The sequence below is a fragment of the Salvelinus namaycush genome, chromosome 26, assembly GCF_016432855.1.
Source record: "Salvelinus namaycush isolate Seneca chromosome 26, SaNama_1.0, whole genome shotgun sequence".
In the NCBI taxonomy this organism is placed as follows: domain Eukaryota; kingdom Metazoa; phylum Chordata; class Actinopteri; order Salmoniformes; family Salmonidae; genus Salvelinus; species Salvelinus namaycush.
In genome coordinates this window covers 6,517,873-6,662,051 of record NC_052332.1, presented here as the reverse complement: position 1 = coordinate 6,662,051, position 144,179 = coordinate 6,517,873, and the positions used below count along the sequence as shown (strand labels likewise).

Genomic DNA, 144,179 nt, shown 5'->3' with positions numbered 1-144,179 from the left:
GTCCTCTGGTCTGATGAAACAAAAATAGAACTGTTTGGCCATAATGACCATCGTTATGTTTGGAGGAAAAAGGGGGAGAATTGCAAGTCGGAGAACACCATCCCAACCGTGAAGCAAGGGGGTGGCAGCATCATGTTGTGGGGGTGCTTTGCTGCAAGAGGGACTGATGCACTTCACAAAATAGATGGCATCAGGAGGCAGGAAAATTATGTAGATATATTGAAGCAACATCTCAAGACATCAGTTAGGAAGTTAAAGCTTGGTTGCAAATGGGTCTTCCAAATGGACAATGACCCCAAGCATACTTCCAAAGTTGTGGAAAAATGGCTTAAGGAAAACAAAGTCAAGGTATTGGAGTGGCCATCACAAAGCCCTGACCTCAGTCCCATAGAACATTTGTGGGCAGAACTGAAAAAGAGTGTGCGAGCAAGGAGGCCTTCAAATCTGACTCAGTTACACCAGCTCTGTCAGGAAGAATGGGCCAAAATTCACCCACTTCTTGTGGGAAGCTTGTGGAAGGCTACCCAAAACGTTTGACCCAAGTTAAACAATGTAAAGGCAATGCTACCAAATACTAATTGAGTGTATGTAAACTTCTGACCCACTGGGACTGTGATGAAAGAAATAAAAGCTGAAATAAATCATTCTCTCTACTATTATTCTGACATTTCACATTCTTAAAATAAAGTGGTGATCCTAACTGACCTAAAGACAGGACATTTTTACTAGGATTAAATGTAAGGAATTGTGAAACTGTGTTTAAATGTATTTGGCTAAGGTGTATGTAAACTTCCGACTTCAACTGTATATAAAGAATGTTGTATGATAAGCATACAAAAGCTGTATTTTGACCCCCTCTCGTTTCTCTCTTTGTTTCAGATGTAAAAATGTGAGTATTGTCAGAGGCAGATGTGCTCCCATGCTCCCACCCACCCCAGCACCACACTAGAATGTACTTGATGAACGTGCCTCCAGTTGCGGCTATTCACACAGAATGGAAGTCATCGTGCGGCGGTCCGCCCGGAGGCTTTAGCGGTCTGCCCATCTGCTTCAATGACTCTGACAGCGACTTGTCCACCACTGGAACACCCATCCCAGAGAAGGTCCAGATGATCATAGAGAGCCTAAGGAGCACCCATTCCTCACTCGACATGGGCAATGAGACGGAGGGGAACCAAGTGCTGCCAGGACAACCAGGACAGGATGTCGGAGCCCGCGGCTCCCAGGGCCAGGGCTTCAAGGCCCGGAGGGGGCCTCCTGTGGTGATGGGGCCCAAGCCCAAATTCAGAGGACCTCTTCCTGCCACTCACATTAATAACTTGCTGGCAGTGCCAGAAGTTTCCTCAAATGTTGATTCGGAGAGCCAGAGTTCTGACAGCGATGACTCGGTGGATAGAGGGATCGAGGAGGCCATACAGGAGTACCTGAAGGAAAAGGACGACCACAAACGCAAGGCCGAGCCAGAGCCATCCACGAATATTCTACAGCCACCCAAGATGCCGCGGAGGGAGTCTCCTCCAACCGTTCCAGAACCTCCCAAACCACAATCCGACAGCAATAAGGTTTTAACTGCCAGCAACCAGGTCCCGAGAAGTGTCAAAACAGAAACGCAGACCACCACACCACCACCCATGAAAAAACGTGTAAAAAGTAAGACACCCACCTGCAAAGAGAATCCCTTTAAGAAATTGGGCACAACAAGCAAAGCAGCGGTGGTCAAAAAACTGTCCTCTTTCGAACGGAAGAGAGGCCCCTGTATTTCGAACCCTCTTTCTGACAAACTGAAGTGTCCCTTGGTGAAAGCAGTGGAGGAACACTTGTCTGACAGTGACAGCAGTAGTGATGACGGTATAGAGGAGGCTATTCAACGCTACCAGCAGGAGAAGAAGAAAGAGAGACATGAAGGAGGAGGCAGACAGTCTTCCAAGCCCCTTCTTCTCCTCAAAGAGGAGTCAGACTCCAGCAGCAGCGATGACGGAATTGAGGAGGCTATTCGCCACTACCAGCTGGAGAAGCAGAAAGAGAAAAAGAGTGTACCCAAACTCTCTCTATCTCTACCCCCCAAACATAAGCAAGTAAGTAAAGCAGCCGCTTCCCTGTACTGTCCAGAGAGCATCAGCACTCCAGCAGCGGCCATGAAAAAACACAAACTGTCTAAAAATAAAAAAAATAAACCCGAGACTAGGGATGTAAAATCCTATCTACCCTCACAAACTCCAGGTTCCTCACTCTCTCTTATCAAGAAGAGATTAGCAGCTAGCAGTCCCAAAGGGAACGGCCTCCTCCTGTTGACTCATGTGGAGCCCCTGCGAGAGAGGGAGCAGGAGCAGCACACCACCCCAGGCCCAGCCACCCTGAAGGTGAACACCATCACTACCACCACAGCTGAGCTGATGTGTGCTGAGGCCATTCTGGACATCTCTAAAGCTGTCATTAAAATTCCAGAGGCCTTTAACCCTAACGCTGCAGGCCTTATGAACATCAACAGCAGCTCCACAGAGTCCACCACTTCCCTCCTCATCTCCACAAACTGTCCTGATGATAATAATAAAAGTGATGATGAGAGCTCCGTTGACAGTGAGGAGGGGATCGAACAGGAAATCCGGAAGTTTCTCGAGCAGAAGGCTCAAATACACAAACTGTTGCCTGGTTCAGCTGTTGGTACTGCAAGTCAGGGTGACACTAACACTACGACTGAACCAGAGAAGAACACCAAACTGAGTCTGGCCCAGAAGAAAACACTGAGGCTGTCTTTGACGCAGAGAAGAAAGCGCAAAGAGGAAGACGGCAGCAGGAGCGATTCCAAGGAGGAACGAGAGACTGATCTCAGAATGAAAGAGGCAGTCACAAAACCCTTGACTGAGCATGACAGAGGGTCCGTGTCGTCCCTGAAGAAAGCCCCACTGAAATCAGTGAAGGGCTCCGAGAGGAGGAGGGAACAGAGTGGAGAGAAGAGTAGCTCACTGGACAGTGACGAAGACCTGGACACTGCAATAAAAGACCTGCTCAAGACCAAGAAGAAGTTGAAAAAGAAGACTAGAGATATGAAGTTGAAGTCAAGGAAGGGCCTCAAGGAGGATGAGTATTTGTCTCGAAAAACTGCATCACCGCTAAAGAAGCTCAGAACGGAGCCTGAGCCCAAGACCACCAGTCTTTTGAAAACGACCCTTAAAGTCACTACTACTACTACGACTACAGCCCAGAGTGGGAACGACAACAGAGAGAAGTGCAAAGTGAGTAAGAATGTGTCAAAGCATCCACAGAGCAATAAGAACAAAGAGCCCCTTATCCAGGCATATGAGACAGATGGATCTGAAGGGACAAAAGGTGTAGAATGCCTGTCGGGAGTTAACCCAGGGGTGTTTCAGATCAAGGAAGAGAGTAGTTCAGTGGACAGCGACGACAGCATTGAACAGGAGATCAGAAAGTTCCTGGCGGAAAAGGCTAAAGTTTCTACTACCGCAGGGAAAACAGGAGATGGAAAGGAGATCGGGAACGGCAAGGGCAAAACTACAGTCCCTCTCACAGAGAAAAGCATCAAAACGGAAAATCAGCTGGCTGAAATTCCAAGAATGGATGTTACCCAATTCCCTGACCCGCCTCGTCAGAGCAGTCCTGAGCAGAGAGGAGTTCCGGACAGAGGAGTCTTTCCCAACACACTCCCAGGAAACCCCAACCCCACCTCCACCCTAGGAACAGCCAGGGGATCGTGCCTCCTTTCAGCCCTCACCCCCAGCTCCTACCCTACAGCCCTGGAGCCTGCTGATGGCGCTGGGGTTACCAGAGCTGATAAGAGGAGGAGATTCAGTTCGGGTTCAGGAAGCGGTGATGCCCACCAGTATACCAGCTCAGAGATGGCAAGGGGTCACAGCCACAGGTCATTTCCAAGCCCCAGCACCCCCTTGCCCAGGACTGACTCAGAGCAGTGGCTTAAGAGCCAAGTGTTCCTCCCCACTGAGACAAAAGAGAAGATCCATAACCGGAACCCATTCCAGTACAGCTCACCTAGTTTTGGTGAGAAGACAGCCACCACGCCAGCGTATCAGTGTGGAGTACCAGCCAGTATCTATCAACATAGGAGGAGAGCTGAGCCTGCACCTGCATTGGACACACCTGTCTCCACCTGTCCTGATGTTGTACGGATTGGGAGCATCATCAAATCCCCACTAGTTCCTTTCCACTGCCCCTCATCCTCAGAGACGGCTGTCGTCTTTAGCTCTCCATTCCCAAGCCTAACCAGGAGACCTGTGGAGACGGGGCCGTCCGGGAGGTACTTCCTCCAGGGTCATGGGTCAGGGCCGGGCAGCCGCTGGGGTCAACCTCCAACCCTGACCCCAGGGCTGTCGGTGAGCAGCGTGGTACACGTGGCCAAGAACCAGACCACATTTGTCGAACTGTCCGAGAACAAGACAAACCATGTACAGGTCAGGAGCAGGGAGGTGACAGTGATTGAGGGAAAGAAGGAAAGGAGAAGTGACTTGCCAGCAGGAGAGAAGGAAAGAGAAAGGGAGAGCAGAAAGCCAGAGGAGAGAGGAGAAGAGCAGATAGAAAGACGAGGAGAGGAGGAGTGTGTAGATGAGACAGATGTCAGCGAGTCAGACGAGAGGACGAGCCCAGAGAAGAAGCAGAGCTTTCCTACTTTGTAAGTTCAGGCTTTTTCCTTGTACCTTCACATAGTAGCATCACATAGCCTTTTTTCCCGTTAACTTATTGAGTGTGCCCTCCTTCCTAGTGGATATCATGTACATTCGTTCATTTGACGGTTCCAAGGGATAGTTGGTTTGTTGTTGATACACAAAATGAGCATAGTGCAAAGCTTATTTTTTATATGTTTGTACATTTTATACATCTATTTAAAATACTATAACACAAGAATTTAAGACAAACCTACCTTTTTTTTTTTCATTTGTGCTCTGAGATTCCATTTTCTGTTACTACATTCTTATCATTCAAGCTCTTAAAAGCAATATCAATCACCACCCTGAAACAACAAGCCTAGTGCATGAAGGTTCATACCACCAATGCACAGCTGGGTGTGTCTGGTCATTTAATACAGGAACTGGTTATTTTTGTCTCACTGACATAAAAAAAAAAAAACTTTCAAACCCTATCAAAGATATAAACCTAACCACCCCAAAATACTACACTAGTACTATAAAATGTTAGGTCAAATACAGAATTATAAAGACATCATTTTAACAGGGAGCAGTGAGGTAGAAGTGTTTTGTAGCTCCATGGATGAGTGGCTTAAGGGACTCCTTTTTATAATGCAAATACTTCAAACTCTGCATTCAACTATCCTAATATTCCCGTCTGTGTTCCCTTAGCCTCTTTGTAATGTTTTAATAGTCTAAAATCTTCCCTGTGCCTTCTAACAGTCTTCCCCATTTAATGACACAAACGCATGGAAACAAAAAAAGTAGCATTCTCATAACAAGCCCTTATTATAAGCTATGTTTCTGTTCTGAAGGATTCTGTGAGCAGCGGTTAAATTAGCAAAAGCGACTAACACCTGTTCAGATGCTGTTTTTACACGTGCTTTTTGTGTGTTAGCTCTGTTTTGTGTCTGATGAAAATATACAAATCCTTTCTGAATGTGTGGCCTATCATGAAGAGATTGTCCTCTTTACAATCATAGGCACATTGCCCATATCAGTGGTTCATTTCCCGCTCACAAACTGTCAACTGCACACACACAAACTCATCGGGCTCTTCGTATTTCTCCACTTGCCATTTGGTGGGAGGTTTTATGTTTTCTTTCTTTGTTTGCTTCTTTTATGTTCCAATAGTTTTCTTGAATTTTCATATGTGAAAAGAATGTTATTTATTTTTGTTTATGGGGAAGAAAGGAGGAAAAAAGACTTACTGAACATGCTGTGCATCGCCAGTTTTCATAAATATTTTGCAAAAATTGAACTTTCACCGGTTTTCCCTGTCAGAGGAAGGATACTTTGACTGTCTCTTTAAAGTGCAACTGTATAATAAAGAGTGAATTTCAACAACAGTGGTGCCTCTCTTATCTGATTTAACAATTCAAGATTGATATGGTCAATATGAGTGTGCGCGCATGTATTTGTGAACCAATGAGAAAATGGCAAAAGACAATCGTATGGTATTTTTAATATAGTTTAAAATTAAAATGTAGCCTCAACAATATAAGAATCATACCTTGATATTGCTCAACCGAGATGGACCATGCATACATCACAGAAAAGCTCTTCAAGATGTACCTACCAGCTGTTACTCCTCAGGACACTTGCCACTCAAGGAATGTGGATTGCTGTTTAACAACAATATCTACAGTGCCTTCAGAAAGTTGTCATACCCTGTGACTTATTCCACATGTTGTGTTACAGCCTGAATTCAAACACAAAATACCCCATAATGGGTTTTTTAAATTTAAAATTTATTGACAGATCTAATTTACTTAAGTATTCACACCCCTGAGTCAATACTTTGTAGAAGCACCTTTGGCAGTGATTACAGCTGTGAGTCTTTCTGCGTAAAGGCATCCGCATGCTTCCCAGCCGAAACAGTTCGGAAGAGTTCATGCATATATTATGATGACATTTTGTGACTTTTTTGTTTGTTTTGTTTTGGTGAGGGTTTTTTCGGGCTGTTCAAGCCCAACATTTTTTGGGTGGAGGCAAGACGAAGTTTGGAGCTGAAGTCTCTGCACCAAACATTTTAGATGTACAATTGCGCGACTAAAATCTCCTTGGCAAAAACGTTGAAAGTAATGACAGATTTCTTGAGTTATCTTAGATTAATACATACTATTTTGAGGAAGTGTGTACTGTTTACCGCTTCTCAAAATGGACAAACAGTACTATTGCCACTTTTTTCTCATTATACAAGCAAAGGTCTTTAAAGGGAGTATGCGAGCACACTCGTTCCGTTTGGCTAGGCACCAGCCTAACTGAAGCATGCGGATGTCTTAAGTACAAGAGCTTTCCACACCAGGATTGTGCAACATTTGCCCATTTTATTATTTTCAAAATTCTTCAACCTCAGTCAAATTGGTTGTTGATCATTACTAGACAACCATTTGCAGGTCTCGCCATAGATTTTCAAGTAGATTTAAGTCAAAACTGTAACACGGCCACTCAGTAACACTCACTGTCTTCTTGGTAAGCAACTTGAGTGTAGACTTGGCCTTGTATTTTAGGTTATTGTCCTGCTGAAAGGGGAATTCATCTCCCAGTGTCTGGTGGAAAGCAGACTGAAGCAGGTTTTCCTCTAGGATTTTGCCTGTTCTTAGCTCCATTCTGTTTTTGTTTTTTTTGTATCCTGAAAAACATCACAGTCCTTAACAATTACAAGCATACCCATAACATAATACAGCCATCAGTATGTTTGAAAATATGCAGTGGTACTCAGTAATATGTTGTATTGGATTTGCCCCAAGCAACATTTTATATGTAGGACAAAAAGTTAATTGCTTTGCCACATTTGTTTCTGTATTAATTTAGTGCCTTGTTGCAAACAGGATGCATGTTTTGGAATATTTTTATTCTGTACAGGCTTCCTTCTTTTCAGTATATCAATTAGGTTAGTATTATGGAGTAACTACAATGTTGTTAAGGTCTCTGCTTGATCTCTTTGACATCTCCCTCTGGTAACCGCATGTAACTCTGTTCTGCGGCCTGACTATTTAGATTTCTCTAATGTTGAGATTGAGAATGATATGATCCTACTTTTCATAACGTGTAGTGCATAAGCAGTCACTGTTTTAAGGAGTATGGAAATTAGGCTGTGTTTGATTATTCTTGAGCAGATTGTCTAATCTCCAAATGATAATGAGTAGTCATTGAAGATGTCGGGTGATGTGTAGGTCAGTCCGTCTGCTGTTGCTGGCTACAATGTAGCCAGTCTTAAACATGCACTGATGCTACTTCCTCTACCTTGCCCCAGGTCTCTATCCAGCGCCATTGACCCTGGTGTCGACCTCAGCCCTTACATAGCACTGAACACAGAGGAGAGGAGCAAGAGGAGAGGATTGATATATAAAGCAGTCGCTGTAAAGCAGCCAAAGGTACAGTGACATACAGGAACAGTTAAGCCTGTTGCACACTGCCCATACAATGCCAAACAAACACAAACAGAAACTGAGTTGGCTAGGTGTGTCTATGTGTTGGGTATTGTATGGGCATTGTGCAAGGGACTTTAGAGTGTGTTCTGATTTGTCTGGAATAGGTTTGTGATGAATTGATGTTTGTTGGCTTGGTTTGTTGACAATGGAATCTTTCGGTTGCTTTTTTTCATTAGACCAAGATTAAAAAACCTGTCAAGAGAGTGCTCCAATTTCTACCACTATCCAGGTACATTTTGTCAGTCTCATCTTGTCATATTTACCATACTTGATAACACAATAGTACAATAAGGAGATAAATAAAGGAGTAGGAAATTACATGATTAGAATCTAAGGGGTTCCTTGAGTCCAATCAAATTTGATTTGTCACCTGCTTCGTTAACAACAGGTGGACTAACAGTGAAATGATTACTTATGGGCCTTTCCCAACAATGCAGAGAGAAAAAATGTGTAATGATAAATGATTCTGCTTTGCAGGAAAATTGAATCAACTTGGAAGTGAAGCACATCTTCAAGAATTCTTATCAAACATTGAAATGTTGAACTGTTATTGTTGGTTGAATTGTTTGATTGGGAAGTATGTTAGTTGTGTTGAAATTGCATTTCAGCTCTTTGTTGGTTTGTTCAACAATATTTGTATTATTTATATTTGTTTCGTATTTGCATAGTAGGCTATTTTGATTAGGCTATTGATCTTCAATATTAACATTTTGAGAGTTGTTGAATGTTTTAAATGTCAATACATTAATGTTGAAATATAATTTCTTGACACTTTTGTTAAAAACAAGGTTATGAAATCAACAGGTTTGGAAAATCTGGCTAGAATTTGACAAGAAAGAGGAATGTACAGGTAACTGCCAAAGTAAAGGAAACACCAAGTATATTGTATTACCACAGTTTTGTAAACCACGTTGGAGGCGGCTTATGGTAGAGAAATGAACATTCAATTCTCTGGCAACAGCGCTGGTAGACATTCGTGCAGTCAGCATGCCAATAGAAAAACTTGAGACATCTGTGCTATTGTGTTGTGTGGCAAAACTGCACATTTTCAAGTGGCCTTTTATTGTCCCCAGCACAAGGTGCACCTGTGTAATGATCATGCTGTTTATTCAGCTTCTTGATATGCCACACCTCTCAGCTGCTTGGATTATCTGTCAGGTGGATACGTTATCTTGGCAAAGGAGAAATGCTCACTAACAGGGATGTAAACAAATTTGTGCACAAAATTTGAGAGAAATAAGCTTTTTGTGTGTATGGTACATTTCTGGGATCTTTTATTTCAGCTCATGAAACCAAGACTTTACATGTTGCGTTTATATTTTTGTTCAGTATGGTTGTTTAGGAAACTGTCAAAAACATTAACTTGTTTGACCACGCTGTAGGTCTAACTGTTTTTTACATGCAATATTTGTTTTGTGGACTTCACCTGACAGATTGCTCTCCGGTTATGTGATTAAACAAAGGTATGTGTTTTTCAATTTATTCCGCCACTGTGTGACAGTTGTCTTTTTGTTGTCTCTTCCTTATTTTAGGCTATATCACTTATGAAGGAATGGGTTATAGAGCAAACAACACAATTATCACAAACTAACTTGTAATATGGCTTTTTTACAAGCTTGACTTCCCCAGTGATTTTATACAGACACCGCTACTGCACATCTCACAAATGGAGTTCAAACACTTTGTAGAATATACGCCAATGCGCATTGATGCTGTTCTGGCTGGTCGTGGTGGCCCAATTTAAGACGCTTTATGTTTGTGTTTCCTTTATTTTGGCAGTTACCTGTACATTGATTTTGTATTACATTTCAATAAAGTTTTTGAATAAACATTCAAATTAATGAGTGTTTGTGGGAGTTGTGGTCCAATAGAAATTATTGACGCTTGATCTAGCGCGCACGAACCATCCAATGGACTACAACTCCGGACATTATGGCCCTGTTTGGCCATAATGACCATCGTTATGTTTGGAGGAAAAAGGGGGAGAATTGCAAGTCGGAGAACACCATCCCAACCGTGAAGCAAGGGGGTGGCAGCATCATGTTGTGGGGGTGCTTTGCTGCAAGAGGGACTGATGCACTTCACAAAATAGATGGCATCAGGAGGCAGGAAAATTATGTAGATATATTGAAGCAACATCTCAAGACATCAGTTAGGAAGTTAAAGCTTGGTTGCAAATGGGTCTTCCAAATGGACAATGACCCCAAGCATACTTCCAAAGTTGTGGCAAAATGGCTTAAGGAAAACAAAGTCAAGGTATTGGAGTGGCCATCACAAAGCCCTGACCTCAGTCCCATAGAACATTTGTGGGCAGAACTGAAAAAGAGTGTGCGAGCAAGGAGGCCTTCAAACCTGACTCAGTTACACCAGCTCTGTCAGGAAGAATGGGCCAAAATTCACCCACTTATTGTGGGAAGCTTGTGGAAGGCTACCCAAAACGTTTGACCCAAGTTAAACAATGTAAAGGCAATGCTACCAAATACTAATTGAGTGTATGTAAACTTCTGACCCACTGGGACTGTGATGAAAGAAATAAAAGCTGAAATAAATCATTCTCTCTACTATTATTCTGACATTTCACATTCTTAAAATAAAGTGGTGATCCTAACTGACCTAAAGACAGGACATTTTTACTAGGATTAAATGTAAGGAATTGTGAAACTGTGTTTAAATGTATTTGGCTAAGGTGTATGTAAACTTCCGACTTCAACTGTATATAAAGAATGTTGTATGATAAGCATACAAAAGCTGTATTTTGACCCCCTCTCGTTTCTCTCTTTGTTTCAGATGTAAAAATGTGAGTATTGTCAGAGGCAGATGTGCTCCCATGCTCCCACCCACCCCAGCACCACACTAGAATGTACTTGATGAACGTGCCTCCAGTTGCGGCTATTCACACAGAATGGAAGTCATCGTGTGGCGGTCCGCCCGGAGGCTTTAGCGGTCTGCCCATCTGCTTCAATGACTCTGACAGCGACTTGTCCACCACTGGAACACCCATCCCAGAGAAGGTCCAGATGATCATAGAGAGCCTAAGGAGCACCCATTCCTCACTCGACATGGGCAATGAGACGGAGGGGAACCAAGTGCTGCCAGGACAACCAGGACAGGATGTCGGAGCCCGCGGCTCCCAGGGCCAGGGCTTCAAGGCCCGGAGGGGGCCTCCTGTGGTGATGGGGCCCAAGCCCAAATTCAGAGGACCTCTTCCTGCCACTCACATTAATAACTTGCTGGCAGTGCCAGAAGTTTCCTCAAATGTTGATTCGGAGAGCCAGAGTTCTGACAGCGATGACTCGGTGGATAGAGGGATCGAGGAGGCCATACAGGAGTACCTGAAGGAAAAGGACGACCACAAACGCAAGGCCGAGCCAGAGCCATCCACGAATATTCTACAGCCACCCAAGATGCCGCGGAGGGAGTCTCCTCCAACCGTTCCAGAACCTCCCAAACCACAATCCGACAGCAATAAGGTTTTAACTGCCAGCAACCAGGTCCCGAGAAGTGTCAAAACAGAAACGCAGACCACCACCCATGAAAAAACGTGTAAAAAGTAAGACACCCACCTGCAAAGAGAATCCCTTTAAGAAATTGGGCACAACAAGCAAAGCAGCGGTGGTCAAAAAACTGTCCTCTTTCGAACGGAAGAGAGGCCCCTGTATTTCGAACCCTCTTTCTGACAAACTGAAGTGTCCCTTGGTGAAAGCAGTGGAGGAACACTTGTCTGACAGTGACAGCAGTAGTGATGACGGTATAGAGGAGGCTATTCAACGCTACCAGCAGGAGAAGAAGAAAGAGAGACATGAAGGAGGAGGCAGACAGTCTTCCAAGCCCCTTCTTCTCCTCAAAGAGGAGTCAGACTCCAGCAGCAGCGATGACGGAATTGAGGAGGCTATTCGCCACTACCAGCTGGAGAAGCAGAAAGAGAAAAAGAGTGTACCCAAACTCTCTCTATCTCTACCCCCCAAACATAAGCAAGTAAGTAAAGCAGCCGCTTCCCTGTACTGTCCAGAGAGCATCAGCACTCCAGCAGCGGCCATGAAAAAACACAAACTGTCTAAAAATAAAAAAAATAAACCCGAGACTAGGGATGTAAAATCCTATCTACCCTCACAAACTCCAGGTTCCTCACTCTCTCTTATCAAGAAGAGATTAGCAGCTAGCAGTCCCAAAGGGAACGGCCTCCTCCTGTTGACTCATGTGGAGCCCCTGCGAGAGAGGGAGCAGGAGCAGCACACCACCCCAGGCCCAGCCACCCTGAAGGTGAACACCATCACTACCACCACAGCTGAGCTGATGTGTGCTGAGGCCATTCTGGACATCTCTAAAGCTGTCATTAAAATTCCAGAGGCCTTTAACCCTAACGCTGCAGGCCTTATGAACATCAACAGCAGCTCCACAGAGTCCACCACTTCCCTCCTCATCTCCACAAACTGTCCTGATGATAATAATAAAAGTGATGATGAGAGCTCCGTTGACAGTGAGGAGGGGATCGAACAGGAAATCCGGAAGTTTCTCGAGCAGAAGGCTCAAATACACAAACTGTTGCCTGGTTCAGCTGTTGGTACTGCAAGTCAGGGTGACACTAACACTACGACTGAACCAGAGAAGAACACCAAACTGAGTCTGGCCCAGAAGAAAACACTGAGGCTGTCTTTGACGCAGAGAAGAAAGCGCAAAGAGGAAGACGGCAGCAGGAGCGATTCCAAGGAGGAACGAGAGACTGATCTCAGAATGAAAGAGGCAGTCACAAAACCCTTGACTGAGCATGACAGAGGGTCCGTGTCGTCCCTGAAGAAAGCCCCACTGAAATCAGTGAAGGGCTCCGAGAGGAGGAGGGAACAGAGTGGAGAGAAGAGTAGCTCACTGGACAGTGACGAAGACCTGGACACTGCAATAAAAGACCTGCTCAAGACCAAGAAGAAGTTGAAAAAGAAGACTAGAGATATGAAGTTGAAGTCAAGGAAGGGCCTCAAGGAGGATGAGTATTTGTCTGGAAAAACTGCATCACCGCTAAAGAAGCTCAGAACGGAGCCTGAGCCCAAGACCACCAGTCTTTTGAAAACGACCCTTAAAGTCACTACTACTACTACGACTACAGCCCAGAGTGGGAACGACAACAGAGAGAAGTGCAAAGTGAGTAAGAATGTGTCAAAGCATCCACAGAGCAATAAGAACAAAGAGCCCCTTATCCAGGCAAATGAGACAGATGGATCTGAAGGGACAAAAGGTGTAGAATGCCTGTCGGGAGTTAACCCAGGGGTGTTTCAGATCAAGGAAGAGAGTAGTTCAGTGGACAGCGACGACAGCATTGAACAGGAGATCAGAAAGTTCCTGGCGGAAAAGGCTAAAGTTTCTACTACCGCAGGGAAAACAGGAGATGGAAAGGAGATCGGGAACGGCAAGGGCAAAACTACAGTCCCTCTCACAGAGAAAAGCATCAAAACGGAAAATCAGCTGGCTGAAATTCCAAGAATGGATGTTACCCAATTCCCTGACCCGCCTCGTCAGAGCAGTCCTGAGCAGAGAGGAGTTCCGGACAGAGGAGTCTTTCCCAACACACTCCCAGGAAACCCCAACCCCACCTCCACCCTAGGAACAGCCAGGGGATCGTGCCTCCTTTCAGCCCTCACCCCCAGCTCCTACCCTACAGCCCTGGAGCCTGCTGATGGCGCTGGGGTTACCAGAGCTGATAAGAGGAGGAGATTCAGTTCGGGTTCAGGAAGCGGTGATGCCCACCAGTATACCAGCTCAGAGATGGCAAGGGGTCATAGCCATAGGTCATTTCCAAGCCCCAGCACCCCCTTGCCCAGGACTGACTCAGAGCAGTGGCTTAAGAGCCAAGTGTTCCTCCCCACTGAGACAAAAGAGAAGATCCATAACCGGAACCCATTCCAGTACAGCTCACCTAGTTTTGGTGAGAAGACAGCCACCACGCCAGCGTATCAGTGTGGAGTACCAGCCAGTATCTATCAACATAGGAGGAGAGCTGAGCCTGCACCTGCATTGGACACACCTGTCTCCACCTGTCCTGATGTTGTACGGATTGGGAGCATCATCAAATCCCCACTAGTTCCTTTCCACTGCCCCTCATCCTCAGAGACGGCTGTCGTCTTTAGCTCTCCATTCCCAAGCCTAACCAGGAGACCTGTGGAGACGGGGCCGTCCGGGAGGTACTTCCTCCAGGGTCATGGGTCAGGGCCGGGCAGCCGCTGGGGTCAACCTCCAACCCTGACCCCAGGGCTGTCGGTGAGCAGCGTGGTACACGTGGCCAAGAACCAGACCACATTTGTCGAACTGTCCGAGAACAAGACAAACCATGTACAGGTCAGGAGCAGGGAGGTGACAGTGATTGAGGGAAAGAAGGAAAGGAGAAGTGACTTGCCAGCAGGAGAGAAGGAAAGAGAAAGGGAGAGCAGAAAGCCAGAGGAGAGAGGAGAAGAGCAGATAGAAAGACGAGGAGAGGAGGAGTGTGTAGATGAGACAGATGTCAGCGAGTCAGACGAGAGGACGAGCCCAGAGAAGAAGCAGAGCTTTCCTACTTTGTAAGTTCAGGCTTTTTCCTTGTACCTTCACATAGTAGCATCACATAGCCTTTTTTCCCGTTAACTTATTGAGTGTGCCCTCCTTCCTAGTGGATATCATGTACATTCGTTCATTTGACGGTTCCAAGGGATAGTTGGTTTGTTGTTGATACACAAAATGAGCATAGTGCAAAGCTTATTTTTTATATGTTTGTACATTTTATACATCTATTTAAAATACTATAACACAAGAATTTAAGACAAACCTACCTTTTTTTTTTTCATTTGTGCTCTGAGATTCCATTTTCTGTTACTACATTCTTATCATTCAAGCTCTTAAAAGCAATATCAATCACCACCCTGAAACAACAAGCCTAGTGCATGAAGGTTCATACCACCAATGCACAGCTGGGTGTGTCTGGTCATTTAATACAGGAACTGGTTATTTTTGTCTCACTGACATAAAAAAAAAAAAACTTTCAAACCCTATCAAAGATATAAACCTAACCACCCCAAAATACTACACTAGTACTATAAAATGTTAGGTCAAATACAGAATTATAAAGACATCATTTTAACAGGGAGCAGTGAGGTAGAAGTGTTTTGTAGCTCCATGGATGAGTGGCTTAAGGGACTCCTTTTTATAATGCAAATACTTCAAACTCTGCATTCAACTATCCTAATATTCCCGTCTGTGTTCCCTTAGCCTCTTTGTAATGTTTTAATAGTCTAAAATCTTCCCTGTGCCTTCTAACAGTCTTCCCCATTTAATGACACAAACGCATGGAAACAAAAAAAGTAGCATTCTCATAACAAGCCCTTATTATAAGCTATGTTTCTGTTCTGAAGGATTCTGTGAGCAGTGGTTAAATTAGCAAAAGCGACTAACACCCGTTCAGATGCTGTTTTTACACGTGCTTTTTGTGTGTTAGCTCTGTTTTGTGTCTGATGAAAATATACAAATCCTTTCTGAATGTGTGGCCTATCATGAAGAGATTGTCCTCTTTACAATCATAGGCACATTGCCCATATCAGTGGTTCATTTCCCGCTCACAAACTGTCAACTGCACACACACAAACTCATCGGGCTCTTCGTATTTCTCCACTTACCATTTGGTGGGAGGTTTTTTGTTTTCTTTCTTTGTTTGCTTCTTTTATGTTCCAATAGTTTTCTTGAATTTTCATATGTGAAAAGAATGTTATTTATTTTTGTTTATGGGGAAGAAAGGAGGAAAAAATACTTACTGAACATGCTGTGCATCGCCAGTTTTCATAAATATTTTGCAAAAATTGAACTTTCACCGGTTTTCCCTGTCAGAGGAAGGATACTTTGACTGTCTCTTTAAAGTGCAACTGTATAATAAAGAGTGAATTTCAACAACAGTGGTGCCTCTCTTATCTGATTTAACAATTCAAGATTGATATGGTCAATATGAGTGTGTGCGCATGTATTTGTGAACCAATGAGAAAATGGCAAAAGACAATCGTATGGTATTTTTAATATAGTTTAAAATTAAAATGTAGCCTCAACAATATAAGAATCATACCTTGATATTGCTCAACCGAGATGGACCATGCGTACATCACAGAAAAGCTCTTCAAGATGTACCTACCAGCTGTTACTCCTCAGGACACTTGCCACTCAAGGAATGTGGATTGCTGTTTAACAACAATATCTACAGTGCCTTCAGAAAGTTGTCATACCCTGTGACTTATTCCACATGTTGTGTTACAGCCTGAATTCAAACACAAAATACCCCATAATGGGTTTTTTAAATTTAAAATGTATTGACAGATCTAATTTACTTAAGTATTCACACCCCTGAGTCAATACTTTGTAGAAGCACCTTTGGCAGTGATTACAGCTGTGAGTCTTTCTGCGTAAAGGCATCCGCATGCTTCCCAGCCGAAACAGTTCGGAAGAGTTCATGCATATATTATGATGACATTTTGTGACTTTTTTGTTTGTTTTGTTTTGGTGAGGGTTTTTTCGGGCTGTTCAAGCCCAACATTTTTTGGGTGGAGGCAAGACGAAGTTTGGAGCTGAAGTCTCTGCACCAAACATTTTAGATGTACAATTGCGCGACTAAAATCTCCTTGGCAAAAACGTTGAAAGTAATGACAGATTTCTTGAGTTATCTTAGATTAATACATACTATTTTGAGGAAGTGTGTACTGTTTACCGCTTCTCAAAATGGACAAACAGTACTATTGCCACTTTTTTCTCATTATACAAGCAAAGGTCTTTAAAGGGAGTATGCGAGCACACTCGTTCCGTTTGGCTAGGCACCAGCCGAACTGAAGCATGCTGATGTCTTAAGTACAAGAGCTTTCCACACCAGGATTGTGCAACATTTGCCCATTTTATTCTTTTCAAAATTCTTCAACCTCAGTCAAATTGGTTGTTGATCATTACTAGACAACCATTTGCAGGTCTCGCCATAGATTTTCAAGTAGATTTAAGTCAAAACTGTAACACGGCCACTCAGTAACACTCACTGTCTTCTTGGTAAGCAACTTGAGTGTAGACTTGGCCTTGTATTTTAGGTTATTGTCCTGCTGAAAGGGGAATTCATCTCCCAGTGTCTGGTGGAAAGCAGACTGAAGCAGGTTTTCCTCTAGGATTTTGCCTGTTCTTAGCTCCATTCTGTTTTGTTTTTTTGTATCCTGAAAAACATCACAGTCCTTAACAATTACAAGCATACCCATAACATGATACAGCCATCAGTATGTTTGAAAATATACAGTGGTACTCAGTAATGTGTTGTATTGGATTTGCCCCAAACATAACATTTTATATGCAGGACAAAAAGTTAATTGCTTTGCCACATTTGTTTCTGTATTAATTTAGTGCCTTGTTGCAAACAGGATGCATGTTTTGGAATATTTTTATTCTGTACAGGCTTCCTTCTTTTCAGTCTATCAATTAGGTTAGTATTGTGGAGTAACTACAATGTTGTTGATCCGTCCTTTTTTCCTATCACAGCCATTAAAATCCATAACTTTTTTAAAGTATCCATTGGCCTCATGGTGAAATCCTTGAGTAGTTTCCTTCCTCTCCGGCAACTGAGTTAGGAAGGACGCCTGTATCTTTGTAATGACTGGGTGTATTGATACACCATTCAAAGTGTAATTAATAACTTCACCATGCTCAAAGGGATATATTCAATGTCTGCTTTTTTTACCCATCTACCAATAGGTGCCCTCCTTTGCGAGGCATAGGAAAAGCTTGCTGGTGTTTGTGGTTGAATCTGTGTTTGAAATTCACTGCTTGACTGAGGGACCTTACAGATCATTTTATGTGTGGGGTACAGAGATGAGGTAGTCACTCAAAAATCATGTTAAACATTATTATTGCACACAGAGTGAGTCCATGCAACTTATTATGTGACTTGTTAAGCACATTTTTACTCCTGAACTTATTTAGGCTTGCCATAACAAAGGGATTGAATACCTACTGACCCAAGACATTTCAGCTTTTTAATTTTAGTTCATGTGTAGACATTAAAACATAATTCCACTTTGACATTATGGAGCATTGTGTGTATGCCAGTGACAGACAATATCAATGTAAACCATTTTAAATAAGGGCTGTAACACAACCAAAATTGGAAAAAGTCAAGGGGTGCGAATACTTTCTGAAGGTACTGTATGTAACCCTTGCTATATTGTCCATGTACATGACTCATTTAGCTAAAGTTGAAGGCCTCAGTCTCCTCCTACTTCTCCTTTCATTATTGTATCAAATCAAAGTTACTCAGCAGTGATTAGTACAGCAGTACCTTGGGCCCAGATACATTTTATCAGACAGACGGATTGGAAGACATGAATGAGAAACTCCAAGGTCTCTGCTTGATCTCTTAACATCTCCCTCTGGTAACCGCATGTAACTCTGTTCTGCGGCCTGACTATTTAGATTTCTCTAATGTTGAGATTGAGAATGATATGATCATACTTTTCATAACGTGTAGTGCATAATAAGCAGTCACTGTTTTAAGGAGTATGGAAATTAGGCTGTGTTCGATTATTCTTGAGCAGATTGTCTAATCTCCAAATGATAATGAGTAGTCATTGAAGATGTCGGGTGATGTGTAGGTCAGTCCGTCTGCTGTTGCCGGCTACAATGTAGCCAGTCTTAAACATGCACTGATGCTACTTCCTCTACCTTGCCCCAGGTCTCTATCCAGCGCCATTGACCCTGGTGTCGACCTCAGCCCTTACATAGCACTGAACACAGAGGAGAGGAGCAAGAGGAGAGGATTGGTGTATAAAGCAGTCGCTGTAAAGCAGCCAAAGGTACAGTGACATACAGGAACAGTTAAGCCTGTTGCACACTGCCCATACAATGCCAAACAAACACCAACAGACACTGAGTTGGCTAGGTGTGTCTATGTGTTGGGTATTGTATGGGCATTGTTGCAAGGGACTTTAGAGTGTGTTCTGATTTGTCTGGAATAGGTTTGTGATGAATTGGTGTTTGTTGGCTTGGTTTGTTGACAATGGAATCTTTCGGTTGCTTTTTTTCATTAGACCAAGATTAAAAAACCTGTCAAGAGAGTGCTCCAATTTCTACCACTATCCAGGTACATTTTGTCAGTCTCATCTTGTCATATTTACCATACTTGATAACACAATAGTACAATAAGGAGATAAATAAAGGAGTAGGAAATTACATGATTAGAATCTAAGGGGTTCCTTGAGTCCAATCAAATTTGATTTGTCACCTGCTTCGTTAACAACAGGTGGACTAACAGTGAAATGATTACTTATGGGCCTTTCCCAACAATGCAGAGAGAAAAAATGTGTAATGATAAATGATTCTGCTTTGCAGGAAAATTGAATCAACTTGGAAGTGAAGCACATCTTCAAGAATTCTTATCAAACATTGAAATGTTGAACTGTTATTGTTGGTTGAATTGTTTGATTGGGAAGTATGTTAGTTGTGTTGAAATTGCATTTCAGCTCTTTGTTGGTTTGTTCAACAATATTTGTATTATTTATATTTGTTTCGTATTTGCATAGTAGGCTATTTTGATTAGGCTATTGATCTTCAATATTAACATTTTGAGAGTTGTTGAATGTTTTAAATGTCAATACATTTTCTTCTACATCATGTTCATATTAATGTTGAAATATAATTTCTTGACACTTTTGTTAAAAACAAGGTTATGAAATCAACAGGTTTGGAAAATCTGGCTAGAATTTGACAAGAAAGAGGAATGTACAGCTAACTGCCAAAGTAAAGGAAACACCAAGTATATTGTATTACCACAGTTTTGTAAACCACGTTGGAGGCGGCTTATGGTAGAGAAATGAACATTCAATTCTCTGGCAACAGCGCTGGTAGACATTCGTGCAGTCAGCATGCCAATAGAAAAACTTGAGACATCTGTGCTATTGTGTTGTGTGGCAAAACTGCACATTTTCAAGTGGCCTTTTATTGTCCCCAGCACAAGGTGCACCTGTGTAATGATCATGCTGTTTATTCAGCTTCTTGATATGCCACACCTCTCAGCTGCTTGGATTATCTGTCAGGTGGATACGTTATCTTGGCAAAGGAGAAATGCTCACTAACAGGGATGTAAACAAATTTGTGCACAAAATTTGAGAGAAATAAGCTTTTTGTGTGTATGGTACATTTCTGGGATCTTTTATTTCAGCTCATGAAACCAAGACTTTACATGTTGCGTTTATATTTTTGTTCAGTATGGTTGTTTAGGAAACTGTCAAAAACATTAACTTGTTTGACCACGCTGTAGGTCTAACTGTTTTTTACATGCAATATTTGTTTTGTGGACTTCACCTGACAGATTGCTCTCCGGTTATGTGATTAAACAAAGGTATGTGTTTTTCAATTTATTCCGCCACTGTGTGACAGTTGTCTTTTTGTTGTCTCTTCCTTATTTTAGGCTATATCACTTATGAAGGAATGGGTTATAGAGCAAACAACACAATTATCACAAACTAACTTGTAATATGGCTTTTTTACAAGCTTGACTTCCCCAGTGATTTTATACAGACACCGCTACTGCACATCTCACAAATGGAGTTCAAACACTTTGTAGAATATACGCCAATGCGCATTGATGCTGTTCTGGCTGCTCGTGGTGGCCCAACTTAAGACGCTTTATGTTTGTTTCCTTTATTTTGGCAGTTACCTGTACATTGATTTTGTATTACATTTCAATAAAGTTTTTGAATAAACATTCAAATTAATGAGTGTTTGTGGGAGTTGTGGTCCAATAGAAATAATTGACGCTTGATCTAGCGCGCACGAAACATCCAATGGACTACAACTACCCTGTCACATTTTTATTTGAACTTCAGTGGGAGGGTACAGAGCCTAATCAAACATGGCACCCGGAGTTTTTACCAAAGGTACATTGTATTTACATTATACAATCAATTTATGTATGTTGGTTATGCTTCTAAAGAAAATACATTTTAAATATATTTTGCTACCTTGTAAAACTGTACAACCTATGCTCGTTTGATAGGCCGATAATTCCATTACACAACCAATGCATACTGGCTAGCTAGCAGTAGCGTCACACTAGAGGTCTGCGTGGGCCTGATTTCTTCGTCTTGCCCGCACCCTCTGGCTTTCTGTCCGACTCCCACCCACTACCGGAAGAATTGTCCAAAACCCGACCCAGTCCCAGCAATTTTGCCCCCTATAGGCAGTATCAAATGCGCAAAAATAATTTAAGAAATAGGTTAAACTACCCGAGATTCTCAGGTGGCACATTATTTTAGGCTATCTGTATTACTGGGCTACAGTATACTAGTATTTGACATGCACAAGTACGGCTAGCCTCTACATCAGGCGGTGTGAAAAGTACGCCTGAAAAACTGTCAAAGACCCCAAGCCATAGACTATTTTCTCTACTGCAGCATGGCAAGAGGTACCGGTGCATCAAGCCTAGGCACACTTGAACTTACATACCCAACTACAGAGGAGAGGTAGTGTGAATAATGCAACAAAAAAAATGTGCTTTTAATACAATAGGTAGGCTTAAAATAACGCATGCAAAGCAGCAAGACAAACATTTTCAAATAATCTGCGGGACAACAAATATTTTAATGCCAAAGTCATCTGTCTGACTGCCTGCTCCTGGCGCACCGCAATGATCTCTGTTGGGTCCATCGGGAATGCAGCCCTCTACATCACACATTCAAATCAAGTTGGATGGTCAGCGTTACAATGTAATCGCTGATATGTTGTAGTTAGCTACTGTCGTAATTTTATGACTGCTAGCTAACTTTATTCTGGTGTTGTTTCTTAGGTTTGTGCGGGCTCCACCACAGGCTTGTTGCAGCCGGATATTCCTGTAGTGGACCGCTCTGTGCGTCTGCTGCGGCCGTCAAAACACTCCCCTTGCAAACTGACAGCACAGGTAGGCAGTTGTCAGTGACACGTACATTTAGCTATCTGACAGTAGTTATAGGTATGGATATTAAGTTTTACCCGCATTCATAAACATTCTCTACTTCACCATCACAAGGAGATAATCTCTTCTCTTTTTTGTTGTTGTTGTAGATGTCACTGACAAGATCCTGAACCTTCCCCTTGAAATGCCAGATTTCTTCCGCTTGTCAGAACTGTTCTCCTTGAAAGATCTATTCGATGCTAGAGTTCACCTCGGCCACAAGAAAGGCTGCAGACACAGGTATGTTGACTATGATTTCCATATTTCATCTAACAGTTGCACTATGATTTTTTGTCAACTTGTCATTGTGGTTCACATTAGACTTATGACTCTGATCTACCATCTTGGATCAGACGGGTAGAATAAAGCATCTCCATTGGACAAAATGTTTGTCAGCTATTAGAGACAACATGTAAGTATAAACAGAATGACGTTCTCACACAAACAATCTCTGGTTTCTCTCTCTCCTTTGCTCCCGCTCTTTCTCCCTCCCTCTCTTGTAGGCTGATGGAGCCCTACCTGTTCGGCAGTCGTCTGGACCAAGACATCATCGACCTAGACCAGACAGTGGAGCACCTCCAGAGCGCCCTAAACTTTACCGCCCACATCGCCTACCGTGGCGGCGTCATCCTCTTCGTCTCACGCCGCCGCCAGTTTGGTCACCTGGTGGAGATCACGGCGCAAGACTGTGGAGAATATGCCCACACACGCTACTGGCAGGGCGGCCTGCTCACCAACGCACCCATCCAGTACGGCCCGGGGGTTCGGCTGCCTGACCTCATCGTCTTCCTCTCAACGCTCAACAACGTCTTCCAGCAGCATGTGGGGGTCCGCGACGCGGCCAAGATGAATATACCCACAGTGGGGCTGGTGGACTCTAACTGCAACCCCAGCCTGGTGACTTACCCGGTGCCTGGGAATGACGACACACCAGCCGCTATGGAGTTGTACTGCCGCCTGTTCAAGATGACCATCAACCGAGCCAAGGACAAAAGGAGACAGATGGAGCTGCTGCGGGGTCTATCAGCAGTGGGCCTCACACCAGGCTCCTAGTGAGGGGGAATGAAGGGCCCCTGTTTGAGTTCTTTGAAAATGCATTCTTCTTACTCCCTTCCTTGAAGTAATACCTGATCTAAAGTAACAGGATAGGTGAAATCTTTACCTTTTGGCTAAGAGAGTAGTACCTGGAGGCAAGTGTTCCACTTCTTAGTTTGCCCCCAACATATGGATATCAGATTATGGATTTATGACAAAGAAGAGAGGATAGAGGATTAATTTTCAGTATTTGAACATGGACAAGGACATCACTGCTAAAATACTCTGATTACTCTATGAAGCATCATGTTTCAGCAACAGATTTGGTGAATTTGTACAGAATTGTTGCTCTTTTTCTAGATGTATCTGGAGAAACTGAGGTGTACAAAATGTGTAATTCCAATGTTTGTTCCATCAACTGATCCAGATTTGATCAGCATGTTTCCAGATTATTGCTAAATCTCAGCTTGTTTCTCATTGTTTGTTCAAATTCAATGAAAAAATAGCATTTCTGTATCAAAGGACATGAATGCACTACACTCGTTCTATTTATCAAGTAAACTTTATTTTCACTAAATTTGTTTGTTCTCTTTTGTGTGCATTTTTCTACACGCATACTTTTTAGTGGATTTTAATACTGGGCTAAAATCTTAGTGTACAAGCCATGTCCAACTAGTGCAAGAAAACTATAACTTTGCCAATGACTAAATTCATCTAATTGTTATCATTGTGCCAATAAAATGTATAGCTATGGCATATTTATTATTACATATGAAATGAAACTTACACCAAGGAGAGTGATCATGGTGACTCCAGTGGAAGGGTTATTGTACCAACTGTATAGCAATCAACATATCAGATAGCTTCTATTTTTGATCAATTTAAATGATGTTTCCATCCACAGTTTTTATGTGAGTAAAGTCATATCGTATTTAAAAATTTAAAAAAAATCAGGACAGCTGTTATGGAAACAGGAAATTTAGGTTGAATTTATAAATGCGGACAGATAATTTGTTCGTTCCACATGGTGGGATATTTTTGTGTCTGTAAAGTTAATTATGTGTGAAATGGCAGTGGAAATGACTTTATGCACACATATTGATATAACCATCCTATCGTAGTAAATTTGGAGTCGAAATAATATGGTTTGTGTTTCTCCCACTACGACTCGGGAGACCATCATGCAGTTTATTCGGCTACAGATGAAATGTTGTAAATTATGTTAAACTTCACAGGACGGTGAAGGTGCACTGTGATCTTGATGCTCCTTTCCAATAAATATTGTGGGTCTTATTCTGGTGACTTGATGCTTGACTGCCGTTTGACAAACAAAAATATTCTCACTCTTATCCATAATATTCTCATGATGATCAGGAATGGGAAACTTTAGTGTGGGTGGGGGCCACAAAAAAACTGAACTCATCATTGGGGCTGCAGTGGCTCTGCGTACCCCACCCCTGCCCTCCCCTCTGCAAGCAAAACATTTTTCGTGCCAGCGAAGAGAAAACAATTCCTAAAATTTTGCCATGGGACATAGAGAAAATGTTGCCGTTTTAAAGCAAGTTTGCTGCAATTCTACTCATTTTGCCATGAAGCGGAGAGAAATATTTGCAGTTTTACCTGTAATTTCCTACAATTCTACAATTAAAGATGTTTGCAGCTTATAGTCTCTACTTATAGTAGATGCTTACTACACGTTTAGATAGCTGGCCTCTAGACTCATTTACCAATCTAAATACATTTAGCTGACATGAGCTAATTGAGTGACTGCTGATGCACAACCAAATTTCAAAATTGCACCTTGTATATTCTATTATGTTAAGAGTTAACAGTAGGTTGAGACCCAGACAGTTCCTAAAAAAAAATGACATTGGGCCCGCGTTGGCCAGCACTGTGAGCTGTTGGTTAGAGCTGGGTTTCCCAAAGTCGGTCCTGGGGCCCCCCTCCCCTGTGTGCACGTTTTGGTTTTTGCCCAAGCACTGCAAAGCGGATTTAAACAATCAAAGATTGATGAGTTGGTAAATTGAATCAGCTATGTAGTGCTAGGGCAAAAAAAACTAAACATGCACCTGCGGGCCCAGGACCGACTATGGGAAACCTTGGGCTAGAGTAGGCATATTTGCTATTTAATTAATGCAATAGTTTTAGTGACAAAACTATAGAGTTGAAAATGCGATGGAAACATATTGAACTATAAGCTTTTATTGAGTACATGAAAACTTAAGCGAAAACGTACATTTTGTGTGCACTACTTAACCACGCACTGATTTTGATCCGCAAAAAGTACATTTGGTTGAAACCCCACTGGTGTGGAAAAGGCGCATATTTACTTTTTGCTGATTCTGGAGTATTCACTTAAATCTACCGCCAATTGGATGGAAACCAAGCTAGTGGACCTGTATGCGATTGAATGAAACCACTCGAACGCATATTTGCATGCCTTAAATTGTCCTTCAAAGATTCCGTAGGGGATCCTTATAAATAGACACCTCCCCCGGTTCTCGTCCTTTTGTCTTCAGTTCTCACTCAGAGGTCTGAGCATGGTGAGTAGCATATGTTGGTTTACGTGTTTTAGTTTCAGGCCTACCTACTGTAGTACATGTCAAACTTGAGTACTTGTTGTCTCTGGTGCAGCAGCGTGTGTATGTATATATATATAAAAAAAATCCACTCTAAAAATTGAGTTGTAGCCATACGCACGTGGTTCCGTACTACTGTACAGACCGTTTCTGATACGGTTGGCAACGATGTTTCTTGAGCGTCTGAGAAATATTCGGAGTAACATGTTGCTGATTCAATTAACACATACAACTTAGTCTGACATTGTCTGTTGGCAATTGCGGCTAACAAAAGTAGCTCACTGACTGCCAGTCACTCACTTCGTATACGTTTAATTTCTAGCGGGATATGCATACTTTTTATGCTTTATTTAAAATGTTATCTTATTAGAGGCGTTGCAGGCTCGGTTTGTGGCGTTTCCGTTTTTTCGATTGCGGCGGCCACCTGGGCGCTCAGATTTGTGGCTCTACATTTTATGTAGGTGTACATGTAAACCATTAAAGGGCAACTCCTCCACTTTTTAACCTCATTCATTATCTCCCGCACCAAACCAGTGTCTACATATGCGAAAACGTTACGTTTCTGTGGTTAAAAAGATGAAGGTCCTAAATGCTTCTGACATCATGGTAGGCTTAGAATTAAGAAACTGTTTTTAAAAACCTATATAGTAACTTTTAACCAGAGGGAGTCTATTTTCTTGCTCCCCATGACCCGCGAATATCAGTGTTTGAAAATTAGTCTTTATAATTTTTACTTCTGTCATCGGCTAAAACGTAACTGCCGTTTTCACGAATGTAGACTAAGTGCTGGAGATTGTGAATATGTTTTTGGCGGAGTTGCTCTTTTAAGGGTAAAGAATAATTAATGTCCTGTTTTCTCTTTTATAGTTGTCTCCGAGGTGAAGAGTACAATGGGGAACATTAGATACCACCATGACCTATTGGTGTCACACTGTCCGAGCAGATGGCACATGAAAGTAGCAGTAAAGGCCTGCCTTTTCTCCCTGAAAGAATATAATGGTAAGCTACACCAGGTGGCATTTGGAACTCTGTCCAGTCTGAGAAGTAAAGTGTAATTGGTCTGTGATGAGAAATCATGCACCACGCTGAGCTTGTGATGGATAACCTCTACCACATTATCTGAGACCTGCACAGACATGGTTACAAATGCATGCTGGGTCATAAGGCTGGGTTCTGGTTTCCCAGACATGGAATAAGTCTACTTCTGGGCTAAAGCTATTTCAATGGAGAATCCATGTAGGCCCCTACTAACAGTTTAATGGGCTTGTTTCTCAGAAGACCAGTTACTAATGGTACCTCTTGGGGGTTCTTGCCCTTTGTGATGTAACTCTGCCTAAAATGCCACTGTTACAATGAGCGGGCAGACTGAAACTAACAAAAGGTGGCAAGGCTGCCCTGTTCAGTGGGCATGGAACCGGGCCTAATTGGCCCAGGTATCATCCCCCTCACTGGGAGGACAGGATATATGTCTGACCTATTAATCAAGCACATTTGATATTGGTATGACTGATGCTTTAGAACAGGTGTATTGAACACTTCCTATAGGACAGGCTTTCCTAAAATGTCCTCTTGACCCCAAGGGGGGCATGTCTAAGCACTACACGGCTGATTTAAATAATCAGCTAATCATCAAGCTTGTCTTATTTGAATCAGTTGTGTTGGTGCAAAAACCAAAACGCTACTCTTCGCGGTCTGTAGCCTGCTGATGTGTTGTACCTGATAATTGCACCCACCTGCGGTCCCAGTGATTTAGAGGAAACTCGGTGGAATCGGCTTTGAGGTCCAGACTGAGGACTGTAGAACTAGCAGCTATCTGCTTATTATATCTACACTGACTATTTGTTGGCTTTTTTGCCTTGATCAGTTTCCTTAACTGTTACCATCTTGTTATTTTCAGATATAGGATGGTCTGGTGGTGCAGCAATGCTGACTTACTGGTTATAGTGGGTTATGACGTGGCGCCATGGTAAGTCCTTGCCCCATTCGGTTACGCACTGGCCAAATGTCTTGTTCTCCTAGCAATCTGCCCCTTGAGGTGTTGCAGTCCGACTACGTGTTGAGCCTGTGTCATGAGGGGCGGAGAGTGACTGGGCTATGTCTACGCCAAAAACCCAGAACAGTGGGTACTTGGAGTGATCATAGCGGCAACATCTGCAACAGTGTATGAAATGTAATACGGGTAAATGACGGGTTCATATCATACATGTAACGTCCTGTTTTCTCTGGTCCTTGGAATGTGAAGCTGCCAATGAGAAATTGGATACCGCTGATTGGTGTCCTGTCCTAGCGGATGTAACCTGGAAGTAGCAGAATGAATGCCGCCTTTCCTCCCTGAAAGAATGCTGTGCAGTGTGCACAGAACGGTAAGCAACAACCATGGCAATTTAACGTTTTAAGTCTTAACATAAAATATGTAATAGGTCTGTGATGAGAAATCATGCACCACGCTGAACTTGTGATGGATAACCTCTACCACATTATCTGAGACCTGCACAGACATGGTTACAAATGCATGCTGGTTCATAAGGCTGGGTTCTGGTTTCCCAGACATGGAATAAGTCGACTTATGGGCTAAAGCTATTTCAATGGAGAATCCATATAGGCCCCTAATAACAGTTTTAATGGGCTTGTTTTTCAGAAGACCGGTTACTAATGGTACCTCTTAGGGGTCCTTGCCCTTTGCGATAGGCCACTGTTACAATGAGTGGGCAGACTGAAACTAACCAATGATGGCACGACTGCCCTGTTTAGTGGGCATGGATCCGGGCCTCATAGGCCCAGCTATAATCCCATCACTGGGAGGACCGGATCTATGTCGATGACCTATTAATCAAGCACATTTGATCTTGGTATAACTGATGCTTTAGAACAAGGGTACTCAACCCTTGCCCTACGACAGGGTTTCCCAAACTGTCCTCGTGACCCCAAGCTTTGATCATTTGAATCAGTTGTTGGTGCAAAAACAAATGCTACCCTTCGAGGTCTGGAGCCTCCTGGTGTTCTGTTCTACCTGATAATTGCACCCACCTGGGGTCCCAGTTTTAAATCAGTCCCTGATTTTCGAGTACACAAACTCAGTGTAAGTGGCTTTGAGTTCCATACTTTGAGTGCTGTTGAACTATCAGCTATCTACTTGGACTAACTACTTATTAGATCTACACTTTGACTATTTGTTGGTTTTGTTTCATTAACTGTTACCATCTTGTTATTTTCAGATAAAGGATGGTCTGGATGTGCAGCAGTGCTGACTTAATGGTTATAGTGGGTCATGACGTGGCGCCAAGGTAAGTCCTTGTCTCATTTGGTTACGCACTGGCTAAATGTCTTGTACTCCTAGCAATCTGCCCCTTGAGGTGTTGCAGTCCGACTGTACGTGTTGAGCCTGTGTCATGAGGGGCGGAGAGTGACTGGGCTATGTCTACGCCAAAACCCCAGAACAGTGGGTACTTGGAGTGATCATAGCGGCAACATCTGCAACAATATGAAATGTAATACGGGTAAATGACTGGGGTTCATATCATACATGTAACGTCCTGTTTTCTCTGGTCCTTGGAATGTGAAGCTGCCAATGAGAAATTGGATACCGCTGATTGGTGTCCTAGCGGATGTAACCTGGAAGTAGCAGAATGATTGCCGCCTTTCCTCCCTGAAAGAATGCTGTGCAGTGCACAGAACGGTAAGCAACAACCATGGCAATTTAACTAAGTCTTAAAATAAATGTGTAATAGGTCTGTGATGAGAAATCATGCACCACGCTGAACTTGTGATGGATAACCTCTACCACATAATCTGAGACCTGCACAGACATGGTTACAAATTCTCACACGGCTTGTTAATGCTACACTGAACAAATTTAAAGGGTTGGTTTCATGGGCGGAAATAAAAGATTGCATTAATTTTCCATGCGCACAAGAACCTTATTTCTCAGTGTTTTGCTCATTAACAGGTAAAAACAAGTTTGCATTTCTCATTTGCCAAGATGATCCATCCATCTGATATGTGACAAGCTTCTTTATTAAACAGCATGATCGTACACCTTGTGCTGTGGACAATAAAATATGCCGTTTTGGCAACACAATGCCACAGATCTCTCAAGTTGAGGGAGTGCAATTAGAGTGCCGACTGAAGGAATGTCCACCAGAGCTGTTGCCAGATTTGGATGTTCATTTCTCTACAATAAGCAGCCTCCCAATGTTTTAGAGAATTTTTGCTGATGTCAAAGTTGTGAAGAGTGCCCTGTGGTGTTACGATATGGGCAGGCATAACATATGAACACAATTGCAAGTTAGACGGCAATTTGAATGTAGAGGTTCCGTGTTGAGATCCTGAGGCCCATTGTTGTGCCGCCATTTGCCCCACCTCATGTTTCAGCGCTAATTCATGGCTCTGTTGCAATGATCTGTACACAATTCCTTTGAGCTGAAATGTCCCGGTTCTTCCATGGCTTACATACTCACCGGAGCATGTTTATGATGCATTGTATCGATGTGTATGCCGGCGTGTTCCAGTTCCTGCAATATCCAGCAACTTCACACGGCCATTTAAGTGGAACAGGTCACACTCAATCATTTGATCAACTCTGCAAAGATGTTGTGATGCATGAGGTAAATGGTTGTCGCACGAGCATTTATCTGTGACAAATCTGTATTCCGTTATGTGGAATCTAAAGATTAGGGTCTAATAAATGTAGTACCATTGACTGATTTCCTTGTGACTTGGACATTTTGAAATTAGTTTATATTCAGTATAGATTAAACCTACTCATGGACTAAAGCTCTTTCAATGGAAAATCCATGTAGGCCCCAATGTTTAATAGGTTTGTTTTTCAGAACATGTATTAATGGTGTTTCCTACCCCTTGAGATGTACTTGTGGCTCCAATGCCACTGTCTGCCTGGTCATAGCATGACAAACTGACCCACAATGACTCGACTGCCCTCTTTAGTGGGACGTGGGTACGGAACATTCCCAGGTACCAGACCCTCGCCAGGAGGGCAGTGTGTCCTGACCTATTAATCATGCACGTTGGTTAGAGGTGCAATACTCTAGAACTAGCATCAATGTATTTGGACCCACTACTTTATGTATGCTGTTGCCTTGATCTGTGGCTCTTCGAACTTAACCGTTACCATCTTTTATTTTCAGATATAGTCTGGAGGTGCAGCAGTGCAGACTGGTCGTAGTGGGGTTGACATGGAGTCACAAGTCATTGTAAGTCCGCCTCATTCGGTTACACAATTGCTAAATGTATATTGGTCTCATCAATCTGCCCCTTGAGGTGTTGCAGTCCGACTATGTGTTGAGCCTGTGTCATGAGGGGCGGAGAGTGACAGGGCTATGTCTACGCCAAGAACCCAGAACAGTGGGTACTTGGTGTGATCATGGCGCCGATATTTGGCCGCATTCGGACCCTTTTTAGACCCGCAGACTAATCTTCTAGTGCTTGAACAGGTGGCTGAGTGCTTGTTTTAAACTCCCTCAGTAGTTTATCTTGTTTTGCCAAAACCAATTTTATTACTGCCTGGTAATTGCCATTAAGCAAATACTTAGTTGATTCAACTATCCTGAGGTTTTAGGACTTGTTCACTTTAAAAGGTTGCCAGTTTTTTTTTTTTGCATTATCACCCATTTCCTGATTCATTGATAGATCGGAGCGGTGCTGAAGAACGAATGAAGATTGTGACCCGTTGAAGATGCAAGGTGGCAGTAATGGGTTGTGCCTTTAGTAGAAGAAAGCAGATTGTTCAGTTGCTGGTCCTAGACTAGGGTGACCTCTGATTTTATATTATACATATGCAGCTGCCACTATTATAGCCTTTAGATGCTGTTTACCACATCGTGCTCAGTTTAAGTTTGGTAATCACGCCAAAACCCTTTTGACTCAGTGTGACCATTGTTTAATTAGCATTTGTTGAGCCAATTTCACCATGTACCTGCCCTGTTTGATTTGAATATAAATGTATTGCTTTCAAGATAATTCAAATAAACTCAAGCTGATCTGTGGTTGGTTTAATTTTTGTAAAGCTTTTTTTCTTCAGATGCCCTTCACTGACAATAACTACAGAGAACTGACCGTTGAATTGACAAACCAGTCTAGAATGGATGGATATTGAGTTGAACATGGTTTCAGTGTGAACTTCATGCCTTGAATGTGAAATGGAGGGACAAACTACACACCAATAGTAACAGGATTAGAGGTCGCCCGATTAATGAATGGCTGTTTTCATAAATTGGCATTTTTGGACACCGGTCAATCAGCGATTTAACAAGCGCGTTTGTGAAAAAAGCACTGTTGCACCAATGCACATTAGTTAAGAAATTCATGTTAGCAGGTAATATTAAGAGGGAAATTTTTAATTTCTCTTGTATTCATTGCACGCAGTCAGGGTATATGCAAAAGTTTGGCCTGCCTGGCGAACTAATTTGCCAACATTGAAGGTTGTGCAGTGTAACATTTAGATATACGGAACAGTTCCATATTCCACTGAAAGAAGCGTTTCTGGATTTGACCATATTAATGACCTGAGGCTCATATTTGTTATAATTAAGTAGGCGGCAGCAGGCTCAAACATTCATTCAAACAGCACTTTTGTGCGTTTGCCATCAACCGATGGCACATCATTACCGATGTGAAATGGTCGACCTCTAAACAGGATGGCTTTCAAAGTTCCCCATAAGTGGCTATGTTGGCCATTGTTTGGAGTGCAGTCTACTTGTTCCAGATATGAGATCCTTTTATGCCCCTAGCTGTCTGAGTGGATCATATTCCGGATAGGAAATGTATAAAAACTCACCAGTTACATCAGATCTTTTCATGGCACTAGTTTATTCAGTATTACTTCCCTTAAAGTATAGTTTAAAATTATCGCTGCAAGGCCCAGAGCATACATCAACCTTCAGTATGGCTCTAAGAAAAGTACAAGTACCTCGTAAATGACGTAGAGTTTGGACATGCTTCACTTATCGGCGGGTCCTGTAGTTTTGCCCTGGTTGAAGTTCTATTGGGGGGACTCCAGGGTTGTATTCATCAGGGCACACACTATCAACATCAAATTAGCTTTATATAAATTCTTATGTTACAATGATGGCCAATTGTGCACCTGCCCCCTCCAGCACAGATGCTGCGCCACTCAGGAGCCCAGCGTGCCTGACTAGATGTAACAGTAAACAAATCCGGGACACGCCAGGCAAAAAAACAAGGTAGCTGGGTGTGTGTTTAACGCTCATGTTCAACTACTTAGCATAACTGTCACCTAGCTAACATTGGCCACAAATTGAAATATGAAACAGATGGACATCCACAAATGAATGTTACCTCTACCCCTGAGTCAAGTTTTCTAATGAATATGACCCAGGATCCTAGTATCTCTGTGGTCCTCAGGAGTACTGTGTGTTAGAGATGGTCTTCCACAGCAGGGTCTTGAGGTTGTTGAGGACCAATGAGTGGTGCACCTCCATCTGGCTGGCCAGGCTGCTGAGCGTCACACAGGTGCGGAGCTGCTTCTCCAGGTCTGTGCGGAGATCCTGGGGCGCCCCGAACAGCAGGTAGTCTTGTAGCAACACACACACCTTGGCCAGGTTGGGCTGGACCACTTCCGTGTTACACTGCTTCACCAACCTATCGCAGGTGGCCGTGCAGTCACTCCCGAAGGTGCAGTCAGCGTTGGTCTCGCAGTGACGCCCCCGCAGGAACCCACGGACCGCCGTCTCAGACGCCACACTGCGCAGGTCGGCCATCTTGCAGTCGTACTTGAAGTTGTAGCCTACATGGCGCGGGCTGGCGTCACACATCAGGAAGCTGCCATATGCCCCGTGGAACACCTGTTGATAATGTGGTATATAATTAGGTAACTGAATCACACATTAACTGAACTTTTTCTATTCCCAATGATTGTATTTAGTCTCTGTAAATTGTCTGTGCTTTGTCTATGTTTAATGTATGCACAAAGCTGCAAAACAAAATGTCATGGGGATAATACCGTGATCGCATCCGAATACCTATACTAAATAGTAGGCCGATTGAGTATGTGAAAATCGAGTATACTTTAAAATGCCAGATGTCATACTGATTTCGACAAACAATTGATCAATAAGATATGCGCTACTGAAATCATCGAATAACGGGAAACAACGCAATTGAGCATTACCAGTATGCGAAAATAGAAAGCGTCATAGTATGTGAATTTTAGAAAATGGAGTATGGTTTAAATGCCCGGATGTATACTCATTTTGGCTGTTCATCTAGTAAAATAAACTCAGCAAAACAAGAAACATCTTTCAAACATAATTTGTAAAAATCCAAGTAACTTCACAGATCTTCATTGTAAAGGGTTTAAACACTTCCTGTGCTTGTTCAATGAACATGCACCTGTGGAACGGTCATTAAGACATTAACAGTTTACAGAAGGTAGGCAATTAAGGTCACTAAAGAGGCCTTTCTACTGACTGTCTGGGGTGGTGTGCCACAGCATCATCGGACTGAGCTTGTCATTGCATGTAATCTCAACGCTGTGCGTAACAGGGAAGACATCCTCCTCCCTCATGTGGTACCCTTCCTGCAGACTCATCCTGACATGACCCTCCAGCATGACAATGCCACCAGCCATACTGCTCGTTCTGTGCGTGATTCCCTGCAAGACTGGAATGTCAGTGTTCTGGCCATGGCCAGCGAAGAGCCCAGATCTCAATCCCATTGAGCACGTCTGGGACCTGTTGGATCGGAGGGTGAGGGCTAGGGCCATTCCCACCAGAAATGTCCGGGAACTTGCAGGTGCCTTGGTGGAAGAGTGGGGTAACATCTCACAGCAAGAACTGTCAAATCTGGTGCAGTCCATGAGGAGGAGATGCACTGCAGAACTTAGTATCTGGTGTGGCCACCAGCTGCATTGACTGTTACTTTTGATTTTGACCCCCCCTTTGTTCAGGGACACATTATTCCATTTCTGTTAGCCACATGTCTGTGGAACTTGTTCAGTTTATGTCTCAGTTGTTGAATCTTATGTTCCTACAAATATTTACACATGTTAAGTTTTCTGAAAATAAACACAGTTGACAGTGAGAGGATGTTTCTTTTTTTGGTGAGTTTATGATGCATAATGCATTGGAAGAGGTGGGCTGTGAATTATAGGCGCTGGTTCTCTTCAAGTAGCCAAACAACAAAACTAGGCTACTTAATTGGGAAGCTTCTACGGTGGTGTTCAAATGTAAGTGAAGTCGTTTTTGTTCTGCTTTAAGAAATGATCACGGGTATTGCATCCTAGGCTACATCTTTGAAAACAAGTCTTTAAAAATGTTTTATCCATAGTGGATTCCGTTTTCTCATTTAAGTGTTTCTTGGCCTTCGTCATAGCTTTTAAACTAAACGCTAAACCATCTTTTTGATTTCTGAATGTGTTGGCACCGGGCACTCAGGATGTGGCTTCCTTATTGATGTCATGTTAATCAGGCCTTTTGATTTGAACATATGGATTGTTTTTGCTTTATAGGCTACTTATACTGAACAAAAATATAAAACGCAGCATGCAACAATTTTAAAGACTTTAATTAGTTACAGTTCATATAAGGAAATGCCAATTTAAAGAATTTCATTAGGCCCTAATCTATGGATTTCACATGACTGAGATTACTTTCCTGAAACGGGTCACATATCTGTAGACATGTCGCGGGTCACTATTTCACAGGAGAGCCGTTTGAACTTTTGAATCAAAATGTGTTTTTTGGCAAAAATTCCTTCTCAAAACGTGAACTTTCATGTACCTTAATAACAAACTTGTGGGCCTCCCGAGTGACGCAGTGGATTTGCATCTCAGTGCTAGCTGTGCCACTAGAGAACCTGGTTTGAGTCCAGGCTCTGTCGCAGCCGGCCGCGACCGGGAGACCCATGGGGCGGCGCACAATTGGCCCAGCGTCGTCCGGATTAGGGGAGGGTCCAATCGCGCACTAGCGACTCCTGTGCCGGGCGCAATGCATGCTGACACAGTCGCCAGGTGTAAGGTGCTTCGTCCCGAAACATTGTTGCGGCTGGCTTCCGGGTTAAGCGGGTGTTGTGTCAAGAAGCAGTGCGGCTTGGCTGGGTTGTTTCAGAGGACGCACGGTTCTCGACCTTCGCCGAGTCCGTACGGGATGTGCAGCGATGGGACAGGACTAACTACCAACTGGATGCCACGAAAAAGGGGTAAAATAATAATAATAAATAAACTTGTATGCCATCTGTAAATATGAATAAAATAGTTAAATTAAGCCACAGAAAAAGTGAGCAACCTTCCCACTAGCCATGATTGGGCTGGACATGCTGAGAGATGCGTTTGGAATGGTCTGCCATATAGCACGCTTCTGTCTATTTGAGCTGGTCAGTATGTTTAGGTAATCATGTCTTAACGAGGATTTTTATGAAATGTATTGCGTAGTAAAACAAAAAAGACTCCACTATGCAAGTATCCATTTCAATAGAATGTCACTGCAACAACTATTTCAGAGCACTCTCATCAGTGTGCCAGAGCGCAGAAAAACTGATGAATTTACGAAGGCTCAACACCGGTTGAATATCGCCGATGTCAGTAAATGTCGGCAAAAAAGCGTAATTAAATTGTTGCCAGGAGCACAGTTAGCCACCAACGCTTTAGGTATCATGAAAACAGCCTAACCAGCTCTGCTAGGGCAAGTGAAATGGTCAGAGTTTGGGTGGGGGCTGAAGATTAAGATGATTCTTATGGCATTGCACACGGTCAGTGTGAACCAGAGTGACTTGACACAACAGGCCATTGATCACAGATACCTTAAAAAAAAAAAAGTAGGGGCGTGGATCAGAAAACCAGTCAGTATCTGGTGTGACCGCCATTTGCCTCATGCAGCGCGACACACCTCCTTAGCATTGAGTTCATCAGGCCGTTGTTTGTGGCCTGTGGAATGTTGGCCCACTCCTCTTCAATGGCTGTGCGAAGTTGCTGGATATTGTCAGGAACTGGAACACGCTGTCGTGCACGTCGATCCAGAGCACCCCAAACATGCTCAATGGGTAACATGTCTGAGTATGCAGGCCATGGAAGAAATGCCATTTTCTATGCGACATGGGGCCATGATTTATCATGCTGAAACATGAGACGGCGGCGGATGAATGGCACGACAATGGGCCTCATGACCTCATCAATTTATCTCTGTGCATTCAAATTGCCATTGATAAAATGTAATTGTGTTAGATGTCCGTAACTTATGCCTGCCCATACCGTAAACCCACTGTCACCAAGGGTCACTCTGTTCATAATGTTCACATCAGCAAATCGCTCGCCCACATGACACCATACACGTTGTCCGCGGTTGTGAGGCCGGTTGGACATACTGCCAAATTTTCTAAAATGACGGAGGTGGATTATGGTAGAGAAATGAACAATCAATTCTCTAGCAACAGCTCTGGTGGACATTCCTGCATGCCAATTGCACACTCCTTCAAAACCTGAGGCATCTGTGGCATTGTGTTGTGACAAAACATTTTAGAGTGGCCTTTTAATTGTCCCTAGCACAAGGTACACCTGTGTAATGATCATGCTGTTTATTCAGCCGTGGCATACTGCATACTTTGTACGAAATGGTACGTGCTAAATAGTATGCGACGTTGAGTACATGGTATGTAGTACGGTATATGGGCATTCAGACACGGTCAGTATCTTATCTTTACCTCTTCTATGAACTCCAGCAGGCCGATGGTGATGCGGGCCCTCCGGGGCCACGCCGGGGCCAGCCACTGGTTCATCCTGGAGCTTAGGGCCTCCGGGACTAACGCTTGCAGGTAGCTGGGGACCTCCAGCCTGTAGAGGGAGCTGTGAATTGAATGTTATTTTGGGTAAAACAATGTTTAAATCGATATACGCACACACACACACACACACAGTACCAGTCAAAAGTTTGGACACACCTACTCATTCAAGGGTTTTTCTTTATTTTTACTATTTTCATCATTGTAGAATAATAGTGAAGACATCAAAACTATGAAATAACACATATGGAATCATGTAGTAACCCCCCCAAAAAAGTGTTAAATCAAAATATATTTTATATTTGAGAAACTTCAAAGTAGCCACCCTTTGACTTAATGACTGCCTTGCACACTTTTCGAATTATCTCAAACAGCTTCATGAGGTAGTCACCTGAAATGCATTTGAATTAACAGGTGTGCATTGTTAAAAGTTAATTTGTGGAATTTCTTTCCTTTTTAATGCGTTTGAGCCAATCAGTTATATTGTGCCATGGTATTTATTTTTATTTAACCTTTATTTAACTAGGCAAGTCAGTTAAGAACACATTATTATTTACAATGACGGCCTAGGAACAGGGGGTTAACTGCCTTGTTCAGGGGCAGAACGACTGATTTTTACCTTGTCAGCTCGGGATTCGATCCACTACCCTTTCAGTTGCTGGCCCAACGCTCTAACCACTAGGCTACCTACCGGGTGGTATACAGAAGATAGCCCTATTTGGTAAAAGACCAAGTCCATATTATGGCAGGAACAGCTCAAATAGCAGTTTTAGGCTGGGTTTCTGTACAGCACTTTGAGATATCAACTGATGTAAGAAGGGCTATATAAATACATTTGATTTGATTTGAAATAAGCAAAGAGAAACGACATTCCATCATTACTTTAAGACATGAAGGTCAGTCAATCTGGAAAATTTCAAGAACTTTGAAAGTTTCTTCAAGTGCAGTTGCAAAAACCATCAAGCTGCAAAAACCAAAAACCTATGATGAAAGTGGCTCTCGTGAGGACTGCTACAGGAAAGGAAGACCCAGTGTTACCTCTGCTGCAGAGGATAAGTTCATTAGAGTTACCAGCCTCATAAATCAGCAATTAACTGCACCTCAGATTGCAGCCCAAATAAATGCTTCACAGAGTTCAAGTAAAAGACACATCAACAACGGTTGATCAACAAAACACTACTAAAGGACACCAATAATAAGAAGAGACTTGCTTGGGCCAAGAAACACAAGCAATGGACATTAGACAGGTGAAAATCTGTCCTTTGGTCTGATGAGTCCAAATTTGAGATTTTTGGTTCCAACCGCCGTGTCTTTGTGAGACGCAGAGTAGGTGAACGGATGATCTCTGCTACACTCGCAATAACATCTGCTAACCATGTGTACGTGACCAATAATTTTTATTTTTATTTGTGTGGTTCCCACCGTGAAGCATTGGGGAGAAGGTGTGATGTTGTGGGGGTGCTTTGCTGGTGACACTGTCTGTGATTTATTTAGAATTCAAAGCACACTTAAGCAGCATGGCTACCACAGCATTCTGCAGCGATACGCCATCCCTTCTGGTTTGCACTTAGTGGGACTATCATTTGTTTTTCCAACAGGACAATGACCCAAAACACACATCCAGGCTGTGTAAGGGCTATTTGACCAAGAAGGAGAGTGATGGAGTGCTGCATCAGATGACCTGGCCTCCACAATCACCTGACCTCAACCCAATTGAGATGTTTTGGTATGAGTTGGACCGCAGAGTGAAGGAAAAGCAGCCAACAAGTGCTCAGCATCTTTGGAACTCCCTCAAGACTGTTGGAAAAGCATTCCAGGTGACTACCTCATGAAGCTAGTTGAGAGAATGCCAAGAGTGTGCAAATCTGTCATCAAGGCAAAGGGTGGCTACTTTGAAGAATCTAAAATATATTTTGATTTGTTTAACACTTTTTTGGTTACTACATGATTCCATGTGTGTTATTTCATAGTTTTGATGTATTCACTAGTATTCTACAATGTAGAAAATAGTAAAAATAAAGAAAAACCCTTGAATGGTGTGCGAACTTTTGGCTGGTACTATATATAGAGACATTTTTTGTTTACAAGCAAATGTCAAGTTCGAGTGATGCATACACATCCTTACACCAAAGAATGATGTCGGGACCTTGATAAACTTAGCAGTGAGTTAGTGATGACCATGAAAAGACGCAAGTCTGATGGCTATGTTCAACAGGTATATTCTTTATCTAGCTCTATTTGTGATATTGTACCGTGCTGGCTTGCTAATTTGCTAGGTAATCAAGCCTCCGATGACATCGGTGATGTATGTAGACAATAACCATCAGATAACCATCTGATTACGTGTTTGTTAACTTGCAGGAGCTGCATTTGAAGTCAGAGGATTCTGTATCCACTCCCATGAATGTAAACAAAACCATTTCTGATTCCAATCTGCGAGTGCAATTTTTGATGATGGGGCCCGGGAAATGGGTCTATATAAACAAGATGTGCACTTGATCCCAGAGGATATCACTTGAAAGCATAAATTAAAACATGATTGGACTGACTGTTGGTTACAAAGCCAAGAGAAAACCGGAACAATATTTGTTGCATTGTAATAAAGCTTTCTGATTCCAAAGTGGTCCTCACCTGTGGCTCACGCGCTCAGTAACGTACAGGTCACCGCAGAAGCCCAACAGTTTAGGGGTATGCTCCTTCTCCTGCAGAGCCACCATCAGCAAGAACTCGTTAATCTGGAGGAGAGCCCACACAGACTTGGCCTCGGCCAGGGACACCTTGCCGTCCTTGTTGACGTCAGCCAGGGTGATGACACGCCCTACCAAGGTGGTGAGAGAGGGCTGCTCCCCTAGGTTAGACTGCAGGGAGGATGGAGAGAAGAAAATATGAAGTGAGTAAATGTTTACAGGTGACAGTAAGCTATAATGACAATTAGCTATAATGTTATACTTTACGTCAACTACGCAAGGGGGGTAAGTATCAGCCAGTTAAGACTAGAAAACAAGTTGAAATATACACTGAATGTACAAGAATTACAAACACCTTCCTAATATTGAGTTGCACCCCCTTTTGCCCTCAGAACAGCTTCAATTCATCGGGTCATGGACTCTACAAGGTGTCAAAAGCGTTCCACAAGGATGCTGGCCCATGTTGACTGCAATGCTTCCCACAGTTGTGTCAAGTTGGCTGGATATCCTTTGGGTGGTGGACCATTCTTGATACACACGGGAAACTTTTGAGCATGAAAAACCCAGCAGCATTGCAGTTCTTGACACAAAACGGTGCGCCTGGCATTTACTACCATACCCTGTTCAAAGGCACTTAAATATTTTGTCTTTCCCATTCACTCTCTGAATGACACATATATACATACAATCCTTGTCTCAACTGTCTCAAGGCTTAAAAATCCTTTAACCTGTCTCCTCCCCTTCATCTACACTGACTGAAGTGGATTTAACAAGTGACATCAATAAGGGATCAGAGCTTTCACCTGGTCAGTTTGTCATAGAAAGAGCAGGTGTTCCTAATGTTTTATACACTCATTGTATATAATGCTATGTAAAGAGAAAAACTAAACAACAGGTCACTTTTTAGTTCATATAGTCATACACACTATAATAAAAACAAGACTGTGGCATGATTGAAATGTGCTGGATTTCTTCCATGTGACTTCCATTAGATAATTGGCAGGGGGTGACACTAATATGATTCGATCTCACTACAGTTGGGTGGAGCCATTGTGCTGAACATGACTGCTATTTCAGCACCTTGTCTTGCGCTATATTTGGCACAGGGCTTTAACCCCTAGCTTCCTGCTCTCTCTCTCACTTCCCCCTACCGCCTCCTTCCATCACGCACACTCCCTGGGAGAATCTCAATTGCATACTCCTCGTGTCCTCTTTCCTCGCCTCCTTCTCAAAACCCATTGGATGAGAAAGCCAGAGGTCCCTACCCTCTGACCTTCTCCTCCAATGGGGTTTGAGAATGAGGTGAGAAGAGAGGACACGAGGAGTATGCAATTGAGAATCTTCCCCTACGTCTACTGCCTCCTTCCATCGCACACTCTAACCCCTCCTCCCTCCTTTCTCTTTCTTTTCCTATCTCTCTCTCTCTGGGGAGCCAGCAGCATTCTGACAGCACACACACTAGTAATAAGGTCACTCTGCCCTGCCTTTGTTCATTTCCAGCACCGGCTACATGAAGCCTGTCTACAGAGGAACCGTCCCTCAGAGAGACTCAGCTTCACAGTGATTATCAGTTACCATGTTATGTTAGCTTCCGACTCAATATACTGTATCAACATGCCCTAATTTCCCTCCGCCACAAGGTCAAACTAATTTCCAATTATGCTCCTCACTTTTCTATTATAGGTCCCGCGGTCAATGCGTAAATTACAGTAAATTTTTTAAATCTGTAACATTTCTAATAATAACATTATTTTGTGTGATGGATTCAAATGTGCCTGTCTGTAATACTGCCTGTACTGCCTGACATAACCAAAAAACACCAGTTCCGTTGTGGAAAGTTATTATATCTAATCTAACTGTGAGGACTGAGATGAAGGGAAATGAGCAGCCAGACCTTCAGAAAGCTGTGCAGCATCTCTCTGAACTCGTCCATGGAGGTCCCGCGGGTGGGCTTGTCAAACAGGGTCATTTCCTGTCTCAGTACAGAGTCAGGAGCACCGTCTCCCTTCAGAGGCTCCTCCAGACCACACTTAATGACCACAGGCCTCTCCTTCCACACACCACTGTACACCTACAAAAACAGATTTTTTTCTTTAATCTTTATTTAGCTAGGCAAGTCATTTAAGAACAAATTCTTATTTTCAATGACGGCCTAGGAACAGTGGGTTAACTGCCTTGTTCAGTGGCAGAACGAGATTTTTTACCTTGACAGCTCGGGGATTCGATCTTGCAACCTTTCGGTTACAAGTCCAACGCTCTAACCACTAGGCTACCTGCCGCCCCAGATAGACAGTCATTAGGTAGAGTAGGTAGTGTGTGTGGTTTTGTCAAGTGGTATGTGTGCATGTGTAATCACGCAGAGCCAGACATGTGTCTACGTTTACTGAAATATACTCCGGCTACCTTTACACCAGCTGTCAAGTCTGGCGAGCAAGATTAGCCGGTGTAAGGTGGTTGTACCTTGTGAAGTGTGGTTGGCAGCTGGTAGGGCTGTGTGTGCGTATTACCTGATGTGTGGAGGAGGTGGACATGCATCGCTGCAGGGTCAGAGTCCTTTCCTCACATAGGGCCTTGCAGGATGACCCTGAGACAATGCCGCTTCTGTAGTGGTCACACTGGCACAGACAGACATGAAACCAGAAATACATTAATCAACAGGAAGAGGACCCAAGGATCCTACAATCTCTTGCTCATATGTATTATGGCCCAAATCCCAACCGCATGCAAATCATGTATACTGTAGATGTCAATAGAGAATTTCAAAATTCCCACATAGATTTTCTTATTTTCACCCCGCGAGATTCTATCGGTTCTAGTTAGCTGTGCTTCCATGGGGCAAAAGCCAGCATGCTTTTGTGATTCTGAATGGCCTGATTGCTAGCAAGAATGACAACTGGGGAAGCGTAAGTGGCTCGTTTCAGCTCATTTCATCTTGTTCTTGATACCATGTCTATTTACCAAGACTGTTTATCTGTATTTTTTGCAGCTGTCTATTTACCACCACAAACCGATGCAGGCACTAAGACCGCACTCAATGAGCTGTATAGGGCCATAAGCAAACAAGAAAATGCTCATCCAGAGGCAGCGCTCCTAGCGGCCGGTGATTTTAATGAAGGAAAACTGAAATCTGTTTTACCTCATTTCTACCAGCATGTCACCTGTGCAACTAGAGGGATACAACTCTGGATCACCTTTACTCCACACACAGAGACACATACAAAACTCTAGATCACCTTTACTCCACACACAGAGACACATACAAAACTCTAGATCACCTCTACTCCACACACAGAGACACATACAAAACTCTAGATCTCCTTTACTCCACACACAGAAACACATAAAACTCTAGATCTCCACACACAGAGACACATACAAAACTCTAGATCACCTCTACTCCACACACAGAGACACATACAAAACTCTAGATCACCTTTACTCCACTCACAGAAACACATACAAAACTCTAGATCACCTTTACTCCACACACAGAGACACATACAAAACTCTAGATCACCTTTACACCACACACAGAAACACATACAAAACTCTAGATCACCTTTACTCCACACACAGAAACACATACAAAACTCTAGATCACCTTTACTCCACTCACAGAGACACATACAGAGATGTAGATCACCTTTACTCCACTCACAGAGACACATACAGAGATGTAGATCACCTTTACTCCACACACAGAGACACATACAGAGATCTAGATCACCTTTACTCCACACACAGAGACACATACAGAGATGTAGATCACCTTTACTCCACTCACAGAGACACATACAGAGATGTAGATCACCTTTACACCACACACAGAAACACATACAAAACTCTAGATCACCTTTACTCCACACACAGAAACACATACAAAACTCTAGATCACCTTTACTCCACACAGAGACACATACAGAGATGTAGATCACCTTTACTCCACTCACAGAGACACATACAGAGATGTAGATCACCTTTACTCCACACACAGAGACACATACAGAGATGTAGATCACCTTTACTCCACTCACAGAGACACATACAGAGATGTAGATCACCTTTACTCCACACACAGAGACACATACAGAGATGTAGATCACCTTTACTCCACTCACAGAGACACATACAAAACTCTAGATCACCTTTACTCCACTCACAGAGACACATACAGAGATGTAGATCACCTTTACTCCACTCACAGAGACACATACAGAGATGTAGATCACCTTTACTCCACTCACAGAGACACATACAGAGATGTAGATCACCTTTACTCCACACACAGAGACACATACAGAGATGTAGATCACCTTTACTCCACTCACAGAGACACATACAGAGATGTAGATCACCTTTACTCCACACACAGAGACACATACAGAGATGTAGATCACCTTTACTCCACACACAGAGACACATACAGAGATGTAGATCACCTTTACTCCACACACAGAGACACATACAGAGATGTAGATCACCTTTACTCCACACACAGAGACACATACAGAGATGTAGATCACCTTTACTCCACACACAGAGACACATACAGAGATGTAGATCACCTTTACTCCACACACAGAGACACATACAGAGATGTAGATCACCTTTACTCCACACACAGAGACACATACAGAGATGTAGATCACCTTTACTCCACTCACAGAGACACATACAGAGATGTAGATCACCTTTACACCACACACAGAGACACATACAGAGATGTAGATCACCTTTACTCCACACACAGAGACACATACAGAGATGTAGATCACCTTTACTCCACTCAGAGACACATACAGAGATGTAGATCACCTTTACTCCACACACAGAGACACATACAGAGATGTAGATCACCTTTACTCCACTCACAGAGACACATACAGAGATGTAGATCACCTTTACTCCACACAGAGATCTAGATCACCTTTACTCCACACACAGAGACACATACAGAGATCTAGATCACCTTTACTCCACTCACAGAGACACATACAGAGATGTAGATCACCTTTACTCCACACACAGAGACACATACAGAGATGTAGATCACCTTTACTCCACACACAGAGACACATACAGAGATGTAGATCACCTTTACTCCACACACAGAGACACATACAGAGATGTAGATCACCTTTACTCCACTCACAGAGACACATACAGAGATGTAGATCACCTTTACTCCACACAGAGATCTAGATCACCTTTACTCCACACACAGAGACACATACAGAGATCTAGATCACCTTTACTCCACACACAGAGACACATACAGAGATGTAGATCACCTTTACTCCACTCACAGAGACACATACAGAGATGTAGATCACCTTTACTCCACACACAGAGACACATACAGAGATGTAGATCACCTTTACTCCACACACAGAGACACATACAGAGATGTAGATCACCTTTACTCCACACACAGAGACACATACAGAGATCTAGATCACCTTTACTCCACACACAGAGACACATACAGAGATCTAGATCACCTTTACTCCACTCAGAGACACATACAGAGATGTAGATCACCTTTACTCCACACACAGAGACACATACAGAGATCTAGATCACCTTTACTCCACTCACAGAGACACATACAGAGATGTAGATCACCTTTACTCCACTCACAGAGACACATACAGAGATCTAGATCACCTTTACTCCACACACAGAGACACATACAGAGATGTAGATCACCTTTACTCCACTCACAGAGACACATACAGAGATGTAGATCACCTTTACTCCACTCACAGAGACACATACAGAGATGTAGATCACCTTTACTCCACTCACAGAGACACATACAGAGATGTAGATCACCTTTACTCCACTCACAGAGACACATACAGAGATGTAGATCACCTTTACTCCACTCACAGAGACACATACAGAGATGTAGATCACCTTTACTCCACACACAGAGACACATACAGAGATCTAGATCACCTTTACTCCACACACAGAGACGCATACAGAGGACCAAAACTCTATCCTCCTGATTCCAGCTTACAAGCAAAAACTCAAACAGGAAGTACCAGTGACGCGCTCAATACGGAAGTGGTCCAATGAAGTGGACGCTGAGCTACAGGACTGGAATATGTTCAGGGATTAATCCGATGGCATTGAGGAGTTCACATCAGTTACCGGCTTCATTAATAAGTGCATCGACGACGTCGTCCCCACAGTGACCGTACGTACAGTGGCTTGCGAAAGTATTCAAAGTAAACACCATCATCCCAGAAAACCCTGAACCCACTAGAAATTCGCATACCGCCCAAGGTGTGCGTGCTCAGTCCCCTCCTGTACTCCCTGCTCAACCATGACAGTGAGAGGACGTTTCTTTTTTTTGCTGAGTTTAGGTCCCAAAGTGCTCTTCCAAACGTTGGAGGTGAGCGGGCATCACTCGTGTGGGACACTCTTTCTTCGGAATCCACTGATTTGGTCACTCATCTATTTCATGTTTTTGTATTTCCCCTGCAAGCTTGCATTCAGTTTCCCAAATATGTCTGTTACATAGGCAAGGAGACACATTTTCTTTTCATCACACAAAACGTCAACAAAGTCCGTTTTTTTAACATCCATTGTGAATGACAACAGTTCCTCTCTCAGTTAACAAAATATTTCCAACACTCTCCTCCTCGATAACCACTGAGCCTCGGTGTGAAATAGCAAATTGTCATGCTCTGATCCCATATCTCCGCACAGTTTTGCAAACAGGCGTGCACACAGTGGATGTGGTTTGCTCTTGGTGTATCATACAATGCGTCCATATGGCAGAGGGCGACAAATGCATAACTAGATTGCAGAGGCCTGACCACCGTCCCATCATAAATGGAGCCCACTCTGTGCAAAAACCCACCATTCTATCCCACTAGCCGATGGTGGTCCATTTTGCAGCAGCGTAGCAGGCCTAGCAATTCACTGATTCAAGTTCGGCCTTTTCCCGCGATCTAAGTGCGCACTCTCGTTGGTTTAATTTAATTCTCCTTTTAGATTTGAATTATTTTAATTTTTTTGTGAATATATTTAGTATAGTTGTATCTAAAATGAATAACTTTTACATTTTCAATATTTGCATATTTCTGGAATTCCTTGAGGATGGCCCTCCCTTTCCTCCTCTGAGGAGCCTCCACTGTTGTACATATTGTATTACCTTAACTACCTCATACCCCTGTACATCGACTCGGTACTGGTACTCCTTGTATACAGCCTCGTTATTGTTTTAGTGTTACTATTTCCTTTTTTTATATAGCAAATATGTCTTACTTTTTAACTCTGCATTGTTGGGAATGGGCTTGTAAGTAAGCATTTCACTGTAAAGTCTACACCTGTTGTATTTGGCGCATGTGCCCAATAAAATGTCATGTTTTATTTGATGTCTTGTTTTGAGGTGTTTTCACTTATTTCATGTCAATGCTAATATAGCAAAAACATTGCTAAGCATCAACTCTAACAATGTACATCAGAGACAAGTGCTCATTGTGCACATTTATTTATGTTTACAATAAACACTGGAGACTAAATATAGCTTACAACAATCTAAGCCAACCCAGTCTATTTTACCCCATAGTTGCGCACAAGTTGGTTTTGTTGCTAAACAACAAACCCGTCCATAGGTAGTCGTCCCAGGACTGAGCTTCATTGTTGACACTTTAGTGATGTAACACACACACACACTAAAAAGATCTCTAAAAGAAAGTTTGCAGAAGCCGCAAAAAGAAGTGGTCACAGCTAGGGTTGTACATTTTGGGGAATATTCAGAGGTGGAAACTTTCCGTAGGAATTAACGGGAATATATGGGAATTAACGGAAATATATGCAAATTAATATTAATACCATTTAAATGTAGATGTTTTTTGCATTGGATATATTTACCATATGGAGACAGAAACCTTATCATAAGCAGACAATTGCAAATGATTAAATCCTTCCAATATAAATAAAAAACACAATTTAGTTACGAATGTAACTTTATTTAAATTAGTTGACTCTTAACATGGGATGATTTCACTGAACAACAAAAGAGAATATTGAAAGATCCCAATGATCCATCACATCTCCCCAAAACATTTTCAACATACATCTGTAAAATGATAGTCTAGAAACTAAAGCTTTGGTTGTCTTCCTCTCAGGCTTCCATGTCTTCTCCCTGGACCTCCTCAATGTCCACGTCCTGAACATCAGACTGAGGCCTCATCTTCCCTGTCACTTTCCAACCTTGTTGAGGATGGCTCGTTGTCAGGCTCAAAAGGCTTCAAATTTGCCCGGATGGCCACCAATTTTTCAACTCTTGTATTGGTCAGCCTGTTGCGTGCTTTGGTGTGTATGTTTCCAAACAAGGACCAGTTGCGCTCTGAGGCGGCTGATGTTGGTGGGATTTGGAGGATGATGGAGGCAACAGGGGAAAGAGTCTCAGATCCACAAAGTCCCTTCCACCAGGTGGCTGATGAGATATGTTGGCAAGACTGCCATATTGCATCTCCATCTCAAAGCCCTTGTACTTCGCCAGACTTCCAAGAACCTTGCCCTCATCCAGGCCAAGGTGGCGAGACACAGTAGCGATGACACCATAGGTCTTGTTGATCTCTGCACCAGACAGGATGCTCTTGCCAGCATACTTGGGGTCCAACATGTACGCTGCAGCGTGTATGGGCTTCAGGCAGAAGTCTTCGCGCTTTTTGAGGTATTTCAGAACTGCAGTTCCCTCTGCTTGGAGCAACAGTGAAGTGGGCAGGGCAGTACGGATTTCTTCTCTTTCATCTGTAAGCAGAGTCTGAACATCAGACAGGATGGCATTGTCTCCCTCAATTCGTGCAATGGCTACTGCTATAGGTTTCAGGAGTTTCAGGCTGCTTACCACTCTCTCCCAAAATGCATCATCCAGGAGGATCCTCTTGATGGGGCTGTCCATATCGGCAGACTGATCTAGCCATTTCTTGGAGAGACTCCTTCCCCTCCAGGAGACTGTCAAACATTATGACAACACCACCCCAATGGGTGTTGCTGGGCAGCTTCAATGTGGTGCTCTCATTCTTCTCACTTTGCTTGGTGAGGTAGATTGCTGCTATAACTTGATGACCCTTCACATACCTAACCATATCCTTGGCTCTATTGTAGAGTGTATCCATTGTTTTCAGTGCCATGATGTCCTTGAGGAGCAGATTCAATGCATGTGATGTGAGGGTAGGACTCCTCCACTTTAGACCAAGCAGCCTTCAAGTTCGCAGCATTGTCTGTCACCAGTGTCACCAGTGCAGCATTGTCTGTCACCATACCTTTTGTGGTCCAAGGTCATTGATGACTTACTTCAGCTCATCTGCAATGTAGAGACCAGTGTGTCTGTTTTCCCTTGTGTCTGTACTCTTGTAGAATACTCGTTGAGGGGTGGAGATGATGTAGTTAATTATTCCTTGCCCATGAACATTCAACCACCCATCAGAGATTATTGCAATAGTCTGCTTTCTCTATGATTTGCTTGACCTTCACTTGAATTCTGTTGAACTTTGCATCCAGCAAATGAGTAGATAAAGCATGTCTGGTTGGAGGGGTGTATGCTGGGCAAAGAACATTCAGTAATCTCTTACAATATACATTGCCTGTGAGCATCAGAGGTGAACCAGTTACATACACAGCTCGAGCAAGACATTCATCAGCATTTCTGACTATGTTCCTCCATTGAGTCAAAAAAACTTCTGATTCCAGGAGGACCATGAGCTGTTGCTATCGATAAGGTGTCTGATTCATCATTTTCACCTCGTAATAGAGGTAGAAGGACTTTTGTCAGACTGCTTGTTGTGAGCAATGAGGTAATTTTATGCACTTGGCCAGATGATTCTGCATCTTTGTTGCATTCTTCACATATGATTTGGCACAGTATTTGCAAATGTACACAGCTTTTCCTTCTACATTAGCTGCAGTAAAATGAATCCACACATCAGATAGTGCCTGTGACATTTTCCTGTAAACATAAGAGAAAAAAAAAAAAAAATCCATGTACAGATAAAAAGTTAAGTAGTTAGATTAAAAACTCCTTTGTAAGATAAATGTTTTAAAATGAAACATGTATGGAAACAGGTGAATTAACACTCCTCAGTTAGCAGGCTCAAGCAAGCTAAAACCCACATGGTAGCAAAAACTAACTTGCAGAAATTGTTAACATGTTAGAAATTATTTAAACAAACTTTGCTGTAGGCTACTATTTACTAGTTAACAAAAAAATCGGTTCAATAGCATCTCATTAGTGTGCAAGATCTTGAGAATCAGCTGTACATGTGATGGAAGAATGCACCGCGCATGCAGAGGGTTGCAATTCCATTGAAATGGGGATAGTTTAACCAAAATATGCCACAAGACCTAGAATTGCCTTGTGTATCCCACAAAAAAAGTTCACTGTTATACGCTAACTCTTTTGATGATTTTAAGCAAAATTCCCAGGCTTAACTCCCCATGGAAAATTTCCAGAAATGAACCGGAACCTTTCTGACCCTTTGCAACCCTAACCACAGCATAAAATAGCATGCTTTTGGGGTGTGAGATAATCGTGCTTGGGAAACATCCAGGCACCCTGCCAGCCTGGAGCTAACTCCACTGTTCTAAGTAAAATGAGATCCACCCAAACAGTATGAATCATACCAAACAAAAAGAAAGACTAAAGACTATAGGCTGTGACCTCCTCCTCCACTGAATGGTGGTTGCTATGGTAATATGACTTCATTTTGGACACTTTGGATTGCGAGCCAACCAATTAAAGGACTTTTTAAAATTATTTGTTTATCTTCCTTTTGGGGGGGTGGTAATTCTGCAGGCCCAGCTACTGTAGTTGTCCTTAATGTCGCAGTAATGTGCAGATTACCCTGGGAGTACACACAACATTGCCAACACTCTTACACACACACTGAATCCCAAATTACCCTTATCCTCGGCCCTCGCCTCCGCCTTTTGCACAAGTGTCCACAAAGCTAAGGGAGTGAAAATTAGGGAGGGTGGGTGAGATGGTGGGTGTCGAAATCTTATTTTTTGTGCTTTGAGGCAGAACAATCCTCCTTCCCTTCCTCTCATCTCTCCTTGTTTCTCCTCTCTCAGACACTGTTTTCAATGTCTTGTATGTCCCGAGAGAGCCTGCCTCCCTCTCGCAGCACAAAGAAGAGTTGGGCACAACAGTGCTGCCGTATTCATCACAATACAAAGATAGAGAAACCAAAACAGGACCACCTCAGGCTGTCCATTAATCTTCACACTTCGTCTCTTTATCTCTCATGATCCTTTACTACTTCAATGTGTGTGTGCTGACTGCTGAGCAACAAACACAAGCACTCCCAACCACTTCTGAGAGCCTTCAGAAAGAATTCACACCCCTTGACTTTCCATAATTCGTTGTATTACAGCCTGAATTTTTTGGGGTCACTGGCCGACACAATACCCCATAACAAAGTGGAATTATGTTTACCAAAGAATTTTTTTTATATGAAAAATTAAAAGCTGAAATGTCTTGAGTCAATAAGTATTCAACCCCTTTGTTATGGCCTAAATAAGTCAATATTTGCTTAAAAAATACATATGTTTCATGGACTCACTCTGTGCAATAAGTGTATAACATGATTTTTGAACAACTCTCTCATCTCTGTACCCCACACATGTAATTATCTGATCTGATCCAATACCTCATACAAAAAGGGCACCTATTGGTAGATAGGTATTTTTTTTTAAAGCAGGCATTGAAAATCCATTTGAGCATAGTGAAGTAATTAATTACACTTTGGATGGTGTATCAATACACCCAGTCACAACAACAATACAGGCGTCCTTCCAAACTCAGTTGCCGGAGTGGAAGGAAACCACTTAGGGATTTCACGATGAGGCCCATGGTGACTTTAAAACAGTTCGCGTTTAATAGCCTGTGATAGGAGAAAACTGAGAATGGATCAACAACCTTGTAGGTAGTCCACAATACTAACCTAATTGGCAGAATGAAAAGAAGGAAGCATGTACAGAATAAAAATATTCCAAAACATGGATCATGTTTGCAACAAGGCACTAAAGTAATACAACAAAAAAATGTGGCAAAGCATCTAACTTTTTGTCCTGAATACAAAGTGTTATTTTTGGGGTAAATCCAACACATTACTGAGTACCACTCTCGATATTTTCAAGCATAGTGGCGGCTGCATCATGCTATGGGTATACTTGTAATCGTTAAAGACTGGGGAGTTTTTCAGGATAAAAAAAATAAAACGGAATGGAGCTAAGCACAGGCAAAATCCTAGAGGCAAACCTGGTTGTTTGCTTTCCACCAGACACTGGGAGATTAATTCCCCTTTCAGCAGGACAATAACCTAAAACACAAGGCCAAATATATACTGGAGTTGCTTACCAAGAAGACAGTGAATGTTCCTGAGTGGCCGAGTTACAGTTTTGACTTAAATTTGCTTGAAAAATCTATGGCGACCTGAAAATGGTTGTCTAGAAATGATCAACAACCAAGTTGACAGAGCTTGGAGAATTTTTAAAAGAATAAATGGGCAAATGTTGCACAATCCAGGTGTGAAAAGCTCTTACCCAGAAAGACTCACAGCTGTAATCACTGTCAAAGATGCTTCTACAAAGTATTGACTCAGGGGTGTGAATACTTCTGTATTTCATTTCAAATACATTTCTAAAAACATGTTTTTACTTTGTCGTTATGGGCTATTGTGTGTAGATGTGTGACAATATTTTTTGATTTAATCCAATTTGAATTCAGGCAGTAAAAACAAAATGTGGAATAAATCAAGGGGTATGAATACTTTCTGAAGGCACTGTAATATTTGGTTATTTCTCATCACTGATTATCACAGGGAACAATGAAGCTAGAGTAGAGTGACTTCTCTTGTGGCCGGGCTATCAGACAAGCCAGAGATACAGGCTACCTCCGAAATGGCATCCTAATCCCTATTTAGTGCACAACATTTGTCCAGAGGGAATAGGGTGCCATTTCGGACGCAGCCACTCTGTTACATCACTGATTTCTCATCCAGTGTTAATTACTTTTAACTGGTCCCCATTTGCTACAATATTATAAGAGGAACCATCTTTCCCTCAGCAGCTACTGACACATGCAATACAGATTTCCTTTTCCTCTTTAAATGCTTTCCATCTGACAGTTTCCATCGCCATATAAAGGGTGGATGCACCTGTGAATAATCAAAGGTGTGTGTGTGTGGACAGTGTTGGGGAGTAATGGATTACAAGAAAACTAATCAGTTACCAGCTAAAATATTGTAATCAGATTACATATACTTGAAAAAATTTGATGATTACTTTTAAATTCAGAAAGGATGTTTGAGCAAAAATTATTTGACACCTTTCTGTTTTGTCAATGACATTGAAAAAAGGCACAAATTTAAGTTTGTTCTTCCTGAGCGAGTCCGACCACAAATCAGAGACCACTATGATGACACACCAAATGCGATTAATGGATTGCGGGAAAATAACAGGAATATGCTTTTGAAGGCTACGGGTCCAAGCTATGTCTTCCAATGTTGCGACTGCTGTCGGCATCCAAAGTGAATAACTGCTTGGAAGTAAGGACGACAGCAATGTTACGTAGCCTACGGGCAATACTGATGTAAATTATTATTGATATCTAGGCTACATAGTGCCTTACAGACTGTGGTTGTTGTGGATGGCTGTTCACAAATGTATGTGTACTTTACAAATGAAGATTGAATTGAAGAAGTTCAAGCTGCCTATCAATCATTGTTTTGGCAACAAGAGGTGTATTAATTACAGAAACCGTTTACCATTTAAAACTTCTTCGGGATCGGTGTCCCTTCCACAGGACAGTTGAGCTAACGTAGGCTAATGCAATTAGCATGAGGTTGTAAGTAACAAGAACATTTCCCAGGAAATGGACATATCTGATATTGGCAGAAAGCTTAAATTCTTGTTAATCTAACTGCACTGTCCAATTTACAGTGAAAGAATACCATGCTACTGTTTGAGGAGAGTGCATAATTTTGAACATGAAAAGTTATTAATAAATATATTAGGCACATTTCGGCAGTCCTGATACAACATTTTGAACAGAAATGCAATGATTCATTGGATCAGTCTAAAACTTTGCACATACACTGCTGCCATCTAGTGGACAACATATAAATTGGACGTAAGCTGGAATAATACATTATGGCCTTTCTCATGCATTTCAAAGATGGTACAAAAACAATAAAAAATAACGGTTGGTTTTTTCTTTGTATCATCTTTTACCAGATCTATTCTGTTATATTCTCCTACATTCCTTTCACATTTCCACAACGCTCAACATGTTTCCTTTCAAATGGTACCAAGAATATGCATATTCTTGCTTCAGGGCCTGAGCTACAGGCAGTTAGATTTGGGTATGTCATTTTAGGCGAAAATAGTTTTTTTTTAAAGGGGCGTATCCTTACGGAGGCAAACAGCACAAAACAAGACAAAAACAGCGTTTATTTTTCCAACTACAAGCAATGAGCCCAATCAGTCCTCCATGACAATTACAAATAACTACAAAAGATAAGGCTAATTAGGCATTGGTTTTGGGGTTATGCTCAGGTAAAACAATTTAGCTAATCTATATTTCCAAGTCCTACTCTTAAAGATCAAGGCATATTAAATTAATTGGAATGACTGGAAATCTGACAGTTTAAAAAAATATATATGTCAAAATATTTCCTAACGGTATTACTATCTGTCGTAGAAAGCAATGGGTTAAAGAAGCCTACATAACCAACCCATAAAGTAAAATGCAACATCCATTTATGGCCAGTTATGTAACCTCTAACATGCTTCTACTTTTAAAAATCCACCTTTCCAGAAACAAGTCTCTCACCATTGCCGCTTGTTATAGACCCCACTCAGCTCCCAGCTGTGCCCTGGACAGCATATGTGAATTGATCTTCAGAGTTTGTACTGTTAGGTGACCTAAACTGTGACATGCTTAACACCCCGGCCCGTCCTACAATCTAAGCTAGATGCCCCCAATCTCACACAAATTATCAAGGAACCTACCAGGTACCACCCTAAATCCGTAACAATGAGCACGCTCTTAGACATCATCCTGACCAACTTGCCCTCTAAATTCAACCAGGATCTCAGTGATCACTGCCTCATTGCCTGCGTGCGTAATGGGTCCACGGTCAAACGACCACCCCCATCACTGTCAAACGCTCCCTAAAACACTTCAGCGAGCAGGCCTTTCTAATTGACCTGGCCCGGGTATCCTGGAAGGATATTGACCTCATTCCGACAGTAGAGGATGCCTGGTTGCTCTTCAAAAGTGCTTTCCTCACCATCTTAAATAAGCATGCCCCATTCAAAAAATGTAGAACTAAGAACAGATATAGCCCTTGGTTCACCCCAGACTTGACTGCTCTTGACCAGCACAAAAAGATCCTGTGGCGTTCTGCATTAGCATAGAATAGCCACCGCGATTTCCAACTTTTCAGGGAAGTCAGGAACCAATATACAAAGTCAGTTAGGAAAGCTAAGGCTAGCTTTTCAAACAAATGTGCATCCTGTAGCACTAACTCCAAAAGGTTTTGGGACACTGTAAGGTCCATGGAGAATAAGAGCACCTCCTCCCAGCTGCCCACTGCACTGAGGCTAGGAAACACTGTCACCACCGATAAATCTATGATAATCAATCATTTCAATAAGCACTTTTCTACAGCTGGTCACGTTTTCCACCTGGCTACCCGTACCCGGCCAACAGCTCTGCACCCCCTGCTGCAACTTGCCCAAGCCCTCCCCCCGCTTCTCCTTCACCCAAATCCAGACAGCTGATGTTAAGAAAGCGCTGCAAAATCTGGATCCCTACAAATCAGATGGGCTAGACAATCTGGACCCTTTCTAAAATGATCAGCCGAAATTGTTGCCATCCCTATTACTAGCCTGTTCAACCTCTTCCATATCGTCTGAGATGCCCAAAGATTGGAAAGCTGCCGCAGTCATCTCCCTCTTCAAAGGGGGAGACACTCTAGACCCAAACTGTTATAGACCTATAACCATCCTGCCCTGCCTTTCTAAAATCTTTGAAAGCCAACAAACAGATCACCGACCATTTTGAATCCCACCGTACCTTCTCCGCTATTCAATCTGGTTTCCGAGCGGGTCATGGTTGCACCTCAGCCACGCTCAAGGTCCTAAACAATATCATAACCGCCATTGATAAAAAACAGTACTGTGCAGCCGTCTTCATCGACCTGGCCAAGGCTTTTGACTCTGTCAACCACCGCATTCTTATCGGCAGAGTTCAGTGTGTCAAATTGGAGGGCCTGTTGTCCAGACCTCTGGCAGTCTCTATGGGGGTGCCACAAGGTTCAATTCTTGGGCTGACTCTTTTCTCTTTATATATATCAATGATGTCGCCGTTGCTGCTGGTGATTCTCTGATCCACCTCTATGCAGACGACACCATTCTGTATACATCTGGCCCTTCTTTGGACACTGTGTTAACAAAACCTCCAAATGAGCTTAAATGCCATACAACACTCCTTCTGTGGCCTCCAACTGCTTTTAAATGCTAGTAAAACTAAATGCATGCTTTTCAACCGATCGCTGCCCGCAACCGCCCGCCCAGCGTCACTACTCTGGACGGTTCTGACTTAGAATATGTGAACAACTACAAATACCTAGGTGTCTGGTTAGACTAAACTCTCCTTCCAGACTCACATTAAGCATCTCCAATCCAAAATTACATTGGCTTCCTATTTCACAACAAAGCCTCCTTCACTCATGCTGCCAAACATACCCTCGTAAAACTGACTATCCTACCGATCCTTGACTTCGGCGATGTCATTTACAAAATAGCCTCCAACACTCTCGTTGGCTGGCCCTCGCTACATATTCGTCGCCAAACCCACTGGCTCCAGGTCATCTATAAGCCGTTGCTAGGTAAAGCCCCGCATTATCTCAGCTCACTGGTCACCATAGCAACACTGACCCGTAGCACGCACTCCAGCAGGTATATTTCACTGGTCATCCCCAAAGCCAACACTTCCTTTGGCCGCCTTTCGTTCCAGTTCTTTGCTGCCAATGACTGGAACGAATTGCAAAAATCACTGAAGCTGGAGTCATATCTCCCTCTCTAACTGTAAGCATCAGCTGTCAGAGCAGCTTACTGATCACTGTACCTGTACACAGCCAATCTGTAAATAGCACACCCAACTACCTCATCCCCATATTGTTAGTTATCTTCTTGCTCTTTTGCCCCCCAGTATCTCTACTTGCACATCATCATCTGCACATCTATCACTCCAGTGTTAATGCTAAATTGTAATTATTTCACCTCTATGGCCTATTTATTGCCTTACCTACCTAATCTTCTACATTTGCACACACTGTACATAGATTTTTCTATTGTGCTTTTGACTGTACATTTGTTTATGTGTAACTCTGTGTTTGTGTCGCACTGCTTTGCTTTATCTTGGCCAGGTCGCAGTTGTAAATGAGAACTTGTTCTCAACTGCCCTACCTGGTTAAATAAAAAATGTAAAAAATGTTTAAAAAAACATACCCCAAACCGAGGCCATGGATTACAGGCAACATTTGCACTAAAGAGTAGTGCTGCCGCTTTCAAGGAGCGGAACTCTAACCCAGATGCTTATAATAAATTCCGCTATGCCCTCCGACGAACGATCAAACAGGAAAAGCGTCAATACAGGACTATGATTGAATCGTACTACACCGGCTCCGACGCTCTTCTGATGTGGCAGGGCTTGCTAACTATTACAGACTACAAAGGGAAGCATAGCCATGAGCTGCCCAGTGACACGAGCCTACCAGACAAGGCAAGCAACACTGTAGCATGCATGAGAGCATCAGCTGTTCCGGACGACTTTGTGATCACGTTCTCCGTAGCCGATGGGAGTAAGACTACTTGCATTGGCTATATTGTAAAAATGTATGAAAACAAAATGTATTTAAGGTTATGTTAGGCAGAGTTTGCAGCGTGGTTAGGGTTAAGTTTAAAATCAGATTTTATAACTTTGTTGCTGTGTCAGATACTAACCTGCGCCTCTTTCGGGGAAAGTAGTCTAAAAGTAACAGAAGGTAATCCAAAAGTTACATTACTGATTCCAATTTTGGACAGGTAACTATTAACTGTTATGGATTACATTTAGAAAGTAAGCTATCCAATCTTGTGAGCACACTCATACTTACGATGACCATGTGGCAGACATGTCCTCGGCAGAGCTCGGAGTAGGAGGCATACTGCATGTAGAGGACCCAGCTGGCCACCAGGATACCCAACCAGGCCAGCAGCAGGTACTTCACCTTTAACACCGGGAGACGACTCTACATGGGAGAGAGGAAGAGACCATGGTCATTCAGTAGATGCTTTTATCCAAGGCGATTTACAGAAGTGTCAGCATTGTATGTGGCTCACGCGGGAATCAACTTATTGCCAGCAGCATGCTCTAACTTACTGGGCCATTGGCACCTGTATTTACTGTTATGTTGTGCCGTGCCAGAGTGGGATATTAACAAAGTACACATTATTTTTAACAGATTCCCTGTTGTTGAACCTTCTCATGTGCAAAGAAATCTGCAGCCACCCAAGCCATACTGTTCTCTCTGTTTCCGCAAGGCAAGCGGTAGGGGTGTATCAAGTCTGACACCGACAGGCTCCTTAACAGCTTCTACCCCAAGCCATAAGACTGTTAAATAAGTAACAAAATGGCTACACAGACTGAGTTTAACCAATTTTTTTTGCACTGTTTTTATGCACACTGACAGGGCCCTACACACACATAATATGCACATACATTAATAATGGCTCTACACACACGCACTAACATAGAATCATCTACGCTGCTGCTACTCTGTTTATCATATATCCTGATGGCTCATCACCTTACCCCCCCACACACACAGTAAATATGTTACTGAAACTGACTGCCCCTGTATATAGTATGCTTACTTACATTCTCATGTTCCTTATTTGGTAGAGATACTCTTAATGATCTGCTATGAAAAGCCAACTGACATTTACTCCTGAGGTGCTGACTTGTTGCACCCTGGACAACTACTGTGATTATTATTATTTGACCATGCTGGTCATTTATGAACATCTTGGCCATGTTCTGTTATAATCTCCATCCGGCACAGCCAGAAGAGGACTGGCCACCCCTCATAGCCTGGTTCCTCTCTTGGTTTTAGCCTTTCTAGGGAGTTTTTCCTAGCCACCATGCTTCTACACCTGCATTGCTTTCTGTTTGGGGTTTTAGGCTGGGTTTCTGTACAGCACTTTGAGATATCAGCTGATCTAAGGGCTATATAAATACATTTGATTTTTCTCGTGTTTTTGTTCTACCTTGTTATTTTTAGTATTACAGCGTTAAAGATCACTGCACTGTTGGGTTTAGAGCTTTCAAGAAAGGCATTTCACTGTACTTGTGCATGTGACATTAAAAACGTGAAACTTGAAACTAGCCTTGCCATTCCTGGCACCATTCTTTTACTTCTCAAACAGGTTGATTGTCATATGAATATGACATATGAACAATAACTTTTGATACATAAGTGAAGTAGGCCTATGTGCAGCCATATGCTCTGGGGGAAGTAACTTGTCTCGATTTTCATGCAACTTGCCAAGCCACCATTCAGTTTCTGAGCCATGACCGCAGCCAAAAACGGAGGCTTGTGCATCCATCTCCAAAATGAATACCACAGATTTATATCGCTCAAATCTTTCCACGTTGATATTCAACAGCACCTCATTGTCCACAAGGCAAATAACCTGTTTTCACCTTTGTTCAGCCAAAATAAAATGCACACACTGGTTTATGGTGTTATTAGGCCTACCTAATTATACAGAGAGAGTTCTTAATGGGTAATTATCTGATGGCCTAAGGCACAAAAACGCAGGCAAATCACAGGTACTTGTCCCACCTGCAGCCCCTTCGACAGAGGGCAAAACAGCACCAGGTGCACGAGTCTCCGTAAACCTCTGTGCATCATGAGCGATTAGGACGCGCTCGGGCTGGAATGGCAAATCACTGAACCGTATTCCCGTCGAGTCACATCCTTGAGACCAGCATTTCCCGTCTGAGCACAATAAACTAACATCACTCGTTCAACCCAATAGCATTCAGTATTATTCGCATTTGTCGTGCGATATTTGCATGAGGGGCAAAGATCTTTTGTGAAAACTAAAAACAAAATCATAAACAGTCCAGAGCGACGGCGATGAGTCAGGTCAGCGAGACAGAGGACATCGTTTCATCATCCTATTTAACAAGAACGCCATTATTTTTGCAGAAAATAAAAACCGATCCAAAGCTTTCACCCATCCTTGGGGAAAAATACAAAGTGCAGCGATATTTCGTTCAGATCATGCAGAACGACATTCTGGCCACACGTTTTCAGCTGCCGAGGCGCCATCGATTAGGACAGCAGAAAAATCCTGTCCTACTCCTGTTTCAACAAATAAATAATGTATAACGTTAGATACCCCGTTTTCCAAATATAGTAGCTTTCTTATATGCTACGCTGCTACACCTTCCGACTCCATCGACCAACCCTCGTCCGTTACAGCACTGTTGTAGCGATTCATGTGAGCGCTATTTTAAAAGGGGAAGTTACAAATCTCAAATCGCAGCTTTTAGACCGCCGGTATAAATAGACACCCCCTCCTTTTTTATATGAGGAGAAGAGAAAAGGCTTTATTTAACTAGGCAAGTCAGTTAAGAACAAATTCCTATTTACAACGACGGCCTAGGAACAGTTGGTTAACTGCCTCGTTCAGGGGAAGAACGACAGATTTTTACCTTGTCAGCTCAGGGATTCGATTTGGCAACCTTTCGGTTACTGGCACAATGCTCTAACCACTAGGCTACCTCCTGCCCCACGATACAGTGGGGCGGCAGGTAGTATAGTATCCCTAAATATAAATCAGCCATTTACTTCCTGTGAGGTTTCTTCCAATCATATCACTGCAACTATTTACATCAGATTACTGCACCTACTGATTTTATAAAAACAATACAATGTTGACTGTAAATAATGACAGTGAAAGACAATCATAATGAATCAATGCTGTGTTTCAATGCTGTTTTGCCAACTCCTGAAATTGCTGTTTTTTATTTTATTTTTCTAGTTTATTTAACTAGGCAAGTCAGTTAAGAACAAATTCTTATTTACAATGACGGCCAAACCCGGACGACGCTGGGCCAATTGTGCACCGCCCTATGGGACTCCCAATCACGGCTGGTTGTGATACAGCCTGGATTCAAACCAGGGTGTCTGTAGTGACACCTCAAGCACTGAGATGCAGTGCATTAGACCGCTGCGCCACTCGATCAAAACCTTCAGTCAAAAACGACAGGTTTTGATTGAGTAGAACAGTAGTAGTGGTAGTCACTCAGGGATTAATTATCTGGCACCGGTTCAAAGCTTCTAGTTAACAAACAGCAGATACACCGGTCTGAGACCTGAGGCGCCGGGCAGGGCTGGATTACACTCCTAGATTATCACAACTAATCCCGTTATATCTGTAGTCTAAATCTGACATATTGACTCCTGAACGACTTGATTTATAAGAGGGATAAACGTGACATGTCTCTTCACGGTCAGAAATGATGAAATCTGGTTAAGCTTAGACCACAGTTGACAAGGATTTTATTGTACAAGCGAAATAAACAATACACATTTTTTTTGCTTACCTCTTTGTACTGAAGACCTCAAACCATCAGGTCCATCTCGCTGAATGTATTGAGTGCTGGTAGGGAGTCCACCAACATGCATTTCAGAGTGTCCTCAGCTCAGTCCTAAATGTGTGAGTCAAACATGATCGAAATCAAAGTAGATGTTTCTGTATGAGAGGAAATGCATAACATTGTATGAATGTCTAATGCATTATTTACTTCATATATTGTATATACAGTGCATTTGGAAAGTATTCAGACCCCTTGACTCTCCACATTTTGATAAATTAGTCTTATTCTAAAATGGATTATTAGTATTTTTTTCCTTCATCAATCTACACACAATACCCCATAATGACAAAGCAAAAACAGATTTTTAGAAATGTTGGCAAATTTATAAAAAATGTAATATCACATAAGTATTCAGACCCTTTACTCAGTAGTTTGTTTTAGCACCTTTGGCAGCGATTACAGCCTTGAGTCTTCTACAAGCTTGGCACACCTGTATGTGGGGAGCTTCTCCCATTCTTCTCTACAGATCCTCTCAAGCTCTGTCAGGTTGGATGGGGAGCATCGCTGCACAGCGATTTTCAGGTCTCTCCAGAGATGTTCGATCGGGTTCAAGTCCGGGCTCTGGCTGTGCCAGTCAAGGACATTCAGAGACATGTCCCAAAGCCAATCCTGAGTTGTCTTGGCTGTGTGCTTAGAGTCGTTGTCCTATTGGAAGGTGATCTTTCGCCCCAGTCAGAGTTCCTGAGCGCTCTGGAGCAGGTTTTCATCAAGGAACTCTGTACTTTGCTCAGTTCATCTTTCCCTCGATCCTGACTAGTCTCCCAGTCCCTGCTGCTGAAAGAAATTCTCCACAGCATGATGCTGCCACCACTATGCTTCACCGTAGGGATGGTGCCAGGTTTCCTCCAGACGTGACTCTTGGCATTCAGGCCAAAGAGTTCAATCTTGGTTTCATCAGACCAGAGAATCTTGTTTCTCATGGTCTGAAAGTCCTTTAGGTGCCTTTTTGCAAACTCCAAGTGGGCTGTAATGTGCCTTTTACTGAGGAGTGGCTTCCGTCTGGCCACTTTACCATAAAGGCCTGATTGGTGGAGTGCTGCAGAGATAGTTGTCCTTCTGGAAGGTTCTCCCATCTCCACAGAGGAACTCTGGAGCTCTGTCAGAGTGACCATTGGGTTCTTGGTCACCTCCCTGGCCAAGGCCCTTCTCCCCCGATTGCTCAAATTGGCCAGGAGGCCAGCTCTAGGAAGAGTCTTGGTGGTTCCAAACTTCTTCCATTTAAGAATGATGGAGGCCACGGTGTTCCTGGGGACCTTCAATGCTGCATAAATGTTTTGGTATCCTGTCTTGGAGCTCTACGGACTATTCCTTTGACCTCATAGCTTGGTTTTAGCTCTGACATGCACTGTCAACTGTGGGACCTTATATAGACAGGTGTGTGCCTTTCCAAATCATGTCCAATCAATTGAATTTACCACAGATGGACTCCAAATCAAGCTGTAGAAACATCTCAAGGATGATCAATGGAAACAGGATGCACCTAAGATCAATTTCGAGTCTCATAGCAAAGGGTCTGAAAACTTATGTAAATCAATTTTTTCTGTTTTTACTTGTAATAAATTAGCAAAAATGTATAAAAACCTGTTTTCGCTTTGTCATTATGGGGTATTGTGTTTAGATTTATGAGACGGAAAATAATTTAATCAATTTTAGAATAAGGCTGTAATGTAATAACATGTGGAAAAAATCAAGGGGTCTGAAAACTTTCCAAATGCACTGTATATATCTCCTCGACTACAGAAGACAGCAGAGAGAGCACGCTCCCATCCATATCGACAGGGCCCCGGTGGAGAGGGTCAAAAGCTTCACATTCCGCTTGCACATCACCAACAACCTGAAATGGTCCCTTCACACAGACAGTGTGGTGAAGAAGGCGCAATAGTGCCTCTTCAACCTCAGGAGGCTGAAGAAATTCGGCTTTGTGAGGTTCTTGCCTAAGACTCTCATGAACTTCTACAGATGCGCCATTGAGAGCATCCTGTTAGGCTGTATCACCGCCTGGTATGGAAATTGCACCGTCCGCAACCGCAGGGCTCTTCAGGGGGTGGTGCAGTCAGCCCAACGCATCATCAGGGGCACACTGCCTGCCCTCCAGGACATCTACAGCACTGGTGTCACAGGAAGGCCAAGAAGATCATCAAGGACCTCAGCCACCCGAGCCACAGCCTGTTCACCCCGCTACCATCTAGGTGCATCAAAGCAGGGACTGAGAGACTGAGAAACAGCTTCTATCTCCAGGCCATCAGACTGTTAAACAATCACCACTAGCCACGAGAGAGAGAACAGGAAAGAGAGAGAGAATAAGATGCTGCACAGCCCAACAAATATCTTATGAAGATGTTATGATGTTCACAAATAACTTGAGTTTGAACCTGAGTTTGGCCCCAGGCATCAACAGCAATAATGCATTTTTCAATGTGCCGCTATGTTTTGCTTTGGAAATATATTTGTAATCAAATCAGAAATTGTTGGTAGCTGCTTTGTTTTGGAAACACATGCCTAATAAACACAGAATTAACCAAATCTTTATTTACCAAATCTTTAGAGACTGAGATCAGCAGCCTAAGTCATTAGCTGAATGCAATGACTGCAGGCTACCTCGAACCTGTAATGTTATTTTAAATTTAATGACATTACATTAAAAAAAAATGTTTTACCAGAAAAGATTAGTCACAGTACAAATCTTCCTCTTCTATCTCCCCTTACCTCAGGGAACCATTATTACAGTATTTGAGTACTTGAGTAAAAGTCTAAAAGTATTTGGTATTAAATATACTTAAGTATCAAAAGTAAATGGAATTGCTCAAATATACTTAAGAATCATTGGTCACTGGCCTCCGAAGTGACCCAGTGCTAGTTGTGCCACCAGAGATCCTGGTCCGAGTCCAGGCTCTGTCGCAGCCATCCGCGACTGGGAGACCCATGGAGCGGCACACAATTGACCCAGCGTCGTCCGGGTTAGGGGAGGGTTTGGCTGGCAGCAATGATCTTGTCCCATTGCACTCTAGCGACTCCTGTGGCGGTTCGGGCGCAATGCACGCTGACACGGTTGCCAGGTGTACGGTGTTTCCTCTGACACATTGGTGTGGCTGGCTTACGTATAAAGTGGGCATTGTGTCAAGAAGCAGTGCGGCTTGGCTGTGTTGTGTTGTGTTTAGTGAGTCCTCCAGATGAGAGGCAGTAGGGATGACTAGGGATTTTCTCTTGATAAGTGTGTCAATTGGAGTACGTTTGGGTATCAGGGAAATGTATGAAGTAAAAAGTGCATTATTTTCTTTAGGAATGTAGTGAAGTAAAAGTAGGCAAAAATATAAATAGTAAAGTAAATTACAGATCCCCCCCAAAAAATCTACTTAAGTAGTACTTTAAAGTATTTTTGCTTAACTTAAGTACTTTACACCACTGCCAAAATGGGGGGGATTCATTATAATAATACTGCTTTGAAATTGTTCATTTTCACATTTCCATTTGAGTAATTTAGCAGACGTTTTTGTCCAGAGAGACAAACAATTAATGCATGCATCTTAAGATAGCTAGGTGAGACAACAACATATAACAATCGTATTAAGTACATTCAGTACATATTAAGTACATTCAACAAAGTATATATCAAAATTTTTACACATACTTTAATATTTCATTATTTTAGTGGTGGCTCTTATCACACAGATCCATAGTGCTATCAGACTTCTGATACCAATGCAGTTTGAAAGGTGGACCACAAAATGTGAACTGCTAAAAAACATTTTTATAGTAAAGTAGTTTGTATTTTGAAAATACATTGGAGTATAATTCAGCCCAGTGTAACTTGAATGACAAAATAAACAGAAGTAATTAAAATATGTATTTCAAATACAGGAATAGAGTACCACAGTATGAATCATAATACCCATAAAACCTAGAGGTCAAACAAGGAAATGGTTCCAATCGTTTTTCCACCATTAATTTTTTTCCCATATGGGATATTAGAAAGACTTCAAATAAGGCTGTGTTTCGTGTTGGCTATCCCTGGTATGACGTTTTGATAACCGTGTAAATCTCTCTAGGACAAGGTGAGTTTTATCAATATATTCACCTGTATTTACCCCCCCAAATGAAATGCAAATTAGCTGCTAATGTGGCTGCTAATCATTAGCTGCTAATCGTAAAGAACTACTAGTACCATTATATCTGGACGAGACTGCCGAATCAAGGTAAAGATAAGAATCTCTGCATTAACTATCTAACATTAGCTACATTTAGTCATGAATAAATTGTTTAAAACATTTACTGACAATTATGCGTCTTGTGCAAGTTTTAAATTGGCACAATACATGTTATCAAAAGTGTCAGCTAGAGATGATGTGCTGGAGCTTGCAGGGATTTGTAGTCTTGCATGATGTCTACTTTGATGCTAATTAGCATTTTTGAATCTGAGATTAAATAGAGCTGAATAGATTGATAAAAGTCACATTGTCTGAGAGAGACTTACATGGTTATCAAAGTGTCACGCCACGGTAAGTCTACACGAAACACAGCCCTTATTTTAAGTGTTTCTAAAATTCCCTATGTGAAAAATTAATGGTAGAAAAACGATTGGAACCATTTCCTTAATTGCCCGCTAGGTTTTATGGGTATTATTACAACTCCACTGTGGGGCTTTATACTGCCCATCTCTGCAGAGGAACTTAATGCTTGTGCCACCGGAAACCATTGAATTTCATATCGGAACCACTACATGAGGCTGCCTGCATCATCGTCGACTGAAAAGTGTAGTCATATTTGTCGTTCACGGTCGCGTTATTTTAACCCAGAGAACGAGTTGTGCACCACCGGTGTTGGCCTTGGAAGTTCAAATGTCAGCCGGTGCCACAGTGCCGCTTACGCTTGCTCACTAGCTACAGTAACGTCAGCTTTTGCTGCCAATATCCTCGCAGGAATCAGTATGGATGCGCTCTGGGTATTCCTAATGCTGCTGGTCCCACTTCTGCTATGGACTAGCAGCACCTTTGTTTTTTATTTCAAAAAGTGTTTCTACGTGGCTTATATGATGGTTTTGGGTGCGATTGCGATTCCGCTTAGTATTCTGAAAAGCGGAGGCAGGGACGTTGAAAACATGAGGTAAGTTCCAGGTTGCACAACAGCGCGAGCGATGCTTTGCTAGCGAACGTTTCGTTTACTCATTTGAATGGAAGATGGCTAGCTTGCCAAATCTTGAAATGTTACAAACATAACATCAATATGTGGCTTTACCCTAATTTATCATAAGCCATTTTGCTGATATTTTTCACCGGTTGGTTGCAACATTTTTATAACGAAATGCGAGGTAGTTATCCAGCGGTTGGAAAGAAAGCACATTTAGCTAGCTAGCTTCAAATGCATTGCCAGATGTTTGGGACTTTCTGAACCAGGCGGCTAATACTAGTTAGCTTGCTAACGTTAGCTTCACCTCGCATCCGGACATGGCCTCTGGGCCCGACATTTGTCGCTGTCAACCGGTTTGGAACAACATATCCAACAGGCGTGTGTTTTTTTTTTTTTTTGCACAGATGTAAACCAACAATAGATGCAGAAAATGCCACTTTAATCTATGCATTTTTATTGTTGCATAGATTGTGTCAATGTTTCAAGTCTAAACAGGACCAAGAAAAGAGGATGTTTCATCAGTTTTAATGTCAACTGAATAACTTTCAGTTTAGTCATGACCCATACTAGCCATAATAATCGAACTTTCATTAGTTTCTTCTCGCTATTCGGAACATTGCCTAGTCTAATAAGACTTTTGTATTTGATACCAATTATTGGTATACAATCAAAGAAACCACTGCACTTTTGTGGACATTTTCCTGACAAGCCAGTATGTTTGAATGTAATTTTATTAAACTTACTCTACCAGTTGTCATTCAGCTGCTCGAAATTTGAGACCAAATATCCACAGAAATGTTTACCAAACTTATTTTTTTAAATCACCTGGCACATGCATAAAACCATGTAAACACCTTTTTTAGTGTTTATGTACTTCAGTCTTGTGCGCAAACACTTATTGATTGCCACACACACAGACCCATGTCAGTTTAATACTTTTTTCCAGTGGATATTTTGTACCAAAAGCTGACATTTGGCAGAGTAAGTCAAAATATAATTTTATTCAACATTCATGACAGACAAGGGACGTTTAGGTTTTTCCTATGTAAATGTACATGGTGTTGCCTACACAATTGAAGACATCGACATGTTTCGGGATTTGTAGGAATGTTTCTATGCCAGAATGTGGACAGCGGAGCCCGGCGCGGTATATGGCTTGGAAAATGTACCTCAAACCAGGAATGGAATATGTCGCTGTATTCATTATTCCTGAGCGATGAATCGAGAAGATTGGAATACTACTCATTTTTTTTTTTTTTTTTATTAAACTGCTGTTTGTCAGCATGCTAGGCTAGCTGATGCTATAGCATCCCATTGGATTCCATGAGAATGTGATACCTAGCGTTTGGGTGGTTAACTACTGGAACTCTAGTCGATTCCAAGGGTTTTCTTTAGCTAGTCTAGTAGTATACTGTTAAAACGGCAGTTTTGAATTTAAAAAAAAAAAATGAAATCTTCTCGATGTATCATATGGGATAAGTAAGAGTAAAGCGCTATTTCCCATCCCTGGATTGAGGTACGTTTTCTGACCCATATCTCACACTGGCTCCGCGGTGTCCTGATCATGGCAGCCTGTCATTCTGACCTTACAGGGAAGATGTAGCCTACTTCCAGTGACCGTAAGGTTGGATTCTTTAGGATAGCCCCACATATTAGACATGTCTATGAAATTGCCATTCAGGCAATTTATGTGGAAGGCTAATGTAATTTATGTGGAGGGCTAATGTAATTTATGTGGAAGGCTAATGATTTTAGTCTAAATTAAACCAATACCACTTCCATGTTGGAATCGATAATTAAATCACTTTACAGTGTTTAGGATGGTTGTCAAGTTCCAACTGGCTATTTAATTGAGGAAAATCCCACCTGGCATTCACTACACAAGAAACGTACATTGTACACCTCTCTTCTTACCGGGTCAACTTCTGCCTAATACTCATTTTGGTGGAGTTAAACTACACCTGTGTCAATGTGTAACTCAGTCCACTCGTCAGCAGGCCAGAGGGATTGGGTATTGTACTGTGGACAGAGACACGGCCTATTGGACACAAGTGACTATATTATCGGATAATTACACAGAGAGGAGTGGGGGTCAGATAGAACTGAATATCCCTCCTGGTTGGGGTCATGTTACCGACTGGTTATGTCTTCAGAAAGGTCCCCTAGAAATCAATGGATGGTCTCCCCCAGCCTGCGCTGCCTGTTGTCCTTGTTTGTTTAGTGCCTTGCCCTGTGTTATCAGACTGACCTGGCTCAGACTCGGTGCTCTTGGAATAACTGCACTGTTTCACAGCCAGGCATGCAGATCAGTGGTGTCATGTTGCGCCAGGCAGCGTTCTCTCTCTTACCCGAAAGGGTGTCCGGCACGGGACCCTATTCACTGTCGTTAACGTGTGTGTTGTGTGAGAGACAGACAGACGGAGAGTGAGTGTGCAAGATGAAGAGAAAGCGATAGGGACACAGTGACACAGAGGGGAGAAGGCCATATTAGAAAGAGTTCACCGATGTAACTTTTTTTTTTTTGACACCAGGAAATCCTCTCCGGGATTTTATTTTGGGTAATCTGTATGAGGTCAATTTTACGCCATATGTATTGAATTCAAAATAAAATAAATTGTGAATATGAAAATTAAAGTTGAGAATGTAAACATTTTTGAGGACAGGTGAAATAATAGATGTTGAAATCAAAAAAAACTATTGAAAGCAAAATGTATAAAATTGTAAACAAAAATAAGACATCAAAAGCAAAACCCCGAAATCATTTTAAAGTGAGAGCGAAACTCTATGACAAATGATTAAAATATATATATATATACACTGCTCAAAAAAATAAAGGGAACACTTAAACAACACAATGTAACTCCAAGTCAATCACACTTCTGTGAAATCAAACTGTCCTCTTAGGAAGCAACACTGATTGACAATAAATTTCACATGCTGTTGTGCAAATGGAATAGACAACAGGTGGAAATTATAGGCAGTTAGCAAGACACCCCCAATAAAGGAGTGGTTCTGCAGGTGGTTACCACAGACCACTTCTCAGTTTCTATGCTTCCTGGCTGATGTTTTGGTCACTTTTGAATGCTGGCGGTGCTTTCATTCTAGTGGTAGCATGAGACGGAGTCTACAACCCACACAAGTGGCTCAGGTAGTGCAGCTCATCCAGGATGGCACATCAATGCGAGCTGTGGCAAGAAGGTTTGCTGTGTCTGTCAGCGTAGTGTCCAGAGCATGGAGGCGCTACCAGGAGACAGGCCAGTACATCAGGAGACGTGGAGGAGGCCGTAGGAGGGCAACAACCCAGCAGCAGGACCGCTACCTGCGCCTTTGTGCAAGAAGGAGCAGGAGGAGCACTGCCAGAGCCCCAGGTTCACACTGAGCACATGTGACAGACGTGGCAGTCTGGAGACGCCGTGGAGAACGTTCTGCTGCCTGCAACATCCTCCAGCATGACCGGTTTGGCGGTGGGTCAGTCATGGTGTGGGGTGGCATTTCTTTGGGGGGCCGCACAGCCCTCCATGGGCTCGCCAGAGGTAGTCTGACTGCCATTAGGTACCGAGATGAGAGCCTCAGACCCCTTGTGAGACCATATGCTGGTGCGGTTGGCCCTGGGTTCCTCCTAATGCAAGACAATGCTAGACCTAATGTGGCTGGAGTGTGTCAGCAGTTCCTGCAAGAGGAAGGCATTGATGCTATGGACTGGCCCGCCCGTTCCCCAGACCTGAATCCAATTGAGCACATCTGGGACATCATGTCTCGCTCCATCCACCAACGCCACGTTGCACCACAGACTGTCCAGGAGTTGGCGGATGCTTTAGTCCAGGTCTGGGAGGAGATCCCTCAGGAGACCATCCGCCACCTCATCAGGAGCATGCCCAGGCGTTGTAGGGAGGTCATACAGGCACGTGGAGGCCACACACACTACTGAGCCTCATTTTGACTTGTTTTAAGGACATTACATCAAAGTTGGATCAGCCTGTAGTGTGGTTTTCCACTTGAATTTTGAGTGTGACTCCAAATCCAGACCTCCATGGGTTGATAAATTTGATTTCCATTGATAATTTTTTTGTGTGATTTTTGTTGTCAGCACATTCAACTATGTAAAGAAAAAAGTATTTAATAAGAATAGTTCATTCATTCAGATCTAGGATGTGTTATTTTAGTGTTCCCTTTATTTTTTTGAGCAGTGTATTTGAAAACGAATGCAAAAATCTTTTTCAGTTCAACTTTCTCAGCAACCAATCCTATTGATTACGTTTTGCCTACGATCTTTCCTGCATGTACTACCTTTTGGTTACGCTACTCGTATCTTTGCTTTCGATGTCTGTTTCTTTGCTTTCACTGCCAGTCTTTTTGAGGGCGAGTTTTGGCATTATTTGTCTGTGAAGGGCGGGGTTTAGAGGGAGACGTAGACAATGAGTCTATTGGTTTGCTAGTTTTGGATTGACGTCCTCAAATGTTTACATTCTCAACTTATTCATGATTCTATTTTGAATTCAATACATATGGTGTGAAATAGACCCCATAAATCTGTTTTCAAGTATTCCCACGCATAATTAGAGAGACGTGATCATATATAAATGTCAGCAAGGTTTGAAATAGTTTTAGTCAAATATTATATCTGTTTGGTTATCTTGCAGTCAATTTGCAGTCTACCAATTATTTGTAATTATGTTCCGGCCCCCCACCACCCGCTCAAGAAAAAAAAATCGACCCACGGCTGAATCTAGTTGATAATCCCTGCCATATGGTGTGCTGCGGAGTGTTGCGATTTCAGATGGTCACCCATATTGATCAGGATTTACCCTGCCACACCCACCAAACAGGTTTAAACGTAACTCAAAGGCTGTTGAAGAACATTGTGCACCGTTTTGTGGAAAACTGTCATTCAGTACGAACCGTCACGCAACGTAGCAAACATTGAAGCGAACTAAAGTGTCACTTCAGCCTCAGCCGGAGCAGGGATGGAATTGTCAGATTTTCCCCCTGTCTGACGTTCCAAACAAATGGAATCGTAATGCTGCTGTCAACAGTCGCCAAGATTCCATCATGAATTTTTCACACTGAGTTTTGGGATGAAAACAAACAGGAGATTTAAACTCTAACTAACCGGTCTCCTAGCCTCTAACTAACCGGTCTCCTAGCCTCTAACTAACCGGTCTCCTAGCCTCTAACTAACCGGTCTCCTAGCCTCTAACTAACCGGTCTCCTAGCCTCTAACTAACCGGTCTCCTAGCCTCTAACTAACCGGTCTCCTAGCCTCTAACTAACCGGTCTCCTAGCTGCTCAAGGGCAGTGGCTTATGATGCGAAGTGCCAACAGATTTACAGACCTGTCGGTGTGTTAGTGAACCATGACGTGCTGCTGTGTAGTGTGTTCTTGTCAACCCTTCTCACTGGGTTATGTTAACTCTCTCTCTCTCTCCTCCTGAATAGACTCAAATCTCCCTCCCCTGTCAGCCTGCTCCTGTTTCCATGCCTGCTACAGCCTTGTCCAAACAAACCCCTGATTGTTCAGTTAGATTGGAACTTTTACACCTTTGTCTGTTGTAACTCAAACAATGCTAAAAGACAACCGGTTCGATCCGAGTGAGGGAAGTGGCAGAAAAGCACATATTTGTTCAACTGGAGCCACGGAGAGAGGGGGAGAGGCACAGAGCGATCAGCTGAAGGTTATTAGGGAGCGGAGCCCGTGCGGTGCATGCGAGTAAGACATGGAAAGCTCAAAGCACCAGCGCAGGCACGGCGGGAGAGACCGCAACCACTGTTATTTCTTGCTAGACTTACTTCTTGATAGGTACTATGTAACCGGATGGGATGATAAATAACTATCTTGACTGCATCAAACTGAGAGAAGCTAGCTAATTGAGGCTAGCAATAACGTTACTGCGCTTCTCACCGTCCTACAGTTGGTCTACACAACTCCATTCAGGTTATAATGTAAATAGCAGCCTACCTTCTGGCTCTTCATTCTCATTTCATTTTTAATTCCACCTTCCATTGACAAGCAGAGCAGCAGTGCAATTGTCTTTTTCTCTCCATGGCAAGCACAAGGATCAGAGCGCATGCCTTTTTATTGAAACTTTTTCCAAATCCTCAATATAGTCGCACCATACAGCCCTTACGTTTTGATTTCTACGAAGTTTATAGGCCTATCACAACTAAATAAATAATGGATTTTATTGTGACGTGTAGGAAAATGGAAGCATGGAAGCCCAGAGATGCTAAACATGTTTCTTAATTAACAGTCAATTGCCATGATACTGGCAGTGATTTGCATTATAATTACTGGCAGACCAAATTTCATGACACCACGGCCCTATACACGCCCGCACCATTCCAACAGAAAGCTTAACTGCTAGGTATAACATTGGCTGGTCCAGTCATATTGACAAGAGTTGTTGTGAGGATGGGGAAGGGTATATCTGTTATAAAAACTGTTGTAGTTCAGGCTCTGGTCTTGTTTCATCTTGATTTACTATCTGGTAATATGGTAAGCTGCAGCAAAGAAAGAGCTCAAGCAGCATGGCTTGCCCTGAACTGCACAGACAGAACTAACATCAACATGCATGCCAGGCTTTCCTGGTTGAGGGTTGAAGAGAGATTAACTGCTTCTCTTGTATTTTTCTTTTTGAATATTACTGTGATACATTCAATTGCATGATCAAATAACATTTAGCTCAGACACCCATACATGCCACCAGGGGTCTTTTCAGTCCCCAAGTTCAAAACAAATTCACGGCAACGCAGCTTTATACAGAACCATGATCGCATGGAACTCCCATCTCCAATTACTCAACCAAACAGCGAAAGTACATTTAAAAAATAAAATAAAACTATTTCAACAACTCATGGAACGCTGGGACTGAGGGGACACGTGCACACTAACACTATTTTTTGTTGTATTGTTTGTATAATTTTTTTGTTGCATTTTAATGTGACTGTCCTTGTCTACCAGTGTTTTGTTACTTGTCGTGTTTTGTGGACCCCATGAAGAGCTGCTGCTTCTGTAAAGGCTAATGGAATACAAATAAACACAGAAAAGCTGCGTTTTGACACTTCATTACCCTTTTTTTACCATTAATTATAGGTCCTATTTAATAAGAATCTGAAAACACTGGACACTTTACAGCTATTTTCCTGCAATTCTACACGTTTTGCCATGGCGTATGCCACGTTCTTATTCTATCAGAATGACTCGAACGTTAAAACAAAATCAATGAGGGCCCCATGTCATGACGTTTTTGGAAATGTCGATTCTGTCTAGTTTTTATTCGGGTGGTTCTCCAAAGATGAGCTTATTTAAACATGTATATGACTCCAGTATATTTTCTACATACTTTGTCTGGTTTTAGTCATTTAAGTTTACACATGTTTTATCTTCCATAGATAAATAAAAATGACATTTTTGGGATTGGCGGCCACGATTTTATTGCTTTCCTGACAGGGCACAGAGAGAGCCTAACCCAAAGAGAGCCATTTCCTTCCCCTTATTGTGGTTGGGTAAGAACAGCAGACAATGTTCGACATCTTGCCTAAACATTTTTTGAATGTCATGCCAACAGCAGAAAACATTCTAGTCATCTTATTGAATGTAATGGTACATGTGATGCCAGCAGCAGACAATGTTCTAGCTACGTTATTGTAGGGATAAGCATGAGTAATAGCTTTGTCACCCGTTTTGAACCAGAGATGAAAAAAAAAAATATATATATAATAGAATTCTGTACAACTATTTTGGTGGAATGCGCTTTGGCTTGTTCTGGGAAGAAAAGAAATTGCCTTGACATTAATTTGCTTTGACTCTAGTGTTCCATATGTGCATTTGCGGGCCACAAAAAAAAGAAGGCAAGCATCACATAGTTCTTCTCCCTAAATTCCATTTCCTCTCTATGTCTCACTCACTCGCGTTGTGACCGCTCCCTCTACACACACACATGCAGAGTTTGCACACAAGCTCCCATTAGGCCTACAGAAATGTGTGCCTAAACCTTTTAGAAGAAAAAAAAAAGAGTAAGATAAGTGTTTCCAATGACATGATCACTTATCTGAGAAGGTAACAAAAAAAATCAGGAACATTTTGCTTATCTGATGGTCGCCTCAACACAAGTTACTTATAAATAACTGTCAACTTAATAAATAAAACATCTGATTGGTTTAGTATAAAAATGGGTATAAATATAACCAGATAAATTGGTTGAAACATTAAACAGAAAAGCTTTTTATTTTTTTTATCCAAAGATGGAAGTGGGCTTAATGAGTACATGCGACTGTGTTCCAACAACTAGCTGTAACTTTTTGAATAATTGCGTCCTGTCTATTTTCCACTAGGCTACTTTGCGAACCGCTAGTTCCATTTAGAATTGGTTAGCCTAGGCTATAACTCCCCCTAAACATTGACAGGTTCCACACTGAAAATATGCAAAAACAGTAGTTTGATAAAGACGGAGTGTTTTTTAATCAGAATCATTCGGTTTAGGCCTATAACTCATCCAACAGATGCTGTGGCTGTAAATAATCACTGTGCAGTGTTCAATGTGGAATTGTTAAACCACTTAGAAAATTCCACAGAACAGACAGAATAAACTACATCTGTTGGCCTATATCGAAAATAAGACATTTTTGTTTTGTAGCCCTGAAAAAATTGTATTTCAAAGTGCCAAATTAAGCCCTGTTTCAAAAACTGTTCCAGACGCGCATCACTTCGCACCGGCATTTTTTTTTCATTTGGAAAATATTTTGTTCGATTTTATTCTGTTCTACAACATAGAAAATAACTATAAAATGGGTGTCTTGATTGTGAAAAGGCCTCAGGAAACAAGAGTTATGTCTGCTAAATTAACAATACAAGGCTATGCCGTTGCACATTCATAGGCTTCTACAAGCAGGCGCCTCTGCTGCGATAACTGCCTTTTTGAAGATGGTTACACAATATAATTGTTACGTTTCAATAAATGAATCTTAAATGGCAATTGTTTTTTGTTGTTGACTGAATATAGTTTTATTAGGCCAGTTTATTAGGTACACCACCCTGTTCACAAATGGTGTTGGCGCCTACAGACAGTGAGTCAGTGTGACCGTGGCTTGCTATATAAAGCAGGTAGACAGGCCTCGAGGCATTCAGTTACTGTTCATTGAACATTAGAATGGGCAAAATGATCAATTTAAACAACTTTGATCGTGATATGATCGCCAGTGCCAGAAAAACATTCCCCACACCATTACACCACCAGCATGTACTGTTGACACCAGGCAGATGTGCCCCCCCCCCCAAGTATGCAAGTACTTGAACAGTCAAAACATTTCAAATGTATGTTAGGTTACTTATTGAGTTCAAAGAAAAGAGATCTGCTCTTGCTCGTGTCACTTGTTTTATTAAAGCTAACGTGTCGGCCTCTTTAACCTTAAACCTTAGATGACGGTTGCTTATTGAGCATATTTTGTTGAGTCCAACATACAAGATTACTCTGTATGTAGCAGTATTTTCTCACCGCCTTAGTTAATTGAGACTGTAGCAGTGTTTGGGAGCATTCATTCTGCTTTGTTGCTGATCGCTGACAGAGCAGATTTGATGCTCTGAAACACTGTCATGGATGCATTGGTGTTTTTGTTTATAGTCAGATCGTTTTAACACGCATGGTTTTTCAGATCAAGATTGAATTGAGCATTGCTGTGTTCTTTCCTGTCTCCAGGGTGGTCCGTGCTCTGGTTCGTCATGTTAAGTACTTCCTGGGTCTGAGGTTCGACGTGAGTGGCTTGGAACACCTGCAGACAGAGGGACCCTACGTCATCATCTCCAACCACCAGAGCTCCCTGGACGTTCTGGGTATGGGACACACACACACACACACGGTCGGTCGGTCGGTCGGTTGGACACAAACAGACAGCAAGGACGGACACGCGCGCAGACACACACCACATACATGCACACGGACGGACCTGCCGACAGACACACAGAGATGGATGTGCCTGCACACACAGACGCACTGATACGCCGATACACACGTTTACATTTCACTTTTTAGTCATTTAGCAGACGTCATTTAGCAGACGCGACTTACAGTTAGTGCATTCATCTTAAGATGGCTAGGTGGGACAACCACATTTCACAGGCATATAAGTGTAAGTGCTGGTTGTCTCCCTTCTCACTAACTTCACTTTACCCTCCGTAGCTCACGTCCTAAGGGAATCCTCTAGTAATGGTTTGAGTGCAGTCACAGGGCACTCTATTCTGAGAGAACAGTATAATGGGGCTACACTCATGGTTTCAGTGGGTACAGACTGACAACTGTCAGTTGGTATAGCATCACACAAGATGTGATCGCTGACATGGCTGTCTAAGGAAGTTAGTTCAAATCCAACTGAGACTGTAGCCTAACTCTAGGACAGACTGGTGCATGTATTCAATCAACAGCACTATTTTAAGACTGTATTATTTCGTAGATAAGGTTACAATTGTATTTGACTGTAGCGAAAAGCCAGGATCAATATGAAATGCATTATGCTTTTAAATTTTATAGATATATATTTTTTATATCGCCTTTATTTAACCAGGTAGGCCAGTTGAGAACAATTTCTCATATACAACTGCGACCTGGCCAAGATAAAGCAAAGCAGTGCGACACAAACAACACAGTTACACATGGGATAAACAAACGTACAGTCAATAACACTATCAAAAAATCTATATACAGTGTGTGCAAATGTAGTAAGATTAGGGAGGGAAGGCAATAGATAGGCCATAGTGGCGAAATAAATTTAGCAATTAAACACTGGAGTGATAGATGTGCAGAAGATGACTGTGCAAGTAGAGATACTGTGGTGCAAAGGAGCGAAAACAACAAAAAACTAGGGATGAGGTAGTTGGGTGGGCTATTTACAGATGGGCTGTGTACAGGTGCAATAATTGGTAAGCTGCTCTAACAGCTGATGCTTAAAGTTAAAGAGGGAGATATGTCTCCAGCTTCAGAAATGTATTAACATTTTTGAAATTGTATTTTAATTTATTTTTTACAATTCGTTCCAGTCATTGGCAGCAGATCACTCGAAGGAAAGGCGGACAAAGGACGTGTTTGCTTTGAGGATGACCAGTGAAATATACCTGCTGGAGCGCGTGCTACGGGAGGGTGCTGCTATGGTGACCAGTGAGCTGAGATAAGGCGGGGCTTTACCTAGCAGAGACTTATAGATGACATGGAGCCAGTGGGTTTGGTGATGGATATGTAGTGAGGGCCAGCGAACGAGAGCATACAGGTCGCAGTGGTGGGTAGTGTATGGGGCTTTGGTGACAAAACGGATATCACTGTGATTGACTACATCCAATCTACTGAGTAGAGTGTTGGAGGCTATTTTGTAAATGACATCGCAGAATTCGGGGATCGATAGCATAGTCAGTTTTACGAAGGTATGTTTGGCAGAATGAATGAAGGATGCTTTGTTGCGAAATAGGAAGCCGATTCTAGATTTAATTTTGGATTGGAGATGCTTAATGTGAGTCGAAGGAGAGTTTACAGTCTAACCAGACACCTAGGTATTTGTAGTTGTAGTTGTCTACTATCCAGAGTAGTGATGCTAGATGCTAGGGCGGGTGCGGGCAGCGATTGGTTGAAGAGCATGCATTTAGTTTTACTTGCATTTAAGAGCAGTTGGAGGCCACGGAAGGAGTGTTGTATGGCATTGAAGCTCGTCTGGAGGTTTGTTAACAGTGTCCAAAGAAGGGCCAGATGTATACAGAATGGTGTCGTCTGCGTAGAGGTGGATCAGAGAATCACCAGCAGCAAGAGTGACATCATCGATGTATACGGAGAAAAGAGTCGGCCAAAGATTTGAACCTTGTGGCACCCCCATAGAGACTGCCAGAGGTCCGGACAACAGGCCCTCCGATTTGACACACTGCACTCTATCTGAGAAGTAGTTGGTGAACCAGGCGAGGCAATCATTTGAGAAACAAAGGCTGTTGAGTCTGCCGATAAGAATGCAGTGATTGACAGAGTCGAAAGCCTTGGCTAGGTCGATGAAGACTGCTGCACAGTATTGTCTTTTATCGATGGTGGTTATATCATTTAGGACCTTGAGCGTGGCTGAGGTGCACCCATGACCCGCTCGGAAACCAGATTGCATAGCGGAGAAGGTACGGCGGGATTCGAAATGGTCGGTGATCTGTTTTTGTTAATTTGGCTTTTGAAGACTTTAGAAAGGCAGGGTAGGATAGATATAGGTCTGTAGCAGTTTGGGTCTAGATTGTCTCCCCCTTTGAAGAGGGGGATGACCGCGGCAGCTTTCCAATCTTTAGGGATCTCAGACGATACGAAGGAGAGGACTTTGCACCAGAGGATTGTGCAGCACTAGCCCAAAAATAGTGCCAGGAGGTGGCTGACTGGCTGTATTGAGTGCAGATTTTGTTGTCCCCTAATGGGAGATTTTGTTTATGTTGTAAAGTCCTTTTGAATTAAACTTCTTTGGAGATCAAGTGTCTGTTGTTCAGAGTTGGAAAGACGGTCTCCCTGCATGTCAGTGAGCAGAGGAAGAAAGAAATTCTTAACATGTCTACTATTGGATTCCCATAGAGTCTAGCCTCTACTTCATCACCATCCCTGATCCGGGAGCATCCTCATCAGTAAAAAGCTGACTAGCATAGCCTAGCATAGCGCCACAAGTAAATACTAGCATATAAATATCATGAAATCACAAGTCCAATACAGCAAATGAAAGATACACATCTTGTGAATCCAGCCATCATTTCCGATTTTTTTAAATGTTTTACAGCGAAAACACTATGTATTTCTATTAGCTAACCACAATAGCAAAAGACTCAACCGCATATTTTCACAATTTTTTTACCACATAGGTAGCTATCACAAAACCGACCAAATAGAGATATAATTAGTCACTAACCAAGAAACAACTTCATCAGATGACAGTTTTATAACATGTTATACAATAAATCTATGTTTTGTTCGAAAATGTGCATATTTGAGGTATAAATCATAGTTTTACATTGCAGCTACAATCACAAATAGCACCGAAGCAGCAAGAATAATTACAGAGAGCAACGTGAAATACATAAATACTCATCATAAAACATTTATGAAAAATACATGGTGTACAGCAAATGAAAGATACACTAGTTCTTAATGCAATCGCCGTGTTAGATTTTTAAAAATAACTTTACCATAACAAACAGCTTACGTTATAGCGAGACAGCGCCCGCAAAAAGGAAGGAAAATAGGACTAAACATTTTCCACAGAAATACGAAATAACATCATAAATGGTTCTTTCTTTTGCTGAGCTTCCATCAGAATCTTGTACAAGGAGTCCTTTGTCCAGAATAAATTGTTGTTTGGTTTTAGAATGTCCTCTTCTCCTGTCGAATTAGCAACCTTAGCTAGCCAAGTGGCGCGAATATGTCCATCTTCACCTAACGCAGAGAACAGAAAACTCCAAAACTCCCGATAAACGTTGAATAATCTGATAAAACTATATTGAAAAAAACATACTTTACAATGATATTATCACATGTATCAAATAAAATCAAAGCCGGAGATATTAGCCGTCTATACCGAACGCTTTTCAGAAGCCAATGCTGATGTCCTTCCCGCGCCTTGGTAGACAAAGGAAATTGTGGTCATGTCATTCCAAGAGCTCTTGTTCGACCTCAGATCAAGCTAGACACTCCATTCCACCTCCCACTGCCTGTTGACATCTAGTGGAAGGCGTATGAAGTGCATGTATATCCATAGATTTCAAGCAATTGAATAGGAAGGCCCTGGAACAGAGCCTCGATTTCAGATTTTTCACCCCCAACCAGGAAGTTTGCTGCAAAATGAGCACAAATATAATTCAAACGGTTTTAGAAACTTGAGAGTGTTTTCTATCCAATAGTAATAATAATATGCATATTGTACGATCTAGAATAGAGTACGAGGCAGTTTAATTTGGGCACGATTTTTTACAAAGTGAAAACAGCGCCCCCATATTGACAAGAAGCTAGGTTATGCTACTCGTGTGTGTGTGCCTCGTCTGTCAGCATACCCCCTAAATCTCTTTCGTGAGCCTGCTAATTTGGCCTCTGTGTTTTTTCCTTTGCTGGCTGGTGGAGTTGGTGTGTGTCTGGGTGGTGTCTGAGTGACATGAGCAGGCTGCAAGCCAGGAGACTGACAGCGGGAGGGTAGCGAGAGGGATGGATAGCGTGGAAGGGAGAAGGAGATTATGTGATATAGTCCATAATCATCACCTTTGTCTTGATCACGTTGAGGGAGAGGTTGTTGTCCTGGCACCACACAGGCAGGTCTCTGACCTCCCTATAGGCTGTCTCATTGTTGTCGGTGATCAGGCCTACCACTGTTGTCATTGGTAAACTTAATGATGGTATTGGAGTCGTGCCTGGCCGTGCAGTCATGAGTGAACAGGAAGTACAGGAGGGGACTGAGCACGCACCCCTGGGGGGCCCCCGTGTTGAAGATCAGCGTGGAGGATGTGTTGTTACCTACCATTACCACCTGGGGGCGGCCCGTCAGGATGTCCAGGATCCAGTTGCAGAGGGAGGTGTTTAGTCCCAGGGTCCTTAGCTTAGTGATGAGCTTTGAGGGCACTATGGTGTTGAATGCTGAGCTGTAGTCAATGAATAACATTCTCACATAGGTGTTCCTTTTGTCCAGGTGTGAAAGGGCAGTATTGAGTGCAATAGAGATTGCATCGTCTGTGGATCTGTTGGTGCGGTATGCAAATTGGAGTGGGTCTAGTGTTTCTGGGATAATGGTGTTGTTGTGAGCCATGACCAGCCTTTCATAGCATTTCATGGCTATAGATGTGAGTGCTACGGGTTGGTAGTCATTTAGGCAGGTTACCTTGGTGTTCTTTGGTACAGGGACTATGGTGGTCTGCCTGAAACATGTTGGTATTACAGACTCAGACAGGGAGAGGTTGAAAATGTCAGTGAAGACACTTGCCAGTTGGTCAACGCATGCTCAGCGTACACGTCCTGGTAATTCGTCTGGCCCAGCGGCTTTGTGAATGTTGACCTGTTTTAAAGGTCTTACTCACATCGGCTGCGGAAAGCGTGATCACACTGTCGTCCGGAAAAGCAGATGCTCTCATGCATGTTTCAGTGTTACTTGCCTCGAAGCGAGCATATCAGTTGTTTAGCTCGTCTGGTAGGCTCGTGTCACTGGGCAGCTCTCGGCTGTGCTTCCCTTTGTAGTCTGTAGAAGTTTGCAAGCCCTGCCACATCCGACGAGCGTCTGAGCCGGTGTCGTACAATTCGATCTTAGTCCTGTATTGACGCTTTGTCTGTTTGATGGTTCGTCAGAGGGCATAGTGGGATTTCTTATAAGCTTCCGGGCTAGAGTCCCGCTCCTTGAAAGCAGCAGCTCTACCCTTTAGCTCAGTGCAAATGTTGCCTGTAATCCATGGCTTCTGATTGGGGTATGTACGTACGGTCACTGTGGGGACGATGTCCTCGATGCACTTATTGATGAAGCCAGTGACTGAAGTGGTGTACTCCTCAATGCCATCGGAAGAATCCCGGAACATATTCCAGTCTGTGCTAGCAAAACAGTCCTGTCGTTTAGCATCTGCTTCATCTGACCACTTTTGTTTTTATTATAGACAGTCACTGGTGCTTCCTGCTTTAATTTTTGCTTGTAAACAGGAATCAGGAGGATATTGTTATTGTCAGATTTGCCAAATGGAGGGCGAGGGAGAGCTTTGTACTCTCTGTGTGTGGAGTAAAGATGGTCTAGAATTTTCTTCCACCTCTGGTTACACATTTTAACATGCTGATAGAAATGAGATAAAACGGATTTAAGTTTCCCTGCATTGAAGTCCCCAGACACTAGGAGTGCCGCCTCTGGATGAGCGTTTTCCTATTTGCTTATGGCGGAATACAGCTCATTGAGTGCGGTTTTAGTGCCAGCCTCGGTCTGTAATGGTATGTAGACAGCTATGAAAAAGATAGTAGATAGTGTGGTCTACGGCTTATCATGAGATACTCTACCTCAGGTGAGCAAACTCCTGAGACTTCCTTAGATATCGTGCACCTGCTGTTTACAAGTATGCATAGGCCCCTGCCCCGTGTCTTACCAGAGGCTGCTGTTCTGTCCTGCCGATAGAGTGTATAACCCGCCAGCTGTATGTTCTGAATGTCGTCGTTCAGCCACGACTCGGTGAAACATGAGATATTACAGTTTTTAATGTCCTGTTGGTAGGTCATACGTGCTTTCAGTTCGTCCCATTTATTTTCCAGCGATTGAACGGTAGCTAGCAGAACGGAAGGCAAGAGCAGATTAGCCACTCGTCACCTGATCCTCACAAGGCATCCTGATCTCTTTCCGCCAAACCTACAATTCCTTTTCAAGCCAATCACAGGGATCTGGGCCTGGTCGGGTGTCCGTAGTATATCCCTCGCGTTCGACTCATTGAAGAAGAATTCCTTGTACAATTTGAGGTGAGTTATCGCAGTTCTGACGTCCAGAAGCTCTTTTCGGTCATAAGAGACGGTAGCAGCATCATTATGTACAAAACAAGTTACGAACAATGCGAAAAAACAAACAAAATAGCATGGTTGGTTGAGTCGATAAGACGGCAGCCCTACCCTCCAGCGCCATCACTACCCTACGCTCCGGCACATCATCATGTGTGCTATTTAGAGGGTGAATGGGCAAGACAAAATATTTAATTGCCTTTAACGGGGGTATGGTAGTAGGTTCCAGGCGCACCGGTTTGAGTGTGTCAAGAACTGCAACGCTGCCGAGTATTTCACGTTCAATGGTTTTACTGTGTATCAAGAATGGTCCACCACCCAAAAGATATCCAGCCACCTTGACACAACTGTGGAAAGCATTGGAGTCGACATGGGCCAGGATCCCTGTGGAACGCTTTTAACACCTTGTAGAGTCTTCAAGGTCTCAGAGCAAGTGACGTCACCGATTGAAACGCTATTAGCGCGCACCACCGCTAACTAGCTAGCCATTTCACATCGGTTACACCCTGATGAATTGAGGCTGTTCTGAGTGCAAAAGAGGGCTGCAACTCAATATTAGGAAGGTGTTCCTAATGTTTTGTACACTCAGTTTATATACACACACACCCTGAATCACTCTCACACACAGAGGTCCAGCTCACGAGCTCCATCAGCAGCATATGTATCTAGATGCGTATCAAATCGTCTTGAAAGGGAAAGCACATCCCTACCAACCTCCCATCATAGATATGAACTACTGCTCCACCTGCTGATCCCAATCCTGTAGTGAACAGCCCCGGCCTTCTGCCCTAGCTTCTCTCTCTGCCCCCTTCCCTCAAAGAGCACTTTGTTGGCTGCGAAATGGGAAGCACAGGTCACGCCATCTCGTTTACACACACACACACACACACACACACACACACACAGAGGAAACCAAGTGTTACACCGTGTCCTTCACACCGCCCACCTTGTCCCACATCAAACCAGCTATTCTCACCTGGCTGGGCTGACAGGACACCAAAACAACCAGCCAACAATATAGATTAGACCCGCTAAAAAGATCAATACAGGGCTCCAGACTAACATTTTTTAGTTTCCTTGGTGGCACCAGCCCATGATTTAGTTTTTTCTGTGGCGTCGCGCAATATTTTTTTTGTCTTATAAAGTCATTCACAGTGCTTTATTAAAGTGTAATAGACTAAAAAGATGACTGCTATGGTGTGTGGTCATCCATACCCCCTCCCAAAATGGCTGCTGTGCCATTTATGTCCCCCTTGCATTACTTGACATAGATCCAGAAAAACTAGGTATGGAAGAAATAACTCAATCTTTTCATGTGATTCTAAATATTTTGATGTGCAACCTAATCCAGTGATTGTTATGCATTTTGGGTAGACAGTTGTGATTTTTTTATTTTATTGTTAAAATAGGGCTGCAGAATGGAATGAATTTGCCCGCATCTTTTTATGTGCTCTAATATCATGGGCTAATTCACCACCCTGAGTAAGCGGAAACTCTAAACACATTAGCTAGAGCGCTAACTCCAAATATAGTAACCACTTGGGTAGCCATGTATTAATCTAACAGTAAATGTTAAAGCCTATGTACTCTCAATGGCCAATGTGCATTTTGCATGCTCCATATCGCAACGCTAAATCTAATTTCTTGTTTGTAAAATAGTTGCTATTGAGAGTTGAGAAATACAAAGTATACCTACAGAAAGCTGAGAACATCTCCCAAACTCAGACAACAGGATAGCTGTGTGTTTCCCGTCAATTTGATTTCTTTATTTTTGAAATTATAATTTTTTCCTCTGAAGGAGTGCGAGAGTGGCTTTCTTGACACAGCAGCAGTCCCCAGCGAAATGGATACAGGGGCAGGCAGACACTTTCATTACAGGAATCATGGTAATGATTGGTTTCAGCCTCTTAATCATGGTTTTGAGTGAGGTGACCATGTAGACTGTGCAGCTTGCACCGACGTGACCTATTTTTTTTTAAATACGGCCAAGTCAAAATGTCTCAATGTGACTAAATGGAGTCCTGCAATACACTACTGATTTACTTAGCTACAGTTGAAGTCAGAAGTTTACATACACTTAGGTTGGAGTCATTAAAACTCATTTTTAACCACTCCACAAATTTCTTGTTAACAAACTATTGTTTTGACAAGTCGGTTAGGACATCTACTTCGTGCATGACACAAGTAATTTTTCCAACAATTGTTTACAGACAGATTATTTCACTTATAATTCACTAAGTTGACTGTGCTTTTAAACAGCTTGGAAAATTCCAGAAAATGATGTCATGGCTTTAGAAGCTTCTGATAGGTTAATTGACATCATTTGAGTCAATTGGAGGTGTACCTGTGGATGCATGTCAAGGCCTACCTTCAAACTCAGTGCCTCTTTGCTTGACATCATGGGAAAATCAGAAGAAATCAGCCAAGACCTCAGAAAGAAAATTGTAGACCTCCACAAGTCTGGTTCATCCTTGGGCGCAATTTCCAAATGCCTGAAGGTACCTTGTTCATCTGTACAAACAATAGTACGCAAGTATAACCACTATGGGATCACGCAGCCGTCATACAGCTCAGGAAGGAGATGCGATCTGGTACTTTGGTGCAAAAAGTGTAAATCAATCCCAGAACAACTGCAAAGGACCTTGTGAAGATTCTGGAGGAAACGGGTACAAAAGTATCTATATCCACAGTAAAACAAGTCCTATATCGACATAACCTGCAAGGCCGCTCAGCAAGGAAGAAGCCACTGCTATAATGACCATTGTTATGTTTGGAGGAAAAAGGGGGATGCTTGCAAGCTGAAGAACACCATTCCAACTGTGAAGCACAGGGGTGGCAGCATCATGTTGTGGGGGTGCATTGCTGCAGGAGGGACTGGTGCGCTTCACAAAATAGATGGCATCATGAGGCAGGAAAATTATGTGGATATATTGAAGCAACATCTCCAGACATCAGTCAGGAAATTAAAGCTTGGTTGCAAATGGGTCTTCCAAATGGACAATGACCCCAAGCATACTTCCAAAGTTGTGGCAAAATGGCTTAAGGAAAACAAAGTCAAGGTATTGGAGTGGACATCACAAAGCCCTGACCTCAATCCCATAGAACATTTGTGGGCAGAACTGAAAAAGAGTGTGCGAGCAAGGAGGCCTACAAACCTGACTCCGTTACACCAGCTCTGTCAGGAGGAATGAGCCAAAATTCACCCAACTTATTGTGGAAAGCTACCCAAAACATTTGACCCAAGTTAAAAATGTAAAGGTAGTGCTACCAAATACTAATTGAGTGTATGTAAACTTCTGACAAACTGGGACTGTGATGAAAGAAATAAAAGCTGAAATAAATCTTTCTACTATTATTCTGATATTTCACGTTCTTAAAATAAAGTGGTGATCCTAACTGACCTAAGACAGGGTATTTTTACTAAGATTAAATGTCAGGAATTGTGAAAAACTGAGTTTAAATGTATTTGGCTAAGGTGTATGTAAACTTCTGACTTCAACTGTACATACAACTCACTACAAGGCACGGCTACCTGACCCAGGACCAAATACCATTACGGATTGCTTCAGCCACCACACAAATAAATGACGTATTTCACTAGCTTTCCCTTCACAAGGCCAGTGTGAGATAAGATGGTAACAGACCAAAGCTCATCCCAGATACAGTAATGATGCAATTGTCTTGAGTAGAACAACAGATTAGGGGGCCTCATTTATAAATGTTGCGTACTTAGAAAATATACCCCAAAATATGCGTGGGCCAGTTTACCCGCAAAAGAGTCTTTACCTCCATGCAAAATTTAGACCATGCGTAAGCACATTTATAATACACAGTAGAACTGAACAGGTGTAAAGACGATTGCTCTTTAACAGTGAAGTATGTGACTGTAACAGTATGGCTTCCGTCCCTCTCCTCGCCCCTACCTGGGCTTGAACCAGCGACCCTCTGCACACATCGATAACAGCCACCCTCGAAGCATCGTTACCCATCGCTCCACAAAAGCCGGGGGAACAACTACTTCAAGGTCTCAGAGCGAGAGACGTCACCGATTGAAACGCTATTAGCGCGCACCCCGCTAACTAGCTAGTCATTTCACATCGGTTACACTACCACTAAGTACGCCTACTGTAATATTTTTGGTGTTGAGTAGCCTACAGTATATCAGAATTCGGGGCAGTCCAGCATTTAGGTTGGGGGCAAAAGTTGATGCAAAACATTGTTGAATTAAAATGTTCAGCTGACAGGTCCACAACCATTTGCCTTTGTTTTCTCTTTTAGAAACGGTCAGTCCTTTGCCAAACCCAGCATAATTTTTACTTTCTGCCAGCAAAACATTTTTGATACAATCTGCCATTTTCTTTTAGAAATGACCGTGGCCTAATTCCAATAGTTCCAAATTGGAAATAAAGGGCGTTATCACCTTTTTTAAAAGGTGTATGGAGGGTGTTTTTCAGGCCGAGTTATAATACGGTTACGCGCGCACAGTTTTAGGAGGGCATGATTTATAACGGGGAAACATATGATGTGCTCCAAGCGTTGTCTCACGTCAGAGGGCGGAACACTCATCCCTCAACCAATCTCTTGTAGGATGAGCAACTCATCTCTAAAAATAAAGATTTTGCTCATCCGCCTTCCTAATTCTGAAAATCACTCGGCTCTCTGACGCACTGGCTACTACGGCAAACCATGCTCCGGCTAGCAACCCAGTGCCAGCTTGTTTGAATGGCCATACTGTAGCTAGTTTGCCAGCCTGTTGATGAAGTTCTACGACACAAGTTATGGGACTGTTCTCAGAAATCAGCATATATCTGACTCTGACAGCTGGCACTGTGCCTCGTTACTTTGTAACATCACAGTGCAATTAGCTGCGCTGTAGAACTCTGCGCACTAATCACAGCAAAACAGATATCGTTAACTCATTTGTGCATTAGCGAAAACTTCACTACACTAGCTAGAGGGAGTGTTCAGCGTTGAGTGAGTGAACTGGCATTGTTAGCATGCCTGCCTTTTCATATGGATTGTTTTGATACTGGTTCAGCCAGCAAGCAGACACTACATTTTTGTGCAAATTTCCAATTTCATAAGTACTGATTCTACCACCACAACACCTTAGCTAGAAGTAGAATTAGGTGATGAAAGCTTGCTCATGAAAAAAAAACTTGAATATTAACTACAGGTTATTTTGATAAAGTAAGTTGGACAATGTCATCACCGTGGTAACATTTTCAAATGTTAGGACAGCATATTGTGGCCAAACTTCTCTTTAGCTAGCCCATGTGTGTTTGCGAGTTAACGCGACGACGGCCATCTGCACTGATATCTGACACGACAAATGTGCGTCAGGTTGAGAAATCTCAAATGTTTTTTTCCCAGAGTGCGTACAGATATTTAGTGTGAAATTTACACAATGTTTACAAATGAGGCCCCAGGAGAGACACGCTGTGCACCATTCAGGGTCATAAAAATGTCCTAAAGTCTCATTCCAAATCATTCAGTGGTGTCAATGGAATCGTTGTGCAAAAATTCCGTTAGATTCAACCCCACATGACTGAGTTCATACAGAACATAAAATATCCTCTAAAGGATCTAATGGGCTAGATATCCTCTCAGACCCTTTTCTCCCCCCCCCGGTCTAATGGAGATCCTACCAGATCCTGTAACGGATCCTAACAGATCTTCTCCAATCCCCAGGTCTAATGGAGATCCTACCAGATCCTGTAACGGATCCTAACAGATCTTCTCCAATCCCCAGGTCTAATGGAGATCCTACCAGATCCTGTAACGGATCCTAACAGATCTTCTCCAATCCCCAGGTCTAATGGAGATCCTACCAGATCCTGTAACGGATCCTAACAGATCTTCTCCAATCCCCAGGTCTAATGGAGATCCTACCAGATCCTGTAACGGATCCTAACAGATCTTCTCCAATCCCCAGGTCTAATGGAGATCCTACCAGATCCTGTAACGGATCCTAACAGATCTTCTCCAATCCCCAGGTCTAATGGAGATCCTACCAGATCCTGTAACGGATCCTAACAGATCTTCTCCAATCCCCGGGTCTAATGGAGATCCTACCAGATCCTGTAACGGATCCTAACAGATCTTCTCCAATCCCCAGGTCTAATGGAGATCCTACCAGATCCTGTAACGGATCCTAACAGATCTTCTCCAATCCCCAGGTCTAATGGAGATCCTACCAGATCCTGTAACGGATCCTAACAGATCTTCTCCAATCCCCAGGTCTAATGGAGATCCTACCAGATCCTGTAACGGATCCTAACAGATCTTCTCCAATCCCCAGGTCTAATGGAGGTTCTCCCAGATCGTTGCACCATGATTGCCAAGAAGGAGCTGGTGTACGCGGGCACGGTGGGCATCGTGTCCTGGCTGGGCGGCATCGTCTTCATCAACCGCAAGAAGACCAGCGATGCCAAGAGTGTCATGGCCGACGCTGCGAAGACCATGCTGGACGACCAGGTAATTCTACGGGACTAATCTATGGGACCGCGTGATTATACATGTAGCCCTCTGCTGTACTCTGGGCCATGCCAAAGTCATGATTAACTCCCACCTGATTGGCAATTATGCCAGAGAGTGAGATGGCGCATAACACTGAGCGACTGATTTATAACATTCCCAAGCCAATATATCCTGAAACTTAACCCATTCAAGTTTGAATAGTTGATATTTTGTGTTTTTCTAATCTAATTTCTAGCTGAGTATCTAGGTCAATCTCCACCACCGATATTGACATACTGTGTCCATGCTTCCTCATGGGCCTCACCTTTGACCCCTGACCTTTGCCCCCCCGGTAGATCCGGCTGTGGGTGTTCCCTGAGGGCACACGGAACCAGAGGGACGACCTGCTGCCCTTCAAGAAGGGAGCCTTCCACCTGGCAGTGCAGGCACAGGTGAGCCACATGGCTGTTTATGTCCATGCCTCCTATTTCAGTGGTCACTATTTGGAGGGAGTTGGTGTGTGTGTGGTGATCTGGATTTAGATTATGGTGTTTACCGAGTAGGGGGGGCTCTGGTAGTTTGGGGTTGTGGTCGTGGGTATTATACCTATTTAGGACACAAGGGGGAGCTAACAACCTAACGTGGTTAACTGAATGAACATGATCTGATTTTCAAAGGATATTTTCACTAACTTTTGTCAGAGAAAAAGAAAGGGGGATGGAGAGAGTCCTAGAGGGAGAGAGACGTAATGAAAAGGGTTTGAGGTAACCGAGAGAGGGTGATAGGATGAGTGTTGGTGTGAGAAAGGCACAGGTAGGTTTTCTGAGGTGAGAAGAGTGGGGGATACACAAAGGATTAGTCTTTGAAAGCTTGGCCCTGAAGAAGCAGCACTAATCTCTCAGTTCAAAGGCTGCTGTCTGCTGTCTGCACTGAAAGTCGGATGTCTCTCTCTACACTGTGGTTCAAGCTGTCGTCTCTCAGCACCAGTCAGTGAGGGAGGGAAGGACGGGGGGGGGGGGGGGGGGGTGGATGTGTGTACAGACAGACTGTGTGTAGCTGGGTCAGCCATGCATGTGATTGTCTGTATCTGATTGTTCATGTTTGTCTTTGTCTTGCCCGAGGGAAGGAAAAATCATTGAAAAGATTAAACTTATCTTGGGAAAAAGAATGGTATTTAGGTACCCAGGGCTTGAATCGAATGTGGAACGAACTGTCATGGTAACTCTCTCCCTCCCTCCCTCCCAATTCGCTTTGCTCACTCTCTTCCTCTCGACCCCCCTCACTCTCTCTCTGTTCTAGGCTCCTATCATCCCCATTGTGTTCTCCTCCTACAGTAACTTCTACCTACGTAAAGAAAAGCTGTTCAACTCAGGTACAGATCACGTTTTAATTCATAGTGAAATTGCTCGTACACAGCTACTCTTGAAATGAACTGCTCATGACATGTATAGAAAGATGTATTTTGGTTTCATGCAAACACGTTGATGATGAATGAGGGATGTGCTGATAATGATGGTTGGACTGATGATGCTATGCTCAAACCAGGGACCATCACGTTGAAGATCCTTCCGAAGATCGAGACGAAGGGCATGACGTCAGACGACGTGGCCGGCCTCTCCGACAAGTCCTATGACCTCATGCGCTCAGTCTTCCTGAGCATCTCTGGCTTCGCCCCCATAACCCAGAGCAACGGGCCCCCCTCGCACCACTGAACATTTCCCATGTCCGAGACACCAAAACCTATCCCCCCCTTTTTTATATTTTTTTCTCCCCCCTCCGCATCGTCCCAGCTCTCTACCTACGTACCTACAGATTAGGTCAAATATATTGGCACCCTTATGGCGCAGAATGTTCCATTTCTTCTTTTCAAAACTGTTTGAATGGCACCTGCAGCTTACCACAGGTGTGAGATAAATTACCCAGTAAACGAGATATTGCCTCTAACCAAATTATATTGCCCCCAATCAAGAGTCCAGGACAGTTTTCTTTGAAATGTGCAGTTGTAAACAAAGTTTTCAATTTCAACTTGTTTTTGAAGAAATAGAGAATTGTGCAAGGGTGCCAATATATTTGACCACATCTGTACCAGGATCCAACGCACCCACCAGGCCTCTGTCATGAACTCATCTGTTGTTTTGGCCTGGTACAGTTTGGTTCTGGTTGGCTCCTGCTCCGACCCAGCCCCCATACAGTGCAGTCCTGACTCTTCACTACAGAAGACCTGTTGGCTCTGCAGGTTATGAGTAGAGTGACGGACGGCAAGCAAAACGGAACATTATTAATGTGCGTTCATCATGCATGCTTTGGGATACCTTTTTTCTACCTCCACCTTTTTAAAAGAGGCTTTATTGTTATTGTCTTATTTTTTTATTTTGTCAGTCAGTGGTTGTACTTTCGCTTTTTTTCCTTCCTTCCTGCTCAACTTTTTAGTTTTTTCATATGTTGACGGTGGATATTTATATTTTCCTCTGGTGCTGCCTTAACTTTTTTTCTTAATGCGCTATAAAAGACACGCACAGCACACAACCACCCTGCTTTAACCACTCCCACCGCTAACACACACAACACACCACGGTACCCCCTCCCCCAACACCCCACCCAACCCCAGTATATCCTCTCCTGTTCTGTTGTGCATACCAGCCTCTTGCCTCTTTTGAAGGAGTAGGGAACCAGGGTCTGGACCATGGGTCTTGAGGGGAGATGGAGGGCGACAGAGCGAAAGGAGAGGTTAGTAGTTGACCAGGGACTTGTTCTTTATCTGTGTCTCAGTGCAATCAACTCTATCGTTACATACAGTGCATTCAGAGAGTATTCAGACCCCTTGACTTTTTCCACATTTTGTTACGTTACAGCCTTATTCAAAAATTGATTAAATCGTTTTTTCCACTTCAATCTACACACAATGCCACGTAAGGACAGAGCAAAAAGAGGTTTTTAGAAATGTTTGCAAATTTATATAAAAATATTTTTAAAAGCGCTGCAGAAATGTTTTGGTACCCTTGCCTAGATCTGTGCGTCGACACAGTCGTGTCTCACAGCTCTACGGACAATTGCTTCGACCTCATGGAATGATTATTGCTCTGACATGCACTGTCAACTGTGGGACCTTTTTATATTGACAGGTATGTGCCCTTCCAAATCATGTCCAATCAATTGAATTTACCACAGGTGGACTCCAATCAAGTTGTAGCAACATCTCAAGGATGATCAATGTTAACAGGATGCACCTGAGCTCAATTTCGAGTCTCATATCAAAGGGTCTGAATACTTATGTAAATAAGCCATTTCTGTTTATTATTTTTGAAGTTTACCTGTTTTTCACTTTGTCACAATTAGGGAATTGTGTGTAGATGAGGGTTATTATTATTTTTAATCCGTTTTTAGAATAGGCTGTAACGTAATAATGTGGAAAAAGTCACGGGATCTGAATACTTTCTGAATGCACTGTACATACCACACTTGCTTCTCAATCCATGTGATCAAAATAGCTCAATGACATACTGTGACGACGCCAAACAAGCTATACAAAAAATACACAAAGAAACAAAAGTACAACGACGACGAGAACAATCATCAGTGAATTCATGGACGCTAGTGGACTCAACGATTTACAAACACTGTGCGTTGTTGGTGTACTAGCCTGGCAGGTAGTCTAGTGGTTAGAGCATTGTGCCAGTAACCAGAAGGTCGCTAGTTTGAATTCCAGAGCCAACAAGGTGAAAAATCTGTCTGTGCCCTTGAGCAAGGCACTTAACCCTAATTGCTCCAGGGCCGCCGTTGATAATGGCCCTGGCCGTGACCTCACTCTCTGGGGGTGTCTCGGGGAGTTGGGCTATGCAAAAACACACATTTCCCATTCACACACGTATTAATACACATTGTACATGTGTGAAATAGGACATATATAAGCACCCACCAAATTATTATTACTACGTTGTCTTGTTTTTTCCCCCCAACAGCTTAGAAATAACATTGTGCAAAAAGTGTATTTTCTTCAGCTGTGTTATGTATTTTGCTTTATATTTATTTCTACATCATATGATCGTTTATTTCGCTTGTTTGTAAAAAAAACAATGGGCTCAGTTGGTAGAGGGTGGCTCTTGTAACACCAGGGTTGTGGGTTTGATTCCTCACCCATATGTAAAATGTGGGTGAAAGTGTCTGCTAAATGGCCTAAATTTGACTCCACTTTTTTGTCTCAAGTATCTCTTCTCTAATTTAAGAAGTGTCAAGTGATTTCATGAAGGTCACGATTCCGTTTTGTGCCATGTCAGTGTGCAAGTTTTTTTTTTTTTTACGTTACACAGTGGAGAGCGGTTTTACTGAGGGGGAGTGTTTTAAACGTTACACAGTGGAGAGTGGTTTTACTGAGGGGGAGTGTTTTAAACGTTACACAGTGGAGAGTGGTTTTACTGAGGGGGAGTGTTTTAAACGTTACACATTGGAGAGAGGTTTATCTGAGGGGGAGTGTTTTAAACGTTACACATTGGAGAGAGGTTTATCTGAGGGGGGTGTTTTTAAACCTACCACTATGGAGTGATCTAGATGTTACAGTACGTGTTTTAAATGTAACAAGTGATCTGTTAGTGATTGATCGTTTTTCATGGTTGCCAATGAAAAATATGTTATTAGTCCTCGCTGTACTGCAGTGATGACGGTAGAGACAGTCGCCAGGTTTCACATTTCAAATCAAATGTTTGACATGAAGTTGTTTTTATGGTCCTCTTAACTAGAATTTTTATTAATGGTGCATTTCCGAGGAGGATTTACCCCAGTGATTTACCCAAGGCTCACACTTTTCGGTTTCTATCTACGTGGGCCAGCACCTGTCTCACTGGGCCATGGCTCTGGCGGACCTGCTCTAACTTGGAGGCAAGGCCCTGGGAACTTTTCAGCTTGCATTTACATAGCAATGGCTAACTGTGAAATGTAACACCTTCCCACAAAGCAACTGTCTTGAATGATGCAGATGTTGTTGATTCTGCACGTCTCAAGTCACTCTTGATGTAAACACAATTACAATAGAGCTTCCAATTAACCAACACTGGCAACCCAGTGGTGTGGGGGTTAAGTCTTAATGGAAAAGCACCATAACTAACTACTAATAAACACTGCTTGTTTTCAGCCTAGCCCCAAAAAAGACATATCTGAAGAGATGAAATAGGAATGAAATGCTCCTCAAACTGAACACCACGAACCTGTATTTTGGTAACCCCTGTGATAGCCGTAGTTAAGAAGTGTAAAATAGCCTAATAAATTGAGTAATTGTCAATTGCTCAAACAATCGTGGCATCGTAACAGCACAGTAACGACTCTTGTAAATCTTTTGCTTGGCCAACTGTTCCCTATTGGTACCTGGTAACTAGGAGGGCTGCTGTCCGAGTGGTGGCCGTAGCTTTATACTTGAGAAACAGGTCCTGTTTATACTATAGAGGAATAGGGATATGGGAATGTCTCAACACCTACTGTAGTTTTCTGACCAATTTATGATACTCAAAACCGAACTAAGAGTACATTTATTTTATCGATGGATGATGTATGATATGTAAAGTCTGACTGCAGTTTAGAAGGCTTGGGCTATTTAAAAAAGGAATTGGCTGAGATTTGTGACGTTTTAGCCTTATGTCAAAAGGTGGTACAGTAATCATCAAATGTAGGATTGTGAAGTAATTAAACTTGAGATTTTATATTTTGTAATTAATAGACAGATGACGTCTTACAGTAAATTACTGCTACTTTTTTATTTATGGCAATACAGTTTCTTATCATTTGCGTACAGATCTTGACATTTTTGTATTCACTGCTTTTACTTTACAGTTTGATAAAATGTCGCTTGCAGCTTTTTGCCTGTCAAAAACGCCAGGGTGAGAATGTATTTCGGCATTCATGATTTTTTTGTGTACTACTCTGGCTGCGTTTACACAGGCAGCCCACTTCTTATATTATGCCCAATTATTGGCAAAAGCTGATCTGATTGGTCGAAAGACCAATTAGTGAAAACATATCAGAATTGCGCTACCGGTGTATATGCAGCCTAATTCCATGTAACTCTCTTATTTTTATTATTATATATTTTTTTTCATGTATAACATTCCAATAGAATGTTATCTTGCATAATGTTGGTTTCTGACACTACAAAATGTGTCTGAAATGTATTTATTTGAAATTAAGTGTTAAATTAGTTAACCTCCAGAATACATTTTTTAAATTCTTGTGCACCTAAACTTCCTGAGGAGCAGGGTTTGGGGTCAATCAATTCAGAAAATAAATTGAATTTCCAAATCCAATTTTCCTCAATTCTTCTATGAGACAAATATGGAATTAGAATATCAGTTTACTTCCTGAAATGACTGAATTGAAATGGCGTTGATAAATTGCTCACGTTGTAGGAGTGAAAACATTGTGTTTCGTCTGGCAATGAACCTGTGTACTACTACGCCTCTTCAGGGTCAAGTGGCTGCAGGAGCTTTAGTGTCACCTGCTGGACTCTTGGCTTACTTGGGTCCTAGGAGTAAATCAACTCGGCGCTCGGGCTTTCCTCATCTTTGTTATTGAAGACCAGTAACACCATTTAATTAAAATACATACGCCAGTCGGTCCCAATACATAAAATGAATCTGTGACATCAGTTTTTGGTCACAGGAGAGTATATTTATGAGTATTTTTTTTATTTGTTTTGCTTATGTGGTGGTGTTACATTTTTTAATCCTGCAACAAAGATGTTTTGAATGTTCAAAGATGCTACCAATTTGGCACTAACCAAATGTAAACTGTCAACGATTTTAGGCTAACTCTTGACCATTGTCTATGATTATTTTCATGGACGTTTTGTAGCTCAACTTCCTAGTGTGTCAGCTAAAAGCGTCATTGACTCGATGACCGTGATAACTCGACAGGCTCTGCAACACTTCTTTAGAGAGCCTCGTTGGTTGATCTGGTGGTTTTTAAAGTTTTTTTTTCACAATTAAATTTAAGAAATATTCCAAATTAATTAAGCACTTCATGGTGAGTTTGGGTGGTATATAAAACTGATCTTAAAATATTCTATGAGTTTCACCAAAGCTATTAAAGTGTAATCTGTTCGTAGCGTAAGATAACTATGTACAACTAAGCTGGCCAAAGTGTCTTGTCTTATCACATCCTGGTGAGCCTTCTGTGTGTGTGATGTTTGATGAATGCCTTGGGAAATGATAAATAAATGTCATTTTTTTCTTAAAGAGCTGTTACTTTATTGCTGTGTGTGTCATTTCTTTAAATTATCATTTTATCCTTGGACACTCAGGCTTTGCAGATGAGTTAGGATGGCTCTGGCAATACAATTCTTTCCCTAACTCTCCATTGAATTGACATTGGAACTATACTGAACAAAAATATAAACGCAACATTTTATCGAGTTACAGCTCATATAAATAAATCAGTCAATTGAAATACATCCATGAGGCCCTAATCTATGGATTGGGTGCCAGACCCAGCCAATCAAAATGAGTTTCTTCCCCCACAACGGTTTTTATTACAGACAGAAATACTTCTGTTTCATCACCTGTCCATGTGGCTGGTCTCAGACGATCCAGCAGGTAGAGACTCCAGATGAAGGTACTGAGCTGCCGAGGTTACACGTGGTGTGCGGTTGTGAGGCCGGTTGGACGCGCTGCAACATTTTCTAAAATGACATTGGAGGCGGCTTATGGTAGACAAATTAACATAAAATTCCCTTGCAACAGCTCTGGTGGACATCCCTGCAGTCAGCATGCCAATTGCACGCTACCTCAACTTGACACGTCTGTGGTGTTGTGTGACAAAACTGCACATTTTAGAGTGGCCTTTTATTGTTCCCAGCACAAGGTGCACCTGTGTAATGATCATGCTGTTTAAATCAGCTTCTTGAGATGCAAAACTGTCAGGTGGATTGATTATCTTGGCAAAGGAGAACTGCTCACTAACAGGGATGTAAACAAATTTGTGCACAAAATATGAGAAATAAGCTTTTTGTGCATATGGACATTTCTGGGGCCTTTTATTTCAGCTCATGAAACATGGGACCAACACTTCATGTTGTGTTTATATTTTTGTTCAGTATAGGAATGTGTTTGAGTGGTCAAAATGAGATATTGATCTGTATAGTTACTTTTCTTCCAAGTGGCTTCACATTAAAAAAAATCAAAATTCACACACAATAAATCCTCTACTAGACATTTTTAATTTATCCATTTTATTACAAAAAGTTACAAAGCTATGTAAAAAAAAAAATGAATAAAAAAAGCCAACTGTCTATTGTAGCTCTATGAGATAAGCACAAGGAATTATAACTTAAATAGATAAATACAGATGTCCATGCTAGACCCGCCATGGGGGCTCTGACAGTGAAACCAGCTGCACTGATGTGAACCTAAAACATGGAAACCAGATACATCATAGTCAAAATGGCTGTTTGACCTTAGACTCTCAGATTGTCCAGTAATGTGGTAATGGGAGAACGAGGCCCCAGTAACCCTGTCACAGGTAGTGATGTTACGCTATTCTATGTCTTTTGGTAAAACAACAATGTAAAGACATGAAATTATGCTGTTGGGAGAGAAAAGAGACTCAGCACATGACAAGTTTGCCCGTCATAGAGCCAGTCTTTGGCTAGCTCATTTATTTATTTATTTTAACTTTATTTAACTAGGCAAGTCGGTTAAGAACAAATTCGTATTTACAATGACGGCCTACCCCGGCCAAACCCTCCCCTAACACAGACGACGCTGGGCCAATTGTGCGCCGCCCTATAGGACTCCTGATCACGGCCGGTTGTGGTACAGCCCGGGATCGAACCCGGGTCTGTAGTGATGCCTCTAGCACTGCGATGCAGTGCCGCTCAAGGAACCCTGAAACATATACACAAACTACCTTTAGCGTCTATTCATGGCGGTATCTTCTGGCCAGGGGAGTTTGTTAAGAGCCCCGACGCTCGTTCTGAACGTTAACGCGCATCGCTTCTGGTACGGTTTTGGAAACATAAGGAACGTATCTTTCATATCAGCGAGAAATCATTGTAAAAAAACAAAAGGTTAAATTACTACACACCTTTTATATGGTTAGGGTTAGTGTTCCCACATGGCCATATCTCCATGTTACAGTGAGTGTTTATAGAAGACAGACGAAAGACAGAGGTGACCACCTGTGCTATTTAGCTATCTAGAGTGGGTTCGAACACCTGTGTGTAAGCGTAACTGGGGAGGAAGTGTAGTTTGACGGCTGGAGGCACACAGACGTAAGGATCTGGGCAAACCTGTTTCAGTAAGTATCTTTTTTATTTGAACGATTCATTCCCGCTGATATGAAAGATACGTTTTCTATGTTTCAGAAACCATAGCGGAAGCGATGATTATTGACGTTTCTAAATGTTAAAACAGCGTTGGGATTGTAGTTCACATGGTGCTACCGGTAATTAGTGTTTATAGCTGAGAACCCTTGAGATAAGGCAGAATGCCTTGTTAATGCCTTGGGTTCTCAAGAGCAAGTCTTTGGGCTGGTACAGGAACATGAATGCACAAACGTTGAGTAGGCCTATGTTCTGCTGACTTTCTTCCTCCTACCATATCCCTGGGCTGAGGCAATCATTCCATTCCTATTGTTATTGTGTTGTAGATTCAGACTGTGGACATGTCTGGTTGGTTTTCACCCAGTCATGTTCTGTGTCTAATTTTCCTGGCAGGAACCTGTAGTGAGGACAGAAAAGTGGAAAAATCAGTCCCACTGGGCACATATGCCAATTCAATGTCTATTCCACTTTGGTTCAACGTAATTTCATTGAAAAGACGTTGGAACAACATTGATTTAACCAGTGGGGTGTTACTATCTATAGTCAAACAAATCATTTCACATCCACTTCAAGCCTCTATATGGCCAATTTGTCCTGTCCAACAAGGGGAGTACAACGAAAATACATTTTTAACTGTGTGTTCATCCACTCACAGGTACCGAGGCGTTCTTCGAGGAAGCCGATTTGTTCGCTGAGCGAGTCGATGCGGTCCAGCTGCTGGAAGGAGTGAAACAAGAAGCTGGTCTTCTCAGACACGCCCTCGTCCAGCGACATGGGGAACAGACTGGTGAAGGGGGCTAGGACCAACTGGAGCTTCTGGAGGGAAGGGGGGGAGAGATTCAATTCTACTGTAATCCACGGAGCAGTAAAAACATGAATTCTAATGAAAAACTCATAAAGGCTTTTTAAAAGGTCACTACCCGTCTGGTGTTTCAAAGGATGCTGGGTTTTGTGAGTGTGTGTGTTCTCTGTCGATGAACAAAGGTTCGTGATTACATTGTGAGTGGTATTTTATATTACACCATGCAGTGTGTGACTAGGGCTGGGTCAAGGTGGGTGGTGGATGCTAGAGGGGCATTAGCAATGGTTATAAGGGGGACTTTACACCCGTTCACGAGAGTGTGTGTGTGTTCATGTGATGGTAGAGGAGTGCAGTTGTACCTGCTCTAGCAGCTCTACTCTGTTCTTCAGGCTCTGTACCTCCTCTGTGACCCTTCCACCTGTAGACAACACACACACACAAACACACACACACATGAAAATAGAATGTGGATCACCACTATCTAAAACACCCTCCAACTGCACACCAAGGTTGCTTATAGAGAGAAAACGTTTTGAAGACGAGGGGGTACTGCCTGAACTTTTCCGATAAGAACACAGATTTTCCTTTTCTGTTGCAAAACGTTTTGATACGATGAAACCTACAGAATATGACCCGGTAGGGTTAGCTTACAGAGAGGTTCAACAGAGGGGGAAAGAGTGTAATGGTTAATCCTTCCTATTCTATCAAAAGCTTGGACTTGTGACATGTCTTTGAGATAGATATTGCCTCTAGCATCTTGCTCTGATCCTGCTACAGAGTGATTCATAAGCAGAGCTATGAAACAAACGGGAAGAGAACCGAAGAACCACAAGCTGGCTGGGGAATTCAGTTCTTTGGGTGAAGCCGGTGACAAATCCATAAATTTGCCTGCATAAGGGTCTGAGAATATGGGAAAATGACAGACACACACCATATAACTGACAGAGAGGGCACTATAAACAGACACACAGTCCATCATGCCTTCTCTAAACATGCGTCGTCCTATCGGTTACAGGACAAGGAGGGGTGAGCTGGGCTGGAGTCCAACCAGTCACCAAGTGTCCCCCTGCTCCCCACGACAGGTCCCCAGAGCTAGGGGTTCAGAGCTGGGGTAGGAACCCGCGTCTTGGAGCTAGGGTCAAACTGAGAACAGTTTTATCTCTCCCAGATGTGGCCTATTATTGAGACAAGAGGACGGGGGGGAGCGATGACCCCCAGCAGACGAGGTTGATGGAGCTGGAATGAGAGCGCTAGTCCCAGCCAAGAAGAGGGAGAGAGAAGGAAGAAAAAAGGCTCCAGAAATGGAAGGAGGGGGGAGGAGGAGGGAGTCAGACGAGAGCTGTTACGGTCTGAGCAGGGCATTTATTCCCGTGTTTATCTCGGTGATCTTCAACAACATCAGACGTCAGCCTGGATATGAACAGTTAATGGATATAATAGGGCCATTAACCACAACACTGATGTTGCTGCTGGCCTTGCACTCTGTTGGCCAAGGAGAACACTTCTGTACTGAGCCTGCACATATTCCCCCGACTAACTTCCCCTCACCCACGTCACTTTCACCAAGTACAGAGATCTGTCATATGTTTTTTTTCCTGCTGTTTTTCTCACTTTGTGCTGATTAGGCAAAAGATCTCCCTAACCCCTATTCATCCATCCACAAGCATGCACGCACACACGCGCACACACACACACACACTCACACACAAGCCCCTCCACCTCAGCCACACTCAGGCCACACACACACACTCACACACACTCACACACAAGCCCCTCCACCTCAGCCATACTCAGGCCACACACACACACACACACTCACACACACTCACACACAAGCCCCTCCACCGTACATCCATCCTCAGCCACACTCAGGGGGGTGAACAGCCTGTCTAAGTTTAGCTGAGAAGAGCCATCTTGTGTGAATTTGGTCATAGCCACTTTTTCCTTTCCTCTGGACACAAATACAGATGGACAGAAAGCGGTTAGGAGAAAGAGGTCATTGGTTTGGCAACGCTGCCTCTTCTACTTTATGTACAGTTTTTATGAAAGACAACCTTTCCTGTATGTCTCCCCTCTATCTAGACCAGTGTTTCCCAACTCCGGTCCTCGAGTACCCCCAACAGCACACATTTTTGTTGTTGTAGCCCCGGACAAAAACATCTGATTCATCTGGTCAAGGGCTTTATGATTAGTTGAATCAGGTGTCCTTGTCGGGGCCACAACAAAAAGATGTACTGTTGGTGGGGTCCTCGAGGACTGGAGTTGGGAAACACTGGTCTAGACAGAGAAAAGGGGGGACATGATTAGTCTTTTGAGAGGTTCATGATTACAACCATACTCCAAAGAGGAGAGGAAAGGGAATTTCCTTATGTATTGTCCAGACACTTCTAGACAAGAGGTTATTTTAGCTCGTTGCTATGTTACGCCAAACAAAGCACATCTATTGCTAGGTTTCCATCCAATTGGCTACAGATTTTCATGTGAACGTTCTAAATCTGCATCAAGAAAATATGCACATTTTCCCACCGGAGGTGTGTTTCCACCAAACTGATTTGTTGCGTGATGACGTAGTGTACACAAAATGCATTTTCCACTCTACCAATAGTTTTGTCACAAAAACCGTGGTGTTAAATTGCAAATGTGCAACTATGGTCTTGATACATGTGCTCTAGTCAACAACTCTCAGATACAGTGCCGGTAGGCTACTCTACATGATGAGATTATTGTGGATAATAGCGAGAATATTTTTATTGGTCAAGCATCGATCCTCATGTCACCAGAATAAGACCCTCAATATTTATTGGTAAGGAGCATCAAGCTCATCAGCTTGCTATTTCACCACCCTGTGAAGTTCATAACTTATTTCATCCGTAGCCTAATAAACTGCATGCTTTCCCGAGTTGTAGTGGGAGGACTACATAACATATCATCACGTTACTCCAAGTTTACGTCAATGTGATGGTTATTATATCAATATTTGCGCAAAAAGGCGCGTCGCCGCCATTTCTCGCATAATACATTTTATTATGCGAGAACAAAAAAAGTCCCACCATGTCGAACGAAACAAATGATCTGTCGGTATTTATAAAATTGTACCGAAACCTGTTTCCACCACAGTTGTGATTTATTTTTTATACGGTATGACTTTACTGTGGAAGGAAATGTGGTTTCCTTTTTTTCAGAGTGATATGCAGCAGTTTAGAGAAAAGCTTGAGTGTGTGAAAGTGCGGGAGAGAAGGATGCTTCACTCAATACTAAACGGAAGTTCTGTAAACGTGGGACGTTCTCCTAAGCAAAGGACGAGGAAGATAAGTCTACATCAATCTATGTTGAAACAGCAGTTATCAGCATGGTTCATCTGGTCATACCATACTGTACATGACCACGCACTTGGTTGTTGAGCACATGTGGTCCACTTGCAGTTGGTACCAGTCGCAGTGCATTATTACTCACGGTACGAGTTGAGTTTGGCATAGCGCGTACCAAAAGTAATAATGGACAGCGAGCCTGGCTATTGTCCTGTCTCCTCTTCACTCCCATAGGAGGCTCTGCTGGAACACACACACACATAGCACATGATTGATTACTATGCCTGTGGATGAATATTGAGAGGAGGTGGGTGTACCTGTATCACTGGAGGGGGGTCTGTAATCGTTTGCTGCTGCCTGGCCGGGGCTGGTGGGAGAGGCGGGCGGGGCAGGAGGTGTAGGAGGAGGAGGAAGGCTCTCACAGGAGTGTCTGTCTCTTGCCAGCCTGTAGCCCTCTCTACAAACACACCGGTAGCTGCCTGCCATGTTCACACACTTATGAGAACAGGACTGCTGCTCGCTGCACTCATCCACATCTGATAGAGAGAGGGAGGAGAGAGTCACTGATGTTGTTTATTTAAGTGTGCTAGCATTAGTGTGTGAGTGTGTAGGTGTGTGTATGCGTGTACCTGTTTGGCAGTGTCGTCCTATCCAGCCCAGAGGACAGGCACAGTGGTTGGGTCTTAAACACGTTCCTCCGTTCACACAGGACTGGACACACACCGCTGGTTAGGACAGAGAGAAATAGCATAAGAAACAAATACACACACACACATACACACACATGACATATGGGGTGCTAGGAGAGAGTTAGCCCCCGTTACCTTGGTTACAGTTGTGTGAGTGGAGTTGTCGCCAGCCCGGGCAGCATTCTGGATAAGAGTGTGAGAGTGGCGGCGCTCTGGTCACCTGACGGTAGGCCACCCTGTACACTGTCCTGAAGAAAACACACAAAAGAGAGTGAGAGGTTAGACAGGGTCTCTGCTGCCGACATAGAGTCAGTTAGGTGTGAATAATGATCCTGAGAAATCGAGACTGGTCTGTTACACTGTAGAGTAGCATTTGGTCAGATTCCCCTATCTGTCAACGTTGTGTGTGATGAGCTCCTAGAGTTTTCTCCATGTTAGCAGAGAAGAATGTACACTACATGACCAAGAGTATGTGGACACCTGCTCGTCGAACATCTCATTCAAAAATCATGGGCATTAATATGGAGTTGGTCCCCCCCTTTGCTGCTATACTAGCCTCCACTCTTCTGGGAAGGCTTTCCACTAGATGTTGAAACATGCTTCCATTCAGCCACAAGAGTAATAGTGAGGTCGGGCACTGATGTTGGGCGATTAGGCCTGGCTTGCAGTCGGCGTAAGTTCTTCCACACCGATCTCGTCAAACCATTTCTGTACGCACCTTGCTTTGTGCACGGGGGCATTGTCATGTTGAAACAGGAAAGGGCCTTCCACAAACTGTTGCTACATGTTGTAAACACAGAATTGTCTAGAATGTCATTGTACGCTGTAGCGTTAAGATTTCCCTTCACTGGAACTAAGGGCCCTAGCCAGAACCATGAAAAACAGCCCCAGATCATTATTCCTCCTCCACCAAACTTTACAGTTGACACTATGCATTTGGGGAGGTAGCGATCTTATGGCATCAGCCAAACACAGATTTGTCAGATGGTGAAGCGTGACTCATCACTCCAGAGAACGCATTTCCACTGAGTCCAATGGCGGTGAGCTTTACACCACTCCAGCCGATGCTTGGCATTGAGCATGGTGATCTTAGGCTTGTGTGCAGCTGCTCGGCCATGGAAGCCCATTTCATGAAGCTCCCAACAAAGAGTTTGTGTGCTGACGTTGCTTCCAGAGGCAGTTTGGAACTCGGTAGTAAGTGTTGAAATCGAGGACAGACTATTTTTTACAAGCTACTCGCTTCAACTCTCGGCGGTCCCATTCTGTGAGTTAGTGTGGCCTACCACTTCATGGCTGAGCCGTTGTTGCTCCGAGACGTTTACACTTCACAATAACAGCGCTTACAGTTGACTGGGGCATATCTAGGCTGAAATTTGACAAACTGATTTGTTTGAAAGGTGGCATCCTATGACGGTGCCACGTTGAATGTCACTGAGCTCTTGTTTAAGGCCATTCTACTGCCAATGTTTGTCTATGGAGATTGCATGGCTGTGTGCTCGATTTTATACACCTGAAATAGCCGAATCCACTAAATTGAAGGGGTGTCCACATACCTTTGTGTATATATAGTAGAGGTCGACCGATTAATCGGAATGGCCGATTAATTAGGGCAGATTTCAAGTTTTCATAACAATCGGAAATCGGTATTTTTGGACACCGATGTTTGTTTTTTTTACACATTTATTTAACTAGGCAAGTCAGATAAGAACACATTGGCCTAGAAACGGTGGGTTAACTGCCTTGTTCAGGGGCAGAACGACAGATTTTGACCTTGTCAGCTCGGGGATTCGTGTTTGCAACCTTCCGGTTACTAGTCCAACGCTTTAACCACCTGCCTTACATTGCACTCCACGAGGAGCCTGCGTGGCAGGCTGACTACCTGTTACGCGAGGGCAGCAAGAAGCCAAGGTAAGTTGCTAGCTAGCATTAAACTTATAAAAAACAATCAATCTTCACATAATCACTAGTTAACTACACATGGTTGATGACATTACTAGTTTATCTAGCGTGTCCTGCGTTGCATATAATCGATGCGGTGCCTGTTAATTTCTCATCGAATCACAGCCTACTTCGCCAAACGGGTGATGATTTAGCACTGTTGTTGCACCAAACCTAACCATAAATATCAATGCCTTTCTTTAAAATCAATACACAAGTATATATTTTTAAACCTGCATATTTAGTTAATATTGCCTGCTAACATGAATTTCTTATAATTAGGGAAATTGTGTCACTTCTCTCGCGTTCCGTGCAAGCAGTCAGGGTATATGCAGCAGTTTGGGCCGCCTGGCTCGTTGCGAACTGTGTGAAGACCATTTCTTCCTAACAAAGACTGTAATTAATTTGCCAGAGTTGTACATAATTATGACATAACATTGAAGGTTGTACAATGTAACAGCAATATTTAGACTTAGGGATGCCACCCGTTAGATAAAATACGGAACGGTTCCGTATTTCACTGAAAGAATAAACGTTTTGTTTTCGAAATGATAGTTTCCGGATTCGACCATATTAATGACCAAAGGCTCGTATTTCTCTGTGTTATTATGTTATAATTAAGTCTATGATTTGATATTTGATAGAGCAGTCTGACTGAGCGATGGTAGGCAGCAGCAGGCTCGTACGCATTCATTCAAACAGCACTTTCGTGCATTTTGCCAGCAGCTCTTCGCTGTGCTTCAAGCATTGAGCTGTTTATGACTTCAAGCCTATCAACTCCCGAGATTAGGCTGGTGTAACCGATGTGAAATGGCTAGCTAGTTAGCGGGGTGTGCACTAATAGCGTTTCAATCGGTGACGTCACTTGCTCTGAGACTTGGAGTAGTTGTTCCCCTTGCTCTGCAAGGGCCGTGGCTTTTGTGGAGCAATGGGTAACGATGCTTCGAGGGTGGATGTTGTTGATGTGTTCCTGGTTCGAGCCCAGGTAGGGGCGAGGAGAGGGACGGAAGCTATACTGTTACACTAGCAATTCTAACGTGGCTATAAGAACATCCAATAGTCAAAGGTATATGAAATACAAATGGTATAGAGAGAAATAGTCCTATAATTCCTATAATAACTACAACCTAAAACTTCTTACCTGGGAATATTGAAGACTCATGTTAAAAGGAACCACCAGCTTTCATATGTTCTCATGTTCTGAGCAAAGAACTTAAAGTTAGCTTTTTTACATGGCACATATTGCACTTTTACTTTCTTCTCCAACACTTTGTTTTTGCATTATTTAAACCAAATTGAACATGTTTCATTATTTATTTGAGGCTAAATTCATTTTATTGATGTATTATATTAAGTTAAAATAAGTGTTCATTCAGTATTGTTGTAATTGTCATTATTACAAATACATTTTTAAAAATCGGCCGATTAATCGGTATCGGCCTTTTTTGGTCCTCCAATAATCGGTATCGGCGTTGAAAAATCATAATCGGTCGACCTCTAATATATAGTGTAGATGAGATAATGGGAATTCACTGTAATATTAGGCTAGACCATGGATCACTGGTTACCAAGTGCGGGAGGGTGGGGGTGGGGGGGGGGGGGGGGGGGGGGGGGGGAGAAGGGGTAACATTAAGCCAGTTCTGGGTTCAGCGGTTCCACTGAAATCTGCTGAAATGTTTCCTGGCATTGTCCTCAGTGTGCGGGCACAGACATCAGAGAGGGAGAGAGGGAAGGAGGGGGAAGGAGGGGAAGGAGGGGGAAAGAGGGAGGAAAAGAGAACAATTGCCTCACAAAAGATGACTCAAATACATTAATTCATAACAGCCTCATGGTGGGAAGGAAAGTTTATAATTATAGTTGTTGGCTATGAGAGGTCTGCTGCATTCCCCACCCACGTCATGTGTAGTGCTTACTATAGAATGTTGTAGTATACTGTACAATACTATACTACAGCAAATATTACAGCATTATCTGCAAAAAAACGTTATAGTAAATTCTACAGTCCGCAAAAACACTACATTTTTAAACTTGAGTAAATACTACAGTATTTATTTGCATATACCCTGCCTATTCCACTCCCTCAAATCCCAATTTGTGCCCCCCATAAGTGAGAAACCTATATGCCAAGTATAGACTATATTGTATTTCCTACAGTATATAGAAAAGAGCTGAACCTACCTACCTACCGGTAATGGAATAGTATTTCTCAAGTAGGTTTCTTGAAAGAGAAAGCCTCCACTTCTATGTCAAATATAATACAACAAAAATGCTACAGTAAATACTACAGTAATGTCTGAATAAACACTTCAGTAAATACTACATTATACCACAGTATGCAAAAACACTACAGTAAATACTACAGTATACTACAATCTGCAAAAACACTACATAAGTTACTATAGTATATACTACATTCTGACTTTACTACAGTATTCATACTATATTTAACTGTAAATACTACAGTATAATACTGTATACTACAGTAAATACTACATTATCCACCATAGTGTTTTTGCTGACTTTAGTCCGCAAAAACACTACAGTGAATACTACAGTAAAGTAAAACTCTACAGTGAATACTACATTAAAGTCAGCAAAAACACTACAGTGAATACTTAAGTATTTATATCATACTATAGTATTTTTTAATGTGGGCACATTACTGTGCAGGAAGAGAGAAAGAGATAGAGAGAACAAGGGAATGGGAGAGTGAGAAAGAAAGAGAGAGAAATTTAGGAGGGAAAGAACGAAAGAAAGAGTGCGTAAGTAAAGAGGGAGAGGTTGTCCAAGATAAACACAGCAGTGGGCTCTGTGGGCTGGCTGGTCATTTCACGTAGTTATACAAAGTGCTTGATATTTGGATTCCACCAAAATATGTGAGGTGACCCACTTCTGTGTATGAGTATGATATAAGAGAGTGATCACACATGGAAAAATACTATAGTGTACTATGGTATAAATACTATAGTATTCATTGTAGTGTATTTGAGGACTTTACTGCATTATTCACTGTAGTATTTTTGTGGACATTACTGTAGTATACTGTAGTATTTACAGTTTACTATAGTATAAATACTGTAGTTAAAAATACATACAAAATATGATGAATGATATAGTAATTTTTGCGGACTGTAGTATTTACTAGAGTTTTTGTGAATATTTTTTTTTGTGTTTTTGCGATCTGTAGTAGGGTTGCAAAGGGTCGGAAACTTTCCGGTAAATTTATGGAAGTTTTCCGGAAATTTTCCATGGGAAGTTAAGCCCGGGAATTTTGGGAATTTTGCTTAAATTAGTTTATAACAGTGAACCTTTTTTTGTGGGATACACATAAGGCAATTCTAGGTCTTGTGGCATATTTTGGTTAAACTATCCCCAATTCAATGGAATTGCAACCCTCTGCATGCACAGTGCATTCTTCCATCACATGTACAGCTGATTCTCAAGATCTTGCACACTAACGAGATGCTATTGAGCCCACACTACTACACTGTCTGAGCTAAGGACTACATGCTTTCTGGTAAGTTTGGATAACAATACTGGGAGGGGTGAATGTATTTTATATGACATACATGATTTTTTGTTTAGTAGTAAATAGTAGCCTACAGCAAAGTGTGTTTAAATCATTTCTAACTTGTTAACAATTTCTGCTAGTTAGTTTTTAGCTTTCTTGAGCCTGCTAACTGAGGAGTGTTAATTCACCTGTTTCCATACATGTTTCATTTTATCTTACAAAGGAGTTGTTCAAATCTAACTGCTTAACCATTTATCTGTACATGGAAATGTATTTGGGTTTTTTTAAACAAATTTTTTCCCTAATCTTTACAGGAAAATGCCACGGGCACTATCTGATGTGTGGAGACATTTCACTGCAGCTAATGTAGAAGGAAAAGATGTGTACATTTGCACATACTGTGCGAAATCATATGTGAAGAATGCAACAAAGATGCAGAACCATCTGGCCAAGTGCATAAAGTTCCTTCAGCGTTCACCATAAGCAACCCCTGACAAAAGTCCCTCCACTTCTATGAGAGGTGAAAATGGTGAATCAGACACCTTTTCGATAGCAGCAGCTCATGGTCCTCCTGGAATCAGAAGTTTTTTTGAGTCAATGGAGGAACGTAGTCATAGAAATGCTGATGAATGTCTTGCTCGAGCTGTGTATGCAACTGGTTCACCTCTGATGCTCACAGGCATTGCATATTGGAAGAGATTTCTGAATGTCCCTCCCCCAGCATACACCCCTCCAACCAGACATGCTTTATCTACTCATTTGTTGGATGCAAAGTTCAACAGAGTTAAAGGTAAGGTCAAGCAAATCATAGAGAAAGCAGACTGTATTGCAATAATCTCTGATGGGTGGTCGAAATGTTTGTGGGCAAGGAATAATTAACTACATCATCTCCACCCCTCAACGAGTATTCTACAAGAGTACAGACACAAGGGACAGACACACCGGTCTCTACATTGCAGATGAGCTGAAGGCATTCATCAATGACCTTGGACCACAAAAGGTATTTGCACTGGTGACAGACAATGCTGCGAACATGAAGGCTGCTTGGTCTAAAGTGGAGGAGTCCTACCCTCACATCACACCCATTGGCCGTGCTGCTCATGCATTGAATCTGCTCCTCAAGGACATCATGGCACTGAAAACAATGGATACACTCTACAAGAAAGCCAAGGAAATGGTTAGGTATGTGAAGGGTCATCAAGTTATAGCAGCAATATACCTCACCGAGCAAAGTGAGAAGAATAAGAGCACCACATTGAAGCTGCCACGCAACACCCATTGGGGTGGTGTTGTCATCATGCTTGACAGTCTCCTGGAGGGGAAGAAGTCTCTCCAAGAAATGTCTATATCACAGTCTGCCGATATGGACAGGCCCATCAAGAGGATCCTCCTGGATGATGTATTTTGGGAGAGAGTGGTAAGCAGCCTGAAACTCCTGAAACCTATAGCAGTAGACATTGCACGGATTGAGGGAGACAATGCCATCCTGTCTGATGTTCAGACTCTGCTTACAGGTGTAAGAGAAGAAATCCGTACTGCCCTGCCCACTTCACTGTTGCTCCAAGCAGAGGAAACTGCAGTTCTGAAATACATCAAAAAGCATGATTAGCCTGGATAACCTTAGCCTGGATATGGGCAAGGTTCTTGGCAGTCTGGCGAAGTACACTTCCAAGCAAGTGCTTTGGGATGGAGAGGCAATATGGCAGTTGTGCCAACATATCTCATCAGCCACCTGGTGGAAGGGACTTTGTGGATCTGAGGCTCTTTCCCCTGTTGCCTCCATCCTCCTCCAAATCCCACCAACATCAGCCACCTCAGAGCGCAACTGGTCCTTGTTTGGGAACACACACACCAAAGCACGCAACAGGTTGACCAATACAAGGGTTGAAAAATTGGTGGCCATCCGGGCAAATCTGAGGCTTTTCGAGCTTGACAACGAGCCATCCTCAACAAGGTTGGAAAGTGACAGTGAAGATGAGGCCTCAGTTTGATGTTCAAGAGGTGGACATTGAGGAGGTCTAGGGAGAAGACATGGAAGCCTGAGAGGAAGACAACCAAATCTTTAGTTTCTAGACTATCATTTTACAGATGTATATTGAAAACGTTTTTGGGAGATGCGATGGCTCATTGGGGATCATTCAATATTCCCTTTCTTTTGTTGTTCAGTGAAATCATCCCATGTGAAGAGTCAACTCATTTATAAAGTTCAATTCATAACTAAATTGTTTTTTAAATTTCTATTGGAAGGATTTAAAAATTTGCAATTATGTCTACTTATGATAAGGTAAAAGGTTTATGTTTCTGTCTCCATATGATATGGTAAATATATCCAATGCAAAAAACATCTACATTTAAATGGTATTAATATGAATTTGCATATATTTCTGTTAATTCCCATAAATTCCCGTTAATTCCCACAGAAAGTTTCCATCTCTGAATACTCCCCAAAATGTGCAACCCTAGTCTGTAGTATTTACTATGGTATACTACATTATACTACACAATTATATAGTAAGTACTACACATGATCGATGGATATAGTATTCTACAGTATACTACAGGGAGAGAGAGAGCGAGAGAGAACAAGAGAGTGGGGAGAAAGAAATGAGCGTGATAGAGACAAGGGGGTAGAGAGAGAGAGAGAGAGAGAGAGAGAGAGAGAGAGAGAGAGAGAGAGAGAGAGAGAGAGAGAGAGAGAGAGAAAATCAGAGATAGAGAGAGGACAGTGCCTTGTCTTCTGCTGGATGGGTAAGGCTCCTCTACTCTGCTCATCAACTCTCAGTCAAAACACATTAGGAGCCCTTTACCTTCTTTAGAGCGTAGCCCAACTAACAAATAAACATTGAATAACATTGTATAAACTGTTGCAACTGTCTCAGAGATGAATGCGTTGCATGAGGTTGGCTGAGGCAAGACTGTATAGACCCAATGCTAAATATGTTACAGCTGGGACCAGACCAGACGTTGGCCCTTGCTCGTGCAGAGTTAATAGGTTATGTATTGGCAGTTTGGTAGTTTGGGCAGAGTTGAATGGGAAGTGATATGGACCTTGTGGTGGCATTAGCATGGTATTATGATAAGATTAGGTATTGGTATTTTATTAGGATCCCCATTAGCTGTTGCAAAAGCAGCAGCTACTCTTCCTGGGGTCCACACAAAACATGAAACATAATACAGAATGACAGAATACAGAACATCAATAGACAAGAACAGCTCAAGGACAGAACTACATACATTTTTATGAAGGCACACGTAGCCTACTTATCAATACATACACACAAACTATCTAGGTCAAATATGGAAGAAGGCGTTGTGCCGTGAGGTGTTGCGGTATCTGTTTTTGAAACAAAGTTTGGTGTTTATTTGAGCAATATGAGATGGAACGGAGTATCGCAATATCGGCTCTATATATTACTGTACACTTTCTTGAATTTGTTCTGGATTTGGGGACTGTGAAAAAAAAACTGGTGGCATGTCTGATGTGGTAAGTCTGTGTGTCAGAGCTGTGTGTAAATTGACTATGCAACCAATTTGTGATTTTCAACACATTAATGTTTCTTATAAAAAGAAGTGATGCAGCCAGTCTCTCCTCAACTCTCAGCCAAGAGAGACTGGCATGCGTAAAATTTATATCAGCCCTCTGATTACAATGAAGAGCAAAACGTGCAGCTCTGTTCTGGGCCAGCTGCAGCTTAACTAGGTCTTTCCTTGCAGCTCTCAACCACACGGCTGGACAATAATCAAGATTAGACAAGACTAGAGCCTGCAGGACTTGCTTTTTGGAGTGTGGTGTCAAAAAAGCAGAGCATCTCTTTATTACGGCCCGACCTCTCCCCATCTTTACAACCATTGAATCTATATGTTTTGACCATGACAGTTTACAATCTAAGGTAACACCAAGTTATTTCGTCTCCTCAACTTGTTCAACAGCCACACCATTCATTACCAGATTCAGCTGAGGTCTAGAACTTAGGGAAGGCTTTGTACCAAATACAATGCTCTTAGTTTTAGAGATGTTCAGGACCAGTTTATTACTGGCCACCCATTCCAAAACAGACTGCAACTCTTTGTTAAGGGTTTCAGTGACTTCATTAGCTGGGGTTGCTGATGCGTGTATGGTTGAATCATCAACATACATGGACACACATGCTTTGTTTAATGCCAGCGGCAGGTCATTGGTAAAAATAGAAAATAGAGGGCGTAGAGAGCTGCCCTGCAGTACACCACACTTTACATGTTTGATATTAGAGAAGCTTCCATTAAAGATAACCCTTTGAGTTCTATTCGATAGATAGCTCTCCACAATATGGCAGAGATTGAAAAGCCATAACGCCAACCTTTTTTCAACAACAGGTTATAGTCAATAATATCAAAGACTGCACTGAAATCTAACAGTACAGCTCCCACAATCTTCTTATTATCAATTTATTTCAACCAATCATCAGTTATTTGTGTCAGTGCAGTATGTGTTGAATGCCCTTCTCTATAAGCATGCTGAAAGTCTGTTGTTAATTTGTTTACAGAGAAATAGCATTGTATTTGGTCAAACACAATTTTTTTCAACAGTTTGCTAAGAGCTGGCTGCAAGCTTATAGGTCTGCTGTTAGAACCAGTAAAGGCCGCTTTACCACTCTTGGGTAGCGGAATTACTTTGGCTTCCCTCCAGGCCTGAGGACAAAGACTTTCCTCTAGGCTCAGATTAAAGATATGACAGATAAGAGTGGCTACAGAGTCAGCCACCATGTTTGCAGTGACAGCGATAGTAACAGTGATCGTGATCGTGACAGTCATGGCTATGTCTCTTACTTGTAGGTGCTGCAGAAGCGGTGCCCCTGACACAGGGTGATGTAGGGCTTGTGAACGGGCTGGACGAACGACTCTGTCGTCGTGACTACACTGCTGTGACGGACGTCTCTGCCACACACCCTCCTCCTTAAACCGCACACACACGTAGGAACACATAGGTGAGACCACACACACAGGTATAACCGCACACACTGGAGAGGTATTCTTTGGGACATATGAGGACTGTCTCTGTTGTTAAATCAGTCTGTCACTATTAGTTTAACAGCTAGCTACACACCAAGTCATGAAATTCATCATAATCATAATTATTTTACATCAAATTAACCATTTACATAATGTTGGTAGTTAAATTACTGACAGGAATCTTCATGGTTTAAATGTGAAATTACACCACTTACACTATTACCTCTGAAGCATTCACCTATAGATTGTGCTGCATCAGGGGACAGTTTAATTAAGACTGGATTTCAACCTTACTATATGGTATCTGAACCAGTCTATGTGGTCTCTTAACCAGTCTGGAAACTAAACAGTCCATCAAGCATTTTAACTCTCAATTGATGACGTGACCTTGAGGTCTCTATGTGTCAGTGGAGGTTAGCTGACATGTAATTGATGCTGATTGGCCGATGTAATCGCCAATGAAAGTGTCAGAGTTGAGAGTCACCTCTGACCTTTCATCGCCCTTTGACCTCTCGCGAGGGCTCTACTTTGTTTTGGTCTCTATAAAAATCAACTGAGATCTCAAAAATAGAACCTGCATCTCCTCAGAGTTGACCTAAGTCTAATAATCTAAGAACTGTTATCTGGCCAATCAGTACACATTTACTCAGGGTGAGAATGTCAAGAGAAGCAAATAACCTTTTAAAATAAATAGCTCCCAATTAAGTGAGTGGCTAGTCTGTAACTGAAGCTAGCCACCCATGTAGCCGAGCCGTCTCAAGGACCAAAGCTGACCGACCAATGAGTGACAGCCAATAACAAGCACAGGAAGTGGAATGAGGGAGCGGTTACCCGTGATGACCGTGGAACTGTGGAGTGGCTGTGACATGGAGGAGGAAGAGAGAGGAAGAGAGGAGGAGTGTTTGGTACATGTCTCCCTCTTTTTTTCCCCACCTTCCCTCACTCTTTTCCTCACTCTCTCTCTCTCTCTCTGTCAGTCTGATGGCAGAAGAAGGGAGGATGAGGGGGAGTAGGAGGGGAGAATGGCTGTGGCAGGGCTTCCTCTCTCTCTGCTGTTACGGCTCCTTGTGTTGACCTCCAGGAGGATGATGCCAGCTACCTGTAGCGACACAGAGAGAGAGACAAACACAGAGGTTAGGTGTTATGCATTTCCACTTGATGTTTCCACTCCACTTGTGATGCACAGAAGACTAGTTTGAACCCCAGTTGGTCATAGTAACATTTTGCACATTTGAAAGAAACCATGTTAGAAATACGTTTAGAGACACGACGAGCTTACTTCTTCACTCTCATATCTCATGTGGAAGACTTCCAGTGTTACCCCCACAGACATACGCAAACACACCCTTACAGAAAAACCACATGATTTGACATGTGGGAAAATCACAATATTTAATGTGAAGTGAGCACAGGTGAAGTGTTCCCAAAACACGTTTTCACATGATTTCACGTGATCACGTTTTCACGTGTAGTTCCACGTTACCGCGTTTCTTTACACGTCACACTATCACATTAACTTCACATAAGATCGCGTGGTCACATGGAAACGTGTTTTTGGAACACTCCGCATGTGACCACGTGAAATTCATGGCAATCCATCTCCTAAAAACACTCCTAATATCAGTTCCCACACCATTCCAGCAAACGTACTGTATCTCTATAGCAGCATATGGGCCACTTGAGATAGACTCACTCTGACCAATGAACGCGGCCATGCTGTTAGCTGTGTCGTGTCAGCGAGAACACTAAAGCCACCCTCCTCCTCCTCCCCTCTCACTCCTCCAAATCTCAAGAGCTTTACCCCGAGCTACCCTGAGTTAGAAAGCATTAGAGACCATTAGATGAAGTGCTGCAGTCAAAGGTCCGGATAGAGGACATTAAACAGTCTCAAAGTCCAGATTTCAACCCTCCTCTACACAGCTTAGTCATAAACAATCAGTTTTAAAAGGGCAGGTAGGGTTGAGCACGTTGCGAAGTTACACACTTACTGCTTGACTTTGCACCACAAATAAAGTTCTGGAGTGATAGTGTAACATGGACAGAAGTGGACAATTTAATACTTTGAGTTAAAACAGCTGATACACATACTGTTATAATACTATGCAAAGTTTGAATCTGCAGTGAAGAGTATGGCTCTGTTACTACATTCTGACGTTGTAATGGAATGGAGTTGGACAATGCCACTTAATATAATGTTTACATACCCTACATTACTCATCTCATATGTATATACTGTACTCGATACCATCTACTGCATCTTGCCTATGCCGTTCTGTACCATCACTCATTCATATATCTTTATGTACATATTCTTCATCCCTTTACACTTGTGTGTATAAGGTAGCTGTTGTGAAAATGTTATGTTAGATTACTTGTTGGTTATTACTGCACGGTCGGAACTAGAAGCGCAAGCATTTCGCTACACTCGCATTAACATCTGCTAACCATGTGTATGTGACAAATAAAATTTGATTTGATTTTTGACAGACACACACACAAACACACATGCACACGCAGAGAAAGAAAGAGAGAAAGAAAGAGAGAAAGAAAGCGAGAGAGGTAAAGTCAGGGACTCAGAGGAACAGTAAGACTCTCTCCATTGTATTATAAAAAATGTGGCAGTGATTAACATACCAGCACTGAAATTCATTTCACTTGACTTCAAATGACTCGTTCAACATTCACTACATTCACACAGGTCATATTTTCACTGTATTCATAACATGTAGCCATGTATTTTCTCTTCCCCTTGTTACGTGACTCTAGTCTCCCTATTGCAGCTATTTGTATGAACGACAGAGCCCCTCATCTTGAAAAGCTTAACGTAATCAACCCAGTTATTGACGTATAACGACCCCCCGAGCTTTGGTTAAAATAGATTTGAGTGTGCTTCCTTGGTGGTTGCTCTTAAAAACGGCGGCCGTAAAAGTGAAGGAGTTCAGACGATAGGTAGCAGTAGGGGGTACAGTAATCAGATTTAGCACTTTGGTTACTATACCCCATCCACTCAGAACACAGTTCACGACTGACTGTAAAGATGCTATGAGCCATGCTTGTGCTTTATGCACTGCGTCTGAGCTAGATTGTTTGTCGGATGCTCAAGGTGGTAGGTTGTGTGTGTGTGTGCGTGTGTGTCTTTGTCTGTGTCTGTGTGTAAACATGGACCTTTCTCTCTGCTGGGTTAATGTTAACATTCCCTGCTAACCCCCATTATGTAGACTGGCGCTGGACCCCTACGGTCGCAAAATGATGACCTGTCAGTAAAGGACCGTTTATCCGTCACGCCACACCACAGCCAGGGCCACAGGGAGAGAGGTGGCATCATGGGTTGTGGCATCATGGGTGCATTAACCCCCCCCATTACCCAGTACATTTTTATAGCTCTGTTATATTGTCTATTGACCCACACCCTCACCAAGGCAACATGCACACACATACACACACATACATCCTGTGTGAGGCCGGGCTGAACTCACACTGGGTCGTCTCTCAGAACATAAAGTGAAGATAGATCTCCCTCCAGCTCTGGCCCATACTCTCTTCCTTGCTCCCTTACTCCGTTAGATGTACGGAGAGTTATAGCAGGAGTTTGGCTAACCTTCAGAAGAGAAGGGGGTACTCTGACTCTGAAAGTTGATTTAGCCTCTAAGAGAGTAGTACGATGGCACTACAGTTAACCTGGAGTTGATCCTATAGGCAGGGGCCTTGGGTTTTCTTCTAGCCTATAGCATTATACTAATGTTACCCTGAAGGGTTGCTCTTGGCCTTGGGCTTGGGCTAGCAGCTAGCCTGAAAAGTAACAATGAGTTCACTTGCGTCCCAAATATTCTCTACACAGTGCACCGTGCACCACTTTTTACTACAAACCTATGAGCCCTGGGCAAAAGTAGTGCACTATATAGGAAACAGGGAGCCATTTGCGATGCAGCGTTAGGCTGGAAGTGCGACTAAGCCCTGGCTGACAGTGTGCATGTCTCTCTGATCCTCTACTGGCTCCACGCCCAGAGAGCCGACAGGCAAACCTTACTCAGCCTGTGTTCATTCACAAATCGCCACAGCTATGGCAGAGTATCAAATCAAATCAAATCATATTGGTCACATACACATGATTAGCAGATGTTATTGCGGTTGTAGCGAAATGCTTGTGTTTGTAGCTCCAATAGTGCAGTAATATCTAACAATTCAAAACAAAACACACAATAAACACAAACCTAAAAGTAAAAGAATGGAATTAAGGAATACATAAATATTAGAATGAACAATAACGGAGTGGCATAGACTAAAATGCAGTAGAATAGAATACAGTATATACATATAAGATGAGTAAAGCAAAAATATGTAAACATTATTAAAGTGACTAGTGTTCCATTATTAAAGTGTCCATTGATTTAAAGTCTACAGTTGAAGTCGGAATGTTTACATACACCTTAGCCAAATACATTTAAACTCAGTTTTTCACAATTCCTGATATTTAATCCTAGTAAAAATACCCTGTCTTAGGTCAGTTAGAATCACCATTTTATTTTAAGAATGCGAAATGTCAGAATAATAGTAGAGAGAATGATTTATTTCAGCTTTTATTTCTTTCATCACATTCCCAGTGGGTCAGAAGTTTCCATACACTCAATTAGTATTTGGTAGCATTGCCTTTAAGTTGTTTAACTTGGGTCAAATGTTTCGGGTAGCCTTCCACAAGCTTCCCACAATAAGTTGGGTGAATTTTGGCCCATTCCTCCTGACAGAGCTGGTGTAACGGAGTCAGGTTTGTAGGCCTCCTTGCTCGCACACGCTTTTTCAGTTCTGCCCACAAATTTTCTATAGGATTGAGGTCAGGGCTTTGTGATGGCCACTCCAATACCTTGACTTTGTTGTCCTTAAGCCATTTTGCCACAACTTTGGAAGTATGCTTGGGGTCATTGTCCATTTGGAAGACCCATCTGCGACCAAGCTTTAACTTCCTGTCTTGAGATGTTGCTTCAATATATCCACATACTTTTCCTGCCTCATGATGCCATCTATTTTGTGAAGTGCACCAGTCCCTCCTGCAGCAATGCACCCCCACAACATGATGCTGCCACCCCCGTGCTTCATGGTTGGGATGGTGTTCTTCGGCTTGCAAGCATCCCCCTTTTTCCTCCAAACATAACGATGGTCATTATGGCCAAACAGTTCTGTTTTTGTTTCATCAGACCAGAGGACATTTCTCCAAAAAGTACAATCTTTGTTCCCATGTGCAGTTGCAAACCGTAGTCTGGCTTTTATATGGCGGTTTTGGAGCAGTGGCTTCTTCCTTGCTGAGCGGCCTTGTCGATATAGGACGATATAGGACTCGTTTTACTGTCGATATATGTCGATATAGGACTCGTTTTACTGTGGATATAGATACTTTTGTACGTGTTTCCTCCAGCATCTTCACAAGGTCCTTTGCTGTTGTTCTGGGATTCATTTGCACTTTTCGCACCAAAGTACGTTAATCTCTAGGAGACAGAACGCCTCTCCTTCCTGAGCGGTATGACGGCTGCGTGGTCCCATGGTGTTTATACTTGCGTACTATTGTTTGTACAGATTAACGTGGTACCTTCAGGCATTTGGAAATTGCTCCCAAGGATGAACCAGACTTGTGGAGGTCTACAATTTTTAGGTGGCATTTCTTTGTGGGGCCGCACAGCCCTCCATGTGCTCGCCAGAGGTAGCCTGACTGCCATTAGGTACCGAGATGAGATCCTCAGACCCCTTGTGAGACCATATGCTGACACATGCACATTTGTGGCCTGCTGGAGGTCATTTTGCAGGGCTCTGGCAGTGCTCCTCCTTGCACAAAGGCGGAGGTAGCGGTCCTGCTGCTGGGTTGTTGCCCTCCTACGGCCTCCTCCACGTCTCCTGATGTACTGGCCTGTCTCCTGGTAGCGCCTCCATGCTCTGGACACTACGCTGACAGACACAGCAAACCTTCTTGCCACAGCTCGCATTGATGTGCCATCCTGGATGAGCTGCACTACCTGAGCCACTTGTGTGGGTTGTAGACTCCATCTCATGCTACCACTAGAGTGAAAGCACCGCCAGCATTCAAAAGTGACCAAAACATCAGCCAGGAAGCATAGGAACTGAGAAGTGGTCTGTGGTAACCACCTGCAGAACCACTCCTTTATTGGGGGTGTCTTGCTAACTGCCTATAATTTCCACCTGTTGTCTATTCCATTTGCACAACAGCATGTGAAATTTATTGTCAATCAGTGTTGCTTCCTAAGTGGACAGTTTGATTTCACAGAAGTGTGATTGACTTGGAGTTACATTGTGTTGTTTAAGTGTTCCCTTTATTTATTTGAGCAGTGTATATAGGGCAGCATACTTTAAGGTGCAGGGTTACGTAACCGGGTGGAAGCCTCCTAGTGATGGCTATTTAACAGTCTGCTGGCCTTGAGATAGAAGCTGTTTTTCAGTCTCTTGGTCCCAGCTTTGATGCACCTGTACTGACCTTGCCTTCTAGATGATAGTGGGGTGAACATGCAGTGGCTCGGGTGGTTGTTGTCCTTGATGATCTTTTTGGCTTTCCTGTGACATCGGGTGCTGTAGATGTCCTGGAGAGCAGGTAGTTTCCCCTGGTGATGCGTGGGCAGACCCACCACCCTCTGTAGAGCCCTGCGGTTGCGGGCGGTGCAGTTGCAGTACCAGGAGGTGATACAGATCGACATGATGCTGTCAGTTGTGCTTCTGTAAAAGTTTGTGAGGGTTTTAGGTGCCAAGCCAAATTTCTTCAGCCTCCTGAGGTTGAAGAGGCGCTGTGGCGCCTTCTTCACCACACTGTCCGTGTGGGTGAACTACTTCAGATCGTTAGTGGTGTGTACGCTGAGGAACTTGAAACTTTCCACCTGCTCCACTGCGGTCCCGTCGATATGGATAAGGGCGTGCTCCCTCTGCTGTCTCCTGAAGTCCATGATCAGCTCCTCTGTTTTGTCGATATTGAGTGAGAGGTTATTTTCCTGGCACCACACCCCCTCACCTCTACCCTGTAGGCTGTCTTGTCATTGTTGTCGTCTGCAAACTTGATGATTGAGTTGGAGGCGTGCGTGGCCACGCAGTCATGGGTGAACAGGGAGTACAGGAGGGGGCTGAGCACGCAGCGTTGTGGGGTCCCTGTGTTGAGGATCAGCGAAGTGGAGGTGTTGTTTCCTACCTTCACCACCTGGGGGCGCCCCATCAGGAAGTCCAGGACACAGTTGCACAGGGCGGGGTTCAGACCCAGGGCCCCGAGCTTAATGATAGGCTTGCAGGGTACTGTGGTGTTGAAGGCTGAGCTAGAGTAAATGAACTGCATTCTTGCATAGGTATTCCTCTTGTCCAGATGGGATAGGAAAGTGTGCAGTGCAATGGCGATTGCATTGTCTGTGGATCTAGTTGGGCGGTAAGCAAATTGAAGTGGGTCTAGGGTGTCAGGTAAGGTAGAGGTGATATGTTCCTTAACTTCTTTGGGGTAGGGGGCAGTATTTTCACGTCCGGATGAAAAGCGTGCCCAGAGTAAACGGCCTGCTACTCAGCCATAAAAGCTAGAATATGCATATTATTAGTAGATCTGGATAGAAAACACTCTGAAGTTTCTAAAACTGTTTGAATGATGTCTGTGAGTATAACAGAACTCATATGGCAGGCAAAAACCTGAGAAAAAATCCAACCAGGAAGTGGGAAATCTGAGGTTGGTCGATTTTCAACTCAGCTCCTAATGAAGATACAGTGGGATATTGGTAATGTTGCACTTCCTAAGGCTTCCACTAGATGTCAACAGTCTTTAGAACCTTGTCTGATTCTTCTACTGCGAAGTGGGGCCGAATGAGAGGGGATTGAGTAAGGTCTAACATGACCTGAACATGCGCTGACCATGCGCGTTCATGTGAGAGCGAGCTCTGTTCCATCGCACTTCTGAAGACAAAGCAATTCTCCGGTTGGAACATTATTGAAGAATTATGTTAAAAACATCCTAAAGATTGATTCAATACTTCGTTTGTCATGTTTTTACGGGCTGTAATATAACTTTTGAAACTTTTCGTCAGTACTTTCCGCTGGACTTGCCCGCACGTCGTGAGTTTGGAAAGTGTACTGAACGCTAGAACAACAAGGAGGAATTTGGACATAAATGATGGACATTATCAAACAAAACAAACATTTATTGTGGAACTGGGATTCCTGGGAGTGCATTCTGATGAAGATCATCAAAGGTAAGTGAATGTTTATAATGTTATTTCTGACTTTTGTTGACTGCACAATATGGCGGATATATTTTTGTCTTGATTGGGCTCTGAGCGCCGACCTCAGATTATTGCATGGTTTGCTTTTTCCGTAAAGCTTTTTTGAAATCTGACACAGCGGTTGCATTAAGGAGAAGTGCATCTAAAATTCCATGCATAACACTTGTATTTTCATCAACATTTATAATGAGTATTTCTGTAAATTGATGTGGCTCTCTGCAAAATCACCGGATGTTTTGGAACTTCTGAACGTAACGCGCCAATGTAAACTCAGATTTTTGGATATAAATATGAACTTACCGAACAAAACATACATGTATTGTGTAACATGAAGTCCTATGAGTGTCATCTGATGAAGATCATCAAAGGTTAGTGATTAATTTTATCTATATTTCTGCTTTTTGTGAATCATGTCTTTGTTGGAAAAATGGCTGTGTTATTCTAGGAATAGGTACTCAACCAAACATAATCGTTTGGTTTGCTTTCGTCGTAAAGACTTTTTGAAATCGGACACTGTGGCTGGATTTACAACAAGTGTATCTTTAAAATGGTGTAAAATACATGTATGTTTGAGGAATTTTAATTATGGGATTTCTGTTGTTTTGAATTTGGCGCCCTGCAGTTTCACTGGCTGTTGTAGAGGTGGGACGCTGCCGTCCCACGTACCCTAGAGAGGTTAACTAGCCTCTCAGAGCACTTCATGATGACAGGAGTCAGTGTTACGGGGTGATAGTCATTTAATTCAGTTACCTTTGCTTTCTTGGGTACAGGAACAATGGTGAACATCTTGAAGCAAGTGGGGACAGCAGAAGCATGCTCTGAGGACGCGGCTAGGGATGCTGTCTGGGCTGGCAGCCTTGCGAGGGTTAACACGCTTAAATGTCTTACAAACGTTGGCCACGGAGCAGGAGAGCCCACAGTTCTTGTCCGCGATGTGGCAGGTATTCACTTTGTAGTCCGTGATTGTCTGTATACACTGCAACATACGTCTCGTGTCTGAGCCGTTGAATTGCGACTCCATTCCGTCTCTATACTGACGGTTTGCCTGGTTGATTGCCTTACGGAGGGAATAACTACACTGTAAGTATTCTGCCATATTCCCAGTCACCTTGACATGGTTAAATGCGGTGGTTCACGCTTTCAGTTTTGCGCGAATGCTGCCATTTATCCACGGTTTCTGGTTATGGTAGGTTTTAAAAGTCACAGTGAGGACTCCCGGGTGGCGCAGTGGTCTAGGGCACTGCATTGCAGCGCTAGCTGCGCCACCAGAGACTCTGGGTTCGCGCCCAGGCTCTGTCGCAGCCAGCCGCGACCGGGAGGTCCGTGGGGCGACGCACAATTGGCCTAGCGTCGTCCGGGTTAGGGAGGGTTTGGCCGGTAGGGATATCCTTGTCTCATCGCGCACCAGCGACTCCTGTGGCGGGCCGGGCGCAGTGCGCGCTAACCAAGGGAGCCGGGTGCACGGTGTTTCCTCCAACACATTGGTGCGGCTGGCTTCCGGGTTGGAGGCGCGCTGTGTTAAGAAGCAGTTGGGTTGTGTTGTGTTTCGGAGGACGCATGGCTTTCGACCTTCGTCAGAGTTGTAGCGATGAGACAAGATAGTAATTACTAGTAACTGGATACCACGAAAATTGGGGAGAAAAGGGGGTAAAATAAAAAAAATATTTAAAAAAGTCACAGTGGGTACAACATCTCCTATACACTTCCTGATAAACTCAGTCACCGTATCCGTGTATTCGTCGATGTTATGCTCAGAGGCTACCCAGATCATATAACTTCCTGTTTGAGTTTCTGCCTATAGGAAGGGAGGCGCAAAATGAAGTCGTGATCAGATTTGCCAAAGAGAGGGCTGGGTGAGGGCCTTGTAGGCATTTCGAAAAGCTGAGTAGCAGTGGTCTATTTTCTCAGAGCGGGTGCTACAGCCAATGTGTTGGTAGAACTTCGGTAGCGTTGTCCTCAAATTTGCTTTGTTAAAGACCCCAGCTACAATATATGTGTTTTCCAGTTTGCATCAAGTCCAGTTTAGTTCTTTGAGGGCCGTCGTGGTATCGGCTTGAGGGGGGATATAGACGGCTGTGACTATAACCGAAGATAATTCTCTTGGGAGGTAATACGGTTGGAATTTGATTGTGAGGTATTCTAGGTCGGGTGAACAAAAGGACTTGAGTTTCTGTTTGTTATCACAATCACACCATGAGTAGTTAACCATCAAACATACTCCCCCGCCTTTCTTCTTCCCTGAGAGTTGATTATTCCTGTCCAGCTAGCTGGATGGTCAAAGACAGTATATCCCGAGAGAGCCATGTATCCGTGAAACAGAGTATGTTACAATCCCTGTATAGCCAATAACTCCAGTCTGCTCTGCAGGGGGACACTTTGGGAGACAGGGGCTTGTGTGTGTGTGCGCGCATGCATGTGTTTGTGTCCCTTATCTTTGTGTGTGTGTCCCTTATCTTTAGAGTAGATCAATGAAATTCTGAAGTATCAAAGAAGACCTTAGGGTGTGCAGCTATCACAGCTTTGCCTTGTTGCTGGCAGGCCGTAACGCTGATGATTAGATTGTAGGTAATGTAAGGATTTGAGACTGGTTACTGCTTCCAATAGTCTGATTCACACTCCCTAAAGGGAATACAGTACAGGACATATACAGTAACAACCTCTCTGGGCGAGATACAGTACCAGTCAAAAGATTGGATACACCTACTCATTCAAGGGTTTTTCATTATTTTTACTCTTTTCTACATTGTAGAATAATAGTGAACACATCAAAACTATAATATAACATATGGAATCATGTAGTAACCAAAAAAGTGTAAAACAAATCAAAATATATTTTATATTTGAGATTCTTCAAAGTAGCCACCCTTTGCCTTGATGACAGCTTTGCACACTCTTGGCATTCTCTCAACCAGATTCATGAGGTAGTCACCTGGAATGCATTTCAATTAACAGGTGTGCCTTGTTAAAAGGTAACTTGTGGAATTTCTTTCCTTCTTAATGCGTTTGAGCCAATCAGTTGTGTTGTGACAAGGTAGGGTTGGTATACAGAAGATAGTTAATTTGTGGAAGAGAGAATGCCAAGAGTGTACAAAGCTGTCATCAAGGCAAAGGGTGGCTACTTTTAAGAATCTCAAATATAAAATATATTTTTTGATTTGTTTAACACTTCTTTGGTTACTACATGATTCCATATGTGTTATTTCATAGTTTGATGTCTTCACTATTATTCTACAATGTAGAACATTTAAAAAATAAAGAAAAATGAGTAGGTGTGTCCAAAGTTGACTGGTACTGTCTATCTGCATATATCTATGCTGACTTTAAATTGGTAGAATGGGTGTCACACCGGTTGAAGAAATAGTTGTTTGCTTGGAAGCCAAAGAGTGATTTTGGGGATTAATATATTGAATCCACAACTCTGGCACTCCCATACAATATTTTTTACAAACATAATCCTCTCTAGAAATACATTGAGCCAAGCAGCTAATGCCTGGGTTCACTCTACCTGTACAACAGACTCAACATGACACTCCACTCCACAGGTGATAAAGAACTAAATGGGAAAGTCATCCAGGCAATGAAGATCAATTAAAAAACACTTTCCCTTTCCCCATACATAGCCCAATATCTCAGTGCCCCCTTCCACCTCTCTCGTCCTGGTTGTGTCCCAGCCCCAGGTGACCCCACCCAGCTAGAGAGGGTGCAATGAGGTCTATGCTGACAGACAGACAGATAATGATAGTGTTTGAGAGTGAAGTGCAGAGGAGACCTGGAGGCTGTGTCTGTCTGTCTATCTGTCTAAGTGTGTCTCTGAAAAGGGGTGAGGCTCTATGGAGCCCTGTGTAGAGGGGAGGATATCTCTCTAATGGCTACAGACCAGACAGTAGGATTAGCTTACACAATGTGCCTGTCAGGGGGTTACCAAGGTTGGGCCAAAGGAGGGGCTATGGAGGTGGGGTGGGTGGGAAGACAGATTACCACCACTGTGTCTGAGGGTCTCTCCTCAGAGGTAGTGGAAGGGTGGGGAGGACAAGGGCAGCATAAACATGTACTGCCGTTTCCAGGTACAGTGAAAAAAAGAGAGTGAGTTCTAGGGTGAAAAGCACACACCTCTACCTTCCTGAATGGATGATTTAAGAGGTTGATGTCATTAACCCTGGGGGGGGGGGGGGGGGGGGGGGGGGGGGTGAGTGCATGAGGTGGGGATTTGAAACTGGCAGAATCATACAGCAATTCAAAGACCTCGACTCTGACTGATAAAGTCTGTGTATCTCCCTGCCCTGACTGAATGGAGCCCTAAAATACACATATCTCACGTAGGTTGAATCTCAGTTCACACAAAGCACCATCTAACCAAAACTCTCCCTAGCCGAGAACACACTACTCTGAGTTAAATCAGACATGGCCAAGCCAAACAAAACTGAACAGCTACACCTGGAGTGATGAATGGGATAATCAAGTGCCCTGAGCTCAGTTAAATATTGATCTAGCTGAGAAATTAAAATAGTCTTATTGCTGCAAATGAGATTGGTAGTCAAATTCAAGACCAGCTATGCCAACACAGTAAATGGATAGAGCATGCGCCCTCATTGCCCTGGTCTAGTCAATGCATCATGATAATAAAGCAGTTGGCACAAGTGACACATTTCTTACAGTGGCCAAAAGACGGCAGTGTTTTACAATACTTTAATCATTAGATCACACACCGCAAACTTGCCTCAGCCAGAGATGCTCTTGCTCTTTCTTTCTTTCTTTCTTTCTTTCTTTCTTTCTTTCTTTCTTTCTTTCTTTCTTTCTTTCTTTCTTTCTCACTCTTGCATACATGCACGCATGCACTTACGTGGGCACAGACGCACACACACACACACACACACACACAGAGCGAGAGAGAATGACATCCTATCATCTTCTCTCAATACAACAATAAGCTAAAGTTATCGATATTGATTAATAGTCACAGTGCAACTCAATTATTGCCCCCCAAAAATCTGTAGCATGCAGCCGATGTCCATATCAAAACGAAATTGAGGTGAGTGCATGCATACTGGTTTTGAATGTGCGTAATGGACTGAAAAGAAATAAAAACGTGCAACTCACAAGCAAGTTCTCTGAATACTTATTCCACTGAGCTTTTTTGTAAAATGTCAAATCCAATCACAAGTGTTCCATGTGCAGCCAAGTAGCCACGCACTGTTCCCTTTACCAAAAAGTGAAATTCCCAGCAAAACAGAAAACCCTTTCGGTATAAGACGAAATCCTCAACAGAAAGTTGTGGTGCCTTTTATATTCCACTCGCTTGAGTAGTAAGCATCCCATATGAGTCTTCTTGTGTTTATAGCCTAGTAGTAGTATCTCACTCAGTCAGCCCACATGCAGGTTCGGTCTCTATGAGTAGCCTAACGTCAAAGCGCGCATTGGGGGTAGGTAGCCTATCCAAAACAGCACCTCCTCTAGCTCGAGCCAGCTGGGTGTCCCACGATTGCGATGGGTTGAAGGGGGGCACCCTTCGTGACGTCAGCATACGGAGATCTCAATATCAAATATTTTCTGGGTAACAATTAAGTACCGTACTGTGATTTCGGTTAAAAAAATAAATAATAATTGCTGCTTAGCAAAGGGCAATTTCTCAAGCAATGATTTTGCTAGGACTGTCTGGGAGTGGTCTGAGGGGGGAGGAGAAAACTGAAAATTGGGTGTTATTGGCAGAGAGTGTTGGAACTCTATTAACTAATTAACCGCAAAGTGATGTCACCAAGGAAGGCCAAAAACTCCATCCCACCAAAACAGGCTGAAATTTCAGGCAGTCGTTTCAAACAGCTCTTACACCAAAAGGGCATTATCATCATTTTCACAATGTTATTCCAACCTCATAGTGTGGAAATATATATAAAACAGATTAATATCACGTTTTTGACTACAACAGGAATTTAACAAAAGCATTTATATATTTTGAAATCAGCTGATAATCAATAATATGCTAATATAATTTTCATGCATGCAAAGAAAGTAGCCTAGCCTAATATGTTTAATGTGACTGGATAGTTTAGAATTCTATCATAGTTGGCTGTGGCTTGATCTGAATGGATTCGATTGCTATGGGAGTCAGGGCCGGTTCCAGTCATAAGCGGTTTTAGGCATAAAACTCAGTCGGGGGCTCAATTTACTGGTGAGAGTAAGAATAGTAGAATACACCAGGTGCAATTTGGAAATTTGGTTGTGCACCAGCAGTTTTTCACTTGTTATGTCAGTCACTGACAGTCACTCAATTAGCCATGCCAGTTAAACATTTCTAGATTGGTAGTTCAAGTGAAATTTCCCACTGGGAACTAGGAGCTTCCTATAATTTATAGCATGTGAACACAGCATTAGTCTAGCTAGCCAGCTATCTAAACTTGTAGTAATAATGGCTGAATACCAAGGGCCCTGACTTCCAAGGGGCCCACATTGATTTTATTTGTCATTCTCACTCAGACATCATATCAATATGGCATAAGTCATTAGAAAATGTGTAGAATTGCAGGAAAACTTTAAAACTGCATCAAGTTATCTCCACCCGATGGAAAAATGTGTAGAATTGCAGGAAATTAGCTGTTAAACTGCTAAAATGTTCTCTCTGCCCCATGGCAAAATGAGTAGAATTGCATGAAATTTGAAGTGAAAGAGAGCGCAGGACATTGTAAAATTGCAAGTTTTCTCTTCGCCCCATGGCAAGATTTGTCGAATTGCAGAAAACTTGCGTTAAAGCTGCAATATGTTACTTTTTGGCAACCCTACCAAATTCATATAGAAATGTGAGTTATAGATATGTCATTCTCATTGAAAGCAAACTATTTCTATGTTTCCCTTTCTTAAGTTTCGTTTTTGCATCTTTTACTTTAAATTTTTTACACCAGCTTCAAACAGCTGAAAATACAATATTGTTGGTTGTTGAAAATATATTTCACAGCGGTTTAGATGGTACAATGATTCTCTACACGATACATTGCTTGTTTTGTCACATATACAGAAATTAGGTAAACTATTAGAATTTTAACAACCAGGAAATGTCAGAGCGATTTCTGCATATTGCACCTTTAAAACTGTAACATTTTCTTTACACCCCATGGCAAAATGTGTAGAATTGCAGAAATTGTTTTTCTCCACCATCATGAGGGGGGCCACTGAAATGTTTTGCAGTGAGGTGTGGGGCACCCCAACCAACTCTCGCTTAGGGCCCCCAAAAGGCTAGAGCCGGCCCTGATGGGAGTTATGTGGCATCTTTGAACCAGGGTAAGGTTAGGTTATGTATGTCTAATATCAGGCTACATCCAAATAGGCCTGAATGTCATTTTACTGCTGGCAGTAAGGATGGCTCAATTAAACCATTCAAATCACACTCAAACATCTCAAACAAGTTAAAATATGTATATATTTATTCTTCAAAAGTGAATGAAATTATAATAAATTCTGCTTTTTTAGATCAACGAAAAAATAAACTCTCCTTACCCCTCAGTATGAGTTCATGTGGTTGTGCGTCTCTGCGCGCGCGATGAATGGAGGCTGCCATAGGAACCAACCCCGACCACTTGGCAGGCAGTTTAGAATAATCTTCCATCGTTACACAATTTCTTTTAAACTCGTACCCACGGTTTTTTATTAGAACAAAACCTCAACGGTTAATTTCTAGATGCTCCCGTGAACCGACTGACGAAAAATGGAATGCCTTTGGGCGTTTTTCAGTTGCTTTTTATGCAGAGCTTCCTGTGGAACGCAGGAATTGGATGGACAATCCCAAACCGGAATTCCTGTGAGTGTTTCGCGCTGATTAAACCGTTCTACTGCACAAACACTCTCCATCCTGCTCAAACTGCTATGTGAATCACCTTTTGAAGCATTCTCTGCCTACGGACAGTTTTGAGGGAACAAGAAAAAGCGTCCAATGAAGTGATTTGAATTTACAGCTTCAACTTTTGTTTAATAAATAAGAAATCATTGAAAATATATTACATTGTTTCAATTATTGAATTTCAGTTTACTTCCTGAATTGACTCCCATCAATTCGAATTGACCCCAACCCTGGATTGTAACCATCAGATTTTTAATTCAGCATAGCAACATTATTACTGAAAATACAGACAATTCGTGTTCAGAGTTGCAGAAAACATGGAATGACAACCAACGAATAGTCCCAATGCAACCATAATCCATCAAAATGAATTTCTCATAAAAATGTACATTTTAGGCCCTCTTATGCAGCATGAGACCTTTTGCTCCAAGTCGAGTTAAAGCAAAAGCATTGAGGGTGTCATTTTAGGACATTTTTATTGTGCTTTTATTTGGAGTTGGATGGGTCTTTATAAGTTATGATTGTAGTCGTTGTCAACACCTCCAAAACATACTGTACAGTCACTCTCAAAACCTCCGAAACATATAGTCACATCAGCACAGCGATACATAAAATAGAGGACAGTATAACACAGAAATATGGAACCAATGACACAAAGAATAAACATTGAATTAAAGTGAGTGAAAACAATTGCCTTCATCCTGGCAAGAGCCGAGTGCTGTATTCACTGATATTCTTATTAGGTGTGAGGACGTGACATGAGACACGAGGACATGAGGACTCTCCATTGCTGCTTTCTATTTTGTATTGAGCTTAAACGTGTCATAATGTAGTCTATGAATCATATTTTAGATTTCGTGGTGAATTTGCTGATTTTCATCATGTTTGACTTTGACTCCAACTGGGTGGATGAGGACGTGTGAGAGAGTTATGGGATCTGAGATGTGTTTCTCAGATAAATGTGTGCCTGAGAAGGAGAGGAAACACGGTATTTCATGTTCATTTGATGCGGTCCAGAACTCTTTGGAGGTAAACGGGAAGTGTGTGTCAGTAGCATGTTCAAGATAGAGCACTCTCAATCTATTTCCTTTGAAGCTGAGATTACGATTAGTCAGTTTGACATCCAGTCTTCACTTGTCATGCTAAGTGTACAAAATGACAGACGCACGCACGCACGCACGCTGCACATAAATATTCGAAACAATTACTCATAATGTGTACTCACAACATGTGGCTAAAGCTATTGAGAGTGGCTGCAATGAATCAGAAAATAAAGTGAGTGTGTGTTTCATCTGTCACCGTGTCATACACACTGACTGGGTATAAACTCAGTAGAGACCATAGGCTACTCACTGGCTGCAAAGACTGTAAAAACCCATGAGTTTGAATTACTCAGTCTTTATCTATGCTGAATAGATTATTTGTACCTTTTTTTTACATCAAAGGTACATTTAAAATTTGTTCAGAGGTTAACATTTGGTTCACATTTTCTCTGGTAATCATTTTATATTGGTTAACAGATATGTTACAAAACCACCAGAGTAATAGAATAACATATTAGTTAAATGAAAAGACCATACTTGCTAGGGTTAGCCATGTTTTTATTCCTGAGGTAAGTTTAAAGGCCCAGTGATTTGGGGGTTTAGCCTAGCGATGTGACCCTTTACTGAGGTAACAGAGAAGCCTACGTGCTGTAGCACCATAGCTGGGGGTCGCAGGTGACCACACACGCCAACACACACTCAGGACATTCTGTCAAGGGTGAGCGGCAGGAAAGGTTAACGGAACGTGAGACGCAAAAGGTACAAGTGTGTGAGTGTGTGTCTGTTTCTCTCAGACAGGAATTCTTTTCTTTCTTTGAAATCAAGGCTTGGTCCGACGCAAGCACAGTTTTGTAGTCTGTGGCATATTGCAGATTTGGCCCAGGAAAAGATGCCGATTGCTGAGACCAAAAAAAAATGAAGCAAAGCAGCACTTCCTGCCAGAGAGGAAGCAGGAAATGGCTGTGGAAGTGAGATTCTGGAGTCGGGTCCCTTGAAACAATAAAAATCTCACTTGTTCAGGAAGCGGACCTGCGTCAAAATGGAACCTGACAGATTTGGCTTTAAGGGCAGAAGCACTGACCTTGGAGAGGGTATGAGAGAAGGGTCGCTGTGCCCATGCTATGGTTTGAAGAATATCATGAAACATGAACTAACTTTCGTGATGAGCCCTGAGAGGTGCGAGTATAGGAGAGAGGATAGGGTGAGAGATAGTTATAGAGAAAGTGTCATAAGAGAGAGGGAAAGCAAGGTGATAGGTGGTAGAGATGGAAAGAATGGGAATGCTGAGAGAGAGAGAGAGAGAGAGAGGTTGGGGGTGGAGGTAGGGTAGAGGAGGGCATACCATACAGTAAATATTATTGTGGCTGACAAACAAATAGGTCTGGAGCGTTCCCACCGCATACCGCCTCTTGTTTATTGTCTGTCTACACAAAAGCATAGGAGTGTGTTTATGTAGAAAGCATTGTTTGTGCCAGTGTGTGTGTACGTTGTACGGGCGGGCTGTCATGTGTGTGTGTCGCCAGCATGTGTGTGTTTTCTCAGATGGAATGTATTCCTCTCTGGCTACTGATATAATGAACGCCTCCCTCCCTGTCACTAAGTATTGATGACATCACAAGTGTGTTTACAGATTTTGTGCCTGCAGGCTCTTAGATCCACCACTGATATCTGCTTATCTTTAAAACCATGAATCTTTAAACGGAGCATTGATTAAAAACAAAATCTCTCTCTCTCTTCCATCGCTCTCTCTCTCTCTTTCTTTCTTTCTCCCTCACTCTCCATTTCTTCCTTATCTTATACTGAACAAAAATATAAACGAGCTGAAATAAAAGATCCCAGAAATGTTCCATATGCACAAAAAGCTTATTTCTCTCCAATGTTGTGTACAAATTTGTTTGCATCCCTGTTAGTGAGCATTTCACCTTTGCCAAGATAATCCATCCACCTGACAGGTGTGGCATATCAACAAGCTGATTAAACAGCATGATCATTATATAGGTGCACCTTGTGCTGGGGACAAAGGCCACTCTAAAATGTGCAGTTTTGTCATACAACACAATGCCACATATGTCTCAAGTTTTGAGGGAGTGTGCAATTGGCATGCTGACTGCAGGAATGTCCACCAGAGCTGTTGGCAGAGATTTGAATGTTCATTTCTCTTCCATTAACCGCAGCCAACGTCATTTTAGAGAATTTGGCAATACGTCCAACCGACCTCACAACCGCAGACCATGTGTAACCACGCCAGCCGAGGATCTCCACATCCGGCTTCTTCACCTGTGGGATCGTCTGAGACCAGCCACCCGGACAGCTGATGAAACTGAGTATTTCTGTCTGTAATAAAGCCCTTTTGTGGGGAAAAACTCATTCTGATTGGCTAGGCCTGGCTCACAAGTGGGTGGGCCTATGCCCTCCCAAGCCCACCCATGGCAGCGCCCCTGCCCAGTCGTGAAATCCATAAATTAGGGCCTAATGAAGATATTTCAACTTGATTTCCTTATATGAACTGTACCTCAGTAAAGTCTTTGAAATTGTGGCATATTGCATTTATATTTTTGTTCAGTATAGTTGTGGATCTGTGCTGTGTTTAGAATCTCAGGCCAATACTAAGATGGTTGGCCTGTCCACACCAGTAATGGAGGAATGTGAGGATACAAACAAAGTCAGCAGAATGTCTGTCTCTCTGCATTCAGAAAGTATTCAGACCCCTCGACTTTTTTCACATTTTGCTACGTTACAGCCTTATTCTAAAATTGATTAAATAGTCCCCCCCCCCCCCATTAATCTACACACATAATGACAGAGCAAAACCATGTTTTGGGGTTTTGTTGGCAAATTTCTTTAAAAAAACAGAAATATTATATTTACATAAGTATTCAGACCCTTTACTCAGTACTTTGTTGAAGAACCTTTGTCAGCGATTACAGCCTTGAGTCGTCTTGGGTATGATGCTACAAGCTTGGCACACCTGTATTTGGGGAGTTTCTCTTATTCTTCTCTGCAAATCCTCTCAAGCTCTGTCAGTTTGAATGGGGAGCATTGCTGCACAGCTATTTTCAGGTCTCTCCAGACATGTTCGATCGGGTTCAAGTCCGGACTCTGGCTGGGCCACTCAAGGACATTCAGAAACTTGTCCTGAAGCCACTTCTGCGTTGTCTTGGCTGTGTGCTAGGGTTGTTGTCGTGTTGGAAGGTGAACCTTTGCCCCCAGTCTGAGGTCCTGAGTGCTCTGGAGCAGGTTTTCATCAAGGATCTCTCTGTACTTTGCTCCGTTAATCTTTCCCTTTATCCTGACTAGTCTCCCAGTCCCTGCTGCTGAAAAATATCCCCACAGCATGATGCTGCCACCACCATGCTTCACCACCTTAGGGAATGGGGCCAGGCTTCCAGACGTGGCGCTTGGTATTCAGGCCAAAGAGTTAAATGTTGGTTTCAACAGACCAGAGAATCTTGTTTTTCATGGTTTGAGAGTCCTTTAGGTGCCTTTTGGCAAATTGCAAGTGGGAAGTCATGTGTCTTGTAATTATAGCATTTACATACACTACCGTTCAAAAGTTTGGGGTCACTTAGAAATGTCCTTGTTTTTTAATGAAAATTTTAAAAAAAAGTCCATTAAAATAACATCAAATTGATTATAAATACAGTGTAGACATTGTTAATGTTGTAAATGACTATTGTAGCTGGAAACGGCAGATTTTTAAAAATGGAATATCTACAGAGGCCATTTATCAGCAACCATCACTCCTGTGTTCCAATGGCACGCTGTGTTAGCTAATCCAAGTTTATTATTTTAAAAGGCTAATTGATCATTAAAAAAACATTTTGCAATTATGTTAGCACAGCTGAAAACTTGTTCTGATTAAAGAAGCAATAAAACTGACCTTCTTTCGACTAGTTGAGTATCTGGAGCATCAGCATTTGTGGGTTTGATTACAAGCTCAAAATGGACAGAAACAAATAACTTTCTTCTGAACTTCATTGGTCTATTATTGTTTGTAGAAATGAAGGCTATTCCATGCGAGAAATTGCCAAGAAACTGAAGATCTCGTACAATGCTGTGTACTACTCCCTTCACAGAACAACGCAAACTGGCTCTAACCAGAATAGAAAGAGGAGTGGGAGGCCCCGGTGCACAGATGAGCAAGAGGACAAGTACATTTTTAAAAACATTTTTATTTCACCTTTATTTAACCAGGTAGGCTAGTTGAGAACAAGTTCTCATTTACAACTGCGACCTGGCCAAGATAAAGCATAGCAGTGTGAACAGACAACAACACAGAGTTACACATGGAGTAAACAATAAACAAGTCAATAACACAGTAGGAAAAAAATTAAAAATGAGTCTATATACATTGTGTGCAAAAGGCATGAGGAGGTAGGCAATAAATAGGCCATAGGAGCGAATAATTACAATTTAGCAGATTAACACTGGAGTGATAAATTAGAGTATCTAGTTTGAGAAACAGACGCCTCACAAGTCCTCAACAGGCAGCTTCATTAAATATTAACCGCAAAACACCAGTCTCAACGTCAACAATGCAGAGGCGACTCCGGGATGCTGGCCTCCTAGGCAGAGTTGTAAAGAAAAAGCCATATCTCAGACTGGCCAATAAAAAGAAAAGATTAAGATGGGCAAAAGAACACAGACACTGGACAGAGGAAGATTGGAAAAAAGTGTTATGGACAGACGAATCTAAGTTTGAGGTGTTCAGATCACAAAGAAGAACATTCGTGAGACGCAGAAAAAATGAAAAGATGCTGGAGGAGTGCTTGACGCCATCTGTCAAGGATGGTGGAGGCAATGTGAAGGTCTGGGGGTGCTTTGGAGGTGGTAAAGTGGGAGATTTGTACAGGGTAAAAGGGATCTTGAAGAAGGAAGGCTATCACTCCATTTTGCAACGCCATGCCATACCCTTAATTGGAGCCAATTTCCTCCTACAACAGGACAATGACCCAAAGCACAACTCCAAACTATGCAAGAACTATTTAGGGAAGAAGCAGTCAGCTGGTATTCTGTCTATAATGGAGTGGCCAGCACAGTCACCGGATCTCAACCCTTTTGAGCTGTTGTGGGAGCAGATTCACCGTAGGGTACGTAATAAGTGCCCATCAAGCCAATCCAACATGTGGGAGGTGCTTCAGGAAGCATCAGGTGAAATCTCTTCAGATTACCTCAACAAATTGACAACTAGAAAGCCAAAGGTCTGCAAGGCTGTAATTGCTGCAAATGGAGGATTCTTTCACCAAAGAAAAGTTTGAAGGACACAATTATTATTTAAATTAAAAATAATTATTTATAACCTTGTCAACGTCTTGACTATATTTCCTATTCATTTCATGTATGTTTTCATGGATAACAAGGAAATTAATAAGTGACCCCAAATTTTTTTACGATAGTGTACATAGGGCAATGGGGTTTCAAAATGTACGTACAGTACACTACATGGCCAAATGTATGTGAACACCCCTTCAATTAGTAGATTTGGCTATTTCAGCCAGACCTGTTACTGACAGGTTTATAAAATCGAGCACACAGTCATGCAATCTCCACAGACAAACATTGGCAGTAGAATGGCCTTACTGAAGAGCTCAGTGATTATAGGATGCCAAATCTCTGGAAGCAACGTCAGCACAATAACTGTTAGTCTGGAGCTTCATGAAATGGGTTTCCATGGCCGAGGAGCCACACACAAGCCTAAGATCACCATGTGAAATGCCAAGCGTCGGCTGGAGTGGTGTAAAGCTTGCCGCCATTGGACTCTGGAGCATTGGAAACGCGTTCTCTGGAGTGATGAATCACGCTAAATCATCTGGCAGTCCGACAGACGAATCTGTGTTCGGCGGGTGCCAGGAGAACGCTACCTGCCCCAATGCATAGTGCCAACTGTAAAGTTTGGTGGTGGAGGATTAATGGTCTGGGGCTGTTTTTCAAGGTTGGGCTAGGCCCCTTAGTTCCAGTGAAGGGAAATCTTAACGCTACAGCATACAATGACATTGTAGATGATTCTGTGCTTCCAACTTTGTGGCAACAGTTTGGTGAAGGCCCTTTCCTGTTTCAACATGACAATGCCCCCGTGCACAAAACGAGGTTCATACAGAAATGGTTTGTCGAGATCGGTGTGGAAGAACTTGACTGGCCTACGCAGAGCCCTGACCTCAACCCCATCGAACACCTTTGGGATGAATTGCAACGCTGACTGCGAGCCAGGCCTAATGGCCTAACATCAGTGCTCAACCTCACTAATGCTCTTGTGGCTGAATGGAAGCAAGTCACCGCAGCAATGTTCCAACATCTAGTGGAAAGCCTTCCCAGAAAAGTGGAGGCTGTTATAGCAGCAAAGAGGGGACCAACTCCATATTATTGCCCATGATTTTTTAATGAGATTTTCAACGAGCAGGTGTCCACATACTTTTTGCCATGTAGTGTATGTCTGTCTGTCTACATGCTGGACACTAGAATGTTGAGGTTAGACTGGATGCTGTGGAGATTTGTACTGTAAGGCTTACGAGCATGTGTGGAGGAGACAGATATGGGCAATATGGGCAAAGTTGCAAACGCACACCTATTATCCCTATTCAATCATGCATACACACATTGCTATAGAATCACACATCCTGCACACTAATTCTTGCATACATACACGTCATGACAATGTGTGTTGCTTAGATAAGACAGAAGAGAGGATGAGTCAGAAGAAAGGAAGATAGGAGGAAGAGTCTCTCTCCTTCACGCACACGCACACGCACACGCACACACGCACACACACACACACACACACACACACACACACACACACACACACACACACACACACACACACACACACACTTAAACCTCCCCTCTCCCTGTGCTTCATACATCTCTCCACCACTACCACAGTGATGACATGTTTTCCATTCAGTCAAGCCAAACAGGACGTCCTGCATCCAAGGCCTTAAACCCCTCTAAAAAATGCTGTGTTAAAAGAACCCAATTTGGGTAAATATTGGACAGAGCAAACATCGGGTTGTTTTGACCTAGCCAGTTGGGTCAGAAACAACCCATTGTTTTCTTTAAGCTGGGTTATTGAGCTATTATCCACCGGGTCAGATCAGAAGAGGCGTGGCATACCATTTTTTTATTTTTTTATTTCACCTTTATTTAACCAGGTAGGCTAGTTGACAACAAGTTCTCATTTGCAACTGCGACCTGGCCAAGATAAAGCAAAGCAGTTCGACACATACAACAACACAGAGTTACACATGGAGTAAACAAACACACAATCAACAATACAGTAGAAAAATCTATATACAGCATGTGCAAATGAGGTAGGATAATAGAGGTAAGGCAATAAATAGGCCATGGTGGCGAAGTAATTACAATATAGCAATTAAACACTGGAATGGTAGAATGTGCAGAAGATGAATGTGCAAGTAGAGATACTGGGGTGCAAAGGAGCAAGATAAATAAATAAATACAGTATGGGGATGAGGTAGTTGGATGTGCTATTTACAGGTGGGCTATGTACAGGTTGTCACGACTTCCACCGAAGGTGGCTCCTCTCCCTGTTCAAGCGGCACTTGGCGGTCATCGTCACCGGTCTACTAGCTGCCACCGATCCCTTTTTCTTTTCTGTTGGTTTTATCTTGATTGTTTTCACCTGTTGCTTATTTTGGTTCATCAATGGTCTATTTAAACTTCCAGTGCCCGCCTGCTTTTGTGCGGGCTTATTCCTACAGTCAGTGGTGAAGTTATGTTTCTCCTGCTAATTTGTTGTATGTTATTTCCTGGATTTTGGAGACATACCTGATTTGTGGTCATTGCCTGTTTGTTGGCTAGACTAAGTGAAATAAATGCATCCATTGGAAGTATTACTCTCTGCGCCTGACTCTACACCCACCACTCCTAGAATTCCCTGACAGAAGCCCGCACCAGAACATGGAGTCAGCAGGAGCAGCTGCGCCCCCCCTCCCATCCATGGAAGAGTGTGTCCTGGACAACCTGCTAGCTGCTCGCGGGCGTCCAGAGCGGGTTCTGTTTAGATGCAGCACCCCCAACACTCCTGCTCCAACACCCATGGAGTTAGGGTGTGCTGCATCTAGGGCGACCGGAGGAGGAGCCTCCTCCTGCACCAGTTGTGGTCGGAGAGGGTACACTGCCGACCGGTGCTGGAGGAGCTCGTCTGGGAGTCGAGAGGGCAGGCAGAGCACTGCTCGGACACCCCAGGTGAGTCAGCACCAGACTCAACTAGAGCTCCCTGTTGGTCATATTTTTGTACTAATCTCTTTTCCTGAGTTTTCCCCCTCTTCCCAGCATAAGGCGCTAGTCGATTCAGGTGCAGCTGGGAGTTTTATGGACCACGGGCTCATAGGTTAGGGATTCTGTTGGTGCAGATAGGCCAACCCTTCCCCGTGCACTCCCTAGATAGTCGACCGTTAGGGTCAGGGCTGGTCAGGGAGGCCACGGTTCCACTGGACATGGTAACGCAGGGGGGTCATAAGGAGCGGATTAGTCTCTTCCTCATTGATTCTCCTGCGTTTCCAGTGGTGCTGGGGATTCCCTGGTTGGCTATTTACAATCCCAAGATTTCATGGAAACAGGGGGCTCTAAAGGGGTGGTCAGAGGAGTGTTCAGGTAGGTGTATAGGAGTTTCCATCAGTGCAATGACGGTGGAGAGTCCAGAACAGGTTTCCACTGTGCGCATTCCCTCAGAATATGCCGATTTGGCTATCGCTTTCTGTAAAAAGAGGGCGACCCAATTACCACCTCATCGACGAGGGGATTGTGCGATAAACCTCCAGGTTAACAAAGCACTTCCCAGGAGTCACGTGTACCCGCTGTCACAGGAGGAGACGGTGGCTATGGAGACATATGTCACTGAATCTCTGGGACAGGGGTACATTCGGCCCTCCACGTCACCCGTCTCCTCAAGTTTATTTTTTGTGAAGAAGAAGGAGGGAGGTCTGCGTCCGTGCATTGATTATAGAGGTCTAAATTCCATCACAGTGGGGTTTACTTACCCGCTACCTCTCATCGTTACAGCGGTAGAATCATTTCACGGAGCACGCTTTTTCACAAAACTGGATCTCAGGAGCGTGTATAACTTGGTGCGTATCCGGGAGGGAGATGAGTGGAAGACCGCGTTTAGTACCACATCTGGCCATTATGAGTACCTCGTCATGCCGTATGGGTTGAAGAATGCTCCAGCCGTCTTTCAATCCTTTGTAGACGAGATTCTCAGGGACCTGCACGGGCAGGGTGTGGTGGTTTATATCGATGACATTTTGATTTATTCCGCCACACGCGCCACGCATGTGTCTCTGGTGTGCAGGGTACTTGCGCGACTGTTGGAGCATAACCTGTACGTCAAGGCTGAGAAATGTGTGTTCTCCAAACAAGCCGTCTCTTTCCTGGGGTATCGCATTTCCCCATCTGGGGTGGTGATGGAGTGTGACCGTGTTGCAGCCTTGCGTAATTGGCTGACTCCGACCACGGTAAAGGAGGTGCAGCGGTTCTTACGGTTTGCCAATTACTACCGGAGGGGTATCCGGGGTTTTGGCCAGGTGGCTGCTCCCATTACCTCACTGCTGAAGGGGGGGCCGGTGCGTTTGAGGTGGTCAGCGGAGGCGAGCAGAGCTTTTAGTCGTCTGAAGGTGCTGTTTACCGATGCTCCCGTATTGGCTCATCCGGACCCCTCTTTGGCATTCATGTTGGATGTGGACGCGTCCGAGGCTGGAGCCGTGCTATCACAGCGCTCGGGCACGCCACCGAAGCTTCGCCCCTGCGCTACGTTCATGGAGCGTCTGGGGGTCTCGATCAGCCTGACCTCAGGTTTTCACCCCGAGAGCAATGGGCAGGTGGAGAGTGAACCAGGATGTGGGTAGGTTTCTGCGGTCGTATTGCCAGGACCGGCCAGGAGAATGGGCGAGGTACATCCCATGGGCGGAGGTGGCCCAAAACTCACTTCGCCACTCCTCCACGAACCTGTCGCCTTTCCAGTGCGTGTTGGGCTACCAGCCGGTCCTGGCACCTTGGCATCAGAGCCAGACCGAGGCTCCTGCGGTGGAGGAATGGGTGCAGCACTCAAAGGAGACCTGGAGAGCCGTCCAGGAATCGCTAAAACGGGCTGGTGGGCGGCAGAAGGTGAGCGCTGACCGCCACCACAGTGAGGCTCCCGTGTTCGCACCGGGGGACCGGGTCTGGCTCTCGACCCAAACCTACCTCTCCACCTGCCCTGCCGGAAGCTGGGCCCGCGGTGTGTGGGGCCATTTAAAGTCCTGAGAAGGATAAACGAGGTGTGTTATAGGTTACAGCTCCCCCTTACTATCGCATTAACCCCTCGTTTCATGTGTCTCTCCTCAGGCCGGTGGTAGCTGGTCCCCTGCAGGAAGGTGAGGTGCTGGAGGTCCCTCCGCCCCCTCTGGACATCGAGGGGCCTCCGGCGTACACGGTACGTGCCATCTTGGACTCTAGATGCCGGGTGAGGGGCCTGCAGTACCTCGTGGATTGGGAGGGGTACGGTCCGGAGGAGAGGTGCTGGGTACCGGTGGAGGACATCTTGGATCCATCACTGCTGAGTGATTTCCACCGCTTCAATCCGGATCGCCCTGCACCTCGCCCTCCGGGTCGTCCTCGAGGCCGTTGTTGGCGCGCTGCGGGAGCCGCGCGTCGGGGGGGGGGTACTGTCACGACTTCCACCGAAGGTGGCTCCTCTCCCTGTTCAAGCGGCGCTTGGCGGTCATCGTCACCGGTCTACTAGCTGCCACCGATCCCTTTTTCTTTTCTGTTGGTTTTGTCTTGATTGTTTTCACCTGTTGCTTATTTTGGTTCATCAATGGTCTATTTAAACTTCCAGTGCCCGCCTGCTTTTGTGCGGGCTTATTCCTACTGTCAGTGGTGAAGTTGTGTTTCTCCTGCGTAATTTGTTGTATGTTATTTCCTGGTTTTTGGAGACATACCTGATTTGTGGTCATTGCCTGTTTGTTGGCTAGACCAAGCGAAATAAACGTATCCATTGGAAGAATTGCTCTCTGCGCCTGACTCTACACTCACCACTCCTTGAATTCTGTGACACAGGTGCAGTGATCTGTGAGCTGCTCTGACAGCTGGTGCTTAAAGCTAGTGAGGTACTAGTGGTGTGAGAGTAAATGTCATTCCAGTTAATCTGTTCTGTCGTATTGTAAATGCATGTTAATGTTGAACCCTCACACTTTTTGTAGCTTTAATAAGTCAAGAATATGAGTTCCTTAAGTGCCTATGAATATCCCAATGTTGGAATAGTTACAGCTTTGTTATAATATTTAAATAAGAATGTTTCTAAATGTACAGTTGAAATCGGAAGTTTACATACACTTACAGTTGAAGTCGGAAGTTTACATACACTTAGGTTGGAGTCATTAAAACTCGTTTTTCAACCACTCCACACATTTCTTGTTAACAAGCTATAGTTTTGGCAAGTCGGTTAGGACATCTACTTTGTGCATGACACAAGTCATTTTTCCAACAATTGTTTACAGACAGATTATTTAATTTATAATTCTCTGTATCACAATTCCAGTGTGTCAGAAGTTTACATACACTAGGTTGACTGTGCCTTTAAACAGCTTGGAAAATTCCAGAAAATGATGTCATGGCTTTAGAAGCTTATGATAGGCTAATTGACATCATCTGAGTCAGTTGGAGGTGTACCTGTGGATGTATTTCAAGGCCTACCTTCAAACTCAGTGCCTCTTTGCTTGACATCATGGGAAAATCAAAAGAAATCAGCCAAGACCTCAGGAAAAGATTGTAGACCTCCACAAGTTTGGTTCATCCTTGGGAGCCATTTCCAAATGCCTGAAGGTACCACGTTCATCTGTACAAAGAATAGTACGCAAGTATAAACACCATGGGACCACGCAGCTGTCATACCGCTCAGGAAGGAGACGCGTTCTGTCAATCCCATAGAAAGTTTGTGGGCAGAACTGAAAAAGCGTGTATGAGCAAGGAGGCCTACAAACCTGACTCAGTTACACCAGCTCTGTCAGGAGCAATGGGCCAAAATTCACCCAACTTATTGTGGGAAGCTTGTGGAAGGCTACCCGAAACGTTTGACCCAAGTTAAACAATTTTAAGGCAATGCTACCAAATACTAATTGAGTGTATGTAAACTTCTGACCCACTGGGAATGTGATGAAAGAAATAAAAGCTGAACTATTGTTCTGACATTTCACATTCTTAAAATAAAGTGGTGATCCTAACTGACCTAAAACAGGGAATTTTTACTAGGATTAAATGTCAAGAATTGTGAACAACTGAGTTTAAATGTATTTGGCTAAGGTGTATGTAAACTTCCGACTTCAATTGTATATTAAAATATGTAATGTGCAAAAACATTGAAGGAAATTTGAAGTTTGCAGTATACAAACTTAAAATGATGAACATGAATGATATTTACTCTCACGAATATATAGGTGAAAACCACACCCCCAATAGGCCACACCTTTGGATTACCCAAACATGGGTTAATTTAACCATCAGTTGGTGTTTTATGAACTATTATGCTGGGTTGACACAGGGATTGGTCTTTTTAATGTAATCCATAGGTTATTTTCATGAGGCATGGCCTATTAGGGTTGTGGCTTTCAGATGGGTATATTTGGCCACCGGTGA

The 144,179-nt window shown here is 43.0% G+C and overlaps 5 protein-coding genes, 1 long non-coding RNA gene and 3 other non-coding genes across 10 annotated transcripts in view; 7 read left to right on the top strand and 2 right to left on the bottom strand.

Moving 5' to 3' along the window:
- The window catches only part of LOC120021567 (protein phosphatase 1 regulatory subunit 26-like), an 8,116-nt gene extending 2,112 nt beyond the window's left edge, over positions 1-6,004 (top strand). The window contains exon 2 of the mRNA XM_038965363.1: positions 880-6,004. Within this exon, the coding sequence (XP_038821291.1) occupies positions 951-4,646 (3,696 nt within the window). The 5' untranslated portion in view covers positions 880-950 and the 3' untranslated portion in view covers positions 4,647-6,004. The remainder of the gene's footprint in view (positions 1-879) is intronic.
- A 14,930-nt stretch (positions 6,005-20,934) lies between these two features.
- On the top strand, positions 20,935-24,371 carry LOC120021323 (28S ribosomal protein S2, mitochondrial-like). Its single transcript, XM_038965030.1, has 4 exons — positions 20,935-20,991; positions 21,900-22,010; positions 22,154-22,283; positions 22,547-24,371. Exons 1-4 carry the CDS (start codon positions 20,967-20,969, stop codon positions 23,094-23,096), a joined length of 816 nt encoding a protein of 271 aa, XP_038820958.1. The 5' UTR covers positions 20,935-20,966; the 3' UTR covers positions 23,097-24,371.
- Positions 24,372-25,585: 1,214 nt separating this feature from the next.
- Positions 25,586-31,659, top strand: LOC120021426. The gene is made up of 8 exons (XR_005472509.1): positions 25,586-25,621; positions 26,525-26,656; positions 27,555-27,623; positions 27,900-28,020; positions 28,873-28,941; positions 29,220-29,333; positions 30,802-30,867; positions 31,304-31,659. It is a non-coding gene; the product is annotated as an uncharacterized LOC120021426 (long non-coding RNA).
- LOC120021932 lies at positions 27,680-27,809 on the top strand. The gene has a single exon (XR_005472567.1). It is a non-coding gene; the product is annotated as a small nucleolar RNA SNORA17 (small nucleolar RNA).
- LOC120021931 lies at positions 28,998-29,129 on the top strand. The gene has a single exon (XR_005472566.1). It is a non-coding gene; the product is annotated as a small nucleolar RNA SNORA17 (small nucleolar RNA).
- Positions 30,922-31,051, top strand: LOC120021930. The gene has a single exon (XR_005472565.1). It is a non-coding gene; the product is annotated as a small nucleolar RNA SNORA17 (small nucleolar RNA).
- Positions 31,660-32,527: 868 nt separating the features above from the next.
- LOC120021765 (divergent protein kinase domain 1B-like) lies at positions 32,528-60,459 on the bottom strand. Its single transcript, XM_038965611.1, has 7 exons — positions 60,015-60,459; positions 58,284-58,418; positions 42,600-42,707; positions 41,987-42,163; positions 40,037-40,263; positions 37,328-37,469; positions 32,528-33,477 (listed from the first exon to the last, which is right to left on the bottom strand). Exons 1-7 carry the CDS (start codon positions 60,081-60,083, stop codon positions 33,034-33,036), a joined length of 1,302 nt encoding a protein of 433 aa, XP_038821539.1. The 5' UTR covers positions 60,084-60,459; the 3' UTR covers positions 32,528-33,033.
- Positions 60,460-66,558: 6,099 nt separating this feature from the next.
- On the top strand, positions 66,559-92,729 carry LOC120021752 (1-acyl-sn-glycerol-3-phosphate acyltransferase alpha-like). The gene is made up of 6 exons (XM_038965598.1): positions 66,559-66,940; positions 76,656-76,789; positions 89,746-89,921; positions 90,260-90,355; positions 91,203-91,275; positions 91,449-92,729. Exons 1-6 carry the CDS (start codon positions 66,765-66,767, stop codon positions 91,613-91,615), a joined length of 822 nt encoding a protein of 273 aa, XP_038821526.1. The 5' UTR covers positions 66,559-66,764; the 3' UTR covers positions 91,616-92,729.
- A 5,924-nt stretch (positions 92,730-98,653) lies between these two features.
- Positions 98,654-130,364, bottom strand: LOC120021266 (epidermal growth factor-like protein 7). Of its 2 annotated transcripts, XM_038964941.1 has the most exons (9): positions 130,167-130,364; positions 115,273-115,540; positions 114,259-114,384; positions 104,139-104,251; positions 103,944-104,039; positions 103,632-103,850; positions 100,366-100,424; positions 99,858-100,020; positions 98,654-99,601 (listed from the first exon to the last, which is right to left on the bottom strand). In XM_038964941.1, exons 2-9 carry the CDS (start codon positions 115,350-115,352, stop codon positions 99,582-99,584), a joined length of 876 nt encoding a protein of 291 aa, XP_038820869.1. In that variant the 5' UTR covers positions 115,353-115,540; positions 130,167-130,364; the 3' UTR covers positions 98,654-99,581. The 2 variants fall into 2 exon arrangements, with proteins under 2 accessions (XP_038820869.1, XP_038820868.1); XM_038964940.1 differs by having other exon boundaries at positions 98,654-100,020.
- Positions 130,365-144,179: the final 13,815 nt, after the last annotated feature.

What these genes read in the sequence shown, in the direction of transcription:
- LOC120021323 (XM_038965030.1), top strand. Translation starts at nt 20,967, where the DNA reads ATGGCACCCGGAGTTTTTACCAAAG. An exon ending in ACCCGGAGTTTTTACCAAAG is followed by an intron (nt 20,992 to 21,899) that starts GTACATTGTATT and finishes GTTGTTTCTTAG; the next exon opens with GTTTGTGCGGGCTCCACCAC. An exon ending in CTTGCAAACTGACAGCACAG is followed by an intron (nt 22,011 to 22,153) that starts GTAGGCAGTTGT and finishes TTGTTGTTGTAG; the next exon opens with ATGTCACTGACAAGATCCTG.
- LOC120021765 (XM_038965611.1), bottom strand. Translation starts at nt 60,083, where the DNA reads ATGATGCACAGAGGTTTACGGAGACTCGTGCACCTGGTGCTGTTTTGC. An exon ending in ATGTCTGCCACATGGTCATC is followed by an intron (nt 42,708 to 58,283) that starts GTAAGTATGAGT and finishes TGTCTGTGCCAG; the next exon opens with TGTGACCACTACAGAAGCGG. An exon ending in TGCTGGAGTTCATAGAAGAG is followed by an intron (nt 33,478 to 37,327) that starts GTAAAGATAAGA and finishes CATTATCAACAG; the next exon opens with GTGTTCCACGGGGCATATGG.
- LOC120021752 (XM_038965598.1), top strand. Translation starts at nt 66,765, where the DNA reads ATGGATGCGCTCTGGGTATTCCTAATGCTGCTGGTCCCACTTCTGCTA. An exon ending in AGGGACGTTGAAAACATGAG is followed by an intron (nt 66,941 to 76,655) that starts GTAAGTTCCAGG and finishes TCCTGTCTCCAG; the next exon opens with GGTGGTCCGTGCTCTGGTTC. An exon ending in AGAAAAGCTGTTCAACTCAG is followed by an intron (nt 91,276 to 91,448) that starts GTACAGATCACG and finishes TGCTCAAACCAG; the next exon opens with GGACCATCACGTTGAAGATC.
- LOC120021266 (XM_038964940.1), bottom strand. Translation starts at nt 115,352, where the DNA reads ATGTACCAAACACTCCTCCTCTCTTCCTCTCTCTTCCTCCTCCATGTC. An exon ending in CAGTTCCACGGTCATCACGG is followed by an intron (nt 114,385 to 115,272) that starts GTAACCGCTCCC and finishes GTGCGGTTTAAG; the next exon opens with GAGGAGGGTGTGTGGCAGAG. An exon ending in GAGTAGAGCTGCTAGAGCAG is followed by an intron (nt 100,021 to 100,365) that starts GTACAACTGCAC and finishes CCTTCCCTCCAG; the next exon opens with AAGCTCCAGTTGGTCCTAGC.